Source organism: Staurois parvus, unplaced genomic scaffold, assembly GCF_062004578.1.
Source record: "Staurois parvus isolate SC_StPar_1 unplaced genomic scaffold, SC_StPar_1.0 ptg000195l, whole genome shotgun sequence".
Taxonomy (NCBI): Eukaryota; Metazoa; Chordata; class Amphibia; order Anura; family Ranidae; genus Staurois; species Staurois parvus.
In genome coordinates this window covers 7968864-8113042 of record NW_028317991.1, presented here as the reverse complement: position 1 = coordinate 8113042, position 144179 = coordinate 7968864, and the positions used below count along the sequence as shown (strand labels likewise).

The following is a 144179-nucleotide window of genomic DNA, read 5'->3' as shown; positions in this document are numbered from 1 at the left end:
CAGGGACCCTCGCTGTCTTCAGGATCTGTACGGAGCAGCTGCCCTGCTGCATAGTGAATATAGGGGGTTGGTCACTTAGCATGGGTGCCATTCAGGCAACACCTTTTATTTTTCAATGAATACAAAGCCTTCTCTTACTGGAGGAGCTGAAAATGATATCATTACCTGCCCCGCCTTTCTCCACCTCGTCCAATCAGAGAACACTTTGCATTCCTGGAGAGGTTTGGATCATGCATGCTTACATTGGTCCAAGCTGGACCAGTGCAACTGTGCAAAAAAAACATCTGACGTTTTAAAGTGGTTGTACACCTCAAACATGAAATATGAACAAAGCAGATCCCTCTATAGTGTGTACATGTCTCTATTGAGAGCAGAAAGTGTCATTTCTGTCTGCTGCTTTCCTTCCTCTACTATCACTTCTGACAAGTTTTCATGACACCAAGAGAATAATGGTGACAGAGGAGGGACGTCCAACACATTGACATCCTCAGCTCTGTTCCTATGAGTTGTGTAGAAGGGGGGTGTCTCTCTCCTACGATCGGCTCTCAGTACTCTCCTCACTGAGCTCTGCAGAGTGTAATTTTCGCTCTCTGCCCCCTTTTTTTCGGAACTCTTACACCCCGGTCACATCAAGGCTGACTTTGAAATTGTGCGACTTACTGTGAAGTCGCAAGATTTCAAAGTCGGGGGGACTTGCCGATTTCAGGTGCGATATGCAAGACATCTGACACAGATGTCTATGCAAATCGCACCAAAAGTAGTGCATGAACTACTTTAGAAACAAAGTCGGAACCTCACTGATATGAACACTTTCATTGCGGATAATAGGGTGCAACTTCGCATGCGATTTGCAAGTCTCATGGCATGCAAATTGCATGGCAAGTTGCACCCAGTGCGACTGGGGTCTTAGGCAAGTTTTATAAATTCAGCATTTTGAATGGATGTAGAGAGGAGAAGACAGCAGGTAAACAGGCACAACTTACGTAGGAGGATTTGTTTCATCTCTGTGTATCACTTCACTGGGTATATGTAAGGTTTTACGACCACTTAAAGGTCCCGGTAACACTGATTCTACTTTAAAATCGTGCGACTTCCAGTGAAGTCACATGATTTCAAAGTCTGATGTCAGTCCAACTTGAGGTGCGACTTGCAACACATCTGCTCAGATGTCTATGGAAGTCGCACCCGAAGTAATGCATGCACTACTTTAAAAATCGGTGTGGCTCCGACCAAATCCAAATTGCACCGATATCACCACTTTAACTGCGGACAATAGGGTGTGACTTGGAAATTGGAGATTTCAACATCCCAAACTCAGATTGTAAATGCAGTGCTTTTGCCTGCACCGCAGTACCATGGTCCATGCGACCCGGTTGCAGTGCATTTTTAAAAGTAGTGCATGTGTACTTTTGGTGCGATCCAGTGTGATTTCAGCCCATTCAAATAAAAGGACTAAAAATCTCATCACACAGGAATCGCAAAGGAACATAGTCCGTGCTCCTGTGTTATTCCAGTGTGAAGCGGCATTTAAACTACATGTGAACCCTCATCTTTATAATAATCCATCCTGTAAAAAATAGACATGACAGATTAAACACTTGTGTATTTATTTAAAAAATATAAATACCTTTTTTCTTTTTTTTTCTTTTTAACACACATACAGTAGGTCCTAGTCACACCGATCCGACTTTGAAATTGTGCGACTTCTGCGACACCTCCACACATGTATAGCATGAACAGGGCACAGAGGTAACAGTTGTTTCTATGTTCACATCACGCCGTGTGTGTTGTTGTGCAGTAAACAGACATGCTGTGAACAAGCTCTAGGTACCTGTTCACACATAGTACGGTGACTGCTATTATTATTATTATACAGGATTTATATAGCGGTTTGTTCAGCGCTTTACAATATAATGGGAGACAATACAGCAACAATACAGTTCAATACAAGAGGGATAGGAGGGCCCTGATCCTGGGAGCTTACAATCTAAGAGGGAGGGGCTGGTGGTACAAAAGGTAATAACTGTGGGGGATGGACTGGTAGTAGGAATAGAAGCAGGGGCGGACTGACCATTTAGAAAGTCGGGCACTGCCCGAGGGCCCGGGGTCAGTAGGGGGCCCCATGAGATGCCCCTGGTACCTTTTTCATAGGCTTTTTTGAGTGTGGGCAAGGACACAGGGGCCCCATGATCCCCTATTGCCCGGGGGCCCCATGAGTTGTCAGTCCGCCCCTGAATAGAAGATTCCATATTAGCTGAGGGCAGGATAGGCTTCCCTGAAGAGATAGGTTTTCAGAGATCGCCTAATTGTTCTGTACGGGAAGAACGCCAGTCATGTGGTTGTTTTCTATGTGCCCTGTTCACACTGCAGTGCAGCCTGGAGCCACAGTAAAATGCAGACATGCTGCATTTTTTTGTAGCGCACACAAAAAGGAAGGCACTGCATGTCACTGTGCAGCAGCTGATCACACTGTGCTGCTTTTTTGGGGACATGCTATGACACGTCACTTTGTGTACTTCACATTAAGTTCACACAAAACAAAAAGAAGACAAATGAGCTGTGTGATGCGGTAAAATGTGCATCACTCTGCCTTGTACTGCTGGCTGGCTGCAGCCGGAATGGACGGCTGCCCACACACCAAACCCATTCAGTTTACCCTCGGTTCACATCTGTGTGGGTGGTGCCGATGCAGGACCTGCACAAATACCTGCAGCTGCACCACCCACACACAGGAATGCGGGACCCGCTGGCGGGTGTCATTAATTCTAATGGTACGCCACCCGCACTGGATATGGCAACCGTACTGGGCACCTCGGTTCCTGGGCGGGCTGCGATTTCTAAAGTAGATATAGAAATATAGATTTCTTCCCTGCATGTCCCGGGGCACAGGAGTCCATTCAAATGTATAGGCTCTCGTGCCCATGCAAATCGCGGCCCGCACGACCACACAGAACTGGGGTTAGTGTGTGGGCAGTGTGAACAGCCCCTAATTTAACCACTTCAAATCCAGACACTTTTACCCCCGTCCTGTCCAGGCCAATTTTCAGCTTTCAGCGCTATCACACTATCACACTTTGAATGACAATTGCGCCGTCATGCGACACCGTACTCATGAAATTTTTTAGCATTTTTTTGAGACAGATAAAACTTTATTTTGGTGGTATTTATTCACCACTGGGATTTTTTTTTTTTTTGCTATATAAATGAAAAAGTTCAAAAATTTTGAAAAAAAGTGTTTTTCTTATAAACTTTTGCAAATAAATAATCTTTCTCCATAAATCTAGGCCAAAATGTATTGTTATCTTTTTAGTAAAAAAAAAATCCAAATTAGTTTATAACCAAAAATTACAATTTTTAAACATTTTTTTTACATTTTTATTTAATTTTTTTATATTATTATTTTTATTTATTTTATTTACATAATGTCACCCTAGCAATACAGTGTCACCATGGTGACACTGTACTACTTGTGGGGTATGATGAAATTTTTTTTTTTTTTTTACACTGATTGCTTTTACACCCATATAGGATGTAAAAGCAATCATTTCTCTTTCTCTCTGTCTGCATTCTTGCACTCATTGAGAAGTACTGAGTGAGCTGTGATTGGTCACAGCTTGTCACATGGTACTAGGCTTTTGTGAATGACCTTGTACCATGTGACCTCTATGATCATTCACATATTTCACACGTAGTAAGCAATGATGTCACAAGTGACATCTTGCTTATACTTTGCATGTGATCACTGGCCAATCAGTGATCACATGATCGGGACCTCGTACAAAGGTCCCGTCCGACGATCGGTGTTTCACTGTGTCTGGAGGACACAGCGGGCACCGGATTGCGGTGCTGCGCGCTCCCTGGAAGCGCACACAAGCAGGATGCGGGGAGGCCATTTATAAATGGCCACCCAACCCTGCACTGCCACCGTCCGGCCGTTTATATGCCACGGCCGGTTGGGAAGTGGTTAAGACTGTCTGGCCCCCTTGTGCTGGTGATTAGTGGCATTTTGCCCCCTTGTGTTGGTGGTCAGTGGCACTTTGCCCCCTTGTGCTGGTGGTCAGTGGCACTTTGCCCCCTATTTGCTGGTGGTCAGTGGCACTTTCCCCCCTTGTGCTGGTGGTCAGTGGCACTTTGCCCCCTTGTGCTGGTGGTCAGTGGCACTTTGCCCCCTTGTGCTGGTGGTCAGTGGAAGCTCTGTTATTGTGTTTTTCTTTTAAGACAAAAGTTGTTAATGTATGGGTTGTTTTTTCTAAACGGAAACCTCAGTATTCAGGTTTAATTGCAGTGTTGGCACTTTGCGATAAATAAGTGGCTTTTGGGTTGCAGATTGGGCACTTGGTCTCTAAAAGGTTCCTCATCACTGGTATATAAGATTCATATCTGGCAGTGTGTGGTCAGCCAGCTAGCTTGGAGTGGAGTCTCCCTCTAGTTGTGGCCAGAGGTAGTGCAGGCTGAGAAAGGGTATCACGGTCAGTTTTATATGCTCAATGTAAGTCCCCCTCATTCCCTCATTACCCCAAGTCATTGACCACTTTGTTATAATCCCACTAACAGTTGAGCGTGGAATATTTAGTAGCCAGGAAATGTCACGGATGGACTTATTGCACAGGTGGCAACCTATCACGGGACCACGCTTGGAGTCACTGAGCTCCTGAGAGCGACCCATTCTTTCACAAATGTTTGTAGAAGCAGTCTGCATGCCTAGGTGATGATTGTATACACCTGTGGCCATGGACGGGATTGGAACACCTGAGTCCAATGATTTGGAGGGGGGTCCAATACTTTTGGCAATATAGTATTTTGTCTTTTATGAGGTTAAATTGTGTTTGGGCCAGCTAGAGCCAAACAAATTATTTGAATGCCAAAACGATGTGACTGCAGCTTAGCCTGTAATATACTTTAGTAGCTTCAAGTGGTTTATTTACTAAAGCTGGAGAGTGCAAAATCAGACTCCCTTCTAATAGATGACAGATATAATAATATGCTTTCAGACAGCATGATCTCACAATCTTCTCCCAGCATCCTATACATCAGGGGTCTCCAAACCTTCTAAACAAGGGGCCAGTTTACTATCCTTCAGACTTTAGAGGGGGCTGGATTGTGGCTAGTGGGAGTAGAAAATGTCCTGGTGTCAGAGGGAATAAACAATGCCACATCTTCAGAGGAAGGTATAGTGCCTCATCATTTTTGTCAGAGGGAGGAATAAGGTCCCATTGTTGGTGTTAGTGGGAGGAAAAGTGCCCCATCACTGGTGTCAGTGGAAGGAATTGTGCCCAGGGGCGGACTGACAACTCATGGAGCCCCTGGGCAATAGGGGGTCATGGGGCCTCTGTGTCCTTGCCCAAAGTCAAAAAAGCCTATGAAAAAGGTACCAGGGGCATCTCATGGGGCCCCCTATTGACCCCGGGCCCTCGGGTAGTGCCCGAGTTTCCAAATGGTCAGTCCGCCCCTGATCGTGCCCCATCACTGGTGTCAGTGAGAGGAATAGAGCCCCATTGTTGGTGTTAGTAGGAAGAATAGTGCCCTATCATTGGCGTCAGTGGCAGGAATAGTACCCCATTGTTGGTGTTAGTGTGAGGAAAAGCGTTCCATCACTGGAGTTAATAGGAAGAATAGTGCCCCTTTGTTGGTGTCAGTGGCAGGAATTATTCTTCTCCTCGATCCCCTACAGTCTGGCTTCCGCCCCCTACACTCCACCGAAACCGCCTTACTCAAACTCTCCAACGACCTTCTAACCGCCAAAGCTAATGGCCACTATTCAGTGCTCCTACTCCTTGACCTCTCTGCGGCCTTCGACACAGTTGACCACCCCCTCCTCCTCAAAATACTACACTCCCTCGGCCTCAGAGATTCTGCTCTCTCCTGGCTCTCATCCTACCTGTCACAACGCTCTTTCAGCGTTACCTATAATGCTACCACCTCCCCCTCACTCCCCCTCTCTGTTGGGGTCCCTCAAGGCTCTGTCCTTGGGCCCCTTCTCTTCTCCATCTACACCTCCTCCCTTGGCCAACTCATACACTCTCACGGCTTCAACTACCACCTCTATGCCGACGACACACAAATCTATCTCTCAACCCCCCACCTCACCCCTTTGGTCTCTGCCCAAATCACACACCTACTGAGCGACATATCAGATTGGATGTCGCTCCACTTCCTTAAACTGAATCTCTCCAAAACCGAGCTCCTTGTCTTCCCCCCAGCCCGAACCCCACCCCCCATTGACTTCTACATCACATCCAACAACGCCAATATCAAACCCGCTCTGCAGGCCAGAGTACTTGGTGTCATTCTGGACTCCAACCTATCCTTCCAGCCCCAAGTCCAATCTTTAACAAACTCGTGCAGACTCCACCTCCGCAACATCGCCAAAATCCGCACGTTCCTAACCCCAGAAACCACTAAACAGCTCATCCACTCCCTCATCATATCACGACTCGACTACTGCAACTCCCTCCTCACTGGCCTGCCTCGCCGCTGGCTATCCCCGCTTCAGTCGATCCTGAATACGGCTGCCAGACTCATTCACCTTTCCAACCGCTCCATTTCCGCCACCCCCCTCTGCCAATCCCTCCACTGGCTTCCGATTGCGCAACGGATCAAATTTAAAATCCTAACACTGACGTACAAAGCTGTCCACCATACTGCCCCGAACTACATCACTGACCTAATATCCAAGTACCGCCCAACACGCACACTCCGCTCCTCACAAGACCTCCTTCTCTCTAGTTCCCTGGTCTCCTCCTCCCATGCCCGCCTCCAGGACTTCTCCAGGGTGTCACCCATCCTCTGGAACTCCCTGCCCCAACCCATCAGATTATCACCTACTCTCCTCTCCTTTAGGCGCACCCTGAAAACCCATCTCTTCAGGGAAGCCTACCTCACCCCCTGCTAACTTGCTGACCTCCTCCACTCTTCCTACCACTCCATCCCCCACAGCTATCTCCTCCTGTACCACTATCCCATCCCTTCTAGATTGTAAGCTCGAAAGAGCAGGGCCCTCGATCCCCTCATGTTTTGCATTGTATTGGTATTGCTCTGTCACATGTTCTGTCCCCCTTTGTAATGTACAGCGCTGAGTGAACTATTGGCGCTTTATAAATACTGTATAATAATAATAATAATAATATTGGTGGTGTTAGTGGGAGGAATAGTGCCCCATCATTGATGTTAGGGGGAGGAATAGTGCTCCAATGTTGGTGTCAGTGGCAAGAATTATACCCCCATTGTTGGTGTCAGAAAAATGAATAGTGCCCCAAGGGCCGGATAAAGACATGCAAAGGGCCACATCCAGCCCCTGGGCCGCAGTTTGGAGACCACTGCTTTACATCATTGTACTGAACATGGAGGGTGGCACGGATGGCATTAAAAACTATCAGGGGTTCTAACCCCTCCCTGCTCTATCCAATATGAGAAAAACATTTGCCTGTAGTTACACTTTACATGTCACAAATGACATTTCATTCTTTACTATGTGAGCGGCAGTGACATGAGGTGGGGTGTCTTCAATGTGTCCCAGCGCTGAACTTGTGCTGATCTGTACAGATGAATGGAAGACACCCCACATGGTATGAATGGGGGAGTGGGGGAGAGCGAGGGATGGGCAGAGTTGGGGGGTCACCCAGAAGAAGACGGGTGGTGGGGAGCAGAAATGTGAGGGTGCCATGACTTCTGGGTGGGGGACCTGAGATCCGACTAGTCAGATATGGGGGATCAGTATGGGGGGAGGAATGCTCATACATAGAGGTGCAGCAGGTGCCCATAGAGTAAAACATTTCTCTTCACACCATGGAAATGCTTCCCGGATGCGTTTCTGTGTGCGTGTTTTTGATGCATTTTTAATGCTTTTTTATGTATTCCTGTTCATCCCCCCCCCCCCCCTCTCTTTTTCTTCAACTTAAAGTGGAGTTCCACTCACCCGTCAAAAAATGAAAGTCAGGAGCTACAAAACCTGCAGCTGCTGACTTTTAAAAAACAGCCACTTACCTGTCCCTCGGTCCCGTGGTGTGTCCCCCGCAACCCGTTTCACCAGCCGTCCTGTATTCCAGGAGGCCGGCATCTTCAGTGTGGGCATCTGGCTGTTATATCTTGCGGCTTCACAGCCGGGTACCCACTGAGCATGTGCGAGTAGTGCTGCGCTTCATGAATGGTCCTGTAGTCTTCTGGGACCTGTCACGTGTCGTAAAAGACTACAGGAGGGAGCGAGGACACCTGTTTTCGATCGCCTAGGCGATCGGACCGCAAGTGGGAGTGCGTACCTGTCAAATTCTGGTACCCGCTCCCCAAAGGTACCAATCCTTAATAGAGAGAGGGGGAGCAGTCCTTAAAGTGGAACTACCCCTTTTTGGTGGAGCTCCACTTTAAATAAGGACACATGCATTCCAGTGCATTTGTGGTGTGTTTTACTGCGTTCCAGTACAGTTCAGTGCAGAAAAAAATGCAGCACGTACTTTTTGTTCTGTAACTGGAACGCTCTAGAACTGACCACACTGGTGTGAACTATGACATTGGAAACAATGTAACTTACTATCAATGCATTTTTGATGCAGAAACAATTGCGTACTGTCCGTGATACTTTTTTTATTTGCACTAACAAACAATTTTGAGGACAAGCTTTCGGGGAGTGTCCCCTTCTTCAGAAAAAAAACACACTGGACTGCATGTGGTGTGAACTGGCCTTTAGAATGACTATTCCTATTGGTACATCCATGGAGGACAACTGTCACCTGAACCAGCATCCCTCCTTCTGTACACACTCAGTGCTGAGCCTCCACTTTGCCCTCACTCTGTATGCTGTTACACAGTTAATATTTATGTTAATGTACATGAGAATTCATATAGTTTATTCTTTGTACCATTTCCTATGCATATTTCTATAGTTAGTAATGCTGCCATCCAGTGGTCTTATTTGGTAATACACTTTGTTTTTCATGTTGTCTCCCTGAGATCTATGACACAGTTCCTTTGTATATGAAGCTCCTCCCTTCTTCTTGAGTTCAGTACTTCCTGTGTCATGGAGGCAGCTAACAGACCACATGTAACAGGGACACATGTATTCTGCATAGTATGCTACAGAAAGTATCATCTTTTGACCGCATAATATTGGAAACCATTCATTCTGCTGTATCCTGTTGTCACATGTACAGAATAAAGCAACTTCTGGATGAACACAGTATTGGTGAGTTCAAGCTATCTGATAAGGATTGTCCACAGTGATTATATCTGCTTATACAGGCTAGGCAGAGAGGTCTCACAAGGGATAAATCGCTATCACAGCAATCTGAGTCAGAATAGTCAAAAGATGCATAGAATCCCTCCAGCCTGCTGTGTATATGTGTGTGCCTAATCTGCAATCAAGCTCAGTGCTATCCGCCATCTTGCAAAGCAAATGGTCGCACAAGCTTACTGCACTTCATGTGAATGTTGAAAACTGTTTCTCTGCATTGAACTGTGTTACCCCACCTGTCTAAGCTGCTGTTCATCTTCTTAAAGAGACAGTACCAATTTTTGCAGAACAGTAAAAATGTCTAGACAAGGCTCTGAACACTCCTTTATGGCCGAACCAACGCAGATACATCATTCCCCTGAACCAGCAGACGTACAGGGAGCAGATTCTGCAGACATTCCCGAACAGAGCGTAAAACCCAAACGTACAATAAAACAAACACAGAAACTCAGGGAAAACTATGAAGCCACTAGAGATGAGTTCTCCAGTAATCTGTCAGACCTGTGGGACCGAACTTCACAATGCATGTCAGTTTTGTCACACTTTAATGATCAACCAGCTGAATTAAGAGACTCTATAAATTGCCTATCTGCTGCGTATGAACGCTACCAGCGGCTGTCTGTAAAATACTCAGCTTTCTTGCAGGACTCTAATATAGAGGATTCTTCAGCAGAACTGACCAGGACCGATGCACTAAACCAACAAAGGGATCTTGCAGTGCAAAATGCTAAGTTTAAAGCAGAACTCCGCATTACTCAACTGCAGGAGACCAGATCTCACAGATCCACCTCAACCAAGCGCACTGCACTTTCTTCTAGATCCTCTCGCTCCAGAAGTTCGACGTTAAGCGATAAGCTAATAGAGGCCCGCGCTGATGCTGAAGCAAAAAAGGCGCAAAGCTCTTTTACCAGAAAGGAAGCAGAGGTAGAAGCACGCAAGATAGCTCAGCAAGCAGAGATGATAGCTCAGCAAGCAGAGATAGAAGCACGCAAGGTAGCTCAGCAAGCAGAGATGGAAGCTAAAAGCAAAGCTCTCCAAGCACAAATGGCTTCTCAACAAGCAGAGGCAGATTCCCAAATAAAGATTCTGCATATGGAAGGGGAGGAAGCAGCTTCCCTAGCAAGGCTGAAAGTCCTTGAACAAGCAATGGGACAAAGTACTAATTCAGACTGCCTTATCCCAGCAGAACTGGAAGATCCAGTTGAACGCACCAGTGAATACGTGTTAAAGTATAACATTTGCGAAGATACAGAGTCCTCTCCTGTACCTCTTACTAACACTGTTCTGACTCTCAACACAGAGACCTCTCAGCTTCATATGCCTAAGCCTCTTCAAATCTACAACACAAGTACATCTATGCAGCAAACCACATCAACTCCTGCCAACAACAAGGTGACTTCCAGTGACAAGTCGCAGCTCAAGCCACAGCCAGCACAAGCCTTAGAGACTACACCACAGTTAAACGCTCATGCAACATCATTTTACCCTGGTAAACCTCACCCTACATCACCAGAGAACTTTCACACCCAAGGGGTTCCACAAGTTACTTTGGCACCAAAGAGTGAGAGATCAGACTTGAATGACTTTGCCAGATATATGATTCGCCGTGAGCTCATTAACACCAGCCTCTCAAGGTTTGACGACTGTCCGGAGAGCTACAGGGCCTGGAGATCAACCTTCAAGGCTGCTATTGCTGATCTGAACCTCACTACTAAGGAAGAACTTGATTTGCTCATAAAGTGGCTGGGACCAGAATCTGCAGATCGTGTTAAAAGATTGAGAACAGTACATGTTGACCACCCAGACGCAGGTCTTGTTGCTGCATGGGCAAGACTTGAGCAAGCCTATGGTAGCTCTGAAGCCATAGAGAGCGCTCTATTCAAGAGACTGCAAAACTTCCCAAAAATAGGAAACAGAGACTATCGCAAGCTCCAAGATCTAAGTGACCTCCTCATGGAGCTAGAGTTGGCAAAGACAGACCCACGTCTATCTGAACTAAGCTTCCTGGACACCGCTCATGGTGTCAACCCAGTGGTGTCTAAACTGCCATACGGCCTGCAAGAGAAATGGGCACAACAGGGCTCAAGGTACAAAAGAGACTATAACGTATCCTTTCCTCCATTCTCATACTTTTGCAGGTTCATTAGTGATCAAGCCTGGACGAGAAAGGATCCCAGCTTCAGCTTCAGTGAACCAAATTTGCCTGCTTCATCCTCATCATCATCAAGGTATGATAACACAGCAGCTAAACGTAGAGACTGTACTAGAGCAATATCTGTTAAAAGGACAGACGTCTCACCCTTCACAACCTCACCTACTGACCAAGGCATTGTGGATGCCAGAGATAAAGACCCTAATCGTCAGTGTCCTATTCACAAGAAGCCTCACCCTCTTAAGAAATGTCGTGGGCTTAGGGCAAAGACTTTACAAGAGCGCAGGGAGATTCTCCAGAAACTTGGAATATGCTACAAGTGCTGTGCTTCTTATAACCACTTTGCTAAAGACTGTAAAGTTGTCATCAAGTGCACAGAATGCGGTAGCGACAGACATGTTACAGCCATGCATCCTACTCCACTTCCAGACAACCCGCAGCAGCTACCTACCTCAACCCCTGTCTCAAATTATGGCGGGGAGCAACAAAGTCATGCTCTAGTCAAAAGTAATGTTTCTTCTTAATGCACAGAAGTCTGTGGAGAGGGACTGGATCACAAATGCTGTGCCAAGATATGCCTAGTCAAGATATACCCAAAGGATCATCCTGAGGAAGCTGCTAGGATGTATGCCATAATAGATGAACAGAGCAACAGATCCCTGGTTAAGCCTAAATTCTTTGAGATCTTTGGTTTAGAAGGTCACGCCACACCGTATACTCTCAGAACCTGTTCTGGTCGTGTAGAGACCTTTGGCAGAAGGGTCGATGGATTCATGGTCTCTCATATCAAGGATGGAGAAGGCATACCCCTCCCAACATTAGTTGAGTGTGATCAGATGCCAGATGAAAGAGGAGAGATTCCTACTCCAGAAGCTGCATATCATCATCCTCACTTAAGGCACCTTGCTGATGAGATTCCTGCGATGGACAAAAGTGCTGAAATCTTGGTCCTGCTAGGAAGAGACATTCTCAGAGTACATAAAGTACGCGACCAATGCGATGGACCTAACGGTGCCCCTTATGCACAAAGACTTGACCTAGGCTGGGTAATAGTGGGCGATGTATGCCTGGACAAAATGTCATCTCAGATCCACTCCTTCAAAACTTACATGTTGGGAAATGACATGCATCCCACTTCAAACAGTGCCCTCACCATTATGAAGTAAAGGAGAAGCCTCTTGACATCATCCAAGTACCTGATGTTACTCCTGTTCTTTGTGATGACAACCTAGGTACCACAGTGTTTTGTACTACAAGTGATGACAACAAAATAGCCTTGTCAGTCGAAGATAGAGAGTTCATCAAAATAATGGACGAAGAATTCTTCCAGGATGAGTCTAACAGCTGGATCGCACCATTACCTCTTCGAGCTGCAAGGGCCACACTCCCAACCAATCGTGAACAGGCTCTATCCAGATTCAACTCTCTTCAACGAACACTAAAGAACAGGCCTGAAATGAAGGAACATTTCATCGCTTTTATGAAAAGGATCTTTGACAATGATCACGCCGAACCAGCGCCACCACTTCAAAGACACGATGAGTGCTGGTACCTGCCTTTCTTTGGAGTGTATCATCCACGTAAGCCAAAACAAATCAGGGTAGTATTTGACTCCAGTGCCAAGCATCAAGGCGTATCCCTGAACGATGTTCTTCTCACTGGCCCAAATCTAACCAACAACCTTGTAGGTATACTTATGGGATTTAGAAGAGAACCAGTTGCCATAACTGCTGATATTGAGCAAATGTTTCATTGCTTCATTGTACGTGAAGACCATAGGAACCTCCTAAGGTTTCTGTGGCACCGTAACAACAACATGGACAATGAGATAATTGAATACCGCATGAAAGTACATGTTTTTGGAAATAGTCTCTCACCCGCTGTGGCAACATATGGTTTACGAAGGACTGCCCTTGATGGAGAAAAGGAGTATAGTGCGGATGCTCGACACTTCGTTGAGAGAGACTTTTATGTTGACGATGGACTTAAGTCTTTACCTACAGACGAAGAAGCCATAGACCTGCTCCAAAGGACACAAGGTATGCTTTCCGAGGCTAACCTCAACTACACATGATTGCCTCGAATAGTGTCGCTGTTATGAAAGCCTTTCAACCTGGCGATCATGCCACTGGGTTTAAAGATTTAAATCTTGGAATGGACATGCCACCTGTACAGAGAAGTCTGGGCCTACGGTGGGACTTATTAAAAGATACCTTCGGCTTTCAAGTTGGCTCTGCAGATAAACCATTTACCAAGCGTGGTGTTCTGTCAGTGGTGAACAGCTTATACGATCCATTGGGATTTGTGGCTCCCATCACCATACAAAGTAAAGCCTTACTTAGACAGTTCTCAGAGTCTATTAAAGATTGGGATGCTCCGCTGCCTACAGACAAGCTTCCAAAGTGGGAGTCCTGGAAATAATCTCTACATGCCTTAGATGGAATCAGTATACCACGCTGTTACACCTCAGCTTCCCTTGCTACTACAAGTCAGAGAAAAGAGCTTCACATCTTCTCAGAAGCATCTGCCATAATCAATTCAAGACCACTTGTTCCAGTTTCTACAGATCCAGAGACCCAAACTATCCTTACCCCAGCTACTTTACTTACCCAGAAGCTTGGGTCCGTTCCTGTTCCACCTGGAAACTTTAAAGCAGGAAATCTGTGCTATGACCAGTGGAAGCGAGTACAACACCTCTCTAACCGCTTCTGGAATCGTTGGAGAATGGAGTATATTTCTACTCTGCAAGGACGCAGAAAATGGCAACGCCTGAACCCTAATATTAAAGTTGGAGATCTCGTTCTGCTGAACAACCAGCAAGCTGAAAGAATTGAGTGGCCTATGGGACTCATTGTAAAGAGCATTCCTAGTGATGACGGCAAGGTGGAGGTGAAAGTTGCAAGACAAGGGACTGTAAAGACTTTCAGCAGACCTATCACGGAACTTGTTCTGCTCTTGCCCTTTGGAGAATGAACTTGCTTGCGTATGCTGCTGGATCCAACCTGTGACTTCAAGAAGGAAGTGTCTTGAACTTTAATTGATACAACTTGAAGCCTTACATTATTGTTGCACTATATGCATGTTCTCTTTTATGTCTTTCAGGTCTTCAAGACATCAAGCAAATTGCACTGTTGTTTATTTGCAATTGTATAACTACCGTTATGGTTTAAATAGTGACATTTACAATGCCAGACGGGGAGTATGCTGTTACACAGTTAATATTTATGTTAATGTACATGAGAGTTCATATAGTTTATTCTTTGTACCATTTCCTATGGACATTTCTATAGTTAGTAATGCTGCCATCCAGTGGTCTTATTCGGTAATACACTTTGTTTTTCATGTTGTCTCCCTGAGATCTATGACACAATTCCTTTGTATATGAAGCTCCTCCCTTCTTCTTGAGTACAGTACTTCCTGTGTCATGGAGGCAGCTAACAGACCACATGTAACAGGGACACATGTATTCTGCATAGTACGCTACAGAAAGTATCATCTTTTGACCGCATAATACTGGAAACCATTCATTCTGCTGTATCCTGTTGTCACATGTACAGAATAAAGCAACTTCTGGATGAACACAGTATTGGTGAGTTCAAGCTATCTGATAAGGATTGTCCACAGTGATTATCTCTGTTTATACAGGCTAGGCAGAGAGGTCTCACAAGGGATAAATCGCTATCACAACAATCTGAGTCAGAATACTCTGCCTCAAGTCTAATGCTTCTGCCAGTATTCAAGATGGCACATAAGGAAACAACACCATGCCCCCTGATCACATGACACTCGGGCCTCAACAGCAGCCCCCCTGGTCACATAGGGAGGTGCACTTCCTGCTCTTTGCATTCTTTCCGCTATGGAGATTTGCATCACTTCCTGTGCTGGTGACCCTCCCAGTCATATCCTGACATTGGGAACAGAAGTGAGGGGAAATCTCCCCACGGCCAGGAATGCATACCTGGCAGAGAATCTGACTCTCCCACCCTCCATACATTACAATGAGGGGAGATTGGGGTCAGAGACAGCATTACCCCCACCCCCCTCCCCCCAACATCTCCCCCTCTGTATACAGAACATAAAGAGGACCTGTCACCACCTGATCACATGGCAGGGAAAAGCTCAGACACAGGCAGAATTTTACAGGATTTATTTGCTGTGTTTTTCCTTCCCATATATTCATTTCTCTTCTCTGGGGATGTGACGTTGAACTTGCTGGGAGATGAGTCTTCTTGTGAGCGGATCTCTCCATAGATCTTCTCTCCGGGGGGCTCAGAGCGATCATCACATTGGGGTTGGGTCGAAGGGGAGCCCACCATCTTGGATGCTCTGTATAATGCCATACTGGGAACAGACCGGAGACGAGCTACTAAAATATCGGAGGGGGGGGAGTGGGATGTGAACCGCGGACCCCAGTGCTGCAAGTAGATGTGCGAACCCTGTGCTGCCCATACTACTCCAGGAGGAGTCACTTCCCTAGCATGGTCCCTCCCCCCTTACACACCAGAGCCCTCTCTTATGAGGCTAAACTTTGTTCTCTGTGCTGGCCCAGCTCCTCCACCCCTTCTGTAAGCTCCTCACATAACCTGTTATATATCTGTGGGGGGAGGAGTGAAGGGGAATACTGCAGAGCAGAGCAGCGGTTTTCAGCTGCTGGGCCCTCCCTAACCCTAGCTACACACTTATGCGGATTTCAGTGCGTTTTCCAGTTTGCAGAAACACACTACAGTCCATTCACCATTCTTTACTTTTGATTTAGTCACATCTGTGCATTTTCAGCCGGGGCTTTTTTTGAAAAGGGTCAGGGACGATTTTTCCCGCAGCAGATTGCACTTTGTGTGTGATTGACTTCAACAGACCCGCACCAAAAACACAAGTTTTCCATTTTTTATGTGTTTTGTGGGGTTTTTTTTGCTAATAAGAAAGTATGACAGTTCTGTTCATGTAATGCGACTTTGATGCCAATTTACCCCTCTGTGGCACTCAGGTAGAATCAGTCGCATCAAAGTAGCACAGAAACCTTTATGTGTCACATGTTAGGGTTATGATTAAGGGCCACCTTTACCCCCTTCCAGTCCGGACACTTTCACCCCCCTTCCTGTCCAGGCCAATTTTCAGCTTTCAACGTCGTCACACTTTGACAATTGTGCGGTCATGCAACAATGTACCCATGTGAATTTTTTACCATTTTTTTGAGACAGATAAAGCTTTATTTTGGTGGTATTTATTCACCACTGAGATTTAAATTAAATTTTTTTTTGCAATGTAAATGAAAAATTCCAAAAACTTTGAATAAAAAGTTTTTCTTATAAAATTAGCAAATAAATAATCTTTCATCATAAATCTTGGCCGAAATGTATTCCGTTATCTTTTTAGTAAAAAAAAAACCTAAATTAGTTTATAACCAAAAATTATAATTTTAAAATATTTTTTTTTTACATTTTTATTTTTTTATATTATTATTTTTTTTTTTTACATACTGTCACCCTGGCAGTACAGCGTCACCATGGTGACACTGTACTACTTGTGGATGATGATGAAGATTTTTTTTTTTTACACTGATTGCTTTTACACCCATAAAGGCTGTAAAAGCAATCATTTCTCCTTTCTGGCTGCATTCTTGCAGCCATTGAGAACTACTGTGTGAGCTGTGATTGGTCACAGCTTGTCACATGGTACAAAGCTGTTGTGAATAGCTTTGTACCATGTGACCTCTGTAATCATTCACAAATTTCACACGTAGTAAGCAAAGATGACAGAAGTGAGATCTTGCTTACTACTCTGCATGTGATCACTGATTGGCGAATCAGTGTTCACATGATCGGGACCTCACACAGAGGTACCGTACAACGATCGGTGTTCCACTGTGACCGGAGGACACAGCGGGCACCAGATCGCAGTACTGCACGCTCCCAGGGAGCCCTCACAAGCAGGGGGCGGGGAGGCAATTTATATACATGGGCCGGATGGGAAGTGGTTAACCCCAATATTTACCCCAACCATAACATGGCTTTGGGCACATAGAGGTTCCTCCACTACTTTAATGCCACTTTTATGCCACTTAGGTGCCAGAGAGTGTTAAAGTCGCACTACATGAACAGATCTGTCATACTTTCCTATTCGCTAAAAAGAAAAAAAATGCAATCCGCATAAAAATAATCATCGAAAACACATGTTCCAAAATGTGCCAACCGCAACCTGCACAGATCTGAGCCTAGCCTGAAGGCCGCGTCCTCTGAAAGATCTGTCTTAAATTTCTATGTTGGATCAGAAGCCAATCAGAATCCCGAGAGCAGTGCGCAGCCACACCCCTCCCATCCCTTGCAGGGGATTGTGTTTATCAGGATTCTCTTAGATCCTCCCCTGCCCCATCACTCACTGGCAGTTATTGTCTCTCATTCAGATGGGCGCTGAGCCGCTGTCATCTGCATCCACCTCTGAGCTGTGTGCAGGCGGCCCATAGAAGTGGATGCAGCAACTGCACAGACACAGGCAGGGGAGGGAGCACAGATCTGAACATAGGCTTGGTCAAAGAATATTAACATACTACTTGAGATGGTCAGAGACAGCGGACATACTACAAGAGACGGTTAGAGACTGCAGACATGCTACAAGAGGGGGTAGAGACTGCGGACATGCTACAAGAGGGGGTCAGAGACTGCGGACCTACTACAAGAGGGGGTCAGAGACTGCGGACATGCTACAAGAGGGCGTCAGAGACTGCGGACATGCTACAAGAGACGATCAGAGACTGCAAACATGCTACAAGAGAAGGTCAGAGACTGCGGACATGCTACAAGAGGGGGTCAGAGACTGCGGACATGCTACAAGAGGGGGTCAGAGACTGCAGACATGCTACAAGAGGTGGTCAGAGACAGCGGACATGCTACAAGAGGGGGTCAGAGACTGCAGACATGCTACATGAGGGGGTCAGAGACTGCAGACATGCTACAAGAGGGGGTCAGAGACTGCAGACATGCTACAAGAGGGGGTCAGAGACTGCAGAAATGCTACAAGAGGGGGTCAGAGACTGCAAACATGCTACAAGAGAAGGTCAGAGACTGCGAACATGCTACAAGAGGGGGTTAGAAACTGCAGACATGCTACAAGAGGGGGTCAGAGACTGCAGACATGCTACAAGAGGGGGTCAGAGACTGCAGACATGCTACAAGAGGGGGTCAGAGACTGCGGACCTGCTACAAGAGGGGGTCAGAGACTGCGGACCTGCTACAAGAGGGGGTCAGAGACTGCGGACATGCTACAAGAGGGGGTCAGAGACTGCGGACATGCTACAAGAGACGATCAGAGACTGCAAACATGCTACAAGAGAAGGTCAGAGACTGCGGACATGCTACAAGAGGGGGTCAGAGACTGCAGACATGCTACAAGAGGTGGTCAGAGACAGCGGACATGCTACAAGAGGGGGTCAGAGACTGCAGACATGCTACATGAGGGGGTCAGAGACTGCAGACATGCTACAAGAGGGGGTCAGAGACTGCAGACATGCTACAAGAGGGGGTCAGAGACTGCAGACATGCTACAAGAGGGGGTCAGAGACTGCAGGCATGCTACAAGAGGGGGTCAGAGACTTCAGACATGCTACAAGACGGGGTCAGAGACTGCAGACATGCTACAAGAGGGGGTCAGAGACTGCAGACATGCTACAAGAGGGGGTCAGAGGCTTCAGGTGAGGATGGGGGGCATTGGCGTTAATTGCCATAACACTCCTTTTGCTGATATTTGGATGCGACTTGTGTGATTTGAACGGTCAAATCGCATGACAGGTTGCATCAATGCGAACGGGGCTAAAGCTGAATCCCAGGTGCACACAGTGTGCGTTCAGATTCCTGCACCCTCCCTGCATATTTTGATATGCTGTCTGTGCAGCTGCTGTGTCTTCATCCATCTCTATAGGCTGCCTGTACACAGCCCAGGGTGAATGCAGCACAATACCAGAGGGGGCTGCAAGCAGGAGAGGCGTCATTGCCTGTCTGCATACTGCATACCTGGTGATCCCTGTGGAAGATCTGTAGTAGTCAGCGCTACTACAGGGACCCTCGCTGTCTTCAGGATCTGTACGGAGCAGCTGCCCTGCTGCATAGTGAATATAGGGGGTTGGTCACTTAGCATGGGTGCCATTCAGGCAACACCTTTTATTTTTCAATGAATACAAAGCCTTCTCTTACTGGAGGAGCTGAAAATGATATCATTACCTGCCCCGCCTTTCTCCACCTCGTCCAATCAGAGAACACTTTGCATTCCTGGAGAGGTTTGGAATATGCATGCTTACATTGGTCCAAGCTGGACCAGTGCAACTGTGCAAAAAAAACATCTGACGTTTTAAAGTGGTTGTACACCTCAAACATGAAATATGAACAAAGCAGATCCCTCTATAGCAGAGGTCCTCAACCTTCCTAATGCTGCGACCCTTTAATACAGTTCCTCATGTTGTGGTGACCCCCAACCATAAAATTATTTTCGTTGCTACTTCATAACTGTAATTTTGCAGTGGGAGGAGTAGTGCCACGTCATTGGGAGGAATAGTGCCACATCATTGGTGTCAGTGGGAGGAATAGTGCCCCATCATTGGTGTCAGTGGAAGGAATAGTGTCCCATCATTGGTGTCAGTGGGAGGAATAGTGTCCCATCATTGGTATCAGTGGGAGGAATAGTGCCACGTCGTTGGTGTCAGTGGGAGGAATAGTGCCACGTCGTTGGTGTCAGTGGGAGGAATAGTGCCACGTCGTTGGTGTCAGTGGGAGAAATAGTGAACCATCATTGGTAACAGTGGGAGGAATAGTGCCCCATTATTGATGTCAGTGAGGGGGGGAATAGTGCCCCATCATTGGTGTCAGTGGGAGGGAATAGTGCCCCATCATTGGTGTCATTGGGGGGGAGAAGAGTGCCCCATCATTGGTGTCAGTGGGAGGAGTAATAGTGTCCCATCTTTGGTGTCAGTGGGGGGGGGGAGGAATAGTGCCCCATCATTGGTGTCAGTGGGAGAAATAGTGCCCCATCATTGGAATTAGTGACACCAATGATGGGGCACTATTCCTCCCACTGACACCAATGATACTTACCTTGCTGACCCCTGCTCCAGCCTGGGCTCGCTCCCTCCCTCCCCCATCTACAGCCAGCATACATGGCTGCAGCAGAACCATCTGCACAGTACAGACACTTACCGGTCAGCTGTCTTCCTTCTCTGGCCACTTTCTTCTTCACTCGCTCCAGCAGCTCCCTCACTTGATCTTCTTTGATCTTCGAGCTGCCGCTCGGTTCCTGCTCTCTAAGCTCCACACATCGCCTGGTGACGGATAGAGGAGCGGTGTCTCGGTTCCTAAGACCATCGGAAATATGTGTTTTCCGATGGTCTTAGGCGACCCCTGTGAAATAGTCGTTCGACCCCTGAAGGGGTCACGACCCACAGGTTGAGAACCACTGCTCTATAGTGTGTACATGTCTCTATTGAGAGCACAAAGTGTCATTTCTGTCTGCTGCTTTCCTTCCTCTACTATCACTTCTGACAAGTTTTCATGACACCAAGAGAATAATGGTGACAGAGGAGGGACGTCCAACACATTGACAGCCTCAGCTCTGTTCCTATGAGTTGTGTAGAAGGGGGGTGTCTCTTTCCTACGATCGGCTCTCAGTACTCTCCTCACTGAGCTCTGCAGAGTGTAATTTTCGCTCTCTGCCCACTTTTTTTCGGAACTCTTACACCCCGGTCACATCAAGGCCGACTTTGAAATTGTGCGACTTACTGTGAAGTCGCAAGATTTCAAAGTCGGGCGACATGCCGATTTCAGGTGCGATTTGCAAGACATCTGACACAGATGTCTATGCAAATCGCACCAAATGTAGTGCATGAACTACTTTAGAAACAAAGTCGGAACCTCACCGATATGAATGCTTTCATTGCGGACAATAGGGTGCAACTTCACATGCGATTTGAAAGTCTCATGGTGCCAGTGCGACTGGGGTCTTTGGCAAGCTTTATAAATTCAGCATTTTGAATGGATGTAGAGAGGAGAAGACAGCAGGTAAACAGGCACAACTTACGTAGGAGGATTTGTTTAATCTCTGTGTATCACTTCAGTGGATATATGTAAGGTCCCGGTAACACCGATCTGACTTTAAAATCATGCAACTTCCAATGAAGTCACATGATTTTAAAGTCTGATGTCAGTCCAACTTGAGGTGCGACTTGCAACACATCTGCTCAGATGTCTACGGAAGTCGCACCCGAAGTAATGCATGCACTACTTTAAAAATCGGTGTGGCTCCGACCAAATCCAAATTGCACCGATAGCACCACTTTAACTGCGGACAATAGGGTGTGACTTGGAAATTGGAGATTTCAACATCCCAAACTCAGATTGTAAATGCAGTGCTTTTGCCTGCACTGCAGAATCATGCGACCCGGTTGCAGTGCATTTTTAAAAGTAGTGCATGTGCTACGTTTGGTGCGATCCAGTGTGATTTCAGCCCATTCAAATAAAAAAACTAAAAATCTCATCACAGAAGAATCGCAAAGGAACATAGTCCGTGCTCCTGTGTTATTCCAGTGTGAAGCGGCATTTAAACTACATGTGAACCCTCATCTTTATAATAACCCATCCTGTAAAAAATAGACATGAAAGATTAAACACTTGTGTATTTATTTAAAAAATATAAATACCTTTTTTTCTTTTTTTTTTCTTTTTAACACACATAGGTCCTAGTCACACCGATCCGACTTTGAAATTGTGCGACTTGTGCGACACCTCCACACATGTATAGCATGAACAGGGCACAGAGGTAACAGTTGTTTCTATGTTCACATCACGCCGTGTGTGTTGTTGTGCAGTAAACAGACATGCTGTGAACACGCTCTAGGTACCTGTTCACAAATAGTACGGTGACTGCTATTATTATTATTATACAGGATTTATATAGCGGTTTGTTCAGCGCTTTACAATATAATGGGAGACAATACAGCAACAATACAGGTCAATACAAGAGGGATAGGAGGGCCCTGATCCTGGGAGCTTACAATCTAAGAGGGAGGGGCTGGTGGTACAAAAGGTAATAACTGTGGGGGATGGACTGGTAGGAGGAATAGAAGATTCCATATTAGCTGAGGGCAGGATAGGCTTCCCTGAAGAGATAGGTTTTCAGAGATCGCCTAATTGTTCTGTACGGGAAGAACGCCAGTCATGTGGTTGTTTTCTATGTGTCCTGTTCACACTGCAGTGCAGCCTGGAGCCACAGTAAAATGCAGACATGCTGCATTTTTTCGTAGCGCACACAAAAAGGAAGGCACTGCATGTCACTGTGCAGCAGCTGATCACACTGTGCTGCTTTTTTGGGGACATGCTATGACACGTCACTTTGTGTTCTTCACATTAAGTTCACACAAAACAAAAAGAAGACAAATGAGCTGTGTGATGCGGTAAAATGTGCATCACTCTGCCTTGTACTGCTGGCTGGCTGCAGCCGGAATGGACGGCTGCCCACACACCAAACCCATTCAGTTTACCCTCGGTTCACATCTGTGTGGGTGGTGCCGATGCGGGACCTGCACAAATACCTGCAGCTGCACCACCCACACACAGGAATGCAGGACCCGCTGGCGGGTGTCATTAATTCTAATGGTACGCCACCCGCACTGGATATGGCAACCGTACTGGGCACCTCGGTTCCTGGGCGGGCTGCGATTTCCAAAGTATATATAGAAATATAGATTTCTTCCCTGCATGTCCCGGGGCACAGGAGTCCATTCAAATGTATAGGCTCTCGTGCCCATGCAAATCGCGGCCCGCACGACCACACAGATGTGACCTGGGGGTTAGTGTGTGGGCAGTGTGAACAGCCCCTAATTTAACCACTTCCAGTCCGGACACTTTTACCCCCGTCCTGTCCAGGCCAATTTTCAGCTTTCAGCGCTATCACACTATCACACTTTGAATGACAATTGCGCGGTCATGCAACACTGTACTCATGAAATTTTTTAGCATTTTTTTTAGCATTTTTTTGGCATGTGCAGCAATACATAACAGGTGTAGCACAAGCAACGTTGTCATGCATTGGCGCCCCGATCGGTGTATTTGTGTTTGTGTGTACATAGGTGCTGGGATGGCCTTTTCGGGGGTTTAACCACTTCTAGTCCGGACACTTTTACCCCTTTCCTGTCCAGGGCAATTTTCAGCTTTCATCGCTATCACACTTGAATGACTATTGCGCGGTCATGCAACACTGTACCCATGTGACATTTTTAACATTTTTTGAGACAGATAAAACTTTATTTTGGTGGTATTTATTCACCACTGGGATTTTTATTTTTTTTTTTGCTATATTAATGAAAAAGTTCAAAAAGTTTGAACAAAAGTGTTTTTCTTTTAAACGTTTGCAAATAAATAATCTTTCTTCATAAATCTTGGCCAAAATGTACTGTTATCTTTTTAGTAAAAAAATAATCCAAATTAGTTTAAAACCAAAAATTATACTTTTTCAAAAAAATATTTTACATTTTTTTTTTATGATATTATTTGGGTTTTTTTTTACACTGATTGCTTTTACACCCATAAAGGCTGTAAAATTAATCATCTCTCCTTCTCTCTGGCTGCATTCTTGCAGCCATTGAGAAATACTGTGTGAGCTGTGATTGGTCACAGCTTGTCACATGGTACAAGGTTGTGATCATTCACAGATTTCACACTTAGTAAGCAATGATGTCAGAAGTCTTGATTGGCCAATCAGTGATCACATGATCGGGACCTCACACAGAGGTCCGTACAACGATCGGTGTTCCACCGTGTCCGGAGGACACAGCAGGCACTGGATCGCGGTGCTGCGCACTCCCAGGGAGCGCACACAAGCAGGAAGCGTGGAGGCCGTTTATAAATGGCCACCCGGCCCTGCACTGCTCCCGTCCGGCCGTTTATATACATGGGCCGGACGGGAAGTAGTTAAAAAAAAAAAAAAATAATCCAGCCTCCTCCTCCTCTTCTTATAGCCAGCCAATCACGCTCCTTTCTTGCATCATGTTAAAGTGACACTTAACTCTGGTTTCAAAAGAAAAAAAAAAATTCCTTCTATTACTCTCAGCCGCCTCCAAATCTCCCAATTGCTTTTTTTTCCCCTTGTGATCTGATTTCCTGTTATAGCAGAGGTCCTCAACCTTCCGAATGCCACGACCCTTTTATACAGTTCCTCATGTTGTGGTGACCCCCAACCATAAAATTATTTTCGTTGCTACTTCATAACTGTAATTTTGCAGTGGGAGGAATAGTGCCCCATCATTGGTATCATTGGTAGGAATAGTATCCCATCGCTGATGTCAATGGGAGGAATAGTGCCCCATCATTGGTATCATTGGTAGGAATAGTGCCCCATCATTGGTGTCAGTGGTAGGAATAGTGCCCCATCATTGGTGTCAGTGGTAGGAATAGTGCCCCATCATAGGTGTCAGTGGGGGGAATAGTGCCCCATCATTGGTGTCAGTGGGGGGAATAGTGCCCCATCATAGGTGTCAGTGGGGGGAATAGTGCCCCATCATAGGTGTCAGTGGGGGGAATAGTGCCCCATCATAGGTGTCACGGGGGGGGAATAGTGCCCCATCATTGGTGTCAGTGGAAGGAATAGTGCCCCATCATTGGTGTCAGTGGGAGGAATAGTGCCCCATCATTGGTGTCAGTGGGAGGAATAGTGCCCCATTATTGGTATCAGTGGGAGGAATAGTGCCCCATCATTGGTATCAGTGGGAGGAATAGTGCCCCATCATTGGTGTCAGTGGGAGGAATAGTGCCCCATCATTGGTGTCAGTGGGAGGAATAGTGTCCCATCATTGGTGTCAGTGGGAGGAATAGTGCCCCATCATTGGTATCAGTGGGAGGAATAGTGCCCCATCATTGGTGTCAGTGGGGGGAATAGTGCCCCATCATTGGTGTCAGTGGGAGGAATAGTGCCCCATCACTGGTGTCAGTGGGAGGAATAGTGTCCCATCACTGATGTCAGTGGGAGGAAAAGTGTCCCATCACTGGTGTCAGTGTGAGGAAAAGTGCCCCAACATTGGTATCAGTGGGAGGAATAGCGCCCCCATCACTGGTGTCAGTGGGAGGAATAGTACCCCAACGTTGGTGTCAGGGGGAGGAATAGTGCCCCATCGTTGGTGTCAGTGGGAGGAATAGCGCCCCCATCACTGGTGTCAGGGGGAGGAATAGTTCCCCATCGTTTGTATCAGGGGAAGGAATAGTGCCCCATCGTTGGTGTCAGTGGGGGGAGGAATAGTGCCCCATCGTTGGTGTCAGTGGGGGGAGGAATAGTGCCCCATCGTTGGTGTCAGTGGGGGGAGGAATAGTGCCTCATCGTTGGTGTCAGTGGGGGGAGGAATAGTGCCCCATCGTTGGTGTCAGTGGGGGGAGGAACAGTGCCCCATCGTTGGTGTCAGTGGGGGGAGGAATAGTTCCCCATCGTTGGTGTCAGTGGGGGCAGGAATAGTGCCCCATCGTTGGTGTCATTTGGGGGAGGAATAGTGCCCCATCGTTGGTGTCAGTGGGGGGAGGAATCGTGCCCCATCGTTGGTGTCAGTGGGGGGAGGAATAGTGCCCCATCGTTGGTGTCAGTGGGGGGAGGAATAGTGCCCCATCATTGGTGTCAGTGGGGGGAGGAATAGTGCCCCATCATTAGTATTAGTGACACCAATGATGGGGCACTATTCCTCTCACTGACACCAATGATACTTACCTTGCTGACCCCTGCTCCAGCCTGGGTTCGCTCGCTCCCTCCCTCTCCCATGGTACAGACACTTACTGGTCAGCTGTCTTCCTTCTCCGGCCGCTGTCTTCCTCTTCACTCGCTCGATCTTCGCGGTGCTGCTCGGCTCCTCCTCTCCAAGCTCCACCTCCTCGCCGGTGATTGGCCGCCTGTGTGCCTCTTCTGAGCTACAGTTCCGGCGGCCAATCACTGGCGGGGATTGATCCCGAGGGTGTGTCCAGATGACAGAGGCGGCATGTCATCCCGCCCACACCTGGAGACAGATAGAGCAGCGGTGTCTCGGTTCCTAAGACCATCGGAAATATGTGTTTTCCGATGGTCTTAGGCGAACCCTGTGAAAGAATCGTTCGACCCCCAAAGGGGTCGCGACCCCCAGGTTGAGAACCGCTGTGTTAGAGGGTGGCTATATCCATTCTCCCCCATGGTCCCACTGTGTGTAGGAATGTAGCCACTCTCTCATGCTCACCCCCAAGACGGACATGGGATGTGTAGTGTTGCATAGAGCAGTACACTGATCATATCAAGCAAACATAAGTGAGGGGGAAAATGGGAGATGTGGGAGCTCACGGAGGATGTTACAGGAAGGCAGAAAACACAGTAATAGATCTTTTTAATTGAACATAAATCACAGAGACATGAAGTAGTGGATGTGTACAGATTATTAAATGAAAATTAATATTTAGTGTCATAAAAAAAATTTCTGGCCTCCTCCCCTTATAGCCGGCCAATCACACTCCTTTTATGTGAGATGTTAAATTGACACTAAACTCAGATATTTGTTCTTAATCCAAAAAAAGTACTTTTTACTGCTCTCAGACTCTTCCAAATCTCCATTTTGTTTTTTTGTGATCTTACTTCCTGACATGGGCTATGGGCTTTGCAGTGTTCATGACTGCAACTATAGTGCACTACCCGTCCCAAACAATTAAAAGTGAGAGGGGAGAGGAGAGGTGTGGGAGCTCATGGATGATGTTACAAGGAAACAGAAAAACAAAAAAAAAAATGATTTAATGAAAAATAGATTACAGGGCCATTAACCTCCCTGGAGGTATTCCCGAGTGTAGCTCGGGGTAAAGTTTCAGCACCACAAGCGGTAACCCCGAGCTACACTCAGGAATACACTGCAGCGTTGCTCCGGGATCTGTTCTTCACTTACCTTGTCCTGCGCTCCCGCGATGTCCCCCCTGCAGTGTCCCCGGCCAACTCCTCCGGCCGATGCCGGCATCCGTCTTCCGGGTTCCGTTCCCTGCTACGTCGGGATGTACGGGGGACGGAATCGGCGGGAAATTTAAAAATGTCAAAAGTGACATTCACTAAATACACTAAAATCACATAGTATAACATTCCTGTATCAAACCATTTCACATACATTTTGTCCCGAGTGCTTTGTCCGGCGCCCTGCCTGCATTTTTACTGTTCTTTCTGCCTGGAAACTGAGAAACGTCCATGGCGTCCAAAAAGCGTCCCTTTAGGTCAAAAGCGGTTTTAGACCAGCTAGAGAACAGCGATAGTAAATCAGAACCACTTGCAGAATTGAGTGATAATGATTCGTGGGGGAAATTCATCATCAGACACTGAAAACGATTCTGCGACTTTGCTCAGTGATGTGTGAACTTGGCGCTATATTTCAGATTTCAGTGTTTTTGGTTTGATTATATTATTGAATTAAATGTATTATTATTATTTATGATTATTCCTTATATTATAATTTATGATTTCGTGTTTCAAGTTTTATCATACCCGGGATATTTACTAGACTCTTGTTCGGACAGATTTCAGTGAGTTATTCCTAAGAATTACAGGCCTACAATTAAAAAAAATACATATTTCCATGCAAAAAAATGTACCCCTTTGAGCACAGAAATACTGACATAATCAGACCGCTAGGGAGGTTAACTAGTGGATGTGAATAGTTTTTTTAAAATATATTGTTTAGTGTCACAAAAAAAATCTGGCCTCCTCCTCCCCTCCCCTTTGTAAGTTGTTAAATAAGTGACACTAAACTCTGAAAAGTGAGAGGAAAAAAATGCTTTCAACTGTGGGCTGTGGGCTTTGCAGTGTGCATAGAGCAGTGCACATGACTGCAACTAACATGCACTGCTCATTCCATATAATTAAAAGTGAGAAGGAACAGGAGAGGTGTGGGAGCTCATGGAGGACGTTACAAGGAAGCAGGAAAACACAGTAAGAAATTATTTCTTTAATAAATATATTACAGGGCCATTAACCAATGAATGTAAATAGATTTTTTTCTGAAAAATAAGGATATTGATTAGTGTCACAAAAAAAAAACAAATCCGGCCTCCTCCACCCCTTATAGCCGGCCAATCCTCTCCTTTTTTGTGAGATGTTAAAGATGTGACACTAAACTCTGGTTTAGAATAATATATCCAATTTACATATGGGTTTGATGGCTATGGGCTTTGCAGTGTGCATAGAGTAGTGCACATGACTGCAACTAACATGCACTGCTTGTTCCAAACAAACAGAAGTGAGAGGGAACGGAGAGGTGTGGGAGCTCATGGAGGGTGTTACCATGAAGCAGAAAAATACAATAAGAAATGATTTAATGAAAATAGATGACAGGGCCATTAACCTCCCTAGCGGTCTGATTATTTCAGATTTTTTGTGCTGAAAGCGGTACCATTATTTGCATGGAAATATGTATTTTTTTTATTGTAGGCTGTAATTTTTAGGAATAACTCACTGAAATCTGTCCGAACAAGAGTCTAGTAAACATCCCGGGTATGATAAAATTTGAAACACGAAATCATAAATTATAATTTAATAAATAATCATAAAAAATAATAATATAATAATAATACATTTAATTCTTTAATATAATCAAACCGAAAACACTGAAATTTGAAATATAGCCCCAAGTTCACACATTGCTGAGCAAAGTCGCAAAATCGTTTTCAGTGTCTGATGAGGAATTTCCCCACGAATCATTATCACTCAATTCTCAAGTGGTTCTGATTTACTATCGCTGTTCTCTAGCTGATCTAAACCCGCTTTTGACCTAAAGGGACGCTTTTTGGACGCCATGGACGTTTCTCAGTTTCCAGGCAGAAAGAACAGTAACAATGCAGGCAGGGCGCAGGACAAAGCACTCGGGACAAAATGTATGTGAAATGGTTTGATACAGGAATGTTATACTATGTGATTTTAGTGATTTTAGTGAATGTCACTTTTTGACATTTTTAAATTTTGCGCCGGTTCCGTCCCTCGTACGTCCCGACGTCGCAGGGAACAGAACCCAGAAGATGGATGCCGGCATCGGCCGGAGGACATTACAGGGGACACTGCAGGGGGGACATCGCAGGAGCGCAGGACAAGGTAAGTGCAGAAGAGATCCCGGAACAACGCTGCATGGTATTCCTGAGTGTAGCTCGGGGTTACCTCTTGTGGTGCTGAAACTTTACCCCGAACTACACTCAGGAATACCTCCAGGGAGGTTAAAGCAGAGACCCTTGTGAATAAAATAGAGATAGTTCCAATTTATGTCACATAATATTTGCGCAGTGGTTTTTCAAGCGCAAATTTTTAGTAAACATGCACACGGGACGTTTTTACAGCGGCTGTTTTTGGCTTTTGATGTTTTTTTCCCACAACTAGTAAACCCCCCAGCATGTTATCCTATGTGTCCATGCACACATAGACTGAAATCAGCGTTTTTTGGCTGCAAAGAAAACCCAGGACTAGTGTGTTTCTACAGGACTTTTTTAGCTGTAATGTTGAAAAATGCGGTAAAACGCCGCAGACTGGCGTTTTTTTGGAATTTTTTTTACCAAAAGACGCAGCTAAACGCTAATGCAAAAACACTAAAAAACGTGACTTTACACAGCTAACGTTCCCAGCGTTATCAAAACGTCCCGTGTGCATGAGGACTACAGTTCATTTTAGGGCACACAAACTCCATATGTTTCACAAGTCTTTGGTAAAATATAAAAGTTGAAGTTGCGCCAGGTAAATAGATCCCCAACTTGAGAAGATTTAACACTGAGCATGTCCGTACTACAAAGATGAACTTTGCTACCCTGTATTTTTTCCTAGGCGACACAATAAAAGCCCCTCCAGATCATCAGGTTAGAATGAACTATGTATAACAGCCCAAAAATGATTGCTGTCACTGTGGCATGTGCAGCAATACATAAGAGGTGTAGCACAAGCAACGTTGTCATGCATTGGTGCCCCGATCGGTGTGTTTGTGTTGGTGTGTACATAGGTGCTGCGCTGGCCTTTTGGGGGGTTTAACCACTTCCAGTCCGGACACTTTTACCCCCTTCCTGTCCAGGGCAATTTTCAGCTTTCAGTGCTATCACACTTTGAATGACAATTGCGCGGTCATGCAACACTGTACCCAAATGAATTTTTTACCATTATTTTGAGACAGATAAAGCTTTATTTTGGTGGTATTTATTAACCACTGGGATTTGTATTTTTTTTGCTATGTAAATGAAGAGTCCAAAAATTTTGAAAAAAATTGTTTTTTATAAAATTTTGCAAATAAATAATATTTCATCATAAATCTTAGCCAAAATGTATTCTGTTATCTTTTTAGTAAAAAAAAAATCCAAATTAGTTTATTATCAAAAATTATAATTTATAAACATTTTTTTTACATTTTTATTTAATTTTTTTATATTATTATTATTTTTTTTTTTTTACATATTGTCACCCTAGCAGTACAGTGTCACCATGGTGACACTGTACTACTTGTGGGGTATGATGAAGATTTTTTTTTTTTTTTTACACTGATTGCTTTTACACCCATATAGGATGTAAAAGCAATCATTTCTCTTTCTCTCTGTCTGCATTCTTGCACTCAATAAGTACTGAGTGAGCAGTGATTGGTCACAGCTTGTCACATGGTACAAGGCTTTTGTGAATGGCCTTGTACCATGTGACCTCTGTAATCATTCACAGATTTCACACGTAGTAAGCAATGATGTCACAAGCTTCAAGTGGTTTATTTACTAAAGCTGGAGAGTGCAAAATCAGACTCCCTTCTAATAGATGACAGATATAATAATATGCTTTCAGACAGCATGATCTCACAATCTTCTCCCAGCATCCTATACATCAGGGGTCTCCAAACCTTCTAAACAAGGGGCCAGTTTACTATCCTTCAGACTTTAGGGGGGGCTGGACTGTGGCTAGTGGGAGTAGAAAATGTCCTGGTGTCAGAGGGAATAAACAATGCCACATCTTCAGAGGGAGGAATAGAGTCCCATTGTTGGTGTTAGTGGGAGGAAAAGTGCCCCATCACTGGTGTCAGTGGGAAGAATTGTGCCCAGGGGCAGACTGACAACTCATGGGGCCCCCAGGCAATAGGGGATCATGGGGGCCCTGTGTCCTTGCCAAAACTCAAAAAATCCTATGCAAAAGGTACCAGGGGCATCTCATGGGGCCCCCTACTGACCCCGGGCCCTCGGGCAGTGCCTGAGTTTCCAAATGGTCAGTCCGCCCCTGATCGTGCCCCATCACTGGTGTCAGTGAGAGGAATAGAGCCCCATTGTTGGTGTTAGTAGGAGGAATAGTGCCCCATCACTGGTGTCAGTGAGAGGAGTAGTGCCCCATCATTGGCGTCAGTGGCAGGAATAGTACCCCATTGTTGGTGTCAGTGTGAGGAAAAGTGTTCCATCACTGGTGTTAATAGGAAGAATAGTGCCCCTTTGTTGGTGTCAGTGGCAGGAATTATTCTTCTATTGGTGGTGTTAGTGGGAGGAATAGTGCCCCATCATTGGTGTTAGGGGGAGGAATAGGGGTGCTCCATTGTTGGTGTCAGTGGCACGAATTATACCCCCATTGTTGGTGTCAGAAAAATGAATAGTGCCCCAAGGGCCGGATAAAGACATGCAAAGGGCCACATCCAGCCCCTGGCTGCAGTTTGGAGACCACTGCTTTACATCATTGTACTGAACATGGAGGGTGGCACGGATGGCATTAAAAACTATCAGGGGCTCTAACCCCTCCCTGCTCTATCCAATGTGAGAAAAACATTTGCCTGTAGTTACACTTTACATGTCACAAATGACATTTCATTCTTTACTATGTGAGCGGCAGTGACATGAGGTGGGATGTCTTCAATGTGTCCCAGCGCTGAACTTGTGCTGATCTGTACAGATGAATGGAAGACACCCCACATGGTATGAATGGGGGAGTGGGGGAGAGCGAGGGATGGGCAGAGTTGGGGGGACACCCAGAAGACGGGTGACGGGGAGCAGAAATGTGAGGGTGCTATGACTTCTGGGCGGGGGACCTGAGATCCGAGTAGTCAGATATGGGGGATCAGTATGGGGGGAGGAATGCTCATACATAGAGGTGCAGCAGGTGCCCATAGAGTAAAACATTTCTCTTCACACCATGGAAATGCTTCACCGATGCGTTTCTGTGTGCGTGTTTTTGATGCATTTTTAATGCTTTTTTATGTATTCCTGTTCATCCCCCCCCCCCTCTCTTTTTCTTCAACTTAAAATGGAGTTCCACTCACCTGTCAAAAAATAAAAGTCAGCAGCTACAAAACCTGCAGCTGCTGACTTTTAATAAACAGCCACTTACCTGTCCCTCGGTCCCGTGGTGTGTCCCCCGCACCCCGTTTCACCAGCCATCCTGTATTCCAGGAGGCCGGCATCTTCAGTGTGGGCATCTGGCTGTTATATCTTGTGGCTCCACAGCCGGGTACCCACTGAGCATGTGCGAGTAGCGCTGCGCTTCATGAATGGTCCTGTAGTCTTCTGGGACCTGTCACGTGTCGTAAAAGACTACAGGAGGGAGGGAGGACACCTTCTGTTTTCGATCGCCTAGGCGATTGGACCGGAAGTGGGAGAGGGTACCTGTCAAATTCGGGTACCCGCTCCCCAAAGGTGCCAATCCTTAATGGGGAGCGGGGGTGCAGTCCTTAAAGTGGAGCTTCCCCTTTTGGGTGGAGCTCCACTTTAAATAAGGACACATGCATTCCAGTGCATTTGTGGTGTGTTTTACTGCGTTCCAGTACAGTTCAGTGCAGAAAAAAATGCAGCACGTACTTTTTTTTCTATGACTGGAACGCTCTGGAACTGACCGCACTGGTGTGAACTATGACATTGGAAACAATGTAACTTACTATCAATGCATTTTTGATGCAGAAACAATTGAGTACTGTCCGTGATACTTTTTTTATTTGCACTAACAAACAATTTTGAGGACAAGCTTTCAGGGACTGCATGTGGTGTGAACTGGCCTTTAGAATGACTATTCCTATTGGTACATCCATGGAGGACAACTGTCACCTGAACCAGCATCCCTCCTTCTGTACACACTCAGTGCTGAGCCTCCACTTTGCCCTCACTCTGCCTCAAGCCTAATGCTTCTGCCAGCATTCAAGATGGCACTTCAGGAAACAACACCACGCCCCCTGATCACATGGCACTCGGGCCTCAACAGCAGCCCCCCTGGTCACATAGGGAGGTGCACTTCCTGCTCTTTGCATCCTTTCCGCTATGGAGATTTGCATCACTTCCTGTGCTGGTGACCCTCCCAGTCATATCCTGACATTGGGAACAGAAGTTAGGGGAAGTTTGCAGAAACACACTACAGTCCATTCACCATTCTTTCCTTTTGATTTAGTCACATCTGTGCATTTTCAGCCGGGGCGTTTTTTGGAAAGGGTCAGGGACGATTTTTCCCGCAGCAGATTGCACTTTGTGTGTGATTGACTTCAACAGATCCGCACCAAAAACACAAGTTTTACGTTTTTTATGTGTTTTGTGGGGTTTTTTTGCTAATAAGAAAGTATGACAGTTCTGTTCATGTAATGCGACTTTGATTCGAATTTACCCCTCTGTGCACTCAGGTAGAATCAGTCGCATCAAAGTAGCGCAGAAACCTTTATGTGTCACATGTTAGGGTTATGATTAAGGGCCACCTTTACCCCCTTCCAGTCCGGACACTTTCACCCCCTTCCTGTCCAGGCCAATTTCAGCTTTCAGCGCTATCACACTTTGACAATTGCGCAGTCATGCAACACTGTACCCATAGGAATTTTTTAGCATTTTTTTGAGACATAAAGCTTTATTTTGGTGGTATTTATTCACCGCTGGGATTTTAATTTTTTTTGCTATGCAAATGAAAAAGTCCAAAAACTTTGAATAAAAAGTTTTTCTTAAGAAATGTTGCAAATAAATAATATTTCATCATAAATCTTGGCCGAAATGTATTCCGTTATCTTTTTTTTAAAAAAAAAAACCTAAATTAGTTTATAACCAAAAATGTTAATTTTTAAATATTTTTTTTTACCTTTTTATTTTTTATATTATTATTATTATTATTATTTTTTACATACTGTCACCCTGGCAGTACATTGTCACCATGGTGACACTGTACTACTTGTAGATGATGATGAAGATTTTTTTTTTTACACTGATTGCTTTTACACCCATAAAGGCTGTAAAAGCAATCATTTCTCCTCTCTGGCTGCATTCTTGCAGCCATTGAAAACTACTGTGTGAGCTGTGATTGGTCACAGCTTGTCACATGGTACAAGGCTGTTGTGAATAGCTTTGTACCATGTGACCTCTGTAATCATTCACAGATTTCACACGTGGTAAGCAAAGATGACAGAAGTGACATCTTGCTTATTACTCTGCATGTGATCACTGATTGGCCAATGAGTAATCACATGATCGGGACCTCGTACAGAGATCCCGTACAACTATTGAAGTTCTACTGTGTTCAGAGGACACAGCGGGCACCAGATCGCGATACTGCACGCTCCCAGGGAGTGCCCACAAGCATGGGGCGGGGAGGCCGTTTATAAACGGTCACCCGCTCCTGCACTGCTCCCGTCTGGCCGTTATTATACATCAGCCAGACGGGAGGTGGTTAACCCCAATATTTACCCCAACCGTAACATGGCTTTGGGCACCTAGAGGTTCCTCCACTACTTTGATGCCACTTTTATGCCACTTAGGTGCCAGAGAGTGTTAAAGTCGCACTACATGAACAGATCTGTCATACTTTCCTATTTGCTAAAAAGAAAAAAAATGCAATCCGCATAAAAATAATCATCGAAAACACATGTTCCAAAATGTGCCAACCGCAACCTGCACAGATGTGAGCCTAGCCTGAAGGCCGCGTCCTCTAAAAGTTCTGTCTTAAATATCTATGTTGGATCAGAAGCCAATCAGAATCCTGAGAGCAGTGCGCAGCCACACCCCTCCCATCCCTTGCAGGGGATTGTGTTTATCAGGATTCTCTTAGATCCTCCCCTGCCCCATCACTCACTGGCAGTTATTGTCTCTCATTCAGATGGGCGCCGAGCCGCTGTCATCTGCATCCACCTCTGAGCTGTGTGCAGGCGGCCCATAGAAGTGGATGCAGCAACTGCACAGACACAGGCAGGGGAGGGAGCACAGATCTGAACATAGGCTTGGTCAAAGAATATTAACATACTACTTGAGATGGTCAGAGTCAGCGGACATACTACAAGAGACGGTTAAAGACTGCAGACATGCTACAAGAGGGGGGTCAGAGACTGCAGACATGCTACAAAAGGGGGTCAGAGACTGCAGACATGCTACAAGAGGGGGTCAGAGACTGCAGACATGCTACAAGAGAAGGTCAGAGACTGCGGACATACTACAAGAGGGGGTCAGAGACTGCAGACATACTACAAGAGGGGGTCAGAGACTGCAGACATACTACAAGAGGGGTCAGAGACTGCAGGCATGCTACAAGAAGGGGTCAGAGAATGCAGACATGCTACAAGAGCTGGTCAGAGACTGCGGACATGCTACAAGAGCTGGTCAGAGACTGCAGACATGCTACAAGAGCTGGTCAGAGACTGCAGACATGCTACAAGAGGGGGTCAGAGACTGCAGGGATGCTACAAGAGGGGGTCAGAGACTGTGGACATGCTACAAGAGGGGGTCAGAGACTGCAGGCATGCTACAAGAGGGGGTCAGAGACTGCAGGCATGCTACAAGAGGGGGTCAGAGTCAGAGGCTTCAGGTGAGGTTGGGGGGCATTGGCGTTAATTGCCATAACACTCCTTTTGCTGATAATTGGATGCGACTTGTGTGATTTGAACGGTCAAATCGCATGACAGGTTGCATCAATGCGAATGGGGCTAAAGCTGAATCCCAGGTGCACACAGTGTGCGTTCAGATTCCTGCACCCTCCCTGCATATTTTGATATGCTGTCTGTGCAGCTGCTGTGTCTTCATCCATCTCTATAGACTGCCTGTACACAGCCCAGGGTGAATGCAGCACAATACCAGAGGGGGCTGCAAGCAGGAGAGGCGTCATTGCCTGTCTGCATACTGCATACCTGGTGATCCCTGTGGAAGATCTGTAGTAGTCAGCGCTACTACAGGGACCCTCGCTGTCTTCAGGATCTGTACGGAGCAGCTGCCCTGCTGCATAGTGAATATAGGGGGTTGGTCACTTAGCATGGGTGCCATTCAGGCAACACCTTTTATTTTTCAATGAATACAAAGCCTTCTCTTACTGGAGGAGCTGAAAATGATATCATTACCTGCCCCGACTTTCTCCACCTCGTCCAATCAGAGAACACTTTGCATTCCTGGAGAGGTTTGGAATATGCATGCTTACATTGGTCCAAGCTGGACCAGTGCAACTGTGCAAAAAAAAACATCTGACGTTTTAAAGTGGTTGTACATCTCAAACATGAAATATGAACAAAGCAGATCCCTCTATAGCAGAGGTCCTCAACCTTCCTAATGCTGCGACCCTTTAATACAGTTCCTCATGTTGTGGTGACCCCCAACCATAAAATTATTTTCGTTGCTACTTCATAACTGTAATTTTGCAGTGGGAGTAGTGCCACGTCATTGGGAGAAATAGTGCCCCATCATTGGTGTCAGTGGGAGGAATAGTGCCCCATCATTGGTGTCAGTGGAAGGAATAGTGCCCCATCGTTGGTATCAGTGGAAGGAATAGTGCCCCATCATTGGTATCAGTGTGAGGAATAGTGCCCCATCATTGGTGTCAGTGGGAGGAATAGTGCCACATCATTGGTGTCAGTGGGAGGAATAGTGCCCCATCATTGGTATTAGTGGGAGGAATAGTGCCCCATCATTGGTATCAGTGGAAGGAATAGTAACCCAACATTGGTATCAGTGGGAGGAATAGTGCCCCATCATTGGTGTCATTGGGAGGAATAGTGCCCCATCATTGGTATCAGTTGGAGGAATAGTGTCCCATCATTGGTGTCAGTGGGAGGAATAGTGCCCCATCATTGGTGTCAGTGGGAGGAATAGTGCCCCATCATTGGTATCAGTGGGAGGAATAGTGCCCCATCATTGGTATCAGTGGGAGGAATAGTGTCCCATCATTGGTGTCAGTGGGAGGAATAGTGCCCCATCATTGGTGTCAGTGGGAGGAATAGTGCCACATCGTTGGTATCAGTGGGAGGAATAGTGCCACGTCATTGGTGTCAGTGGGAGAAATAGTGAACCATCATTGGTAACAGTGGGAGGAATAGTGCCCCATTATTGATGTCAGTGAGGGGGGGAATAGTGCCCCATCATTGGTGTCAGTGGGGGGGAATAGTGCCCCATCATTGGTGTCATTGGGGGGGAGTAGAGTGCCCCATCATTGGTGTCAGTGGGAGGAGTAATAGTTTGCCATCAGTGGTGTCAGTGGGAGAAATAGTGCCCCATCATTGGTGTCAGTGGGAGAAATAGTGCCCCATCATTGGAATTAGTGACACCAATGATGGGGCACTATTCCTCCCACTGACACCAATGATACTTACCTTGCTGACCCCTGCTCCAGCCTGGGCTCCCTCCCTCCCTCTCCCATCTACAGCCAGCATACATGGCTGCAGCAGAACCATCTGCACAGTACAGACACTTACCGGTCAGCTGTCTTCCTTCTCTGGCCACTTTCTTCTTCACTCGCTCCAGCAGCTCCCTCACTTGATCTTCTTTGATCTTCGAGCTGCCGCTCGGTTCCTGCTCTCTAAGCGCCACACATCGCCTGGTGACTGATAGAGGAGCGGTGTCTCGGTTCCTAAGACCATCGGAAATATGTGTTTTCCGATGGTCTTAGGCGACCCCTGTGAAATAGTCGTTCGACCCCCGAAGGGGTCACGACCCACAGGTTGAAAACCACTGCTCTATAGTGTGTACATGTCTCTATTGAGAGCACAAAGTGTCATTTCTGTCTGCTGCTTTCCTTCCTCTACTATCACTTCTGACAAGTTTTCATGACACCAAGAGAATAATGGTGACAGAGGAGGGACGTCCAACACATTGACATCCTCAGCTCTGTTCCTATGAGTTGTGTAGAAGGGGGGTGTCTCTTTCCTACGATCGGCTCTCAGTACTCTCCTCACTGAGCTCTGCAGAGTGTAATTTTTGCTCTCTGCCCACTTTTTTTCAGGACTCTTACACCCCGGTCACATCAAGGCCGACTTTGAAATTGTGCGACTTACTGTGAAGTCGCAAGATTTCAAAGTCGGGCGACATGCCGATTTCAGGTGCGATTTGCAAGACATCTGACACAGATGTCTATGCTAATCGCACCAAATGTAGTGCATGAACTACTTTAGAAACAAAGTCGGAACCTCACCGATATGAACGTTTTTATTGCGGACAATAGGGTGCAACTTCGCATGCGATTTGAAAGTCTCATGGCATACAAATTCCATGGCAAGTCACACCCAGTGCAACTGGGGTCTTCGGCAAGCTTTATAAATTCAGCATTTTGAATGGATGTAGAGAGGAGAAGACAGCAGGTAAACGGGAACAACTTACGTAGGAGGATTTGTTTCATCTCAGTGTATCACTTCACTGGGTATATGTAAGGTTTTACGACCACTTAAAGGTCCCGGTAACATCAATCCAACTTTAAAATCGTGCGACTTCCAGTGAAGTCACATGATTTCATAGTCTGATGTCAGTCCAACTTGAGGTGCGACTTGCAACACATCTGCCCAGATGTCTATGAAAGTCGCACCCGAAGTAATACATGCACTACTTTAAAAATCGGTGTGGCTCCAACCAAATCCAAATCGCACCGATATCACCACTTTAACTGCGGACAATAGGGTGTGACTTGGAAATTGGAGATTTCAACATCCCAAACTCAGATTGTAAATGCAGTGCTTTTGCCTGCACCGCAGTACCATGGTCCATGCGACCCGGTTGCAGTGCATTTTTAAAAGTAGTGCATGTTCTACTTTTGGTGCTATCCAGTGTGATTTCAGCCCATTCAAATAAATGGGCTAAAAATCTCATCACACAGGAATCACAAAGGAACGTAGTCCGTGCTCCTGTGTTATTCCAGTGTGAAGCGGCATTTAAACTACATGTGAACCCTCATCTTTATAATAACCCATCCTGTAAAAAATAGACATGAAAGATTAAACACTTGTGTATTTATTTAAAAAATATAAATACCTTTTTTTTTTTTTTTTTTTAACACACATAGGTCCTAGTCACACCGATCCGACTTTGAAATTGTGCGACTTCCAGTGAAGTCGCACGATTTCAAAGTCGGATGTCATTTCGACTTGAGGTGTGACTTACAAGACATCTGCCCTGATATCTGTGCAAGTCGCACCAGATGTAGTGAATGCACTACTGTAGAAATCACTGCGGCTCCGACCAAGTCAGAATCGCACCGATATGACGTTTTTCATTGCGGACAATAGGGTGCGACTCACCGTATAATTTGAAACTCGCACGGCATGGCAAATTACATGGAAAGTCGCACCTGGTGTGCCCGGGGTGTAAGTGTTACTTACATTTATCCTCGCAAACTGCAGATGAATAAATCTATCACTGCTGGCCATTGTATATAAAGCAGCCGGGCTGACATTGGTTTATTTTGTCATAGGACAGATGAATCAACTGACAAGAGCTATAAAAATATATTTTTATTATTTCCTGAAATGAGAAAAAAATAAACTGACGACCTTATAAGAACAATCACATAGCAGTGTTTTTCCCGCACATTTTTCTGTTTCTGCACTAAAAGTTGCATATAATAGATTTCCCAGCAGTGGCCGTCCATACATTATACAGAAGGGGGGTCACATGAGCAGCGCCCAGTGCAGTCATACTACAAAAGGGCCGATTCCCACCATGTCTATTGAGCGTCATTTTGTTGCACACCTCCACACATGTATAGCATGAACAGGGCACACAGGTAACAGTTGTTTCTATGTTCACATCACGCCGTGTGTGTTGTTGTGTAGTAAACAGACATGCTGTGAACACGCTCTAGGTACCTGTTCACACATAGTACGGTGACTGCTATTATTATTATTATACAGGATTTATATAGCGGTTTGTTCAGCGCTTTACAATATAACGGGAGACAATACAGCAACAATACAGGTCAATACAAGAGGGATAGGAGGGCCCTGATCCTGGGAGCTTACAATCTAAGAGGGAGGGGCTGGTAGTACAAAAGGTAATAACTGTGGGGGATAAACTGGTAGTAGGAATAGAAGCAGGGGCGGACTGACCATTTGGAGAGTCGAGCACTGCCCTAGGGCCCGGGGTCAGTAGGGGGCCCCATGAGATGCCCCTGGTACCTTTTTCATAGGCTTTTTTGAGTTTGGGCAAGGACACAGGGGCCCCATGATCCCCTATTGCCCGGGGGCCCCATGAGTTGTCAGTCTGCCCCTGAATAGATTCCATATTAGCTGAGGGCAGGATAGGCTTCCCTGAAGAGATAGGTTTTCAGAGATCGCCTAATTGTTCTGTACGGGAAGAACGCCAGTCATGTGGTTGTTTTCTATGTGCCCTGTTCACACTGCAGTGCAGCCTGGAGCCACAGTAAAATGCAGACATGCTGCATTTTTTCGTAGCGCACAGGAAGGCACTGCATGTCACTGTGCAGGAGCTGATCACACTGTGCTGCTTTTTTGGGGACATGCTATGACACGTCACTTTGTGTACTTCACATTAAGTTCACACAAAAAAAAAAGAAGACAAATGAGCTGTGTGATGCGGTAAAATGTGCATCACTCTGCCTTGTACCGCTGGCTGGCTGCAGCCGGAATGGACGGCTGCCCACACACCAAACCCATTCAGTTTACCCTCGGTTCACATCTGTGTGGGTGGTGCCGATGCGGGACCTGCACAAATACCTGCAGCTGCACCACCCACACACAGGAATGCGGGACCCACTGGCGGGTGTCATTAATTCTAATGGTACGCCACCCTCACTGGATATGGCAACCGTACTGGGCACCTCGGTTCCTGGGCGGGCTGCGATTTCCAAAGTAGGTATAGAAATATAGATTTCTTCCCTGCATGTCACAGGAGTCCATTCAAATGTATAGGCTCTCGTGCCCATGCAAATCGCGGCCCGCACGACCACACAGAACTGGGGGTTAGTGTGTGGGCAGTGTGAACAGCCCCTAATTTAACCACTTCAAGTCTGGACACTTTCACCCCCGTCCTGTCCAGGCCAATTTTCAGCTTTCAGCGCTATCAAACTATCACACTTTGAATGACAATTGCGCGGTCATGCAACACTGTACTCAATAATTTTTTTAGCATTTTTTTGAGACAGATAAGACTTTTTTTTGGTGGTATTTATTCACTACTGGGATTTTTATTTTTTTTGCTATATAAATGAAAAAGTTCAAAAATTTTGAAAAAAAGTGCTTTTCTTATAATCTTTTGCAAATAAATAATCTTTCTTCATAAATCTTGGCCAAAATGTATTGTTATCTTTATAGTAAAAAAAAACCCTCAAGTTAGTTTACAACCAAAAATTATAATTTTTCAAAAAACATTTTTACTGTTCCTTCTGCCTGGAAACTGAGAAACGTCCATGGCGTCCAAAAAGCGTCCCTTTAGGTCAAAAGCGGTTTTAGACCGGCTAGAGAACAGCGATAGTAAATCAGAACCATTTGCAGAATTGAGTGATAATGATTCGTGGGGGAAATTCGTCATCAGACACTGAAAACGATTTTGCGACTTTGCTCAGCAATGTGTGAACTTGGCGCTACATTTCAAATTTCAGTGTTTTTGGTTTGCTTATATTATTGAATTAAATGTATTATTATTATATTATTATTATTATTTATGATTATTCCTTTTATTATAATTTATGATTTCGTGTTTCAAACTATATCATACCCGGGATGTTTACTAGACTCTTGTTCGGACAGATTTCAGTGAGTTATTCCTAAGAATTACAGCCTACAATAAAAAAAACGACATATTTCCATGCAAAAAAATGTACCGCTTTGAGCACAGAAATACTGACATAATCAGACCGCTAGGGAGGTTAACTAGTGGATGTGAATAGTTTTTTTTTTTTTTTTTTTAAATATATGTTTAGTGTCACAAAAAAAATCTGTCCTCCTCCTCTCCTCATAGCTGGCCAATCACACTTTTTGTAAGTTGTTAAATAAGTGACACTAAACTCTGAAAAGTGAGAGGAAAAAAATGCTTTCAACTGTGGGCTGTGGGCTTTGCAGTGTGCATAGAGCAGGGCACATGACTGCAACTAACATGCACTGCTGGTTCCATATAATTAAAAGTGAGAAGGAACAGGAGAGGTGTGGGAGCTCATGGAGGACGTTACAAGGAAGCAGGAAAACACAGTAAGAAATTATTTCTTTAATAAATATATTACAGGGCCATTAACCAATGAATGTAAATAGATTTTTTCTGAAAAATAAGGATATTGATTAGTGTCACAAAAAAACAACCAAATCCGGCCTCCTCCACCCCTTATAGCCGGCCAATCCTCTCCTTTTTTGTAAGATGTTAAAGATGTGACACTAAACTCTGGTTTAGAATAATATATCCAATTTACATATGGGTTTGATGGCTATGGGCTTTGCAGTGTGCATAGAGTAGTGCACATGACTGCAACTAACATGCACTGCTTGTTCCAAACAAAGAGAAGTGAGAGGGAACGGAGAGGTGTGGGAGCTCATGGAGGGTGTTACCATGAAGCAGAAAAATACAATAAGAAATGATTTAATGAAAATAGATGACGGGGCCATTAATTAGTGGAGGTGTATGGATTTTCTCTTATTAAAAAAAAATCCGGCCTCTTATAGCCGGCCAATCACACTCCTTTATTGTAGGATGTTAGAGCTACACTATGGTTAAAAAAAAATATATTTTTTTTTCATTTGATCCAACTTCTGGCTTTGCAGTGTGCATAAAGCAGGACACATGACTACAACTGACATGCACTGCTCATTCCATATAATTAAAGTGAGAAAGAACAGGAGAGGTGTGGGAGCTCATGGAGGATGCTACAAGGAAGCAGGAAAACGCAGTAAGATATGATTTCCTTAAAATATAAATTACAGGGCCATTAATTAGCGGATGTGAATGGATTTTTCTGAAAAATAAGGATGATGATTAGTGTCACATTAAAAAAACTCCGGCCTCCTCCACCCCTTAATGCTGGTCAATCCTCTCCATTTTTGTAAGATGTTATAGAAGTGACACTAAACTCTGGTTTCCAATAATCTATCCAATTCACCTCTGGGCTCTGAGCTGTACATAGAGCTGTGTATATGGCCACAACTAACATTCTCTGCTCTTTTCAAAGAAACAGAATTGAGAGGGAAAAGGAGATGTTTGGAATTTACCAGAGGATGTCACAAGATGGCAGAAACACAGAATAATAGAGACAATTTCATGAATAATAGTTTACAATGACAATAACTATAATATGTATCTTATCTATAAAATCTATATCATATTTTTGTATAATTTTTTTGTAACTTTTTTTTCCTAACATGCGCTGTTCATTCCAAGTATTTAAAAGTGAGGAGGAACAAGAGAGGTGTGGGAGCTCATGGAGGATGTTACAAGGAAGCAGGAAAACACAGAAGAAAACGATTTCTTTAAAAAGTAAATCAAAGGGCCATTAGCTAGTGGATGTGAATGGATTTTTCAGAAAAATAAGGATGTTTAGTGTCACCAAAAAACAAAAAACAAAAAAACCCGGCCTCCTCCACCCCTATAGCCGGCCAATCCTCTCCTTTTTTGTAAGATGTTAAGGAGGTGACACTAAACTCTGGTTTAAAATAATATATCCAATTCACGTGCGCTCTGGTCTGTGCGCTATGGGCTCTGGGCTGTGTGCTATGGGCTCTGGGCTGTGTGCTATGGGCTCTGGGCTGTGCGCTATGGGCTATGCACTCTGGGCTGTGCGCTATGGGCTCTGGGCTGTGCGCTATGGGCTCTGGGCTGTGCGCTATGGGCTCTGGGCTGTGCGCTATGGGCTCTGAACTGTGCGCTATGGGCTATGTACTCTGGTCTGTGCGCTATGGGCTGTGCGCTATGAGCTATGCACTCTGGGCTGTGCACTGTGGGCTCTGGGCTGTGCGCTATGGGCTCTGGGCTGTGCGCTATGGGCTCTGGACTGTGCGCTATGGGCTCTGGGCTGTGCGCTATGGGCTCTGGGCTGTGCGCTATGGGCTCTGGACTGTGCGCTATGGGCTCTGGGCTGTGCGCTATGGGCTCTGGACTGTGCGCTATGGGCTCTGGGCTGCACATAGAGCTGTATATATGGCCACAACTAACATTCTCTGCTCTTTCCAAAGGAACAGAAGTGAAGAGGAAAAGGAGATGTTTGGCATTTACCAGAGGATGTTATAGATGGCAGACTATCTTAACAAGCATACTATCTTATCACTATCTTATCTATGTTTTCAAACTTTTTTTTTTTTTTTTTTTTTTGGGTAACAAGAGAAACAATTATAATTTCTAAATGCACACTTTTTTTTTTTTTTTTTTTTAAACTTTTTTTTTTTTTTTTTTTTTTAAAGCCCAACTCTGGGCAAAACATAATAAGCAATCCATCAAGGACCCCACTGGATGTAAATAGAGGGGGAACCCTTGGGACTGCAGTGACCGTGGCTTTGTATAAATAAAAATACATTTTAGATGGATTTTATTTTTTAGCCAGCGATCAATTCGGGGCAGGTGACAGGAATGGGCTTTAAATATAATAAAAGCCATACTCACCTAATGTCACTTACCTCATTGGGCCCTGGGTCTTTTGGCTCCTTGAGGCTTGGTCTCCGCTGCCTTTCTTTTGGGCTCTTTGGACATCAGGGCAATCAGGAGACCTTCAGATACCAGCTGTTTGTATATAGCCCCTTTGCTTGCTCGGGAAGAGCGTGAATGGGTGCTGGTTGAAGGCTCCTGGGATGCAGCGCTGATGGTGATGTCCCTCTTCTTCACCTTGGGGGCCTTTCCATCTTCAGCCCTCTTCCCGGATCTCTTTGGGAACCTCATTGGATAGTGGTAGATGGGAGCCATGGTGAAGGTTGTAGCCATGTCCAGAAGCTGACCCAGGGCCTCAGTCTTCTCTGCCTTTCCTCCCTGCAGATGCGTCACAGCGGCCATAATATCCTCCTCTCTGTCCTTCCCGGTGGAGTGTGAAGAGGCCAAATCCAGAAGGAGACGAGGGTCCACTGTTCCCCAGTTGAAATCCTGATCCATCTTGTAGGTTGTTGACAGGAGAAACGCTGAAATCCAACAGAAATCCTGAAGCAACAGGAGTCTGTGTCTTCTCAGCAGCACAGCCAACCACCAACTGCCATTTTGATGTGAGGTTGTTTACTACATAACTCCCCCCCCCACCCCCCCCCCCCTCCTTTGCCGACCTGATGCCGGCTGATCACACGCTTAGAAATTCACCTGTTAGCCCATTTGTTTACTGGATAAAACCTTATTTTGCCTTAATTACTACCAGAAATCCTGTCCTATAGACACACAACTGGAATGTTAGCCTAAATTTAGACTGGGCGAGTTTAACCCTTTCTCTGCCAGAGCCGGTTTTACAGTTTTTTTTCCCACATATGTTTACAAATTCATTTAAGGCAATTACTAAAAATTACAGAATTCCCCCAAACATGATATATTTTCGTAGCCTCCCTAGCGGTCTGATTATGTCAGTATTTCTGTGCTCAAAGCGGTACATTTTTTTTGCATGGAAATATGTTGTTTTTTATTGTAGGCCTGTAATTTTTAGCAATAACTCACTGAAATCTGTCCGAACAAGAGTCTAGTAAACATCCCGGGTAGGATAAAATTTGAAACACGAAATCATAAATTATAAATTTAATAAATAATCATAAAAAATAATATAATAATAAATTTAATTCAATAATATAATCAAACCAAAAACACTGAAATTTGAAATATAGCGCCAAGTGCGCACATCAGTGAGCAAAGTCGCAGAATCGTTTTCAGTGTCTGATGATGAATTTTCCCCACAAATCATTATCACTCAATTCTGCAAATGGTTCTGATTTACTATCGCTGTTCTCTAGACGGGCTAAAACCGCTTTTGACCTAAAGGGACGCTTTTTAGACGCCATGGACGTTTCTCCGTTTCCAGGCAGAAAGAACAGTAACAATGCAGGCAGGGTGCAGGAAAAGCACTCGGGACAAAATGTATGTGAAATGGTTTGATACAGGAATGTTATACTATGTGATTTTAGTGTATTTAGTGAATGTCACTTTTTGACATTTTTAAATTTCCCGCCGTTCCATCCCCCGTACATCCCGACGTCGCAGGGAACAGAACCCAGAAGATGGATGCCGGCATCGGCCGGAGGAGATGGCCGGGGACACTGCAGGGGGACATCGCGAGAGCGCAGGACAAGGTAAGTGCAGAAGAAATCCCGGAACAACGCTGCAGTGTATTCCTGAGTGTAGCTCGGGGTTACCGCTTGTGGTGCTGAAACTTTACCCCGAACTACACTCAGGAATACCTCCAGGGGGGTTAAAGCAGAGACCCTTGCGAATAAAATATAGATAGTTCCAATTTATGTCACATAATATTTGCGCAGTGGTTTTTCAAGCGCAGATTTTTAGTAAAAAATGACACTAATTCCTCATGCACACGGGACGTTTTTACAGCGTTTTTGGCTTTTGATGTTTTTTTCCACAACTAGTAAACCCCCCAGCATGTTATCCTATGTGTCCATGCACACATAGACTGAAATCAGCGTTTTTTGGCTGCAAAAAAAACCCAGGACTAGTGTGTTTCTACAGGACTTTTTTAGCTGTAATGTAAAAGAATGCGGTAAAACGCCGCAGACTGGCGGTTTTTGGAATTTTTTTTACCAAAAGACGCAGCTAAACGCTAATGCAAAAACACTAAAAAACGTGACTTTACACAGCTAACGTTGCCAGCGTTCTCAAAACGTCCCGTGTGCATGAGGACTACAGTTCATTTTAGGGCACACAAACTCCATATGTTTCCCAAGGCTTTGGTAAAATATAAAAGTTGAAGTTGCGCCAGGTAAATAGATCCCCAACTTGAGAAGATTTAACACTGAGCATGTCCGGACTACAAAGATGAACTTTGCTACCCTGTATTTTTTCCTAGGCGACACAATAAAAGCCCCTCCAGATCATCAGGTTAGAATGAACTATGTATAACAGCCCAAAAATGATTGCTGTCACTGTGGCATGTGCAGCAATACATAAGAGGTGTAGCACAAGCAACGTTGTCATGCATTGGCGCCCCGATCGGTGTGTTTGTGTTGGTGTGTACATAGGTGCTGGGCTGGCCTTTTGGGGGGTTTAACCACTTCCAGTCCGGACACTTTTACCCCCTTCCTGTCCAGGGCAATTTTCAGCTTTCAGCGCTATCACACTTTGAATGACAATTGCGCGGTCATGCAACACTGTACCCACATGACATTTTTAAAATTTTTTGAGACAGATAAAACTTTATTTTGGTGTTATTTATTCACCACTGGAATTTTTATTTTTTTTTTTGCTATATGAATGAAAATGTCCAAAAAGTTTGAAAAAAAGTGTTTTCCTTATAAAATTTTGCAAATAAATACTCTTTCTTAATAAATATTGGCCAAAATGTATTCAGTTATCTTTTTAGTGAAAAAAAATAACCCAAATTAGTTTATAACCAAAAATTATAATTTTTACATTTTTATATTATTATATTATTTGTGGTTTTTTTTAAATATACTGTCACCCTAGCGGGTGTGAAATTGCTTTTCCACCCATAAAGGCCATAAAAGCAATAATTTCTCCTCTCTGGCTGCATTCCTGCAGCCATTGAGAAATACAGTGCGAGCTGTGATTGGTCACAGATTGTCACATGTGAATAATATGAACACCCCCAAAAATAAACAATAACCTCAACGGAAAAGATAAACTACTTTCACCCTTGAAAGTGATATAATCAGCAAAGTGTTCTTTTCATTTCCCCTATGTACCTTTTCTTAACTCAATCTATAAAGGTATCCAAACCTAAATGTGCAATCTTAATAACCCCAAATACACATCTATCAACAACAAACATAAAATAAAATAAAAAAAAATACAATAAAATAAATAAACTTAGTGTCGAAAAAGTGTCCTTTTTCTAATGGAAGGAGTTTCCATTTCCAGTGTGGGTGTCAGAGAATCCTAGCAGACAATCGTGTACTTTACTAAACACTCTCAATATATGAAAGGGATATGGAGATATACCGAAAGGATATGGGTATACGTGTAATGGAAGTTTGAGAAAATTGGAGGTGCAGTTATCTATCATTCCAGAAAGCGGGTTATTACCTCCATAGGGTATTTGTTCATTTGCAGCACCAGTTTGGAGTGGTCACCTTTACACTGGTTGATTTGATTCACATTTTGAGCATTGGTTGCAGTGTGTTGAGTTCACTGTCACATTATATAGATGCACTTGGAATGCGCTTCGAGATATATTGTTGGTGCACATTTAGAGTATATAGATTATAGATAATTTTTTTTTCTTTCTCACTGCTTGACCACTTTGTGTTGGAGTGTGCATGACACATAGTGCACAAATACATTTTTGTAATAAGATAATACACTATTTGCGATTTATATATTTCTTTGAGCTTGTCACATGGTACAAGGTTGTGATCATTCACAGATTTCACAAGTAGTAAGCAATGATGTCAGGAAGTGACATCTTGCTTACTACTGTTCATGTGATCACTGATTGGCCAATCAGTGATCACATGACTGGGACCTCACACAAAGGTCTGGTACAGCGACCGGTTTTCTGCTGTGTCCTCCGGACACAGTGGGTACCTGTTCGCGCTGCTGCGTGCTCCCAGGGAGCGCGCACAGGCTAAAAAGGCAGGCACCATTTTGTGAACGGCAACCCTCTCCTGCACTGCCCCCGTCTGGCCGTTTATATACAGTGACCTTGCTACCACTACTGAGCATGAGTGACCCATCCCCCACTGAAGACCAATGCCACCCACTACCACCACTGATCACCACTGCCCAACCCTGACACTCTACTGAGGACTACTGACCTTGCTACCACTACTGAGCATGAGTGCCTTCCCTGACCGCCCACTGAATGCTAATGCACCCACTACTACCCCTGAATACCAGTTCCCACCCTTCACCCCCCATTGAGGACCAATGCTCTGGCTACCACAATGGTGCCCACGCCTGACCCCCCACTAAAGACCAATGCCCCCCCCCCCACTACCACCCCAGAGTATCACTACCCCCTTTCCTCGTCACTTAGTACCAATCCCCCTCCCCCCCCCCCAAACAAATACCAATTTGTTTCTCCCACTGATGAGACATTTTCCTGCCCTCTGAACACTGACAGCAGCACTGATCACCAACACTGGGGACATTTGTTCTCCCACTGACAAATAGATTTTTTCAAACCATTCACCACAGATGGCGGCCATTTTTTCCTCCTGGTAACTGGAGGCCAAACCGTTTTTCCATCACTGACCACAGACCCAAGATATTTTTCCTCCACAGACCAGCAGTATACTAGACACTATGACATACCCTCCCTGTACTCTATGAGGGGAATTTGGAGGAGCTGTGCATGCAATCAGCTTATAGCTTTCACTTTCAAAGCTTTACTGAACAAGCTGAATGTAGAAGCTGATTGGTTATCAGGCACTGCTGCTCTAGATTCTGTCTGCTCCCATCTTAGTAAATTCCCCCCATATGTTGTATTTTGCATTAAAATATATGTAAACCCTCACCTTGTAAAACAACCTATTCTGATTAAAATAGAAATGTAAAGCAAAATATTTGTGTATAGATATAAAAAACAAAAAACAAAATCTAAGTGATCACATTCCCTCAGTTCTCAGCTGTATAACAAGGTTAGAAAGCTGGGGGAGGAGAAACAGTAGTATACTGATCTTCCCAGTGAATGCCTGCGTGAGGTGGGGAGGATAAGCCTGATCATTGAAGTTCCCTGAACAGCTAGAGAACTGGCCATACTGTGTTCTCCTGCTTAGTGTGGTCAGTTTATAATAGGAAACCAGAGGGGCTGGCAGGAACACCAGGGATTTCACACAAAGGAAGCAATACACACAGAACAGGATACTTTTTCATACAAGTACATGTGTGTCAGGCACATATTAGGAATATAAAATGTTGACATTCTTTACATTGTGATCACTGCTGTACTCTGTATATTGTGGTGTATTTCAGTAATGCTGACCGCTCTGCATTCCATGTCGTGACCAAAGCGTTTATTGTCTCACACGTTGCTGGATGCTAAGTTGTTTCTGACTATTTTTATGAAGGTTTTCTCTAAGGTCGGCTCAGACAAAGTAATAGCTTTCTCTCTATAGTCTCTTTTATTTTTTCAAAATGATTCTTTCGGTTGATTCGTGTCTTGAGTGTTTGTGAAGCTCTCAATTGTGGGACAATAATTGAGAATTTTGTGGGGACAAGCATTGTGCCCGGGGCTTTTTTTCTCATAGAATAGGTGCAGGAAGTCTCCCTTTCTGAGTCACCTCCTGTCTCTGTCCCACACTGTCCCTGCGTTCCACCCCTTACCTACCTATCAGTATCGTCCTCTTTGAGAATACAAAACCAAGTATCAATTTGTATGGAATTTGAAATGTTAACAAGCAAAGCAGTAAAATAAACCCCCTGCAACCAGCAACGATGGACCACCTGCAACAAAATACCCCTCCTCCAGCAACAATAGTCCCCAACAGCATCAACAGATCTCCCCACAGCTAGCATCAATAGATCTTCCAGCAACTAGCAACCATAGACCCCCTCCCTCAACAGTAGATCCTTTCCAGCAATAAATGACCCCACAGCAACATAAGACACCCCTCAGCAACAATAGATCCCCCACTATCAACAGTAGACCTCCTCAGCATCAATATACACCCCCCATACACAAAAATAGATCTCCAACAACAATAGATCCTCCAGCAGCCAGCATCAATGGACCCTGCAGTACACCCCACCACCCCTTGCCATTACGTACTTTCAGTGCTGGTGGTGCCGGAACTACGTTCCCCTGAGTTCTCGCTGAAAAAAAAGCCCTGGTGGTGCCCATCCACACAAGAGCATAGTGTTGCTTGAAGCTCAATGCTGGAAAAAAATTACATAAGTTTCTTTAGAGGCAGAGTTGCAGGTTTTAGCCACAGTAGACTTGGTTTTCCGGGTTGAATGGCAGTTGGCAGGTGGCCATCTGTCACCTCCTGCAAGCCGGCACCAAAATACCACAACAGCATTCATTACATGCAGTCGCAGGGTGGTTGTGGCGTGGCCCAATGGCCCAATTTACTTGAATAAGTCACCTTTGGATTTGGTTCTACTGACCGAACGACAGGAGGTGTCATTTTTTATATACAATCCCATCTGGCTGCAGTTGTAGCTTAAGGTCGGTGAAAGCTGCAGCTCTACTGCCATCGCTTACTGACTTTCCCAGCCGCCTGCCTGAACGAGCCTTAACCACTTCCAGTCCGGCACTTTTACCTCCTTCCTGACCAGGGCAATTTTCAGCTTTTAGCGCTATCACAATTTGAATGACAATTGCGCAGTCATGCAACACTGTACCCAAATGAATTTTTTAACATTATTTTGAGACAGATAAAGCTTTATTTTGATGGTATTTATTCACCGCTGGGATTTGTATTGTTTTTTGCTATGTAAATGAAGAGTCCAAAAATTTTGAAAAAAAGTTTTTTTTATAAAATTTTGCAAATAGAATAAATTTTGGCTAAGATTTATGATGAAATATTATTTGTTATCTTTTTAGTAAAAAAAAAATCCAAATTAGTTTATAACCAAAAATTATAATTTTTAAACATTTTTTTTACATTTTTATTTTATTTTTTAATATTATTTTTTATTTTTACATACTGTCACCCTAGTAGTACAGTGTCACCATGGTGACACTGTACTACTTGTGGGGTATGATGAAGATTTTTTTTTTTTTTTACACTGATTGCTTTTACACCCATATAGGATGTAAAAGCAATCATTTCTCTTTCTCTCTGTCTGCATTCTTGCACTCATTGAGAAGTACTGAGTGAGCTGTGATTTGTCACAGCTTGTCACATGGTACAAGGCTTTTGTGAATGGCCTTGTACCATGTGACCTCTGTGATCATTCACAGATTTCACACGTAGTAAGCAATGATGTCACAAGTGACATCTTGCTTACTACTTTGCATTTGATCACTGGCCAATTAGTGATCACATGATCGGGACCTCATACAGAGGTCCCGTCCGACGATCGATGTTTCACTGTGTCTGGAGGAAACAGCGGGCACCGGATCGCAGTGCTGCACAAGCAGGGTGTGGGGAGGCCGTTTATAAATGGCCACCCGACCCTGCACTGCCACTGTCCGGCCGTTTATATGCAACAGCCGGTCGGGAAGTGGTTAAGACTGTCTGGCCTCCTTGTGCTGGTGGTCAGTGGCACTTTGCCCCCTTGTGCTGGTGGTCAGTGGCTATTTGCCCCCTTGTGCTGGTGGTCATTGGAAATTTGCCCCCTTGTGCTGGTGGTCAGTGGAAGCTCTATTATTGTGTTTTTCTTTTAAGACAAAAGATGTTAATGTATGGGTTGTTCTTTCTAAACGGAAACCTCAGTATTCAGGTTTAATTGCAGTGTTGGCACTTTGCGATAAATAAGTGGGTTTTGGGTTGCAGATTGGGCACTTGGACTCTAAAAGGTTCCCCATCACTGGTATATAAGATTCATATCTGGCAGTGTGTGGTCAGCCAGCTAGCTTGGAGTGGAGTCTCCCTCTAGTGGTGGCCAGAGGTAGTGCAGGCTGAGAAAGGGTATCACGGTCAGTCTTATATGCTCAATGTAAGTCCCCCTCATTCCCTCATTACCCCAAGTCATTGACCACTTTGTTATAATCCCACTAACAGTTGAGCGTGGAATATTTAGTAGCCAGGAAATGTCACGGATGGACTTATTGCACAGGTGACAACCTATCACGGGACCACGCTTGGAGTCACTGAGCTCCTGAGAGCGACCCATTCTTTCACAAATGTTTGTAGAAGCAGTCTGCATGCCTAGGTGATGTGTCCATGGAGGGGATTGGAACACCTGAATACAATGATTTGGAGGGGGGTCCAATACTTTTGGCAATTTAGCACTTTGTCCTTATGAGGCTAAATTGTGTCAGCTAGAGCCAAACAAATGATTTGATGCCAAAACGATGTGACTGCAGCTTAGCCTGTAATATACTTTAGTAGCTTCAAGTGGTTTATTTACTAAAGCTGGAGAGTGCAAAATCAGACTCCCTTCTAATAGATGACAGATATAATAATATGCTTTCAGACAGCATGATCTCACAATCTTCTCCCAGCATCCTATACATCAGGGGTCTCCAAGCCTTCTAAACAAGGGGCCAGTTTACTATCCTTCAGACTTTAGGGGGGGCTGGACTGTGGCTAGTGGGAGTAGAAAATGTCCTGGTGTCAGAGGGAATAAACAATGCCACATCTTCAGAGGGAGGTATAGTGCCTCATCATTTTTGTCAGAGGGAGGAATAAGGTCCCATTGTTGGTGTTAGTGGGAGGAAAAGTGCCCCATCACTGGTGTCAGTGGGAGGAATTGTGCCCAGGGGCGGACTGACAACTCATGGGGCCCCCGGGCAATAGGGGATCATGGGGCCCCTGTGTCCTTGCCCAAACTCAAAAAAGCCTATGAAAAAGGTACCAGGGGCATCTCATGGGGCCCCCTACTGACCCCAGGCCCTCGGGTAGTGCCCGAGTTTCCAAATGATCAGTCCGCCCCTGATCGTGCCCCATCACTGGTGTCAGTGAGAGGAGTAGTGCCCCATCATTGGCGTCAGTGGCAGGAATAGTACCCCATTGTTGGTGTTAGTGTGAGCAAAAGTGTTCCATCACTTCGTTGGTGTCAGTGGCAGGAATTATTCTGCTATTGGTGGTGTCAGTGGGAGGAATAGTGCCCCATCATTGGTGTTAGGGGGAGGAATAGTGCTCCATTATTGGTGTTAGGGGGAGGAATAGTGCTCCATTGTTGGTGTCAGTGGTAAGAATTATACCCCCATTGTTGGTGTCAGAAAAATGAATAGTGCCCCAAGGGCCGGATAAAGACATGCAAAGGGCCACATCCAGCCCCTGGGCTGCAGTTTGGAGACCACTGCTTTACATCATTGTACTGAACATGGAGGGTGGCACGGATGGCATTAAAAACTATCAGGGGTTCTAACCCCTCCCTGCTCTATCCAATACAAGAAAAACATTTGCCTGTAGTTACACTTTACATGTCACAAATGACATTTCATTCTTTACTATGTGGGCGGCAGTGACATGAGGTGGGGTGTCTTCAATGTGTCCCAGCGCTGAACTTGTGCTGATCTGTACAGATGAATGGAAGACACCCCACATGGTATGAATGGGGGAGGGGGGAGAGCGAGGGATGGGCAGAGTTGGGGGGTCACCCAGAAGACGGGTGACGGGGAGCAGAAATGTGAGGGTGCCATGACTTCTGGGTAGGGGACCTGAGATCCGACTAGTCAGAGATGGGGGATCAGTATGGGGGGAGGAATGCTCATACATAGAGGTGCAGCAGGTGCCCATAGAGTAAAACATTTCTCTTCACACCATGGAAATGCTTCCCGGATGCGTTTCTGTGTGCGTGTTTTTGATGCATTTTTAATGCTTTTTTATGTATTCCTGTTCATCCCCCCCCCCCCTCTCTTTTTCTTCAACTTAAAGTGGAGTTCCACTCACCTGTCAAAAAATAAAAGTCAGCAGCTACAAAACCTGCAGCTGCTGACTTTTAAAAAACCGCCACTTAGCTGTCCCTTGGTCCCGTGGTGTGTCCCCCGCAGCCCGTTTCACCAACCATCCTGTATTCCAGGAGGCCGGCATCTTCAGTGTGGGCATCAGGCTGTTATATCTTGCGGCTTCACAGCCGGGTACCCACTGAGCATGTGCGAGTAGTGCTGCGCTTCATGAATGGTCCTGTAGTCTTCTGGGACCTGTCACGTGTCGTAAAAGACTACAGGAGGGAGCGAGGACACCTTCTGTTTTCGATCGACTAGGCGATTGGACCTGAAGTGGGAGCGGGTACCTGTCAAATTCGTGTACCCGCTCCCCAAAGGTGCCAATCCTTAATGGGGAGCGGGGGTGCAGTCCTTAAAGTGGAACTACCCCTTTTGGGTGGAGCTCCACTTTAAATAAGGACACATGCATTCCAGTGCATTTGTGGTGTGTTTTACTGCGTTCCAGTACAGTTCAGTGCAGAAATAAATGCAGCACGTACTTTTTTTTCTATAACTGGAACGCTCTAGAACTGACCACACTGGTGTGAACTATGACATTGGAAACAATGTAACTTACTATCAATGCATTTTTGATGCAGAAACAATTGCGTACTGTCCGTGATACTTTTTTTATTTGCACTAACAAACAATTTTGAGGACAAGCTTTCAGGGACTGCATGTGGTGTGAACTGACCTTTAGAATGACTATTCCTATTGGTACATCCATGGAGGACAACTGTCACCTGAACCAGCATCCCTCCTTCTGTACACACTCAGTGCTGAGCCTCCACTTTGCCCTCACTCTGCCTCAAGCCTAATGCTCCTGCCAGCATTCAAGATGGCACTTCAGGAAACAATACCACGCCCCCTGATCACATGGTACTCGGGCCTCAACAGCAGCCCCCCTGGTCACATAGGGAGGTGCACTTCCTGCTCTTTGCATCCTTTCCGCTATGGAGATTTGCATCACTTCCTGTGCTGGTGACCCTCCCAGTCATATCCTGACATTGGGAATAGAAGTTAGGGGAAATCTCCCCACGGCCAGAAATGCATACCTGGCAGAGAATCTGACTCTCCCACCCTCCATACATTACAATGAGGGGAGATTGGGGTCAGAGACAGCATTACTCCCACCCCCTCCCCCCAACATCTCCCCCCTCCCCCGCTGTATACAGAACATAAAGAGGCCCTGTCACCACCTGATCACATGGCAGGGAAAAGCTCGGACACAGGCAGAATTTTACAGAATTTATTTGCTGTGTTTTTCCTTCCCATATATTCATTTCTCTTCTCTGGGGATGTGACGTTGAACTTGCTGGGAGATGAGTCTTCTTGTGAGCGGATCTCTCCATAGATCTTCTCTCCGGGGGGTTCAGAGCGATCATCACATTGGGGTTGGGTCGAAGGGGAGCCCGCCATCTTGGATGCTCTGTGTATAATGCCATACAGGGAACAGACCGGAGACGAGCTACTAAAATATTGGGGGGGGAGTGGGATGTGAACCGCGGACTCCAGTGCTGCAAGTAGATGTGCGAACCCCTGTGCTGCCCATACTACTCCAGGAGGAGTCACTTCCCTAGCATGGTCCCTCCCCCCTTACACACCAGAGCCCTCTCTTATGAGGCTAAACTTTGTTCTCTGTGCTGGCCCAGCTCCTCCACCCCTTCTGTAAGCTCCTCACATAATCTTTTATATATCTGTGGGGGGAGGAGTGAAGGGGAATACTGCAGAGCAGAGTAGTGGTTTTCAGCTGCTGGGCCCTCCCTAACCCTAGCTACACACTTATGCGGATTTCAGTGCGTTTTCCAGTTTGCAGAAACACACTACAGTCCATTCACCATTCTTTCCTTTTGATTTAGTTCACATCTGTGCATTTTCAGCCGGGGCGTTTTTTGGAAAGGGTCAGAGACGATTTTTCCCGCAGCAGATTGGACTTTGTGTGTGATTGACTTCAACAGACCCGCACAAAAAACACAAGTTTTACGTTTTTTATGTGTTTTGTGGGGTTTTTTTGCTAATAAGAAAGTATGACAGTTCTGTTCATGTAATGCGACTTTGATGCCAATTTACCCCTCTGTGGCACTCAGGTAGAATCAGTCGCATCAAAGTAGCGCAGAAACCTTTATGTGTCACATGTTAGGGTTATGATTAAGGGCCACCTTTACCCCCTTCCAGTCCGGACACTTTCACCCCCTTCCTGTCCAGGCCAATTTCAGCTTTCAGCGCTATCACACTTTGACAATTGCGCAGTCATGCAACACTGTACCCATATGAATTTTTTAGCATTTTTTTGAGACATAAAGCTTTATTTTGGTGGTATTTATTCAGCACTGGGATTTTAATTTTTTTTGCTATGCAAATGAAAAAGTCCAAAAACTTTGAATAAAAGGTTTTTCTTAAGAAATGTTGCAAATAAATAATATTTCATCATAAATCTTGGCCGAAATGTATTCCTTTATCTTTTTATTAAAAAAAAAAACCTAAATTAGTTTATAACCAAAAATGTTAATTTTTAAATATTTTTTTTTACCTTTTTATTTTTTATATTATTATTATTAATTTTTTTTACATACTGTCACCCTGGCAGTACATTGTCACCATGGTGACACTGTACTACTTGTGGATGATGATGAAGATTTTTTTTTTTACACTGATTGCTTTTACACCCATAAAGGCTGTAAAAGCAATCATTTCTCCTCTCTGGCTGCATTCTTGCAGCCATTGAAAACTACTGTGTGAGCTGTGATTGGTCACAGCTTGTCACATGGTACAAGGCTGTTGTGAATAGCTTTGTACCATGTGACCTCTGTAATCATTCACAGATTTCACACGTGGTAAGCAAAGATGACAGAAGTGACATCTTGCTTATTACTCTGCATGTGATCACTGATTGGCCAATGAGTAATCACATGATCGGGACCTCGTACAGAGATCCCGTACAACGATTGAAGTTCTACTGTGTTCAGAGGACACAGCGGGCACCAGATCGCGATACTGCACGCTCCCAGGGAGTGCCCACAAGCATGGGGCGGGGAGGCCGTTTATAAACGGTCACCCGCTCCTGCAGTTCTCCCGTCTGGCCGTTTTTATACATCAGCCAGACGGGAGGTGGTTAACCCCAATATTTACCCCAACCGTAACATGGCTTTGGGCACATAGAGGTTCCTCCACTACTTTGATACCACTTTTATGCCACTTAGGTGCCAGAGAGTGTTAAAGTCGCACTACATGAACAGATCTGTCATACTTTCCTATTTGCTAAAAAGAACAAAAATGCAATCCGCATAAAAATAATCATCGAAAACACATGTTCCAAAATGTGCCAACCGCAACCTGCACAGATGTGAGCCTAGCCTGAAGGCCGCGTCCTCTAAAAGATCTGTCTTAAATATCTATGTTGGATCAGAAGCCAATCAGAATCCTGAGTGCAGTGCGCAGCCACACCCCTCCCATCCCTTGCAGGGGATTGTGTTTATCAGGATTCTCTTAGATCCTCCCCTGCCCCATCACTCACTGGCAGTTATTGTCTCTCATTCAGATGGGCGCCGAGCCGCTGTCATCTGCATCCACCTCTGAGCTGTGTGCAGGCGGCCCATAGAAGTGGATGCAGCAACTGCACAGACACAGGCAGGGGAGGGAGCACAGATCTGAACATAGGCTTGGTCAAAGAATATTAACATACTACTTGAGATGGTCAGAGACAGCGGACATACTACAAGAGACGGTTAAAGACTGCAGACATGCTACTAGAGGGGGGTCAGAGACTGCAGACATACTACAAAAGAAGGTCAGAGACTGCAGACATGCTACAAGAGGGGGTCAGAGACTGCAGACATGCTACAAGAGGGGGTCAGAGACTGCAGACATGCTACAAGAGAAGGTCAGAGACTGCGGACATACTACAAGAGGGGGTCAGAGACTGCAGACATACTACAAGAGGGGTCAGAGACTGCAGGCATGCTACAAGAAGGGGTCAGAGAATGCGGACATACTACAAGAGGGGGTCAGAGACTGCAGACATGCTACAAGAGCTGGTCAGAGACTGCGGACATGCTACAAGAGGGGGTCAGAGACTGCAGACATACTACAAGAGGGGTCAGAGACTGCAGACATGCTACAAGAGAAGGTCAGAGACTGCAGACATGCTACAAGAGCTGGTCAGAGACTGCGGACTTGCTACAAGTGGGGGTCAGAGACTGCAGACGTGCTACAAGAGGGGGTCAGAGACTGCAGGCATGCTACAAGAGGGGGTCAGAGACTGTGGACATGCTACAAGTGGGGGTCAGAGACTGCAGACATGCTACAGGAGGGGGTCAGAGACTGCAGACATGCTACAAGAGGGGGTCAGAGTCAGAGGCTTCAGGTGAGGTTGGGGGGCATTGGCGTTAATTGCCATAACACTCCTTTTGCTGATAATTGGATGCGACTTGTGTGATTTGAACTGTCAAATCGCATGACAGGTTGCATCAATGCGAACGGGGCTAAAGCTGAATCCCAGGTGCACACAGTGTGCGTTCAGATTCCTGCACCCTCCCTGCATATTTTGATATGCTGTCTGTGCAGCTGCTGTGTCTTCATCCATCTCTATAGGCTGCCTGTACACAGCCCAGGGTGAATGCAGCACAATACCAGAGGGGGCCTGCAAGCAGGAGAGGCGTCATTGCCTGTCTGCATACTGCATACCTGGTGATCCCTGTGGAAGCTCTGTAGTAGTCAACGCTACTACAGGGACCCTCGCTGTCTTCAGGATCTGTACGGAGCAGCTGCCCTGCTGCATAGTGAATATAGGGGGTTGGTCACTTAGCATGGGTGCCATTCAGGCAACACCTTTTATTTTTCAATGAATACAAAGCCTTCTCTTACTGGAGGAGCTGAAAATGATATAATTACCTGCCCCGACTTTCTCCACCTCGTCCAATCAGAGAACACTTTGCATTCCTGGAGAGGTTTGGAGTATGCATGCTTACATTGGTCCAAGCTGGACAGTGCAACTGTGCAGAAAAAAAAAATCTGACGTTTTAAAGTGGTTGTACACCTCAAACATGAAATATGAACAAAGCAGATCCCTCTATAGTGTGTACATGTCTCTATTGAGAGCAGAAAGTGTCATTTCTGTCTGCTGCTTTCCTTCCTCTACTATCACTTCTGACAAGTTTTCATGACACCAAGAGAATAATGGTGACAGAGGAGGGACGTCCAACACATTGACAGCCTCAGCTCTGTTCCTATGAGTTGTGTAGAAGGGGGGTGTCTCTTTCCTACGATCGGCTCTCAGTACTCTCCTCACTGAGCTCTGCACAGTGTAATTTTCGCTCTCTGCCCCCTTTTTTCGGAACTCTTACACCCCGGTCACATCAAGGCCGACTTTGAAATTGTGCTACTTACTGTGAAGTCGCAAGATTTCAAAGTAGAGGGACATGCCGATTTCAGGTGCGATTTGCAAGACATCTGAGACAGATATCTTTGCAAATCGCACCAAATGTAGTGCATGAACTACTTTAGAAACAAAGTCGGAACCTCACCGATATGAATGCTTTCATTGCGGACAATAGGGTGCAACTTTGCATGTAATTTGCAAGTCTCATGGCATGCAAATTGCATGGCAAATCGCACCCACTGCGACTGGGATCTTCGGCAAGCTTTATAAATTCAGCATTTTGAATGGATGTAGAGAGGAGAAGACAGCATGTAAACAGGCACAACTTACGTAGGAGGATTTGTTTCATCTCTGTGTATCACTTCACTGGGTATATGTAAGGTTTTACGACCACTTAAAGGTCCCGGTAACACTGATTCTACTTTAAAATCATGCAACTTCCAATCACTTCAGTGGATATATGTAAGGTCCCGGTAACACCGATCTGACTTTAAAATCATGCAACTTCCAATGAAGTCACATGATTTCATAGTCTGATGTCAGTCCAACTTGAGGTGCGACTTGCAACACATCTGCCCAGATGTCTATGGAAGTCGCACCCGAAGTAATGCATGCACTACTTTAAAAATCAGTGTGGCTCCGACCAAATCCAAATCGCACCAATATCACCACTTTAACTGCGGACAATAGGGTGTGACTTGGAAATTGGAGATTTCAACATCCCAAACTCAGATTGTAAATGCAGTGCTTTTGCCTGCACTGCAGAATCATGCGACCCGGTTGCAGTGCATTTTTAAAAGTAGTGCATGTTCTACTTTTGGTGCGATCCAGTGTGATTTCAGCCCATTCAAATAAATGGACTAAAAATCTCATCACACAGGAATCGCAAAGGAACATAGTCCGTGCTCCTGTGTTATTCCAGTGTGAAGCGGCATTTAAACTACATGTGAACCCTCATCTTTATAATAACCCATCCTGTAAAAAAATAGACATGAAAGATTAATCACTTGTGTATTTATTTAAAAAATATAAATACCTTTTTTCTTTTTTTTTTCTTTTTAACACACATAGGTCCTAGTCACACCGATCCGACTTTGAAATTGTGCGACTTGTGCGACACCTCCACACATGTATAGCATGAACAGGGCACACAGGTAACAGTTGTTTCTATGTTCACATCACGCCGTGTGTGTTGTTGTGCAGTAAACAGACATGCTGTGAACACGCTCTAGGTACCTGTTCACACATAGTACGGTGACTGCTATTATTATTATTATACAGGATTTATATAGCGGTTTGTTCAGCGCTTTACAATATAACGGGAGGACAATACAGCAACAATACAGGTCAATACAAGAGGGATAGGAGGGCTCTGATCCTGGGAGCTTACAATCTAAGAGGGAGGGGCTGGTGGTACAAAAGGTAATAACTGTGGGGGATGGACTGGTAGTAGGAATGGAAGATTCCATTATTAGCTGAGGGCCGGATAGGCTTCCCTGAAGAGATAGGTTTTCAGAGATCGCCTAATTGTTCTGTACGGGAAGAACGCCAGTCATGTGGTTGTTTTCTATGTGCCCTGTTCACACTGCAGTGCAGCCTGGAGCCACAGTAAAATGCAGACATGCTGCATTTTTTCGCAGCGCACAGGAAGGCACTGCATGTCACTGTGCAGCAGCTGATCACACTGTGCTGCTTTTTTGGGGACATGCTATGACACGTCACTTTGTGTACTTCACATTAAGTTCACACAAAACAAAAAGAAGACAAATGAGCTGTGTGATGCGGTAAAATGTGCATCACTCTGCCTTGTACCGCTGGGCTGGCTGCAGCCGGAATGGACGGCTGCCCACACACCAAACCCATTCAGTTTACCCTCGGTTCACATCTGTGTGGGTGGTGCCGATGCGGGACCTGCACAAATACCTGCAGCTGTACCACCCACACACAGGAATGCGGGACCCACTGGCGGGTGTCATTAATTCTAATGGTACGCCACCCGCACTGGATATGGCAACCGTACTGGGCACCTCGGTTCCTGCGCGGGCTGCGATTTCCAAAGTAGATATAGAAATATAGATTTCTTCCCTGCATGTCCCGGGGCACAGGAGTCCATTCAAATGTATAGGCTCTCGTGCCCATGCAAATCGCGGCCCGCACGACCACACAGATGTGAACTGGGGGTTAGTGTGTGGGCAGTGTGAACGGCCCCTAATTTAACCACTTCAAGCCCAGACACTTTTACCCCCGTCCTGTCCAGGCCAATTTTCAGCTTTCAACGCTATCACACTTTGAATGACAATTGCGCGGTCATGCAATACCGTACTCATGACATTTTTTTGCATTTTTTTGAGACAAATAAAACTTTATTTTGGTTATTCACCACTGGGATTTTTTTTTTTTTTTTTTTGCTTTATAAATTAAAAAGTTCATAAATTTTGAAAAAAAGTGTTTTTCTTATAAATTTTTGCAAATAAATAATCTTTCTTCATAAATCTTGGCCAAAATGTATTGTTATCTTTTTAGTAAAAAAAAAACCCAAATTAGTTTACAACCAAAAATTATAATTTTTACATTTTTATTTTATTTTTTTTTATATTATTTATGTTTTCTTTACACTGATTGCTTTTACACCCATAAAGGCTGTAAAATCAATCACTTCTCCTTCTCTCTGGCTGCATTCTTCCAGGTATTGAGAAATACTGTGTGAGCTGTGATTGGTCACAGCTTGTCACATGGTACAAGGTTGTGATCATTCACAGATTTCACACGTGGTAAGCAATGATGTCAGAAGTCTTGATTGGCCAATCAGTGATCACATGATCCGGACCTCACACAGAGGTCCCGTACAACAATCGGTGTTCCACCGTGTCCGGAGTACACAGCGGGCACTGGATCGCGGTGCTGCGCACTCCCAGGTAGTGCACACAAGCAGGGAGCGTGGAGGCCGTTTATAAATGGCCACCCAGCCCTGCACTGCTCCCGTCCGGTCGTTTATATACATGGGCCGGAAGGGAAGTAGTTAAAAAAAAAAATAATAATCCAGCCTCCTCCTCCTCCTCTTATAGCCAGCCAATCACGCTCCTTTCTTGCAACATGTTAAAATGACACTTAACTCTGGTTTCAAAAAAAAAAAAAAAAAAAATTCCTTCTATTACTCTCAGCCGCCTCCAAATCTCCCAATTGCTTTTTTTCCTGCTAGAGGGTGGCTACATCCATTCTCCCCCATGGTCCCACTGTATGTAGGAATGTAGCCACTCTCTCATGCTCACTCCCAAGACGGACATGGGATGTGTAGTGTTGCATAGAGCAGTACACTGATCGTTTTAAGCAAACATAAGTGAGGGGAGGGGCTCTTACATCACGACGCCACTGTCAGCAGAACGGCGAGTACTGTCATTGTGCATGGGCACACATTGAAAAACGCTCTGTATTGCTTTGTGGAATGTGAGTGCGCATTTTACCGGAGATAAATTAAAGTCTTTGTAAAGGATAAAGCACTATGTGGGAATCTTTCTTTTTCATGGTCTAAACTGGAGGAGCAAAAGGGAAGAAGAGGAGATAGGAGATAGATCCCCACAGGACGAGGGGAGATATCCGTATTCACCCATCTAGCCCTTACAGCTCAGAAGAATTTGGGAGGCCACCCAGTGGAAGGAGAGTAATATTACAGTCCATTCCAACAGCTATATATTTTTTATATATATAAAGATCAAAATTGGGACATTTATATTATGTCTAGTTAAGGACAATAAGTATATAGCTCCATTTAGTACTTTGGGCTGTATAAGTGAGGTGAGCACACAATATCACTTGTACAGCAAGACTAAATAGAGGTCTTTTTCATTTTCATTTTAAATTTTTTGTGTATTTTGAATTTTGCACATATATATTTTGTTTTGCACATATATCACCTTAAATGGTCGTTTCTTGTTTATCTAATTTTTATAACAATAATATCACGTATATGGAATTTGAATATATTTATTAGAGTTTTTTCACATTATTGATTTTATTAATTTATAAAACATTTAGCAATATTGCTTAATCATCAATTATAGCACAGAGGTGTTTTAATTTTAATTTATTTACATCACTATGGATTAATATTTATTTATATTATTTATTATTAATTAGCACAGATGTGCATGTAATGCACGTTTGAAGGGGAGAGTATTGCAAATATTTTAGTGTTTAGTAGATGGAGCGCGACACATTTAATATTTTATTAGTTTATTTTCACACAATATTATGAGTGTGTATTTGTGTTGATGCACCATCACATTTTTAGGAGTCAGTTATTTATAAACATTTTTCAAATATCACTATAGTAGCTCACAAGTACACAATATTATAATTTTATACTACATAGTATAACATTCCTGTATCAACCCATTTCACATACATTTTGTCCCGAGTGCTTTGTCCTGTGCCCTGCCTGCATTTTTACTGTTCTTTCTGCCTGGAAACTGAGTGCGCATTTAACAACTTACCGTATTTTTCGCTCCATAAGACGCACTTTTTTTCCCCCAAAAAAGGAGGGAAAATGTCAGTGCGTCTTATGGAGCGAATATAGAGCGGCCGGTCCGGTATTTCCACCGCCGCCGTGTCAGAATACCGGGCCGGCCGCTCAGCTCTGCAGTGGGACCTTACCTGTTCCTCTATCCAGCGGCGTGCTGTCTTCCCGGCTTCTGTAGTGTGGGCGTGACAGCCGGGTCCCAAGTGCGCATGCGCAAGAAGCAGTGCTCTTTGTGAATGGTAAGGCGGTACCTGGGACACATGACAGATCCCAGAAGCCGCCGGACCAATCACAAAGCGCAGAGCTTCTCGCGCATGCGCACTGGGCATCCGGCTGTCCGACGAGTGCCCACACTACAGAAGCCGGGAAGACAGCGCGCGGCTGGATAGAGGAACAGGTAAGATAAAAAAATAACTCTGCGGAAGTAAGAGCGGGTACCTGTCAAATTCAGGTACCCACCCCCCACCTCCCCAAAGGTCAGCAGTCATCTCCTGTACTGTCCACAGTCTCTGGTCATCCCTGTGCTGTTTGCAGTCTCTGGTCATCCCTGTACCGTGTCCGCAGTCTCTGGTCATCTCCTGTACTATGTCCGCAGTCTCTGGTCATCCCCTGCACTGTGTCCGCAGTCTCTGGTCATCCCTGTACTGTGTCCGCAGTCTCTGGTCATCTCCTGTACTGTGTCCGCAGTCTCTGGTCATCCCTGCACTGTCCGCAGTCTCTGGTCATCTCCTGTACTGTGTCCGCAGTCTCTGGTCATCCCTGCACTGTCCGCAGTCTCTGGTCATCCCTGTACTGTGTCCGCAGTCTCTGGTCATCCCTGTACTGTCCGCAGTCTCTGGTCATCCCTGTGCTGTCCGCAGTCTCTGGTCATCTCCTGTACTATGTCCGCAGTCTCTGGTCATCCCCTGTACTGTGTCCGCAGTCTCTGGTCATCCCTGTACTGTGTCCGCAGTCTCTGGTCATCCCTGTACTGTGTCCGCAGTCTCTGGTCATCCCTGCACTGTCCGCAGTCTCTGGTCATCCCTGTACTGTGTCCGCAGTCTCTGGTCATCCCTGTACTGTCCGCAGTCTCTGGTCATCCCTGTGCTGTCCGCAGTCTCTGGTCATCTCCTGTACTATGTCCGCAGTCTCTGGTCATCCCCTGTACTGTGTCCGCAGTCTCTGGTCATCCCTGTACTGTGTCCGCAGTCTCTGGTCATCCCTGTACTGTGTCCGCAGTCTCTGGTCATCCCTGCACTGTCCGCAGTCTCTGGTCATCCCTGTACTGTGTCCGCAGTCTCTGGTCATCCCTGCGCTGTCCGCAGTCTCTGGTCATCCCTGTACTGTGTCCGCAGTCTCTGGTCATCCCTGTACTGTGTCCGCAGTCTCTGGTCATCCCTGTACTGTGTCCACAGTCTCTGGTCATCCCTGTACTGTCCGCAGTCTCTGGTCATCTCCTGTACTGTGTCCGCAGTCTCTAGTCATCTCCTGTGCTATGTCTGCAGTCTCTGGTCATCTCCTGTACTGTGTCCGCAGTCTCTGGTCATCCCTGTACTGTGTCTGCAGTCTCTGGTCATCTCCTGTACTGTGTCTGCAGTCTCTGGTCATCTCCTGTACTATGTCCGCAGTCTCTGGTCATCTCTTGTACTATGTCTGCAGTCTCTGGTCATCTCCTGTACTATGTCCGCAGTCTCTGGTCATCTCTTGTACTATGTCCGCAGTCTCTGGTCATCTCCTGTACTGTGTCCGCAGTCTCTGGTCATCCCCTGTACTGTGTCCGCAGTCTCTGGTCATCCCTGTACTGTGTCCGCAGTCTCTGGTCATCCCTGTACTGTCCGCAGTCTCTGGTCATCTCCTGTACTGTGTCTGCAGTCCATTAGTTCAGAATTTTTTTTTCCTGTTTTCTGCCTCTAAAACCTAGGGTGCGTCTTATGGTCAGGTGCGTCTTATGGAGCGAAAAATACGGTACAAAAAGAGTGTGATTGGCCAGCTATGAGGGGAGGACGAGGCCAGATTTTTTTTGTGACACTAAACAATATATTTAAAAAAAAAAAAACTATTCACATCCACTAGTTAACCTCCCTAGCGGTCTGATTATGTCAGTATTTCTGTGCTCAAAGCGTTACATTTTTTTGCATGGAAATATGTAGTTTTTTATTGTAGGCCTGTAATTTTTAGGAATAACTCACTGAAATCTGTCCGAACAAGAGTCTAGTAAACATCCCGGGTATGATAAAATTTGAAACACGAAATCATAAATTATAATAAAAGGAATAATCATAAATAATAATAATATAATAATACATTTAATTCAATAATATAATCAAACCAAAAACACTGAAATTTGAAATATAGCGCCAAGTTCGCACATCGCTGAGCAAAGTCGCAAAATCGTTTTCAGTGTCTGATGATGAATTTCCCCACCAATCATTATCACTCAATTCTGCAAGTGGTTCTGATTTACTATCGCTGTTCTCTAGACGGGCTAAAACCGATTTTGACCTAAAGGGACGCTTTTTGGACGCCATGGACGTTTCTCAGTTTCCAGGCAGAAAGAACAGTAAAAATGCAGGCAGGGCGCAGGACAAAGCACTCGGGACAAAATGTATGTGAAATGGTTTGATACAGTAATGTTATACTATGTAATTTTAGTGTATTTAGTGAATGTCACTTTTTGACATTTTTAAATTTCGCGCTGGTTCCATCCCCCGTACATCCCGACGTCGCAGGGAACAGAACCCAAAAGATGGATGCCGGCATCGGCTGGAGGAGATGACCGGGGACACTGCAGGGGGGACATCACGGGAGTGCAGGACAAGGTAAGTGCAGAAGAGATCCCGGAACAACGCTGCAGTGTATTCCTGAGTGTAGCTCGGGGTTACCGCTTGTGGTGCTGAAACTTTACCCCGAGCTACACTCAGGAATACCGCCAGGGGGGTTAAAGCAGAGACCCTTGCGAATAAAATAGAGATAGTTCCAATTTATGTCTCATAATATTTGCGCAGTGGTTGTTCAAGCGCAAATTTTTAGTAAAAAATGACACGAAGTCCTCATGCACACGGGACGTTTTTACAGCGGCTGTTTTTGGCTGTTGATGTTTTTTTCCACAACTAGTAAACCCCCCAGCATGTTATCCTATGTGTCCATGCACACATAGACTGAAATCAGCCTTTTTTGGCTGCAAAAAAAACCCAGGACTAGTGTGTTTCTACAGGACTTTTTTAGCTGTACTGTTGAAAAATGCGGTAAAACGCCGCAGACTGGCGTTTTTTGGAATTTTTTTACCAAAAGACGCAGCTAAACGCTAATGCAAAAACACTAAAAAACGTGACTTTACACAGCTAATGTTACCAGCGTTCTCAAAACGTCCCGTGTGCATGAGGACTACAGTTCATTTTAGGGCACACAAACTCCATATGTTTCCCAAGGCTTTGGTAAACTATAAAAGTTGAAGTTGCGCCAGGTAAATAGATCCCCAACTTGAGAAGATTTAACACTGAGCATGTCCGGACTACAAAGATGAACTTTGCTACCCTGTATTTTTTCCTAGGCGACACAATAAAAGCCCCGACAGATCATCAGGTTAGAATGAACTATGTATAACAGCCCAAAAATGATTGCTGTCACTGTGGCATGTGCAGCAATACATAAGAGGTGTAGCACAAGCAACGTTGTCATGCATTGGCGCCCCGATCGGTGTGTTTGTGTTGGTGTGTACATAGGTGCTGGGCTGGCCTTTTGGGGGGTTTAACCACTTCCAGCAATTTTCAGCTTTCAGCACTATCACACTTTGAATGACAATTGCGCGGTCATGCAACACTGTACCCACATGACATTTTTTACATTTTTTTGAGACAAATAAAACCTTTATTTTGGTGGTATTTATTCACCACTGGAATTTTTTTTTTTGCTATATAAATGAAAATGTCCAAAAAGTTTGAAAAAAAGTGTTTTCCTTATAAAATTTTGCAAATAAATACTCTTCTTAAATCTTGTCCAAAATGCATTCAGTTATATTTGTAGTGAAAAAAAATAACCCAAATTAGTTTATAACCAAAAATTATAATTTTTACATTTTTATATTATTATATTATTTGTGGTTTTTTTTTTAATATATTGTCACCCTAGCGGTACAGTGTCACCATAGTGACACTGTACTACTTGTGGGCGGTGATGAAGATTTTTTTTTTACTCTGATTGCTTTTCCACCCATAAAGGCTATAAAAGCAATCATTTCTCCTCTCTGGCTGCATTCCTGCAGCCATTGAGAAATACCGTGCGAGTTGTGATTGGTCACAGCTTGTCACATGGTGCAAGGTTGTGATCATTCACAGATTTCACAAGTAGTAAGCAATGATGTCAGGAAGTGACATCTTGCTTACTACTGTTCATGTGATCACTGATTTGCCAATCAGTGATCACATAATCAGGACCTCACACAAAGGTCTGGTACAGCGACCGGTGTTCCGCTGTGTCCTCCGGACACAGTGGGTACCTGATCACGCTGCTGCGTGTTCCCAGGGAGCGCGCACAGGCTAAAAAGGTGGGTGCCATTTGTTAACGGCAACCCTCTCCTGCACTTCCCCCATCTGGCTGTTTATAAACAGTGCCCTTGCTACCACTACTGAGCATGAGTGGCCCGTCCCCCACTGAAGACCAATGCCACCCACTACCACCAGTGATCACCACTGCCCAACCCTGTCACTCTACTGAGGACTACTGACCTTGCTACCACTACTGAGCATGAGTGCCTTCCCTGACCGCCCACTGAATGCTAATGCACCCACTACTACCCCTGAATACCAGTTCCCACCCTTCACCCCCCATTGAGGACCAATGCTCTGGCTACCACAACGGTGCCCACGCCTGACCCCCCACTAAAGACCAATGCCCCCCCCCCCACTACCACCCCAGAGCATCACTACCCCCTTTGCTCGTCACTTAGTACCAATCCCCCTCCTCCCCCCCAACCAAATACCAATTTGTTTCTCCCACTGATGAGACATTTTCCTGCCCTCTGAACACTGACAGCAGCACTGATCACCAACACTGGGGACATTTGTTCTCCCACTGACAAATAGATTTTTTCAAACCATTCACCACAGATGGCGGCCATTTTTTCCTCCTGGTAACTGGAGGCCAAACCGTTTTTCCATCACTGACCACAGACCCAAGATATTTTTCCTCCACAGACCAGCAGTATACTAGACACTATGACATACCCTCCCTGTACTCTATGAGGGGAATTTGGAGGAGCTGTGCATGCAATCAGCTTATAGCTTTCACTTTCAAAGCTTTACTGAACAAGCTGAATGTAGAAGCTGATTGGTTATCAGGCACTGCTGCTCTAGATTCTGTCTGCTCCCATCTTAGTAAATTCCCCCCATATGTTGTATTTTGCATTAAAATATATGTAAACCCTCACCTTGTAAAACAACCTATTCCGATTAAAATAGAAATGTAAAGCAAAATATTTGTGTATAGATATAAAAAACAAAATCCTTTTTCTTTTTTATAAGTGATCACATTCCCTCGGTTCTCAGCTGTATAACAAGCTTAGAAATCTGGGGGAGGAGAAACAGCAGGATACTGATCTTCCCAGTGAATGCCTCCACGAGGTGGGGAGGACAAGCCTGATCATTGAAGTTCCCTGAACAGCTAGAGAACTGGCCATACTGTGTTCTCCCGCTTAGTGTGGTCAGTTTATAATAGGAAACCAGAGGGGCTGGCAGGAACACCAGGGATTTCACACAAAGGAAGCAATACACATAGAACAGGATACTTTTTCATACAAGTACATGTGTGTCAGGCACATATTAGGAATTTAAAATGTTGACATTCTTTACATTGTGATCACTGCTGTACTCTGTATATTGTGGTGTATTTCAGTAATGCTGACCGCTCTGCATTCCATGTCGTGACCAAAGCGTTTATTGTCTCACACGTTGCTGGATGCTAAGTTGTTTCTGACTATTTTTATGAAGGTTTTCTCTAAGGTCGGCTCAGACAAAGTAATAGCTTTCTCTCTATAGTCTCTTTTATTTTTTCAAAATGATTCTTTCGGTTGATTCGTGTCTTGAGTGTTTGTGAAGCTCTCAATTGTGGGACAATAATTGAGAACTTTGTGGGGACAAGCATTGTGCCCAGGGCTTTTTTTCTCATAGAATAGGTGCAGGAAGTCTCCCTTTCTGAGTCACCTCCTGTCTCTGTCCCACACTGTCCCTGCGTTCCACCCCTTACCTACCTACCAGTATCGTCCTCTTTGAGAATACAAAACCAAGTATCAATTTGTATGGAATTTGAAATGTTAACAAGCAAAGCAGTAAAATAAACCCCCTGCAACCAGCAACAATGGACCACCTGCAACAAAATACCACTCCTCCAGCAACAATAGTCCCCAACAGCATCAACAGATCTCCCCACAGCTAGCATCAATAGATCTTCCAGCAGCTAGCAACGATAGACCCCTCCCTCAACAGTAGATCCTTTCCAGCAATAAATGACCCCACAGCAACATAAGACACCCCTCAGCAACAATAAATCCCTCCACTATCAACAGTAGACCTCCTCAGCATCAATATACACCCCCATACACAAAAATAGATCTCCTCCAACAACAATAGATCCTCCAGCAGCCAGCATCAATGGACCCTGCAGTACACCCCACCACCCCTTGCCATTACGTACATTCAGTGCTGGTGGTGCCGGAACTACGTTCCCCTGAGTACATAAGTTTCTTTAGAGGCAGAGTTGCAGGTTTTAGCCACAGTAGACTTGGTTTTCCGGATTGGATGGCAGTTGGCAGGTGGCCATCTGTCACCTCCTGCAAGCCCGCACCAAAATACCACAACAGCATTCATTACATGCAGCCGCAGGGTGGTTATGGCGTGGCCCAATGTGTGGTCAGCCAGCTAGCTTGGAGTGGAGTCTTCCTCTAGTGGTGGCCAGAGGTAGTGCAGGCTGAGAAAGGGTATCACGGTCAGTCTTATATGCTCAATGTAAGTCCCCCTCATTCCCTCATTACCCCAAGTCATTGACCACTTTGTTATAATCCCACTAACACCTGACTGTGGAATATTTAGTAACAAGGAAATGTCACGGATGGACTTATTGCACAGGTGACAACCTATCACGGGACCACGCTTGGAGTCACTGAGCTCCTGAGAGCGACCCATTCTTTCACAAATGTTTGTAGAAGCAGTCTGCATGCCTAGGTGATGATTTTATACACCTGGGGCCATGGAGGTGATTGGAACACCTGAATCCAATGATTTGGAGGGGGGTCCAATACTTTTGGCAATATACCCTGTTTCCCCGAAAATAAGACAGTTTCTTATATTAATTTTTGCTCCCAAAGATGTGCTAGGTCTTATTTTCAGGGGATGTCTTATTTTTCCATGAAGAAGAATACGGTACACATTTATTGTTAATTGAAAATAAAGGAAATTACCATTTTAGTAACCCCCTCTGATCCTCCTGTGTCATTTTGATTGCCCCCTCTGATCCTCCTGTGTCATTTTGATTGCCCCCTCTGATCCTCCTGTGTCATTTTAAGTGATCTCCCTCTGATCCTCCTGTGTCATTTTAAGTGATCCCCCTCCCCCCACCCCTGTGCCACTGAACACCTTCACCAGACATCCCCCCCCACCCCTTTATCAGACATTTCCCCCCTGGGGACTGTCACTGGGCTGGCTGGGGCCTGGACCTGGGCTGGAGCAGGGTCTGCCACTGACTAAGAACCTTCAGTCATCATGAGGGCGGCCGTGAGCATCAGGCGGTGTCACCAGAGACAGACCAGCACTCACCACCTTCGCCGCGTCCCGTCCGCTCTGATCCTCCTGTTCTTCTACACGCATCTGCGAAAGTCTCCTCCTCTCTCCCGCCCCGCGTTCACCACTCACTCCGACCTCGGCTCCGCCTCCACACAGCAGTGACGTCAGGACTCCGCGTAACGTCACTGGTTGCTAGACGCCAGTCGGGGCGGCCCTAGCAACCAGTTTACGGTAAATTAATTTTCATTCCGAGACAGAGCCTAGGGGGGCCTTATTTTCGGGGGGATGCCTTATATTTCACCCAGAAGGAAACCTGTAAGTAGGTCTTATTTTCGGGGAAACACGGGTAGTACTTTGTCCTTATGAGGCTAAATTGTGTCAGCTAGAGCCAATCAAATGATTTGATGCCAAAACGATGTGACTGCAGCTTAGCCTGTAATATACTTTAGTAGCTTCAAGTGGTTTATTTACTAAAGCTGGAGAGTGCAAAATCAGACTCCCTTCTAATAGATGACAGATATAATAATATGCTTTCAGACAGCATGATCTCACAATCTTCTCCCAGCATCCTATACATCAGGGGTCTCCAAACCTTCTAAACAAGGGGCCAGTTTACTATCCTTCAGACTTTAGGGGGGGCTGGACTGTGGCTAGTGGGAGTAGAAAATGTCCTGGTGTCAGAGGGAATAAACAATGCCACATCTTCAGAGGGAGGAATAGAGTCCCATTGTTGGTGTCAGTGGGAGGAAAAGTGCCCCATCACTGGTGTCAGTGGGAGGAATTGTGCCCAGGGGCGGACTGACAACTCATGGGGCCCCTGGGCAATAGGGGATCATGGGGCCCCTGTGTCCTTGCCCAAAGTCAAAAAAGCCTATGAAAAAGGTACCAGGGGCATCTCATGGGGCCCCCTACTGACCCCGGGCCCTCGGGTAGTGCCCGAGTTTCCAAATGGTCAGTCCGCCTCTGATCGTGCCCCATCACTGGTGTCAGTGAGAGGAATAGAGCCCCATTGTTGGTGTTAGTAGGAGGTATAGTGCCCCATCATTGGCGTCAGTGAGAGGAGTAGTGCCCCATCATTGGCGTCAGTGGCAGGAACAGTACCCCATTGTTGGTGTCAGTGTGAGGAAAAGTGTTCCATCACTGGTGTTAATAGGAAGAATAGTGCCCTTTTGTTGGTGTCAGTGGCAGGAATTATTCTTCTATTGGTGGTGTCAGTGGGAGGAATAGTGCCCCATCATTGGTATTAGGGGGAGGAATAGTGCTCCATTGTTGGTGTCAGTGACAAGAATTATACCCCCATTGTTGGTGTCAGAAAAATGAATAGTGCCCCAAGGGCCGGATAAAGACATGCAAAGGGCCACATCCAGCCCCTGGGCCGCAGTTTGGAGACCACTGCTTTACATCATTGTACTGAACATGGAGGGTGGCACGGATGGCATTAAAAACTATCAGGGGCTCTAACCCCTCCCTGCTCTATCCAATATTAGAAAAACATTTGCCTGTAGTTACACTTTACATGTCACAAATGACATTTCATTCTTTACTATGTGGGCGGCAGTGACATGAGGTGGGGTGTCTTCAATGTGTCCCAGCGCTGAACTTGTGCTGATCTGTACAGATGAATGGAAGACACCCCACATGGTATGAATGGGGGAGGGGGGAGAGCGAGGGATGGGCAGAGTTGGGGGGTCACCCAGAAGACGGGTGACGGGGAGCAGAAATGTGAGGGTGCCATGACTTCTAGGTGGGGGACCTGAGATCCGACTAGTCAGATATGGGGGATCAGTATGGGGGGAGGAATGCTCATACATAGAGGTGCAGCAGGTGCCCATAGAGTAAAACATTTCTCTTCACACCATGGAAATGCTTCCCGGATGCGTTTCTGTGTGCGTGTTTTTGATGCATTTTTAATGCTTTTTTATGTATTCCTGTTCATCCCCCCCCTCTCTTTTTCTTCAACTTAAAGTGGAGTTCCACTCACCTGTCAAAAAATAAAAGTCAGCAGCTACAAAACCTGCAGCTGCTGACTTTTAAAAAAACAGCCACTTACCTGTCCCTCGGTCCCGTGGTGTGTCCCCCGCACCCCGTTTCACCAGCCATCCTGTATTCCAGGAGGCCGGCATCTTCAGTGGTGGGCATCTGGCTGTTATATCTTGTGGCTCCACAGCCGGGTACCCACTGAGCATGTGTGAGTAGTGCTGCGCTTCATGAATGGTCCTGTAGTCTTCTGGGACCTGTCACGTGTCGTAAAAGACTACAGGAGGGAGGGAGGACACCTTCTGTTTTCGATCAACTAGGCGATCGGGGACCGGAAGTGGGAGCAGGTACCTGTCAAATTCGGGTACCCGCTCCCCAAAGGTGCCAATCCTTAATGGGGAGCGGGGGTGCAGTCCTTAAAGTGGAGCTTCCCCTTTTGGGTGGAGCTCCACTTTAAAATAAGGACACATGCATTCCAGTGCATTTGTGGTGTGTTTTACTGCGTTCCAGTACAGTTCAGTGCAGAAATAAATGCAGCACGTACTTTTTTTTTCTGTAACTGGAACGCTCTGGAACTGACCGCACTGGTGTGAACTATGACATTGGAAACAATGTAACTTACTATCAATGCATTTTTGATGCAGAAACAATTGCGTACTGTCCGTGATACTTTTTTTATTTGCACTAACAGTTTTGAGGACAAGCTTTCAGGGACTGCATGTGGTGTGAACTGACCTTTAGAATGACTATTCCTATTGGTACATCCATGGAGGACAACTGTCACCTGAACCAGCATCCCTCCTTCTGTACACACTCAGTGCTGAGCCTCCACTTTGCCCTCACTCTGCCTCAAGCCTAATGCTTCTGCCAGCATTCAAGATGGCACTTCAGGAAACAACACCACGCCCCCTGATCACATGGTACTCGGGCCTCAACAGCAGCCCCCCTGGTCACATAGGGAGGTGCACTTCCTGCTCTTTGCATTTTTTCCCGCTATGGAGATTTGCATCACTTCCTGTGCTGGTGACCCTCCCAGTCATATCCTGACATTGGGAACAGAAGTGAGAGGAAATCTCCCCACGGCCAGAAATGCATACCTGGCAGAGAATCTGACTCTTCCACCCTCCATACATTACAATGAGGGGAGATTGGGGTCAGAGACAGCATTACCCCCACCCCCCTCCCCCCCAACATCTCCCCCCTCCCCCGCTGTATACAGAACATAAAGAGGCCCTGTCACCACCTGATCACATGGCAGGGAAAAACTCGGACACAGGCAGAATTTTACAGGATTTATTTGCTGTGTTTTTCCTTCCCATATATTCATTTCTCTTCTCTGGGGATGTGACGTTGAACTTGCTGGGAGATGAGTCTTCTTGTGAGCGGATCTCTCCATAGATCTTCTCTCCGGGGGGCTCAGAGCGATCATCACATTGGGGTTGGGTCGAAGGGGAGCCCGCCATCTTGGATGCTCTGTGTATAATGCCATACTGGGAACAGACCGGAGACGAGCTACTAGTATATCGGGGGGGGATACTGGGATGTGAACCGCGGACCCCAGTGCTGCAAGTAGATGTGCGAACCCCTGTGCTGCCCATACTACTGCAGGAGGAGTCACTTCCCTAGCATGGTCCCTCCCCCCTTACACGCCAGAGCCCTCTCTTATGAGGCTAAACTTTGTTCTCTGTGCTGGCCCAGCTCCTCCACCCCTTCTGTAAGCTCCTCACATAACCTTTTATATATCTGTGGGGGGAGGAGTGAAGGGGAATACTGCAGAGCAGAGTAGTGGTTTTCAGCTGCTGGGCCCTCCCTAACCCTAGCTACACACTTATGCGGATTTCAGTGCGTTTTCCAGTTTGCAGAAACACACTACAGTCCATTCACCATTCTTTCCTTTTGATTTAGTCACATCTGTGCATTTTCAGCCGGGGCGTTTTCTGGAAAGGGTCAGGGACGATTTTTCCTGCAGCAGATTGCACTTTGTGTGTGATTGACTTCAACAGACCCGCACAAAAAACACAAGTTTTACGTTTTTTATGTTTTTTGTGGGGTTTTTTTGTTAATAAAGTATGACAGTTCTGTTCATGTAATGCGACTTTGATGCCAATTTACCCCTCTGTGGCACTCAGGTAGAATCAGTCGCATCAAAGTAGCGCAGAAACCTTTATGTGTCACATGTTAGGGTTATGATTAAGGGCCACCTTTACCCCCTTCCAGTCCGGACACTTTCACCCCTTTCCTGTCCAGGACAATTTTCAGCTTTCAGCGCTATCACACTTTGAATGACAATTGCGCGGTCATGCAACACTGTACCCATATGAATTTTTTACCATTTTTTTGAGATAGATAAAGCTTTATTTTGGTGGTATTTATTCACCACTGGGATTTTAATTTTTTTTGCTATGTAATTGAAAAAGTCGAAAAACTTTGAATAAAAAGTTTTTCTTATAAAATTTTGCAAATAAATAATATTTCATCATAAATCTTGGCCAAAATGTATTCCGTTATCTTTTTAGTAAAAAAAAAAAACCTAAATTAGTTTATAACCAAAAATGATAATTTTTAAATATTTTTTTTTACATTTTTATTTTTTTATATTTTTTTTTTTTTACATATTTTCACCCTAGCAGTACAGTGTCACCATGGTGACACTGTACTACTTGTGGGGGTGATGAAGATTTTTTTTTTTTACACTGATTGCTTTTACACCCATAAAGGCTGTAAAAGCAATCATTTCTCCTCTCTGGCTGCATTCTTGCAGCCATTGAGAACTACTGTGTGAGCTGTGATTGGTCACAGCTTGTCACATGGTTCAAGGCTGTTGTGAATAGCTTTGTACCATGTGACCTCTGTGATCATTCACATATTTCACACGTAGTAAGCAATGATGTCAGAAGTGTGATCTTGCTTACTACTCTGCATGTGATCACTGATTGGCCAATCAATGATCACATGATTGGGACCTCACACATAGAGGTTCCTCCACTACTTTGATGCCACTTTTATGCTACTTAGGTGCCAGAGAGTGTTAAAGTCGCACTACATGAACAGATCTGTCATACTTTCCTATTCGCTAAAAAGAAAAAAAATGCAATACGCATAAAAATAATCATCGAAAACACATGTTCCAAAATGTGCCAACCGCAGCCTGCACAGATGTGAGCCTAGCCTGAAGGCCGCGTCCTCTGAAAGTTCTGTCTTAAATTTCTATGTTGTATCAGAAGCCAATCAGAATCCTGAGAGCAGTGCGCAGCCACACCCCTCCCATCCCTTGCAGGGGATTGTGTTTATCAGGATTCTCTTAGATCCTCCCCTGCCCCATCACTCACTGGCAGTTATTGTCTCTCATTCAGATGGGCGCTGAGCCGCTGTCATCTGCATCCACCTCTGAGCTGTGTGCAGGCGGCCCATAGAAGTGGATGCAGCAACTGCACAGACACAGGCAGGGGAGGGAGCACAGATCTGAACATAGGCTTGGTCAAAGAATATTAACATACTACTTGAGATGGTCAGAGACAGCGGACATACTACAAGAGACGGTCAGAGACTGCAGACATGCTACAAGAGGGGGGTCAGAGACTGCGGACATACTACAAGAGACGGTCAGAGACTGCAGACATACTACAAGAGACAGTCAGAGACTGCAGACATGCTACAAGAGGGGGTCAGAGACTGCAGACATGCTACAAGAGGGGGTCAGAGACTGCAGACATGCTACAAGAGAGGGTCAGAGACTGCAGACATGCTACAACAGGGGGTCAGAGACTGCAGACATACTAAAAGAGGGGGTCAGAGACTGCAGACATACTACAAGAGACAGTCAGAGACTGCAGACATGCTACAAGAGGGGGTCAGAGACTGCAGGCATGCTACTAGAGGGGGGTCAGAGACTGCAGGCATGCTACAAGAGGGGGTCAGAGACTGCAGGCATGCTACAAGAGGGGGTCAGAGACTGCAGGCATGCTACAAGAGGGGGTCAGAGACTGCAGGCATGCTACAAGAGGGGGTCAGAGTCAGATGCTTCAAGTGAGATTGGGGGGCATTGGCGTTAATTGCCATAACACTCCTTTTGCTGATAACTGGATGTGACTTGTGTGATTTGAACTGTACACAGCCCAGGGTGAATGCAGCACAATACCAGAGGGGGCCTGCAAGCAGGAGAGGCGTCATTGCCTGTCTGCATACTGCATACCTGGTGATCCCTGTGGAAGCTCTGTAGTAGTCAACGCTACTACAGGGACCCTCGCTGTCTTCAGGATCTGTACGGAGCAGCTGCCCTGCTGCATAGTGAATATAGGGGGTTGGTCACTTAGCATGGGTGCCATTCAGGCAACACCTTTTATTTTTCAATGAATACAAAGCCTTCTCCAAATCCAAATCGCACCGATATCACCACTTTAACTGCGGACAATAGGGTGTGACTTGGAAATTGGAGATTTCAACATCCCAAACTCAGATTGTAAATGCAGTGCTTTTGCCTGCACCGCAGTACCATGGTCCATGCGATCCGGTTGCAGTGCATTTTTAAAAGTAGTGCATGTTCTACTTTTGTTGCGATCCAGTGTGATTTCAGCCCATTAAAATAAAAGGACTAAAAATCTCATCACACAGGAATCGCAAAGGAACATAGTCCGTGCTCCTGTGTTATTCCAGTGTGAAGCGGCATTTAAACTACATGTGAACCCTCATCTTTATAATAACCCATCCTGTAAAAAATAGACATGAAAGATTAAACACTTGTGTATTTATTTAAAAAATATAAATACCTTTTTTCTTTTTTTTTTAACACACATAGGTCCTAGTCACACCGATCCAACTTTGAAATTGTGCGACTTCCAGTGAAGTCGCATGATTTCAAAGTCGGATGTCATTCCGACTTGAGGTGCGACTTACAAGACATCTGCCCTGATATCTGTGCAAGTCGCACCAGATGTAGTGAATGCCCTACTGTAGAAATCACTGCGGCTCCGACCAAGTCAGAATCGCACCGATATGACGTTTTTCATTGCGGACAATAGGGTGCGACTCGCCATATAATTTGCAACTCGCACGGCATGGCAAATTACATGGAAAGTCGCCCCTGGTGTGCCCGGGGTGTAAGTGTTACTTACATTTATCCTTGCAAACTGCAGATGAATAAATCTATCACTGCTGGCCATTGTATATAAAGCAGCCGGGCTGACATTGGTTTATTTTGTCATAGGACAGATGAATCAACTGACAAGAGCTATAAAAATATATTTTTATTATTTCCTGAAATGAGAAAAAATAAACTGACGACCTTATAAGAACAATCACATAGCAGTGTTTTTCCCGCACATTTTTCTGTTTCTGCACTAAAAGTTGCATATAATAGATTTCCCAGCAGTGGCCGTCCATACATTATACAGAAGGGGGGTCACATGAGCAGCGCCCAGTGCAGTCATACTACAAAAGGGCCGATTCCCACCATGTCTATTGAGCGTAATTTTGCTGCACACCTCCACACATGTATAGCATGAACAGGGCACACAGGTAACAGTTGTTTCTATGTTCACATCACGCCGTGTGTGTTGTTGTGCAGTAAACAGACATGCTGTGAACAAGCTCTAGGTACCTGTTCACACATAGTACGGTGACTGCTATTATTATTATTATACAGGATTTATATAGCGGTTTGTTCAGCGCTTTACAATATAATGGGAGACAATACAGCAACAATACAGGTCAATACAAGAGGGATAGGAGGGCCCTGATCCTGGGAGCTTACAATCTAAGAGGGAGGGGCTGGTGGTACAAAAGGTAATAACTGTGGGGGATAAACTGGTAGTAGGAATAAAAGCAGGGGCGGACTGACCATTTGGAAACTCGGGCACTGCCTGAGGGCCCGGGGTCAGTAGGGGGCCCCATGAGATGCCCCTGGTGCTTTTTTCATAGGCTTTTTTGAGTTTGGGCAAGGACACAGGGGCCCCATGATCCCCTATTGCCCGGGGGCCCCATGAATTGTCAGTCCGCCCCTGAATAGAAGATTCCATATTAGCTGAGGGCAGGATAGGCTTCCCTGAAGAGATAGGTTTTCAGAGATCGCCTAATTGTTCTGTACGGGAAGAACGCCGTCATGTGGTTGTTTTCTATGTGCCCTGTTCACACTGCAGTGCAGCCTGGAGCCACAGTAAAATGCAGACATGCTGCATTTTTTTGTAGCGCACACAAAAAGGAAGGCACTGCATGTCACTGTGCAGCAGCTGATCACACTGTGCTGCTTTTTTGGGGACATGCTATGACACGTCACTTTGTGTACTTCACATTAAGTTCACACAAAACAAAAAGAAGACAAATGAGCTGTGTGATGCGGTAAAATGTGCATCACTCTGCCTTGTACCGCTGGATGGCTGCAGCCGGAATGGACGGCTGCCCACACACCAAACCCATTCAGTTTACCCTCGGTTCACATCTGTGTGGGTGGTGCCGATGCGGGACCTGCACAAATACCTGCAGCTGCACCACCCACACACAGGAATGCGGGACCCGCTGGCGGGTGTCATTAATTCTAATGGTACGTCACCCGCACTGGATATGGCAACCGTACTGGGCACCTCGGTTCCTGCGCAGGCTGCGATTTCCAAAGTAGATATAGAAATATAGATTTCTTCCCTGCATGTCCCGGGGCACAGGAGTCCATTCACATGTATAGGCTCTCGTGCCCATGCAAATCGCGGCCCGCACGACCACACAGATGTGACCTGGGGGTTAGTGTGTGGGCAGTATGAACAGCCCCTAATTTAACCACTTCCAGTCTGGACACTTTTACCCCCGTCCTGTCCAGGCCAATTTTCAGCTTTCGGCGCTATCACACTATCACACTTTGAATGACAGTTGTGCGGTCATGCAACACTGTACTCAATAATTTTTTTAGCATTTTTTTGAGACAGATAAGACTTTTTTTTGGTGGTATTTATTAACTACTGGGATTTTTATTTTTTTTGCTATATAAATGAAAAAGTTCAAAAATTTTGAAAAAAGTGCTTTTCTTATAAACTTTTGCAAATAAATAATCTTTCTTCAGAAATCTTGTCCAAAATGTATTGTTATCTTTATAGTAAAAAAAAACCCTCAAGTTATTTTACATCCAAAAATTATAATTTTTCAAAAACATTTTTACTGTTCCTTCTGCCTGGAAACTGAGAAATGTCCATGGTGTCCAAAAAGCGTCCCTTTAGGTCAAAAGCGGTTTTAGACCGGCTAGAGAACAGCGATAGTAAATCAGAACCATTTGCAGAATTGAGTGATAATGATTCGTGGGGGAAATTCGTCATCAGACACTGAAAACGATTTTGCAACTTTGCTCAGCAATGTGTGAACTTGGCGCTACATTTAAAATTTCAGTGTTTTTGGTTTGCTTATATTATTGAATTAAATGTATTATTATTATATTATTATTATTATTTATGATTATTCCTTTTATTATAATTTATGATTTCGTGTTTCAAACTATATCATACCCGGGATGTTTACTAGACTCTTGTTCGGACAGATTTCAGTGAGTTATTCCTAAGAATTACAGCCTACAATAAAAAAAAGACCTATTTCCATGCAAAAAAATGTACCACTTTGAGCACAGAAATACTGACATAATCAGACCGCTAGGGAGGTTAACTAGTGGATGTGAATAGTTTTTTTTTTTTTTTTTTTTTTAAATATATTGTTTAGTGTCACAAAAAAAATCTGTCCTCCTCCTCCCCTCATAGCTGGCCAATCACACTTTTTGTAAGTTGTTAAATAAGTGACACTAAACTCTGAAAAGTGAGAGGAAAAAAATGCTTTCAACTGTGGGCTGTGGGCTTTGCAGTGTGCATAGAGCAGTGCACATGACTGCAACTAACATGCACTGCTCATTCCATATAATTAAAAGTGAGAAGGAACAGGAGAGGTGTGGGAGCTCATGGAGGACGTTACAAGGAAGCAGGAAAACACAGTAAGAAATTATTTCTTTAAAAAATATATTACAGGGCCATTAACCAATGAATGTAAATGGATTTTTTCTGAAAAATAAATATATTGATTAGTGTCACAAAAAAACAACCAAATCCGGCCTCCTCCACCCCTTATAGCCGGCCAATCCTCTCCTTTTTTGTGAGATGTTAAAGATGTGACACTAAACTCTGGTTTACAATAATATATCCAATTTACATATGGGTTTGATGGCTATGGGCTTTGCAGTGTGCATAGAGTAGTGCACATGACTGCAACTAACATGCACTGCTTGTTCCAAACAAACAGAAGTGAGAGGGAACGGAGAGGTGTGGGAGCTCATGGAGGGTGTTACCATGAAGCAGAAAAATACAATAAGAAATGATTTAATGAAAATAGATGACAGGGCCATTAATTAGTGGAGGTGTATGGATTTTCTCTTATTAAAAAAAAAATCCGGCCTCTTATAGCCGGCCAATCACACTCCTTTATTGTAGGATGTTAGAGCTACACTATGGTTAAAAAAAAATATTTTTTTTTTTCATTTGATCCAACTTCTGGCTTTGCAGTGTGCATAAAGCAGGACACATGACTACAACTGACATGCACTGCTCAGTCCATATAATTAAAGTGAGAAGGAACAGGAGAGGTGTGGGAGCTCATGGAGGATGCTACAAGGAAGCAGGAAAACGCAGTAAGATATGATTTCCTTAAAATATAAATTACAGGGCCATTAACTAGTGGATGTGAATGGATTTTTCTGAAAAATAAGGATGATGATTAGTGTCACATTAAAAAAAATCCGGCCTCCTCCACCCCTTAATGCTGGTCAATCCTCTCCATTTTTGTAAGATGTTATAGAAGTGACACTAAACTCTGGTTTCCAATAATCTATCCAATTCACCTCTGGGCTATGAGCTGTACATAGAGCTGTGTATATGGCCACAACTAACATTCTCTGCTCTTTTCAAAGAAACAGAATTGAGAGGGAAAAGGAGATGTTTGGAATTTACCAGAGGATGTCACAAGATGGCAGAAACACAGAATAATAGAGACAATTTCATGAATAATAGTTTACAATGACAATAACTATAATATGTATCTTATCTATAAAATCTATATAATATTTTTGTATAATTGTTTTGTAACTTTTTTTTCCTAACATGCGCTGTTCATTCCAAGTATTTAAAAGTGAGGAGGAACAAGAGAGGTGTGGGAGCTCATGGAGGATGTTACAAGGAAGCAGGAAAACACAGAAGAAAATGATTTCTTTAAAAAGTAAATCAAAGGGCCATTAGCTAGTGGATGTGAATGGATTTTTCAGAAAAATAAGGATGTTTAGTGTCACCAAAAAACAAAAAACAAAAAAACCCGGCCTCCTCCACCCCTATAGCCGGCCAATCCTCTCCTTTTTTGTAAGATGTTAAGGAGGTGACACTAAACTCTGGTTTAAAATAATATATCCAATTCACGTGCGCTCTGGTCTGTGCGCTATGGGCTCTGGTCTGTGCGCGATGGGCTCTGGGCTGTGTGCGATGGGCTGTGTGCTATGGGCTCTGGGCTGTGCGCTATGGGCTCTGGGCTGTGCGCTATGGGCTATGCACTCTGGTCTGTGCGCTATGGGCTGTGCGCTATGAGCTATGCACTCTGGGCTCTGCACTGTGGGCTCTGGGCTGTGCGCTATGGGCTCTGGGCTGTGCGCTATGCACTCTGAGCTGTGCGCTATGGGCTCTGGGCTGTTCGCTATGGGCTCTGGACTGTGCGCTATGGGCTCTGGACTGTGCGCTATGGGCTGTGCGCTATGGGCTCTGGGCTGTGCACTATGGGCTCTGGGCTGTGCGCTATGGGCTATGCACTCTGGTCTGTGCGCTATGGGCTGTGCGCTATGAGCTATGCACTCTGGGCTCTGCACTGTGGGCTCTGGGCTGTGCGCTATGCACTCTGAGCTGTGCGCTATGGGCTCTGGGCTGTTCGCTATGGGCTCTGGACTGTGCGCTATGGGCTGTGCGCTATGGGCTCTGGGCTGTGCGCTATGGGCTCTGGGCTGTGCGCTATGGTCTCTGGGCTGCACATAGAGCTGTGTATTTGGCCACAACTAACATTCTCTGCTCTTTCCAAAGAAACAGAAGTGAAGAGGAAAAGGAGATGTTTGGCATTTACCAGAGGATGTTATAGATGGCAGACTATCTTAACAAGCATACTATCTTATCACTATCTTATCTATGTTTACAAACTTTTTTTTTTTTTTTGGTAACAAGAGAAACAATTATAATTTCTAAATGCACACTTTTTTTTTTTTTTTTTTTTTTTTAAAGCCCAACTCTGGGCAAAACATAATAAGCAATCCATCAAGGACCCCTCTGGATGTAAATAGAGGGGGAACCCTTGGGACTGCAGTGACCGTGGCTTTGTATAAATAAAAATACATTTTAGATGGATATTTTTTTTTAGCCAGCGATCAATTCAGGGCAGGTGACAGGAAAGGGCTTTAAATATAATAAAAGCCATACTCACCTAATGTCACTTACCTCATTGGGCCCTGGGTCTTTTGGCTCCTTGAGGCTTGGTCTCCGCTGCCTTTCTTTTGGGCTCTTTGGACATCAGGGCAATCAGGAGACCTTCAGATACCAGCTGTTTGTATATAGCCCCTTTGCTTGCTCGGGAAGAGCGTGAATGGGTGCTGGTTGAAGGCTCCTGGGATGCAGCGCTGATGGTGATGTCACTCTTCTTCACCTTGGGGGCCTTTCCATCTTCAGCCCTCTTCCCGGATCTCTTTGGGAACCTCATTGGATAATGGTAGATGGGAGCCATGGTGAAGGTTGTAGCCATGTCCAGAAGCTGACCCAGGGCCTCAGTCTTCTCTGCCTTTCCTCCCTGCAGATGCGTCACAGCGGCCATAATATCCTCCTCTCTGTCCTTCCCGGAGGAGTGTGAAGAGGCCAAATCCAGAAGGAGACGAGGGTCCACTGTTCCCCAGTTGAAATCCTGATCCATCTTGTAGGTTGTTGACAGGAGAAACGCTGAAATCCAACAGAAATCCTGAAGCAACAGGAGTCTGTGTCTTCTCAGCAGCACAGCCAACCACCAACTGCCATTTTGATGTGAGGTTGTTTACTACATAACTCCCCCCCCCCCACCCCCCCCCCCTCCTTTGCCGACCTGATGCCAGCTGATCACACGCTTAGAAATTCACCTGTTAGCCCATTTGTTTACTGGATAAAACCTTATTTTACCTTAATTACTACCAGAAATCCTGTCCTATAGACACACAACTGGAATGTTAGCCTAAATTTAGACTGGGCGAGTTTAACCCTTTCTCTGCCAGAGCCGGTTTTACAGTTTTTTTTCCCCACATATGTTTACAAATTCATTTAAAGCAATTACTAAAAATTACAGAATTCCCCCAAACATGATATATATTCGTAGCCTCCCTAGCGGTCTGATTATGTCAGTATTTCTGTACTCAAAGCGGTATATTTTTTTGCATGGAAATATGTTGTTTTTTATTGTAGGCCTGTAATTTTTAGCAATAACTCACTGAAATCTGTCTGAACAAGAGTCTAGTAAACATCCCGGGTAGGATAAAATTTGAAACACAAAATCATAAATTATAATTTAATAAATAATCATAAAAAATAATAAATTTAATTCAATAATATAATCAAACCAAAAACACTGAAATTTGAAATATAGCGCTACGTGCGCACATCACTGAGCAAAGTCGCAGAATCGTTTGTCTGATGACGAATTTCCCCCACGAATCATTATCACTCAATTCTGCAAGTGGTTCTGATTTACTATCGCTGTTCTCTAGACGGGCTAAAACCGCTTTTGACCTAAAGGGACGCTTTTTGGACGCCATGGACGTTTCTCAGTTTCCAGGCAGAAAGAACAGTAAAAATGCAGGCAGGGTGCAGGACAAAGCACTCGGGACAAAATGTATGTGAAATGGTTTGATACAGGAATGTTATACTATGTGATTTTAGTGATTTTAGTGAATGTCACTTTTTGACATTTTTAAATTTCACGCTGGTTCCATCCCCCATACGCCCCGACGTCGCAGGGAACAGAACCCGGAAGATGGATGCCGGCATCGGCTGGAGGAGATGACCGGGGACACTGCAGGGGAGACATTGCTGGAGCGTAGGACAAGGTAAGTGCAGAAGAGATCCCGGAACAACGCTGCAGTGTATTCCTGAGTGTCGCCCGGGGTTACCGCTTCTGGTGCTGAAACTTTACCCCGAGCTACACTCAGGAATACCTCCAGGGAGGTTAAAGCAGAGACCCTTGTGAATAAAATAGAGATAGTTACAATTTATGTCACATAATATTTGCGCAGTGGTTTTTCAAGCGCAAATTTTTTGTAAAAAATGACAAGTCCTCATGCACACGGGACGTTTTTACAGCGGCTGTTTTTGGCTTTTGATGTTTTTTTCCACAACTAGTAAACCCCCCAGCATGTTATCCTATGTGTCCATGCACACATAGACTGAAATCAGCGTTTTTTGGCTGCAAAGAAACCCAGGACTAGTGTGTTTCTACAGGACTTTTTTAGCTCTAATGTAGAAAAATGCGGTAAAACGCCGCAGACTGGCATTTTTGGAATTTTTTTTTACCAAAAGACGCAGCTAAACGCTAATGCAAAAACACTAAAAAACGTGACTTTACACAGCTAACGTTACCAGCGTTCTCAAAACGTCCCGTGTGCATGAGGACTACAGTTCATTTTAGGGCACACAAACTCCATATGTTTCCCAAGGCTTTGGTAAAATATAAAAGTTGAAGTTGCGCCAGGAAAATAGATCCCCAACTTGAGAAGATTTAACACTGAGCATGTCCGGACTACAAAGATGAACTTTGCTTTTGGGGGGTTTAACCACTTCCAGTCCGGACACTTTTACCCCCTTCCTGTCCAGGGCAATTTTCAGCTTTCAGCGCTATCACACTTTGAATGACAATTGCGCGGTCATGCAACACTGTACCCACATGACATTTTTAACATTTTTTGAGACAGATAAAACTTTATTTTGGTGGTATTTATTCACCACTGGAATTTTTATTTTTTTTTTGCTATATGAATGAAAATGTCCAAAAAGTTTGAAAAAAAGTGTTTTCCTTATAAAATTTTGCAAATAAATACTCTTTCTTCATAAATCTTGGCCAAAATGTATTCAGTTATCTTTTTAGTGAAAAAAAATAACCCAAATTAGATTATAACCAAAAATGATAATTTTTACATTTTTATATAATCATATTATTTGTGTTTTTTTTTAATATACTGTCACCCTAGCGGGTGTGAAATTGCTTTTCCACCCATAAAGGCTATAAAAGCAATAATTTCTCCTCTCTGGCTGCATTCCTGCAGCCATTGAGAAATACAGTGCGAGCTGTGATTGGTCACAGCTTGTCACATGTGAATAATACGAACACCCCCAAAAATAAACAATAACCTCAAGGGAAAAGATAAACTACTTTCACCCTTGAAAGTGATATAATCAGCAAAGTGTTCTTTTCATTTCCCCTATATACCTTTTCTTAACTCAATCTATAAAGCAGCGGTTCTCAACCTGGGGGTCGAACGACGCTTCCACAGGGGTCGCCTAAGACCATCGGAAAACACATATTTCCGATGGTCTTAGGAACCGAGTCACCGCTCCTCTAGCCGCCTCCAGGTGTGGGCGGGATGACATGCCGCCCCTGTCATCTGGACACACCCTGGGATCAATCCTTGCCGGTGATTTGCCGCCGGAACTGTAGCTCAGGAGAGGCACACAGGCGGCCAATCACCGGCGAGGAGGTGGAGCTTGGACAGGAGGAGCTGAGCGGCACCGCGAAGATCGAGCGAGTGAAGAGGAGGAGAGCGGCCGGAGAAGGAAGACAGCTGACAGGTAAGTGTCGGTACCATGGGAGAGGGAGGGAGCGAGCGAGCCCAGGCTGGAGCAGGGGTCTGCAAGGTAAGTATCATTGGTGTCAGTGGGAATAGTGCCCCATCATTGGTGTCACTAATACCAATGATGGGGCACTATTCCTCCCACTGACACCAACGATGGGACACTATTCCTCCCACTGACACCAACGATGGGGCACTATTCCTCCCACTGACACCAACAATGGGGCACTATTCCTCACTCCACTGACACCAACGATGAGGCACGATTACTCCCCCAAATGACACCAAGGATGGGGCACAATTCCTCCCCCCACTGACACCAAGGATGGGGCACTATTCCTCCCCCCACTGACACCAAGGATGGAGCACTATTCCTCCCCCCACTGACACCAATGATGGGGCACTATTCTTCCCCCCCACTGACACCAAGGATGGGGCACTATTCCTCCCCCCACTGACACCAAGGATTTGGCACTAATCCTCCCCCCACTGACACCAAGGATGGGGCACTATTCCTCCCCCCACTGGCACCAAGGATGTGGCACTATTCCTCCCCCCACTGGCACCAAGGATGGGGCACTATTCCTCCCCCCACTGACACCAAGAATGGGGCACTATTCCTCCCCCCACTGACACCAAGGATGGGGCACTATTCCTCCCCCCACTGACACCAATGATGGGGCACTATTCCTCCCCCCACTGACACCAATGATGGGGCACTATTCCTCCTCCCACTGACACGTATGATGGGGCACTATTCCTCCTCCCACTGACACGTATGATGGGGCACTATTCCTCCTCCCACTGATACCAATGATGGGGCACTATTCCTCCCACTGATACCAATGATGGGGCACTATTCCTCCCACTGACACCAATGATGGGACACTATTCCCCCCCACTGATACCAATGATGAGGCACTATTCCTCCCACTGACACCAATGATGGGACACTATTCCCCCCCACTGATACCAATGATGGGGCACTATTCCTCCCACTGATACCAATGATGGGGCACTATTCCTCCCACTGACACCAATGATGAGGCACTATTCCTCCCACTGACACCAATGACGGGGCACTATTCCTACCACTGATACTAATGATGGGGCACTATTCCTCCCACTGACACCAATGACGTGGCACTATTCCTCCTACTGCAAAATTACAGTTATGAAGTAGCAACGAAAATAATTTTATGGTTGGGGGTCACCACAACATGAGGAACTGTATTAAAGGGTCGTGGCGTTAGAAAGGTTGAGAACCACTGCTATAAAGGTATCCAAACCTAAATGTGCAATCTTAATTACCCCAAATACACATCTATCAACAACAAACATAAAATAAAAATACAATACAATAAAATAAAATAAACTTAGTGTCCAAAAAGTGTCCTTTTTCTAATGGAAGGAGTTTCCATTTCCAGTGTGGGTGTCAGAGAATCCTAGCAGACAATCGTGTACTTTACTAAACACTCTCAATATATGAAAGGGATATGGAGATATACCGAAAGGATATGGGTATACGTGTAATGGAAGTTTGAGAAAATTGGAGGTGCAGTTATCTATCATTCCAGAAAGCGGGTTATTACCTCCATAGGGTATTTGTTCATTTGCAGCACCAGTTTGGAGTGGTCACCTTTACACTGGTTGATTTGATTCACATTTTGAGCATTGGTTGCAGTGTGTTGAGTTCACTGTCACATTATATAGATGCACTTGGAATGCGCTTCGAGATATATTGTTGGTGCACATTTAGAGTATATTTATAGATTATAGATATTTTTTTTTTTTTCTCACTGCTTGACCACTTTGTGTTGGAGTGTGCATGACACATAGTGCACAAATACATTTTTGTAATAAGATAATACACTATTTGCGATTTATATATTTCTTTGAGCTTGTCACATGGTACAAGGTTGTGATCATTCACAGATTTCACAAGTAGTAAGCAATGATGTCAGGAAGTGACATCTTGCTTACTACTGTTCATGTGATCACTGATTGGCCAATCAGTGATCACATGATCGGGACCTCACACAAAGGTCTGGTACAGCGACTGGTGTTCCGCTGTGTCCTCCGGACACAGTGGGTACCTGATCGCGCTGCTGCGTGTTCCCAGGGAGCGCTCACAGGCTATAAAGGCGGGTGCCATTTGTGAACGGCAACCCTCTCCTGCACTGCCCCCGTCTGGCCATTTATATACAGTGACCTTGCTACCACTACTGAGCATGAGTGGCCCATCCCCCACTGAAGATCAATGCCACCCACTACCACCAGTGATCACCACTGCCCAACCCTGACACTCTACTGAGGACTACTGACCTTGCTACCACTACTGAGCATGAGTGCCTTCCCTGACCGCCCACTGAATGCTAATGCACCCACTACTACCCCTGAATACCAGTTCCCACCCTTCACCCCCCATTGAGGACCAATGCTCTGGCTACCACAACGGTGCCCACGCCTGACCCCCCACTAAAGACCAATGCCCCCCCCCCCCCACTACCACCCCAGAGCATCACTACCCCCTTTGCTCGTCACTTAGTACCAATCCCCCTCCCCCCCCCCCCAAGCAAATACCAATTTGTTTCTCCCACTGATGAGACATTTTCCTGCCCTCTGAACACTGACAGCAGCACTGATCACCAACACTGGGGACATTTGTTCTCGCACTGACAAATAGATTTTTTCAAACCATTCACCACAGATGGCGGCCATTTTTTCCCTCCAGGTAAATGGAGGGCAAACCGTTTTTCCATCACTGACCACAGACCCAAGATATTTTTCCTCCACAGACCAGCAGTATACTAGACACTATGACATACCCTCCCTGTACTCTATGAGGGGAATTTGGAGGAGCTGTGCATGCAATCAGCTTATAGCTTTCACTTTCAAAGCTTTACTGAACAAGCTGAATGTAGAAGCTGATTGGTTATCAGGCACTGCTGCTCTAGATTCTGTCTGCTCCCATCTTAGTAAATTCCCCCCATATGTTGTATTTTGCATTAAAATATATGTGAACCCTCACCTTGTAAAACAACCTATTCTGATTAAAATAGAAATGTAAAGCAAAATATTTGTGTATAGATATAAAAAACAAAATCCTTTTTCTTTTTTATAAGTGATCACATTCCCTCGGTTCTCAGCTGTATAACAAGCTTAGAAAGCTGGGGGAGGAGAAACAGCAGGATACTGATCTTCCCAGTGAATGCCTCCATGAGGTGGGGAGGACAAGCCTGATCATTGAAGTTCCCTGAACAGCTAGAGAACTGGCCATACTGTGTTCTCCTGCTTAGTGTGGTCAGTTTATAATGGGAAACCAGAGGGGCTGGCAGGAACACCAGGGATTTCACACAAAGGAAGTAATACTCATAGAACAGGATACTTTTTCATACAAGTACATGTGTGTCAGGCACATATTAGGAATTTAAAATGTTGACATTCTTTACATTGTGATCACTGCTGTACTCTGTATATTGTGGTGTATTTCAGTAATGCTGACCGCTCTGCATTCCATGTCGTGACCAAAGCGTTTATTGTCTCACACGTTGCTGGATGCTAAGTTGTTTCTGACTATTTTTATGAAGGTTTTCTCTAAGGTCGGCTCAGACAAAGTAATAGCTTTCTCTCTATAGTCTCTTTTATTTTTTCAAAATGATTCTTTCGGTTGATTCGTGTCTTGAGTGTTTGTGAAGCTCTCAATTGTGGGACAATAATTGAGAATTTTGTGGGGACAAGCATTGTGCCCAGGGCTTTTTTTCTCATAGAATAGGTGCAGGAAGTCTCCCTTTCTGAGTCACCTCCTGTCTCTGTCCCACACTGTCCCTGCGTTCCACCCCTTACCTACCTACCAGTATCGTCCTCTTTGAGAATACAAAACCAAGTATCAATTTGTATGGAATTTGAAATGTTAACAAGCAAAGCAGTAAAATAAACCCCCTGCAACCAGCAACAATGGACCACCTGCAACAAAATACCCCTCCTCCAGCAACAATAGTCCCCAACAGCATCAACAGATCTCCCCACAGCTAGCATCAATAGATCTTCCAGCAGCTAGCAACGATAGACCCCTCCCTCAACAGTAGATCCTTTCCAGCAATAAATGACCCCACAGCAACATAAGACACCCCTCAGCAACAATAGATCCCTCCACTATCAACAGTAGACCTCCTCAGCATCAATATACACCCCCCATACACAAAAATAGATCTCCTCCAACAACAATAGATCCTCCAGCAGCCAGCATCAATGGACCCTGAAGTACACCCCACCACCCCTTGCCATTACGTACATTCAGTGCTGGTGGTGCCGGAACTACGTTCCCCTGAGTTCTCGCTGAAAAAAAAGCCCTGGTGGTGCCCATCCACACAAGAGCATAGTGTTGCTTGAAGCTCAATGCTGGAAAAAAAGTACATAAGTTTCTTTAGAGGCAGAGTTGCAGGTTTTAGCCACAGTAGACTTGGTTTTCCGGATTGGATGGCAGTTGACAGGTGGCCATCTGTCACCTCCTGCAAGCCCGCACCAAAATACCACAACAGCATTCATTACATGCAGTCGCAGGGTGGTTGTGGCGTGGCCCAATGGCCCAATTTACTTGAATAAGTCACCTTTAGATTTGGTTCTACTGACCGAACGACAGGAGGTGTCATTTTTTATGTACAATCCCATCTGGCTGCAGTTGTAGCTTAAGGCCGGTGAAAGCTGCAGCTCTACTGCCATCTCTTACTGACTTTCTCAGGCCCCCTGCCTGAACGAGCCCTAAGACTGTCTGGCCCCCTTGTGCTGGTGTTCAGTGCAACTTTGCCCTCTTGTGCTGGTGGTCAGTGGAAATTTGCCCCCTATGTGCTGGTGGTCAGTGGTACTTTGCCCCCTTGTGCTGGTGGTCAGTGGCACTTTGCCCCCTTGTGCTGGTGTTCAGTGCAACTTTGCCTCCTTGTGCTGGTGGTCAGTGGCACTTTGCCCCCTTGTGCTGGTGTTCAGTGGCACTTTGCCCCCTTGTGCTGGTAGTCAGTGGTACTTTGCCCCCTTGTGCTGGTGGTCAGTGGAAGCTCTGTTATTGTGTTTTTCTTTTAAGACAAAAGTTGTTAATGTATGGGTTGTTCTTTCTAAACGGAAACCTCAGTATTCAGGTTTAATTGCAGTGTTGGCACTTTGCGATAAATAAGTGGGTTCTGGGTTTCAGATTGGGCACTTGGTCTCTAAAAGGTTCACCATCACTGGTATATAAGATTCATATCTGGCAGTGTGTGGTCAGCCAGCTAGCTTGGTGTGGAGTCTCCCTCTAGTGGTGGCCAGAGGTAGTGCAGGCTGAGAAAGGGTATCACGGTCAGTCTTATGTGCTCAATGTAAGTCCCCCTCATTCCCTCATTACCCCAAGTCATTGACCACTTTGTTATAATCCCACTAACAGTTGACTGTGGAATATTTAGTAGCCAGGAAATGTCACGGATGGACTTATTGCACAGGTGGCAACCTATCACGGGACCACGCTTGGAGTCACTGAGCTCCTGAGAGCGACCCATTCTTTCACAAATGTTTGTAGAAGCAGTCTGCATGCCTAGGGGCTTGATTGTATACATCTGTGGCCATTGAGGTGATTGGAACACCTGAATCCAATGATTTGGAGGGCGGGCCCAATACTTTTGGCAATATACCCTGTTTCCCCGAAAATAAGAGTGTCTTATATTAATTTTTGCTCCCAAAGATGTGCTAGGTCTTATTTTCAGGGGATGTCTTATTTTTCCATGAAGAAGAATACGGTACACATTTATTGTTAAATGAAAATAAAGGAAATTACCATTTTAGTAACCCCCTCTGATCCTCCTGTGTCATTTTGATTGCCCCCTCTGATCCTCCTGTGTCATTTTGATTGCCCCTCTGATCCTCCTGTGTCATTTTGATTGTCCCCTCTGATCCTCCTGTGTCATTTTGATTGTCCCCTCTGATCCTCCTGTGTCATTTTGATTGCCCCCTGTGATCCTCCTGTGTCATTTTAAGTGATCCCCCTCCCCCCACCCCTGTGCCACTGAACACCTTCACCAGACATCCCCCCCACCCCTTTATCAGACATTTCCCCTCTGGGGACTGTCACTGGGCTGGCTGGAGCCTGGACCTGGGCTGGAGCAGGGTCTGCCACTGACTGAGAACCTTCAGTCATCATGAGGGCGGCCGTGAGCATCAGGCAGTGTCACCAGAGACAGACCAGCACTCACCACCTTCGCCGCGTCCCGTCCGCTCTGATCCTCCTGTTCTTCTACACGCATCTGCGAAAGTCTCCTCCTCTCTCCCGCCCCGCGTTCACCACTCACTCCGACCTCGGCTCCGCCTCCACACAGCAGTGACATCAGGACTCCGCGTAACGTCACTGGTTGCTAGACGCCAGTCGGGGCGGCCCTAGCAACCAGTTTACGGTAAATTCATTTTCATTACGAGACAGAGCCTAGGGGGGCCTTATTTTCGGGGGGATGCCTTATATTTCACCCAGAAGGAAACCTGTAAGTAGGTCTTATTTTCGGGGAAACACGGGTAGTACTTTGTCCTTATGAGGCTAAATTGTGTCAGCTAGAGCCAAACAAATGATTTGATGCCAAAACGATGTGACTGCAGCTTAGCCTGTAATATACTTTAGTAGCTTCAAGTGGTTTATTTACTAAAGCTGGAGAGTGCAAAATCAGACTCCCTTCTAATAGATGACAGATATAATAATATGCTTTCAGACAGCATGATCTCACAATCTTCTCCCAGCATCCTATACATCAGGGGTCTCCAAACCTTCTAAACAAGGGGCCAGTTTACTATCCTTCAGACTTTAGGGGGGGCTGGACTGTGGCTAGTGGGAGTAGGAAATGTCCTGGTGTCAGAGGGAATAAACAATGCCACATCTTCAGAGGGAGGTATAGTGCCTCATCATTTTTGTCAGAGGGAGCAATAAGGTCCCATTGTTGGTGTCAGTGGGAGGAATAGTGCCCCATCACTGGTGTCAGTGGGAGGAATTGTGCCCAGGGGCGGACTGACAACTCATGGGGCCCTCGGGCAATAGGGGATCATGGGGCCCCTGTGTCCTTGCCAAAACTCCAAAAAAGCCTATGAAAAATGTACCAGGGGCATCTCATGGGGCCCCCTACTGACCCCAGTCCCTCAGGTAGTGCCCGAGTTTCCAAATGGTCAGTCCGCCCCTGATCGTGCCCCATCACTGGTGTCAGTGAGAGGAATAGAGCCCCATTGTTGGTGCTAGTAGGAGGTATAGTGCCCCATCACTGGTGTCAGTGAGAGGAGTAGTGCCCCATCATTGGCGTCAGTGGCAGGAATAGTACCCCATTGTTGGTGTCAGTGTGAGGAAAAGTTTTCCATCACTGGTGTTAATAGGAAGAATAGTGCCCCTTCGTTGGTGTCAGTGGCAGGAATTATTCTCCTATTGGTGGTGTCAGTGGGAGGAATAGTGCCCCATCATTCGTGTTAGGAGGAGGAATAGTGCTCCATTGTTGGTGTCAGTGGCAAGAATTATACCCCCATTGTTGGTGTCAGAAAAATGAATAGTGCCCCAAGGGCCAGATATAGATATGCAAAGGGGCACATCCAGCCCCTGGGCTGCAGTTTGGAGACCACTGCTTTACATCATTGTACTGAACATGGAGGGTGGCACGGATGGCATTAAAAACTATCAGGGGCTCTAACCCCTCCCTGCTCTATCCAATATGAGAAAAACATTTGCCGGTAGTTACACTTTACATGTCACAAATGACATTTCATTCTTTACTATGTGAGCGGCAGTGACATGAGGTGGGGTGTCTTCAATGTGTCCCAGCGCTGAACTTGTGCTGATCTGTACAGATGAATGGAAGACACCCCACATGGTATGAATGGGGGAGGGGGGAGAGCGAGGGATGAGCAGAGTTGGGGGCTCACCCAGAAGAAGACGGGTGACGGGGAGCAGAAATGTGAGGGTGCCATGACTTCTGGGTGGGGGACCTGAGATCCGACTAGTCAGATATGGGGGATCAGTATGGGGGGAGGAATGCTCATACATAGAGGTGCAGCAGGTGCCCATAGAGTAAAACATTTCTCTTCACACCATGGAAATGCTTCCCGGATGCATTTCTGTGTGCGTGTTTTTGATGCATTTTTAATGCTTTTTTATGTATTCCTGTTCATCCCCCCCCCCCCTCTCTTTTTCTTCAACTTAAAGTGGAGTTCCACTCACCTGTCAAAAAATGAAAGTCAGCAGCTACAAAACCTGCAGCTGCTGACTTTTAAAAAACAGCCACTTACCTGTCCCTCGGTCCCGTGGTGTGTCCCCCGCAGCCCGTTTCACCAGCCGTCCTGTATTCCAGGAGGCCGGCATCTTCAGTGTGGGCATCAGGCTGTTATATCTTGTGGCTTCACAGCCGGGTACCCACTGAGCATGTGCGAGTAGTGCTGCGCTTCATGAATGGTCCTGTAGTCTTCTGGGACCTGTCACGTGTCGTAAAAGACTACAGGAGGGAGGGAGGACACCTTCTGTTTTCGATCGCCTAGGCGACTGGACCGGAAGTGGGAGCAGGTACCTGTCAAATTCGGGTACCCGCTCCCCAAAGGTGCCAATCCTTAATAAAGAGCGGGGGTGCAGTCCTTAAAGTGGAACTACCCCTTTTGGGTGGAGCTCCACTTTAAATAAGGACACATGCATTCCAGTGCATTTGTGGTGTGTTTTACTGCGTTCCAGTACAGTTCAGTGCAGAAATAAATGCAGCACATACTTTTTGTTCTGTATCTGGAACGCTCTGGAACTGACCACACTGGTGTGAACTATGACATTGGAAACAATGTAACTTACTATCAATGCATTTTTGATTCAGAAACAATTGCGTACTGTCCGTGATACTTTTTTTATTTGCACAAACAATTTTGAGGACAAGCTTTCGGGGAGTGTCCCCTTCTAAAGAAAAAAAACACACTGGACTGCATGTGGTGTGAACTGGCCTTTAGAATGACTATTCCTATTGGTACATCCATGGAGGACAACTGTCACCTGAACCAGCATCCCTCCTTCTGTACACACTCAGTGCTGAGCCTCCACTTTGCCCTCACTCTGTATGCTGTTACACAGTTAATATTTATGTTAATGTACATGAGAATTCATATAGTTTATTCTTTGTACCATTTCCTATGCATATTTCTATAGTTAGCTATGCTGCCATCCAGTGGTCTTATTTGGTAATACACTTTGTTTTTCATGTTGTCTCCCTGAGATCTATGACACAATTCCTTTGTATATGAAGCTCCTCCCTTCTTCTTGAGTTCAGTACTTCCTGTGTCATGGAGGCAGCTAACAGACCACATGTAACAGGGACACATGTATTCTGCATAGTACGCTACAGAAAGTATCATCTTTTGACCGCATAATACTGGAAACCATTCATTCCGCTGTATCCTGTTGTCACATGTACAGAATAAAGCAACTTCTAGATGAACACAGTATTGGTGAGTTCAAGCTATCTGATAAGGATTGTCCACAGTGATTATATCTGCTTATACAGGCTAGGCAGAGGTCTCACAAGGGATAAATCGCTATCACAACAATCTGAGTCAGAATACTCTGCCTCACGTCTAATGCTTCTGCCAGCATTCAAGATGGCACATCAGGAAACAACACCACGCCCCCTGATCACATGACACTCGGGCCTCAACAGCAGCCCCCCTGGTCACATAGGGAGGTGCACTTCCTGCTCTTTGCATTCTTTCCGCTATGGAGATTTGCATCACTTCCTGTGCTGGTGACCCTCCCAGTCATATCCTGACATTGGGAACAGAAGTGAGGGGAAATCTCCCCACGGCCAGAAATGCATACCTGGCAGAGAATCTGACTCTCCCACCCTCCATACATTACAATGAGGGGAGATTGGGGTCAGAGACAGCATTACCCCCACCCCCCTCCCCCCAACATCTCCCCCCTCCCCCTCTGTATACAGAACATAAAGAGGACCTGTCACCACCTGATCACATGGCAGGGAAAAGCTCGGACACAGGCAGAATTTTACAGGTTTTATTTGTGTTTTTCCTTCCCATATATTCATTTCTCTTCTCTGGGGATGTGACGTTGAACTTGCTGGGAGATGAGTCTTCTTGTGAGCGGATCTCTCCATAGATCTTCTCTCCGGGGGGCTCAGAGCGATCATCACATTGGGGTTGGGTGGAAGGGGAGCCCGCCATCTTGGATGCTCTGTGTATAATGCCATACTGGGAACAGACCGGAGACGAGCTACTAAAATATCGGAGGGGGGGGAGTGGGATGTGAACCACGGGCCCCAGTGCTGCAAGTAGATGTGCGAACCCTGTGCTGCCCATACTACTCCAGGAGGAGTCACTTCCCTAGCATGGTCCCTCCCCCCTTACACACCAGAGCCCTCTCTTATGAGGCTAAACTTTGTTCTCTGTGCTGGCCCAGCTCCTCCACCCCTTCTGTAAGCTCCTCACATAACCTTTTATATATCTGTGGGGGGACGAGTGAAGGGGAATACTGCAGAGCAGAGTAGTGGTTTTCAGCTGCTGGGCCCTCCCTAACCCTAGCTACACACTTATGTGGATTTCAGTGCGTTTTCCAGTTTGCAGAAACACACTACAGTCCATTCACCATTCTTTCCTTTTGATTTAGTCACATCTGTGCATTTTCAGCCGGGGCGTTTTTTGGAAAGGGTCAGGGACGATTTTTCCCGCAGCAGATTGCACTTTGTGTGTGATTGACTTCAACAGACCCGCACAAAAAACACAAGTTTTACGTTTTTTATGCGTTTTGTGGGGTTTTTTTTGCTAATAAGAAAGTATGACAGTTCTGTTCATGTAATGCGACTTTGATGCCAATTTACCCCTCTGTGGCACTCAGGTAGAATCAGTCGCATCAAAGTAGCGCAGAAACCTTTATGTGTCACATGTTAGGGTTATGATTAAGGGCCACCTTTACCCCCTTCCAGTGCGGACACTTTCACCCCCTTCCTGTCCAGGCCAATTTTCAGCTTTCAACGTCGTCACACTTTGACAATTGCGCGGTCATGCAACAATGTACCCATGTGAATTTTTTACCATTTTTTTGAGACAGATAAAGCTTTATTTTGGTGGTATTTATTCACCACTGAGATTTAAATTTAATTTTTTTTTGCAATGTAAACGAAAAATTCCAAAAACTTTGAATAAAAAGTTTTTCTTATAAAATTTAGCAAATAAATAATCTTTCATCATAAATCTTGGCCGAAATGTATTCCGTTATCTTTTTAGTAAAAAAAAAAACCTAAATTAGTTTATAACCAAAAATTATAATTTTAAAATATTTTTTTTTTACATTTTTATTTTTTTATATTATTATTATTTTTTTTTTTTACATACTGTCACCCTGGCAGTACAGTGTCACCATGATGACACTGTACTACTTGTGGATGATGATGAAGATTTTTTTTTTTTTCCACTGATTGCTTTTACACCCATAAAGGCTGTAAAAGCAATCATTTCTCCTTTCTGGCTGCATTCTTGCAGCCATTGAGAACTACTGTGTGAGCTGTGATTGGTCACAGCTTGTCATATGGTACAAAGCTGTTGTGAATAGCCTTGTACCATGTGACCTTTGTAATCATTCACAAATTTCACACGTAGTAAGCAAAGATGACAGAAGTGAGATCTTGCTTGCTACTCTGCATGTGATCACTGATTGGCGAATCAGTGATCACATGATCGGGACCTCACACAGAGGTCCCGTACAACGATCGGTGTTCCACTGTGACCGGAGGACACAGCGGGCACCAGATCGCAGTACTGCACGCTCCCAGGGAGCCCTCACAAGCAGGGGGCGGGGAGGCCATTTATAAACGGCCACCCAACCCTGCACTGCCACTGTCCGGCAATTTATATACATGGGCCGGATGGGAAGTGGTTAACCCCAATATTTACCCCAACCGTAACATGGCTTTGGGCACATAGAGGTTCCTCCACTACTTTGATACCACTTTTATGCTACTTAGGTGCCAGAGAGTGTTAAAGTCGCACTACATGAACAGATCTGTCATACTTTCCTATTCGCTAAAAAGAAAAAAAATGCAATACGCATAAAAATAATCATCGAAAACACATGTTCCAAAATGTGCCAACCGCAGCCTGCACAGATCTGAGCCTAGCCTGAAGGCCGCGTCCTCTGAAAGATCTGTCATAAATTTCTATGTTGGATCAGAAGCCAATCAGAATCCTGAGAGCAGTGCGCAGCCACACCCCACCCATCCCTTGCAGGGGATTGTGTTTATCAGGATTCTCTTAGATCCTCCCCTGCCCCATCACTCACTGGCAGTTATTGTCTCTCATTCAGATGAGCGCTGAGCCGCTGTCATCTGCATCCACCTCTGAGCTGTGTGCAGGCGGCCCATAGAAGTGGATGCAGCAACTGCACAGACACAGGCAGGGGAGGGAGCACAGATCTGAACATTGGCTTGGTCAAAGAATATATTAGCATACTACTTGAGATGGTCAGAGACAGCGGACATACTACAAGAGACGGTTAGAGACTGCAGACATGCTACAAGAGGGGGTCAGAGACTGCGGACATGCTACAAGAGGGGGTCAGAGACTGCGGACATGCTACAAGAGGGGGTCAGAGACTGCAGACATACTACAAGAGGGGGTCAGAGGCTTCAGGTGAGGTTGGGGGCCATTGGCGTTAATTGCCATAACACTCCTTTTGCTGATAATTGGATGCGACTTGTGTGATTTGAACGGTCAAATCGCATGACAGGTTGCATCAATGCGAACGGGGCTAAAGCTGAATCCCAGGTGCACACAGTGTGCGTTCAGATTCCTGCACCCTCCCTGCATATTTTGATATGCTGTCTGTGCAGATGCTGTGTCTTCATCCATCTCTATAGGCTGCCTGTACACAGCCCAGGGTGAATGCAGCATAATACCAGAGGGGGCCTGCAAGCAGGAGAGGCGTCATTGCCTGTCTGCATACCTGGTGATCCCTGTGGAAGCTCTGTAGTAGTCAACGCTACTACAGGGACCCTCGCTGTCTTCAGGATCTGTACGGAGCAGCTGCCCTGCTGCATAGTGAATATAGGGGGTTGGTCACTTAGCATGGGTGCCATTCAGGCAACACCTTTTATTTTTCAATGAATACAAAGCCTTTTACTGGAGGAGCTGAAAATGATATCATTACCTGCCCCGACTTTCTCCACCTTGTCCAATCAGAGAACACTTTGCATTCCTGGAGAGGTTTGGAGTATGCATGCTTACATTGGTCCAAGCTGGACCAGTGCAACTGTGCAAAAAAAAACATCTGACGTTTTAAAGTGGTTGTACACCTCAAACATGAAATATGAACAAAGCAGATCCCTCTATAGTGTGTACATGTCTCTATTGAGAGCACAACATGTCATTTCTGTCTGCTGCTTTCCTTCCTCTACTATCACTTCTGACAAGTTTTCATGACACCAAGAGAATAATGGTGACAGAGGAGGGACGTCCAACACATTGACAGCCTCAGCTCTGTTCCTATGAGTTGTGTAGAAGGGGGGTGTCTCTTTCCTACGATCGGCTCTCAGTACTCTCCTCACTGAGCTCTGCAGAGTGTAATTTTCGCTCTCTGCCCCCTTTTTTTCGGAACTCTTACACCCCGGTCACATCAAGGCCGACTTTGAAATTGTGCGACTTACTGTGAAGTCGCAAGATTTCAAAGTAGAGGGACATGCCGATTTCAGGTGCGATTTGCAAGACATCTGAGACAGATGTCTATGCAAATCGCACCAAATGTAGTGCATGAACTACTTTAGAAACAAAGTCGGAACCTCACCGATATGAATGCTTTCATTGCGGACAATAGGGTGCAACTTTGCATGCAATTTGCAAGTCTCATGGCATGCAAATTGCATGGCAAATCGCACCCACTGCGACTGGGGTCTTCGGCAAGCTTTATAAATTCAGCATTTTGAATGGATGTAGAGAGGAGAAGACAGCAGGTAAACCGGCACAACTTACGTAGGAGGATTTGTTTCATCTCTGTGTATCACTTCACTGGGTATATGTAAGGTTTTACGACCACTTAAAGGTCCCGGTAACACTGATTCTACTTTAAAATCGTGCGACTTCCAGTGAAGTCACATGATTTCATAGTCTGATGTCAGTCCAACTTGAGGTGCGACTTGCAACACATCTGCTCAGATGTCTATGGAAGTCGCACCCGAAGTAATGCATGCACTACTTTAAAAATCAGTGTGGCTCCGACCAAATCCAAATCGCACCGATATCACCACTTTAACTGCGGACAATAGGGTGTGACTTGGAAATTGGAGATTTCAACATCCCAAACTCAGATTGTAAATGCAGTGCTTTTGCCTGCACTGCAGAATCATGCGACCCGGTTGCAGTGCATTTTTAAAAGTAGTGCATGTTCTACTTTTGGTGCGATCCAGTGTGATTTCAGCCCATTCAAATAAATGGACTAAAAATCTCATCACACAGGAATCACAAAGGAACATAGTCCGTGCTCCTGTGTTATTCCAGTGTGAAGCGGCATTTAAACTACATGTGAACCCTCATCTTTATAATAACCCATCCTGTAAAAAATAGACATGAAAGATTAACTAGTAGCCGACCGCAGATAGCCGAATGACGGCTTCACTGCGGCCGGCCAGTTCTGAGTGGACGTCATATGACGTCCGCCCAGAACGCGCCCTCCTGCACGCCCCAGGGGGCGCGCACCCGGCGATCTCCGTGATCGCTGTGTCCTACGGACACAGCTGATCACGGTATGTGGTAAACGGCCAATCACAGCGGCCTTTTACCACAATATCAGCGGTGTCCAATGACACGCTGATCAGAGGGAAATGCAAGTGCCGGTTTTCGGCTGCACTTTCCTCACGCTGTCAGATCGTGAGGAAAGTACTGCCGAGAACCGGCAGTTGTCAGAGCGGGGATCGGCACTGATGATCAGTGCCCTGATGATCGGTGCCTAGCAGTGCCACCCGCAAGCTCCGCCCACCTGTGCCCAGCAGTGCGCCCACTAGCTCCGCCCACCTGTGCCCAGCAGTGCACCCACCTGTGCCACTCTGCAGTGTCACACACCTGTGCCCAGAAGTGCCACCTACCTGTGCCCAGCAGTGCCACCCACCTGTGCCCACCAGTGCCACCCACCTGTGCCCACCCACCAGTGCAGCCCAGCAGTGCTGCCAGTCAGTGCCCAGCGGTTGTGCCAGTCAGTGCCCAGCAGTGATGCCAGTCAGTGCCGTCTATCAGTACCCATCATCAGTGTCGCCTATCAGTGCCGCCTATCAGTGCTGCATATTAGTGCCGCCTATCCGTGACACCTCATTAGTACTGCCTATCAGTGCCCTTTAGTGCTGCCTATCAGTGCCCATCAGTGCCGCCTATCAGTGCCCATCAGTGCTGCCTCATCAACGCACATCAGTGAAGGAGAAAAATTACCTGTTTGAAAAATTTTATAACAGAAACAAAGAAACTTTTTTTTTTTTTTCAAATTTTTTGCACTTTTTTTTATTTATAGTGCAAAAAGTAAAGCGCCCAGTGGCGATTAAATACCACCAAAAGAAAGCTCTATTTGTGAGAAAAAAATGATCAAAATTTCATATGGGTACAATGTTACATGACCGCGCAATTGTCAATCAAAGTGCGGCAGCGCTGAAAGCTGAAAATTGGCCTGGTAAATAAGGGGGTATAAGTGCCTGGTAGGCAAGTGGTTAATCACTTGTGTATTTATTTAAAAAATATAAATACCTTTTTTCTTTTTTTTTCTTTTTAACACACATAGGTCCTAGTCACACCGATCCGACTTTGAAAATGTGCGACACCTCCACACATGTATAGCATGAACAGGGCACACAGGTAACAGTTGTTTGTATGTTCACATCACGCCGTGTGTGTTGTTGTGCAGTAAACAGACATGCTGTGAACACGCTCTAGGTACCTGTTCACACATAGTACGGTGACTGCTATTATTATTATTATACAGGATTTATATAGCGGTTTGTTCAGCGCTTTACAATATAACAGGAGACAATACAGCAACAATACAGGTCAATACAAGAGGGATAGGAGGGCCCTGATCCTGGGAGCTTACAATCTAAGAGGGAGGGGCTGGTGGTACAAAAGGTAATAACTGTGGGGGATGGACTGGTAGTAGGAATAGAAGATTCCATATTAGCTGAGGGCAGGATAGGCTTCCCTGAAGAGATAGGTTTTCAGAGATCGCCTAATTGTTCTGTACGGGAAGAACGCCAGTCATGTGGTTGTTTTCTATGTGCCCTGTTCACACTGCAGTGCAGCCTGGAGCCACAGTAAAATGCAGACATGCTGCATTTTTTCGCAGCGCACAGGAAGGCACTGCATGTCACTGTGCAGCAGCTGATCACACTGTGCTGCTTTTTTGGGGACATGCTATGACACGTCACTTTGTGTACTTCACATTAAGTTCACACAAAACAAAAAGAAGACAAATGAGCTGTGTGATGCGGTAAAATGTGCATCACTCTGCCTTGTACCGCTGGATGGCTGCAGCCGGAATGGACGGCTGCCCACACACCAAACCCATTCAGTTTACCCTCGGTTCACATCTGTGTGGGTGGTGCCGATGCGGGACCTGCACAAATACCTGCAGCTGCACCATCCACACACAGGAATGCGGGACCCGCTGGCGGGTGTCATTAATTCTAATGGTACGCCACCCGCACTGGATATGGCAACCGTACTGGGCACCTCGGTTCCTGGGCGGGCTGCGATTTCCAAAGTAGATATAGAAATATAGATTTCTTCCCTGCATGTCCCGGGGCACAGGAGTCCATTCAAATGTATAGGCTCTCGTGCCCATGCAAATCGCGGCCCGCATGACCACACAGATGTGACCTGGGGGTTAGTGTGTGGGCAGTGTGAACAGCCCCTAATTTAACCACTTCAAGCCCGGACACTTTTACCCCCGTCCTGTCCAGGCCAATTTTCAGCTTTCAGCGCTATCACACTATCACACTTTGGATGACAATTGCGCGGTCATGCAACACTGTACTCATTATTTTTTTGAGACATAAGACTTTTTTTTGGTGGTATTTATTCACTACTGGGATTTTTATTTTTTTTGCTATATAAATGAAAAAGTTCAAAAATTTTGAAAAAAAGTGTTTTTCTTATAAACTTTTGCAAATAAATAATCTTTCTTCATAAATCTTGTCCAAAATGTATTGTTTTCTTTATAGTAAAAAAAAACCCAAATTAGTTTACAACCAAAAATTATAATTTTTCAAAAACATTTTTACTGTTCTTTCTGCCTGGAAACTGAGAAACGTCCATGGTGTCCAAAAAGCGTCCCTTTATGTCATAAGTGGTTTTAGACCGGCTAGAGAACAGCGATAGTAAATCAGAACCACTTGCAGAATTGAGTGATAATGATTCGCGGGGAAATTCGTCATCAGACACTGAAAACGAAAGAACAGTAAAAATGCAGGCAGGGCGCAGGACAAAGCACTCGGGACAAAATGTATGTGAAATGGTTTGATACAGGAATGTTATACTATGTGATTTTAGCGTATTTAGTGAATGTCACTTTTTGACATTTTTAAATTTCGTGCCGTTCCATCCCCCGTACGTCCCGACGTCGCAGGGAACAGAACCCAGAAGATGGATGCCGGCATCGGTCAGAGGAGATGGCCGGGGACACTGCAGGGGGGACATCGCAGGAGCGCAGGACAAGGTAAGTGCAGAAGAGATCCCGGAACAACGCTGCAGTGTATTCTCGAGTGTAGCTCGGGGTTACCTCTTGTGGTGCTGAAACTTTACCCCGAGCTACACTCGGGAATACCTCCAGGGAGGTTAAAGCAGAGACCCTTGCGAATAAAATAGAGATAGTTCCAATTTATGTCACATAATATTTGCGCAGTGGTTTTTCAAGCGCAAATTTGTAGTAAAAAATGACACTAAGTCCTCATGCACACGGGACATTTTTACAGCGGCTGTTTTTGGCTTTTGATGTTTTTTTCCACAACTAGTAAACCCCCCAGCATGTTATCCTATGTGTCCATGCACACATAGACTGAAATCAGCATTTTTTGGCTGCAAAAAAACCCAGAACTAGTGTGTTTCTACAGGACTTTTTAAGTTGTAATGTTGAAAAATGCGGTAAAATGCCGCAGACTGGCGTTTTTTGGAATTTTTTTTACCAAAAGACGCAGCTAAACGCTAATGCAAAAACACTAAAAAACGTGACTTTACACAGCTAACGTTACCAGCGTTATCAAAACGTCCCGTGTGCATGAGGACTACAGTTCATTTTAGGGCACACAAACTCCATATGTTTCCCAAGGCTTTGGTAAAATATAAAAGTTGAAGTTGCGCCAGGTAAATAGATCCCCAACTTGAGAAGATTTAACACTGAGCATGTCCGTACTACAAAGATGAACTTTGCTACCCTGTATTTTTTCCTAGGCGACACAATAAAAGCCCCGACAGATCATCAGGTTAGAATGAACTATGTATAACAGCCCAAAAATGATTGCTGTCACTGTGGCATGTGCAGCAATACATGACAGGTGTAGCACAAGCAACGTTGTCATGCATTGGCGCCCCGGTTGGTGTGTTTGTGTTGGTGTGTATATAGGTGCTGGGCTGGCCTTTTGGGGGGTTTAACCACTTCCAGTCCGGACACTTTTACCCCCTTCCTGTCCAGGTCAATTTTCAGCTTTCATCCCTATCACACTTTGAATGACAATTGCGCAGTCATGCAACACTGTACCCACATGACATTTTTAACATTTTTTTGAGACAAATAAAACCTTTATTTTGGTGGTATTTATTCACCACTGGAATTTTTATTTTTTTTTGCTATATAAATGAAAATGTCCAAAAAGTTTGGAAAAAAAGTGTTTTCCTTATAAAATTTTGCAATTAAATACTCTTTCTTCATAAATCTTGGCCAAAATGTATTCAGTTATCTTTTTAGTGAAAAAAAATAACCCAAATTAGTTTATAACCAAAAATGATAATTTTTAAATTTTTATATTATTTTATTTGTTTTTTTTTTAATATACTGTCACCCTAGCGGTACAGTGTCACCATAGTGACACTGTACTACTTGTGGGCGGTGATGAAGATTTTTCTTTTACTCTGATTGCTTTTCTACCCATAGAGGCTATAAAAGCAATCATTTCTCCTCTCTGGCTGCATTCCTGCAGCCATTGAGAAATACCGTGCAAGTTGTGATTGGTCACAGATTGTCACATGGTACAAGGTTGTGATCATTCACAGATTTCACAAGTAGTAAGCAATGATGTCAGGAAGTGACATCTTGCTTACTACTGTTCATGTGATCACTGATTGGCCAATCAGTGATCACATGATCGGGACCTCACACAAAAGTCTGGTACAGCTACCGGTGTTCCGCTGTGTCCTCCGGACACACTGGGTACCTGTTCGCGCTGCTGCATGTTCCCAGGGAGCGCACACAGGCTAAAAAGGCAGGCGCCATTTGTGAACGGCAACCCTCTCCTGCACTGCCCCCGTCTGGCCGTTTATATACAGTGACCTTGCTACCACTACTGAGCATGAGTGGCCCGTCCCCCACTGAAGACCAATGCCACCCACTACCACCACTGATCACCACTGCCCAACCCTGACACTCTACTGAGGACTACTGACCTTGCTACCACTACTGAGCATGAGTGCCTTCCCTGACCGCCCACTGAATGCTAATGCACCCACTACTACCCCTGAATACCAGTTCCCACCCTTCACCCCCCATTGAGGACCAATGCTCTGGCTACCACAACGGTGCCCACGCCTGACCCCCCACTAAAGGCCAATGCCTCCCCCCACTACCACCCCAGAGCATCACTACCCCCTTTGCTTGTCACTTAGTACCAATCCCCCTCCTCCCCCCCAAGCAAATACCAATTTGTTTCTCCCACTGATGAGACATTTTCCTGCCCTCTGAACACTGACAGCAGCACTGATCACCAACACTGGGGACATTTGTTCTCGCACTGACAAATAGATTTTTTCAAACCATTCACCACAGATGGCGGCCATTTTTTCCCTCCAGGTAAATGGAGGGCAAACAGTTTTTCCATCACTGACCACAGACCCAAGATATTTTTCCTCCACAGACCAGCAGTATACTAGACACTATGACATACCCTCCCTGTACTCTATGAGGGGAATTTGGAGGAGCTGTGCATGCAATCAGCTTATAGCTTTCACTTTCAAAGCTTTACTGAACAAGCTGAATGTAGAAGCTGATTGGTTATCAGGCACTGCTGCTCTAGATTCTGTCTGCTCCCATCTTAGTAAATTCCCCCCATATGTTGTATTTTGCAATAAAATATATGTAAACCCTCACCTTGTAAAACAATCTATTCCGATTAAAATAGAAATGTAAAGCAAAATATTTGTGTATAGATATAAAAAACAAAATCCTTTTTCTTTTTTATAAGTGATCACATTCCCTCAGTTCTCAGCTGTATAACAAGCTTAGAAAGCTGGGGGAGGAGAAACAGCAGGATACTGATCTTCTCAGTGAATGCCTGCGTGAGCTGGGGAGGACAAGCCTGATCATTGAAGTTCCCTGAACAGCTAGAGAACTGGCCATACTGTGTTCTCCTGCTTAGTGTGGTCAGTTTATAATAGGAAACCAGAGGGGCTGGCAGGTACACCAGGGATTTCACACAAAGGAAGCAATACACATAGAACAGGATACTTTTTCATACAAGTACATGTGTGTCAGGCACATATTAGGAATTTAAAATGTTGACATTCTTTATATTGTGATCACTGCTGTACTCTGTATATTGTGGTGTATTTCAGTAATGCTGACCGCTCTGCATTCCATGTCGTGACCAAAGCGTTTATTGTCTCACACGTTGCTGGATGCTAAGTTGTTTCTGACTATTTTTATGAAGGTTTTCTCTAAGGTCGGCTCAGACAAAGTAATAGCTTTCTCTCTGTAGTCTCTTTTATTTTTTCAAAATGATTCTTTCGGTTGATTCGTGTCTTGAGTGTTTGTGAAGCTCTCAATTGTGGGACAATAATTGAGAATTTTGTGGGGACAAGCATTGTGCCCAGGGCTTTTTTTCTCATAGAATAGGTGCAGGAAGTCTCCCTTTCTGAGTCACCTCCTGTCTCTGTCCCACACTGTCCCTGCGTTCCACCCCTTACCTACCTATCAGTATCGTCCTCTTTGAGAATACAAAACCAAGTATCAATTTGTATGGAATTTGAAATGTTAACAAGCAAAGCAGTAAAATAAACCCCCTGCAACCAGCAACAATGGACCACCTGCAACAAAATACCCCTCCTCCAGCAACAATAGTCCCCAACAGCATCAACAGATCTCCCCACAGCTAGCATCAATAGATCTTTCAGCAGCTAGCAACCATAGACCCCCTCCCTCAACAGTAGATCCTTTCCAGCAATAAATGGCCCCACAGAAACATAAGACACCCCTCAGCAACAATAGATCCCCCACTATGAACAGTAGACCTCCTCAGCATCAATATACACCCCCATACACAAAAATAGAACTCCTCCAACAACAATAGATCCTCCAGCAGCCAGCATCAATGGACCCTGCAGTACACCCCACCACCCCTTGCCATTACGTACATTCAGTGCTGGTGGTGCCGGAACTACGTTCCCCTGAGTTCTTGCTGAAAAAAAGCCCTGGTGGTGCCCATCCACACAAGAGCATAGTGTTGCTTGAAGCTCAATGCTGGAAAAAAAGTACATACAGTCAGGTCCATAAATATTGGGACATCAACACAATTCTAACATTTTTGGCTCTATACACCACCACAATAGATTTGAAATGAAACGAACAAAATGTGCTTTAACTGCAGACTGTCAGCTTTAATTTGAGGGTATTTACATCCAAATCAGGTGAACAGTGTAGGAATTACAACAGTTTGCATATGTGCCTCCCATTTATTAAGTGACCAAAAGTAATGGGACAGAATAATAATCATAAATAAAACTTTCACTTTTTAATACTTGGTTGCAAATCCTTTGCAGTCATTTACAGCCTGAAGTCTGGAACGCATAGACATCACCAGACGCTGGGTTTCATCCCTGGTGATGCTCTGCCAGGCCTCTACTGCAACTGTCTTCAGTTCCTGCTTGTTCTTGGGGCATTTTCCCTTCAGTTTTGTCTTCAGCAAGTGAAATGCATGCTCAATCGGATTCAGGTCAGGTGATTGACTTGGCCATTGCATAACATTCCACTTCTTTCCCTTAAAAAACTCCTTCGTTGCTTTTGCAGTCTGCTTTGGGTCATTGTCCATCTGCACTGTGAAGCGGCGTCCAATGAGTTCTGAAGCATTTGGCTGAATATGAGCAGATAATATTGCCTGAAACACTTCAGAATTCATCCTGCTGCTTTTGTCAGCAGTCACATCATCAATAAATACAAAAGAACCAGTTCCATTGGCAGCCATACATGCCCACCCATGACACTACCACCACCATGCTTCACTGATGAGGTGGTATGCTTAGGATCATGAGCAGTTCCTTTCCTTCTCCATACTCTTCTCTTCCCATCACTCTGGTACAAGTTGATCTTGGTCTCATCTGTCCATAGGATGTTGTTCCAGAACTGTGAAGGCTTTTTTAGATGTCGTTTGGCAAACTCTAATCTGGCCTTCCTGTTTTTGAGGCTCACCAATGGTTTCCATCTTGTGGTGAACCCTCTGTATTCACTCTGGTGAAGTCTTCTCTTGATTGTTGACTTTGACACACATACACCTACCTCCTGGAGAGTGTTCTTGATCTGGCCAACTGTTGTGAAGGGAGTTTTCTTCACCAGGGAAAGAATTCTTCGGTCATCCACCACAGTTGTTTTCCGTGGTCTTCCGGGTCTTTTGGTGTTGCTGAGCTCACCGGTGCGTTCCTTCTTTTTTAAGAATGTTCCAAACAGTTGTTTTGGCCACGCCTAATGTTTTTGCTATCTCTCTGATGGGGTTTGTTTGTTTTTTTCTGCCTAATGATGGCTTGCTTCACTGATAGTGACAGCTCTTTGGATCTTATCTTGAGAGTTGACAGCAACAGATGAAATGAACTCTGGACCTTTTATCTGCTCATTGTAATTGGGATAATGAGGGAATAACACACACCTGGCCATGGAACAGCTGAGAAGCCAATTGTCCCATTACTTTTGGTCCCTTAATAAGTGGGAGGCACATATGCAAACTGTTGTAATTCCTACACCGTTCACCTGATTTGGATGTAAATACCCCCAAATTAAAGCTGACAGTCTGCAGTTAAACCACATCTTGTTTGTTTCATTTCAAATCCATTGTGGTGGTGTATAGAGCCAAAAATGTTAGAATTGTGTCGATGTCCCAATATTTATGGACCTGACTGTAAGTTTCTTTAGAGGCAGAGTTGCAGGTTTTAGCCACAGTAGACTTGGTTTTCCGGATTGGATGGCAGTTGACCATCTGTCACCTCCTGCAAGCCCGCACCAAAATACCACAACAGCATTCATTACATGCAGTCGCAGGGTGGTTGTGGCGTGGCCCAATGGCCCAATTTACTTGAATAAGTCACCTTTGGATTTGGTTCTACTGACCGAACGACAGGAGGTGTCATTTTTTATGTACAATCCCATCTGGCTGCAGTTGTAGCTTAAGGCCGGTGAAAGGCCAGTAAAGCTGAAGCTCTACTGCCCACTCTTACTGACTTTCCCAGGCCGCCTGCCTGAACGAGCCTTAACCACTTCCAGACCGGACACTTTTACCCCCTTCCTGACAAGGGCAATTTTCAGCTTTTAGCGCTATCACACTTTGAATGACAATTGCGCAGTCATGCAACACTGTACCCAAATGAATTTTTTACCATTATTTTGAGACAGATAAAGCTTTATTTTGATGGTATTTATTCACCACTGGGATTTGTATTTTTTTGCTATGTAAATGAAGAGTCTAAAAATTTTGAAAAAAAGTTTTTTTTATAAAATTTTGCAAATAAATAATATTTCATCATAAATCTTAGCCAAAATTTATTCTGTTATCTTTTTAGTAAAAAAAAAATCCAAATTAGTTTATAACCAAAAATTATAATTTTTAAACATTTTGTTTACATTTTTATTTTATTTTTTTTATATATTTTTTTTTTTTTTTTACATACTGTCACCCTAGCAGTACAGTGTCACCATAGTGACACTGTACTACTTGTGGGGTATGATGAAGATTTTTTTTTTTTTTTTTTTACGCTGATTGCTTATACACCCATATAGGATATAAAAGCAATCATTTCTCTTTCTCTCTGTCTGCATTCTTGCACTCATTGAGAAGTACTGAGTGAGCTGTGGTTGGTCACAGCTTGTCACATGGTACAAGGCTTTTGTGAATAGCCTTGTACCATGTGACCTCTGTGATCATTCACAGATTTCACACGTAGTAAGCAATGATGTCACAAGTGACATCTTGCTTACTACTTTGCATGTGATTGGCCAATCAGTGATCACATGATCGGGACCTCGTACAGAGGTCCCGTCCGACGATTGGTGTTTCACTGTGTCCGGAGGACACAGCGGGCACCGGATCGCGGTGCTGCGTACTCCCAGGGAGTGCGCACAAGCAGGGTGCGGGGAGGCCGTTTATAAACTGCCACCGGACCCTGCAGTGCCACCGTCCGGCCGTTTATATGCAATGGCTGGTCGGGAAGTGGTTAAGACTGTCTGGCCCCCTTGTGCTGGTGTTCAGTGGAATTTTGCCCCCTTGTGCTGATGGTCAGTGGAAATTTGCCCCCTTGTGCTGGTGGTCAGTGGCACTTTGCCCCCTTGTGCTGGTGGTCAGTGGAAGCTCTGTTATTGTGTTTTTCTTTTAAGACAAAAGTTGTTAATGTATGGGTTGTTTTTTCTAAACGGAAACCTCAGTATTCAGGTTTAATTGCAGTGTTGGCACTTTGCGATAAATAAGTGGGTTTTGGGTTGCAGATTGGGCACTTGGTCTCTAAAAGGTTCCCCATCACTGGTATATAAGATTCATATCTGGCAGTGTGTGGTCAGCCAGCTAGCTTGGAGTGGAGTCTCCCTCTAGTGGTGGCCAGAGGTAGTGCAGGCTGAGAAAGGGTATCACGGTCAGTCTTATATGCTCAATGTAAGTCCCCCTCATTCCCTCATTACCCCAAGTCATTGACCACTTTGTTATAATCCCACTAACAGTTGAGCGTGGAATATTTAGTAGCCAGGAAATGTCACGGATGGACTTATTGCACAGGTGACAACCTATCACGGGACCACGCTTGGAGTCACTGAGCTCCTGAGAGCGACCCATTCTTTCACAAATGTTTGTAGAAGCAGTCTGCATGCCTAGGGGCTTGATTGTATACACCTGTGTCCATGGAGGTGATTGGAACACCTGAATCCAATGATTTGGAGGGCTGGCCCAATACTTTTGGCAATATAGTACTTTGTCCTTATGAGGCTAAATTGTGTCAGCTAGAGCCAAACAAATGATTTGATGCCAAAACGATGTGACTGCAGCTTAGCCTGTAATATACTTTAGTAGCTTCAAGTGGTTTATTTACTAAAGCTGGAGAGTGCAAAATCAGACTCCCTTCTAATAGATGACAGATATAATAATATGCTTTCAGACAGCATGATCTCACAATCTTCTCCCAGCATCCTATACATCAGGGGTCTCCAAACCTTCTAAACAAGGGGCCAGTTTACTATCCTTCAGACTTTAGGGGGGGCTGGACTGTGGCTAGCGGGAGCAGAAAATGTCCTGGTGTCAGAGGGAATAAACAATGCCACATCTTCAGAGGGAGGTATAGTGCCTCATCATTTTTGTCAGAGGGAGGAATATGGTCCCATTGTTGGTGTCAGTGGGAGGAATAGTGCCCCATCACTGGTGTCAGTGGGAGGAATTGTGCCCCATCATTGGTGTCAGTGGGAGGAATTGTGCCCAGGGGCGGACTGACAACTCATGGGGCCCCCAGGCAATAGGGGATCATGGGGGCCCTGTGTCCTTGCCCAAACTCAAAAAAGCCTATGAAAAAGGTACCAGGGGCATCTCATGGGGTCCCCTACTGACCCCGGGCCCTCGGGTAGTGCCCGAGTTTCCAAATGGTCAGTCCGCCCCTGATCGTGCCCCATCACTGGTGTCAGTGAGAGGAATAGAGCCCCATTGTTGGTGTTAGTAGGAGGTATAGTGCCCCATCACTGGTGTCAGTGAGAGGAGTAGTGCCCCATGATTGGCGTCAGTGGCAGGAATAGTACCCCATTGTTGGTGTTAGTGTGAGCAAAAGTGTTCCATCACTTCGTTGGTGTCAATGGCAGGAATCTTTCTTCTATTGGTGGTGTCAGTGGGAGGAATAGTGCCCCATCATTGGTGTCAGTGGGAGTAATAGTGCTCCAATGTTGGTGTCAGTGGCAAGAATTATACCCCCCTTGTTGGTGTCAGAAAAATGAATAGTGCCCCAAGGGCCAGATAAAGACATGCAAAGGGCCACATCCAGCCCCTGAGCTGCAGTTTGGAGACCACTGCTTTACATCATTGTACTGAACATGGAGGGTGGCACGGATGGCATTAAAAACTATCAGGGGTTCTAACCCCTCCCTGCTCTATCCAATATGAGAAAAACATTTGCCTGTAGTTACACTTTACATGTCACAAATGACATTTCATTCTTTACTATGTGAGCGGCAGTGACATGAGGTGGGGTGTCTTCAATGTGTCCCAGCGCTGAACTTGTGCTGATCTGTACAGATGAATGGAAGACACCCCACATGGTATGAATGGGGGAGGGGGGAGAGCGAGGGATGGGCAGAGTTGGGGGGTCACCCAGAAGACGGGTGACGGGGAGCAGAAATGTGAGGGTGCCATGACTTCTGTGTGGGGGACCTGAGATCCGACTAGTCAGAGATGGGGGATCAGTATGGGGGGAGGAATGCTCATACATAGAGGTGCAGCAGGTGCCCATAGAGTAAAACATTTCTCTTCACACCATGGAAATGCTTCCCGGATGCGTTTCTGTGTGCGTGTTTTTGATGCATTTTTAATGCTTTTTTATGTATTCCTGTTCATCCCCCCCCCTCTCTTTTTCTTCAACTTAAAGTGGAGTTCCACTCACCTGTCAAAAAATAAAAGTCAGCAGCTACAAAACGTGCAGCTGCTGACTTTTAAAAAACAGCCACTTACCTGTCCCTCGGTCCCGTGGTGTGTCCCCCGCACCCCGTTTCATCAGCCATCCTGTATTCCAGGAGGCCGGCATCTTCAGTGTGGGCATCTGGCTGTTATATCTTGCGGCTTCACAGCCGGGTACCCACTGAGCATGTGCGAGTAGCGCTGCGCTTCATGAATGGTCCTGTAGTCTTCTGGGACCTGTCACGTGTCGTAAAAGACTACAGGAGGGAGGGAGGACACCTTCTGTTTTCGATCGCCTAGGCGATCGGACCGGAAGTGGGAGCGGGTACTTGTCAAATTCGGGTACCCGCTCCCCAAAGGTACCAATCCTTAATAGAGAGCGGGGGAGCAGTCCTTAAAGTTGAGCTTTCCCTTTTGGGTGGAGCTCCACTTTAAATAAGGACACATGCATTCCAGTGCATTTGTGGTGTGTTTTACTGCGTTCCAGTACAGTTCAGTGTACAAAAAAATGCAGCACGTACTTTTTTTTTCTGTAACTGGAACGCTCTGGAACTGACCACACTGGTGTGAACTATGACATTGGAAACAATGTAACTTACTATCAATGCATTTTTGATGCAGAAACAATTGAGTACTGTCCGTGATACTTTTTTTATTTGCACTAACAAACAATTTTGAAGACAGTCTTTCAGGGACTGCATGTGGTGTGAACTGACCTTTAGAATGACTATTCCTATTGGTACATCCATGGAGGACAACTGTCACCTGAACCAGCATCCCTCCTTCTGTACACACTCAGTGCTGAGCCTCCACTTTGCCCTCACTCTGCCTCAAGCCTAATGCTTCTGCCAGCATTCAAGATGGCACTTCAGGAAACAACACCACGCCCCCTGATCACATGGCACTCGGGCCTCAACAGCAGCCCCCCTGGTCACATAGGGAGGTGCACTTCCTGCTCTTTGCATTCTTTCCGCTATGGAGATTTACATCACTTCCTGTGCTGGTGACCCTCCCAGTCATATCCTGACATTGGGAACAGAAGTGAGGGGAAATCTCCCCACGGCCAGAAATGCATACCTGGCAGAGAATCTGACTCTCCCACCCTCCATACATTACAATGAGGGGAGATTGGGGTCAGAGACAGCATTACCCCCACCCCCTCCCCCCAACATCTCCCTTCTCCCCTGCTGTATACAGAACATAAAGAGGACCTGTCACCACCTGATCACATGGCAGGGAAAAGCTCGGACACAGGCAGAATTTTACAGGATTTATTTGCTGTGTTTTTCCTTCCCATATATTCATTTCTCTTTTCTGGGGATGTGACGTTGAACTTGCTGGGAGATGAGTCTTCTTGTGAGCGGATCTCTCCATAGATCTTCTCTCCGGGGGGCTCAGAGCGATCATCACATTGGGGTTGGGTCGAAGGGGAGCCCGCCATCTTGGATGCTCTGTGTATAATGCCATACAGGGAACAGACTGGAGACGAGCTACTAAAATATCGGGGGGGGGGACTGGGATGTGAACCGCGGACCCCAGTGCTGCAAGTAGATGTGCGAACCCCTGTGCTGCCCATACTACTCCAGGAGAAGTCACTTCCCTAGCATGGTCCCTCCCCCCTTACACACCAGAGCCCTCTCTTATGAGGCTAAACTTTTGTTCTCTGTGCTGGCCCAGCTCCTCCACCCCTACTGTAAGCTCCTCACTTAACCTTTTATATATCTGTGGGGGGAGGAGTGAAGGGGAATACTGCAGAGCAGAGTAGTGGTTTTCAGCTGCTGGGCCCTCCCTAACCCTAGCTACACACTTATGCAGATTTCAGTGCGTTTTCCAGTTTGCAGAAACACACTACAGTCCATTCACCATTCTTTCCTTTTGATTTAGTCACATCTGTGCATTTTCAGGGTTATGATTAAGGGTCACCTTTACCCCCTTCCAGTCCGGACACTTTCACCCCCCTTCCTGTCCAGGACAATTTTCAGCTTTCAGCGCTATCACACTTTGAATGACAATTGCACGGTCATGCAACACTGTACCCATAGGAATTTTTTACCATTTTTTTGAAATAGATAAAGCTTTATTTTGGTGGTATTTATTCACCGCTAGGATTTTAATTTTTTTTGCTATGTAATTGAAAAAGTCCAAAAAGTTTGAATAAAACGTTTTTCTTATAAAATTTTGCAAATAAATAATATTTCATCATAAATCTTGGCCAAAATGTATTCCGTTATCTTTTTAGTAAAAAAAACCTAAATTAGTTTATAACCAAAAATGAAAATTTTTAAATATTTTTTTTTACATTTTTATTATATTATTTTTTTTTTTACATACTTTCACCCTAGCAGTACAGTGTCACCATGGTGACACTGTACTACTTGTGGGGGTGATGAAGATTTTTTTTTTACACTGATTGCTTTTAAAACCATAAAGGCTGTAAAAGCAATCATTTCTCCTCTCTGGCTGCATTCTTGCAGCCATTGAGAACTACTGTGTGAGCTGTGATTGGTCACAGCTTGTCACATGGTACAAGGCTGTTGTGAATAGCTTTGTACCATGTGACCTCTGTGATCATTCACAGATTTCACATGTAGTAAGCAAAGATGTCAGAAATGAGATCTTGCTTACTACTCTGCATGTGATCACTGATTGGCCAATCAGTGATCACATGATTGGGACCTCGCACATAGAGGTTCCTCCACTACTTTGATACCACTTTTATGCTACTTAGGTGCCAGAGAGTGTTAAAGTTGCACTACATGAACAGATCTGTCATACTTTCCTATTCGCTAAAAAGAAAAAAAATGCAATCCGCATAAAAATAATCATCGAAAACACATGTTCCAAAATGTGCCAACCGCAACCTGCACAGATGTGAGCCTAGCCTGAAGGCCGCGTCCTCTGAAAGATCTGTCTTAAATATCTATGTTGGATCAGAAGCCAATCAGAATCCTGAGAGCAGTGCGCAGCCACACCCCTCCCATCCCTTGCAGGGGATTGTATTTATCAGGATTCTCTTAGATCCTCCCCTGCCCCATCACTCACTGGCAGTTATTGGCTCTCATTCAGATGGGCGCTGAGTGGATGCAGCAACTGCACAGACACAGGCACTTTTCAAAATGTGACATGCAGGCAGGGAAGGGAGCACAGATCTGAACATAGGCTTGGTCAAAGAATATTAACATACTACTTGAGATGGTCAGAGACAGCGGACATACTACAAGAGGGGGTCAGAGACTGCAGACATGCTACAAGAGGGGGTCAGAGACTGCAGACATGCTACAAGAGGGTGTCAGAGACTGCGGACATTCTACAAGAGGGGGTCAGAGACTGCGGACATGCTACAAGAGGGGGTCAGAGACTGCGGACATGCTACAAGAGGGGGTTAGAGACTGCGGACATGCTACAAGAGACGGTCAGAGACTGCAGACATGCTACAAGATGGGGTCAGAGGCTTCAGGTGAGGTTGGGGGGCATTGGCGTTAATTGCCATAACACTCATTTTGCTGATAATTGGATGCGATTTTTGCGATTTGAACGGTCAAATCGCATGACAGGTTGCATCAATGCGAATGGGGCTAAAGCTGAATCCCAGGTGCACACAGTGTGCGTTCAGATTCCTGCACCCTCCCTGCATATTTTGATATGCTGTCTGTGCAGCTGCTGTGTCTTCATCCATCTCTATAGGCTGCCTGTACACAGCCCAGGGTGAATGCAGCACAATACCAGAGGGGGCTGCAAGCAGGAGAGGCGTCATTGCCTGTCTGCATACTGCATACCTGGTGATCCCTGTGGAAGCTCTGTAGTAGTCAACGCTACTACAGGGACCCTCGCTGTCTTCAGGATCTGTACGGAGCAGCTGCCCTGCTGCATAGTGAATATAGGGGGTTGGTCACTTAGCATGGGTGCCATTCAGGCAACACCTTTTATTTTTCAATGAATACAAAACCTTCTCTTACTGGAGGAGCTTAAAATGATATCATTACCTGCCCCGCCTTTCTCCACCTCGTCCAATCAGAGAACACTTTGCATTCCTGGAGAGGTTTGGATCATGCATGCTTACATTGGTCCAAGCTGGACCAGTGCAACTGTGCAAAAAAAACATCTGACGTTTTAAAGTGGTTGTACACCTCAAACATGAAATATGAACAAAGCAGATCCCTTTATAGTGTGTACATGTCTCTATTAAGAGCACAAAGTGTCATTTCTGTCTGCTGCTTTCCTTCCTCTACTATCACTTCTGACAAGTTTTCATGACACCAAGAGAATAATGGTGACAGAGGAGGGACGTCCAACACATTGACAGCCTCAGCTCTGTTCCTATGAGTTGTGTAGAAGGGGGGTGTCTCTTTCCTACGATCGGCTCTCAGTACTCTCCTCACTGAGCACTGCAGAGTGTAATTTTCGCTCTCTGCCCCCTTTTTTTCGGAACTCTTACACCCCGGTCACATCAAGGCCGACTTTGAAATTGTGCGACTCACTGTGAAGTCGCAAGATTTCAAAGTAGAGGGACTTGCCGATTTCAGGTGCGATATGCAAGACATCTGACACAGATGTTTATGCAAATCGCACCAAATGTAGTGCATGAACTACTTTAGAAACAAAGTCGGAACCTCACCGATATGAATGCTTTCATTGCGGACAATAGGGTGCAACTTCGCATGCAATTTGCAAGTCTCATGGCATGCAAATTGCATGGCAAGTCGCACCCAGTGCGACTGCGGTCTTCGGCAAGCTTTATAAATTTAGCATTTTGAATGGATGGTAGAGAGGAGAAGACTGCAGGTAAACAGGCACAACTTACGTAGGAGGATTTGTTTAATCTCTGTGTATCACTTCACTGGGTATATGTAAGGTTTTACAACCAATTAAAGGTCCCGGTAACACCAATCCAACTTTAAAATCGTGCGACTTCCAGTGAAGTCACATGATTTCATAGTCTGATGTCAGTCCAACTTGAAGTGCGACTTGCAACACATCTGCCCAGATGTCTATGAAAGTCGCACCCGAAGTAATGCATGCACTACCTTAAAAATCGGTGTGGCTCCGACCAAATCCAAATCGCACCGATATCACCACTTTAACTGCGGACAATAGGGTGTGACTTGGAAATTGGAGATTTCAACATCCCAAACTCAGATTGTAAATGCAGTGCTCTTGCCTGCGCCGCAGTACTATGGTCCATGCGATCCGGTTGCAGTGCATTTTTAAAAGTAGTGCATGTGCTACTTTTGGTGGGATCCAGTGTGATTTCAGCCCATTCAAATAAATGGACTAAAAATCTCATCACACAGGAATCGCAAAGGAACATAGTCCGTGCTCCTGTGTTATTCCAGTGTGAAGCGGCATTTAAACTACATGTGAACCCTCATCTTTATAATAACCCATCCTGTAAAAAATAGACATGAAAGATTAATCACTTGTGTATTTATTTAAAAAATATAAATACCTTTTTTCTTTTTTTTTCTTTTTAACACACATACAGTAGGTCCTAGTCACACCGATCCGACTTTGAAATTGTGCGACTTCTGCGACACCTCCACACATGTATAGCATGAACAGGGCACACAGGTAACAGTTGTTTCTATGTTCACATCACGCCGTGTGTGTTGTTGTGCAGTAAACAGACATGCTGTGAACAAGCTCTAGGTACCTGTTCACACATAGTACGGTGACTGCTATTATTATTATTATACAGGATTTATATAGAGGTTTGTTCAGCGCTTTACAATATAATGGGAGACAATACAGCAACAATACAGTTCAATACAAGAGGGATAGGAGGGCCCTGATCCTGGGAGCTTACAATCTAAGAGGGAGGGGCTGGTGGTACAAAAGGTAATAACTGTGGGGGATGGACTGGTAGGAGGAATAGAAGATTCCATATTAGCTGAGGGCAGGATAGGCTTCCCTGAAGAGATAGGTTTTCAGAGATCGCCTAATTGTTCTGTACGGGAAGAACGCCAGTCATGTGGTTGTTTTCTATGTGCCCTGTTCACACTGCAGTGCAGCCTGGAGCCACAGTAAAATGCAGACATGCTGCATTTTTTTGTAGCGCACACAAAAAGGAAGGCACTGCATGTCACTGTGCAGCAGCTGATCACACTGTGCTGCTTTTTTGGGGACATGCTATGACACGTCACTTTGTGTACTTCACATTAAGTTCACACAAAACAAAAAGAAGACAAATGAGCTGTGTGATGCGGTAAAATGTGCATCACTCTGCCTTGTACCGCTGGCTGGCTGCAGCCGGAATGGACGGCTGCCCACACACCAAACCCATTCAGTTTACTCTCGGTTCACATCTGTGTGGGTGGTGCCGATGCGGGACCTGCACAAATACCTGCAGCTGCACCACCCACACACAGGAATGCGGGACCCACTGGCGGGTGTCATTAATTCTAATGGTACGTCACCCGCACTGGATATGGCAACCGTACTGGGCACCTCGGTTCCTGCGCGGGCTGCGATTTCCAAAGTAGATATAGAAATATAGATTTCTTCCCTGCATGTCCCGGGGCACAGGAGTCCATTCAAATGTATAGGCTCTCGTGCCCATGCAAATCGCGGCCCGCATGACCACACAGATGTGACCTGGGGGTTAGTGTGTGGGCAGTGTGAACAGCCCCTAATTTAACCTATTCCAGTCCGGACACTTTTACCCCCGTCCTGTCCAGGCCAATTTTCAGCTTTCAGCGCTATCACACTATCACGCTTTGAATGACAATTGCGCGGTCATGCAACACCGTACTCATGACATTTTATTAGCATTTTTTTGAGACAGATAAGACTTTTTTTTGGTGGTGTTTATTCACCACTGGGATTTTTATTTTTTTTGCTATATAAATGAAAAAGTTCAAAAATTTTGAAAAAAAGTGTTTTTCTTATAAACTTTTGCAAATAAATAATCTTTCTTCATAAATCTTGTCCAAAATGTATTGTTATCTTTATAGTAAAAAAAAAAGCCAAATTAGTTTACAACCAAAAATTATAATTTTTCAAAAACAATTTTTACATTTTTATTTTCTTTAATATTATTTATGTTTTTTTTTTACACTGATTGCTTTTACACCCATAAAGGCTGTAAAATCAATCATTTCTCCTTCTCTCTGGCTGCATTCTTGCAGCCATTGAGAAATACTGTGTGAGCTGTGATTGGTCACAGCTTGTCACATGGTACAAGGTTGTGATCATTCACAGATTTCACACGTAGTAAGCAATGATGTCAGAAGTCTTGATTGGCCAATCAGTGATCACATGATCGGGACCTCACAAAGAGGGTCCCGTACAACAATCGGTGTTCCACCGTCTCCGGAGGATACAGCAGGCACTGGATCGCGGTGCTGCGCACTCCCAGGTAGCGCACACAAGCAGGGAGCGTGGAGGCCGTTTATAAATGGCCACCCAGTCCTGCACTGCTCCCGTCTGGCCGTTTATATACATGGGCCGGAGGGGAAGTAGTTAAAAAAAAATAATAATCCAGCCTCCTCCTCTTATAGCCAGCCAATCACGCTCCTTTCTTGCATCATGTTAAAGTGACACTTAACTCTGGTTTCAAAAGAAAAAAAAAATTCCTTCTATTACTCTCAGCCACCTTCAAATCTCCCAATTGCTTTTTTTTCCCCTTGTGATCTGAGTTCCTGTTAGAGGGTGGCTACATCCATTCTCCCCCATGGTCCCACTGTATGTAGGAATGTAGCCACTCTCTCATGCTCACCCCCAAGACGGACATGGGATGTGTAGTGTTGCATAGAGCAGTACACTGATCATTTCAAGCAAACATAAGTGAGGGGGAAAATGGGAGATGTAGGAGCTCACGGAGGATGTTACAGGAAGGCAGAAAACACAGTAATAGATCTTTTTCATTGAAAATAAATTACAGAGACATGAAGTAGTGGATGTGTACAGATTATTAAATGAAAATTAATATTTAGTGTCATAAAAAAAGATTCCGGCCTCCTCCCCTTATAGCTGGCCAATCACACTCCTTTTATGAAAGATATTTAAATTGACACTAAACTCTGGTTTAAAACAAAATATTACATTCAGGAGGTATTGGATTACCAGATATTAACCGTTATTACAGGTCTTGCCACCTAGCCAGGTTAGTAGACTGGACCACGAATCACATTCCTAAGGTCTGGGTTGGTTTGGAGGCTGATTTTTCTCAGACGCCTCTTTCTACCTCCCCATGGCTGAAAACTTCCCACGTCCCTTCTGAGTTTCGGAATCACCCACTTATAGGTCCCACATTACGCTGTAGCTCACAATTATTCCAGAAAAAAGAACTTTCTTCCTCTCCGAGCCCTTTCACTCCGATCAAAATGAATCCAGACTTTGTTCCAGGGATGTCTCCAACATTTCTCGCTGGGTATAACCGTGAGGATAACCTAACAGTACGTCAACTCTTCAAAGATTCTAAGCTCTTCTCTAGAGAAGACATTACTCGGGCGTGGCCCTCCCTCACTCTAACGCCTTGGATGTATAGACAAATACACCACTTTTTGCGTAACTCCCCACATTTACAGGATTTGTCAAGATCGCTTACTGCATTTGAGAAGCTCTGCTTTACAGACTCCCCTCAGCGGCATGTAATATCTAAGATATATTCTTTTTTGGAAAGTTCCAATACCTCTCATTTGCAGAGGGCTTGTATAGCCTGGCAACGTGATCTACAAATCCCACTCTCTCCAGAGGACTGGGACCGGATTTGTGACCACATACATAAAGGTTCCATGTGTGTTTCTACACAAGAAGGCAACTACAAAGTATTTTCCAGGTGGTACAGAGTTCCATCTGTGCTTCATAAATTTGATCCTAATGTTCCTAACTTATGCTGGAGAGGTTGCCAGGCAACAGGCACTCTTTTGCATATATGGTGGGAGTGCCCGCAACTGCAGCCCTTCTGGATAAATGTTTTGGACATAATCGCACAAGTCACTACATACGCCCTAGACTTTACCCCAGCACAATGTCTACTCCATCATTCCTCTCTTCCTGTGAAGACCTATCGTAAGTCGCTTGCATTACACATGATAAATGCGGCAAAACAGTGTATTCCTGTTCATTGGCGATCAGACCATATTCCCACCGTGCGAGAGTGGATTCTTAGGATCAATAAGATCGCGGAAATGGAGGAGCTGATCTCAGTGGCGAAAGAACACCCCGAGCGATTCAGGAAGACATGGGCATGTTGGACTCACTGCCTATCTACTGAGACTTATCATGGCTTAATGAAGGAATGAGCGAGAAGATTTGGTAAACTGGAGAGCCTCTAGAACTTTCACCTCAGGAATAATTCCTTTACTGGACTTTAAAGAGATTATAACCTTAATTTAAGACAGCATCTGTTATAACCAGGCCGATACTATGTGATGTGATTGGTTTAGTTATACTTATTTAATTCTAATCCCCAACTCCCCCCCCCCTTTTTTTTTTTTTTTTTTTCTCTCCCCCTATTTATATGTCTTCCTTGTCCCACTCCTCCTCACTCTGATATTACTTCCCATACTCCTTTTCCATTTCCACTCGAGTCTCTTTCTTTTCTTTTCTTTCTCGTTTTAGCAACCCTTTTTCTCATATTCTAAATAGCAATATTATTTAGAAGGATCAGAACACTTCTAGATGTACAAGTGTGATAATACTTTAGAAAACTAACCCACGATTTTTGGATACGGATATAGCAGACATATGTGCCTTGAGATAATACGTTTGTCTTGCACCTCATAGTCTTGCTGCTTGAGCTCTCTCTACATAGAGACTAATGTATACCATATTTATCGAACATTACAGATGGTAAATATTATTACTATGGTTATACTTTTTGCATATGCTTTATTGTGGGAATTGGATGCATGTTGATCTAAAATCTATTCTAACGTCCTATTCCCGTCTGCGATACGGGAGAACATATATGAAGATGTGCACGGACTGCGATCCGTATCTGTCTATGATCTGTTTTGTCTTTCTTACTTCAATAAAACTTTTTTGGAAAAAAAAAAAAATATTACATTCAGATATTTGTTCTTAATCCAAAAAAAGTACTTTTTACTGCTCTCAGACTCTTCCAAATCTCCATTTTGTTTTTTTGTGATCTTACTTCCTGACATGGGCTATGGGCTTTGCAGTGTTCATGACGGTAACTATAGTGCACTACCCGTCCCAAACAATTAAAAGTGAGAGGGGACAGGAGAGGTGTGGGAGCTCATGGATGATGTTACAAGGAAACAGAAAAACAAAAAAAAATGATTTAATGAAAAATAGATTACAGAGCCATTAACCTCCCTGGCGGTATTCCTGAGTGTAGCTCGGGGTAAAGTTTCAGCACCACAAGAGGTAACCCCGAGCTACACTCAGGAATACCATGCGGCGCTGCTCCGGGATCTGTTCTGCACTTACCTTGTCCTGCGCTCCCGCGATGTCCCCCCTGCAGCGCCCCCGGCCAATGACGGCATCCGTCTTCCGGGTTCCGTCCCCTGCGACGTCGGGACGTACGGGGGACGGAAACGGCGGGAAATTTAAAAATGTCAAAAGTGACATTCACTAAATACACTAAAATCACATAGTATAACATTCCTGTAAACATAAATAAATGGAGAGAAAAAAAATGATCTCCACATTAATAATAGTACATGGTAACACATCCGTTTATAATGTGCGTGCTCCAGAAAAAATATGCAAAAGTGCTCCACCGCTGTGTCCCACCACCTGTCACTGCTGCCTCGAAGACTGACCCACAAAATGGTAAAGTCAACCAGAACTTTCCCAAATAACATGGCCAAATCACGGACAATAATCCCAGAGCACATATGATGGTCTCACTCCACTCTGCAGCTCAGGAACCGTCCCATTTAACAGTAAAGATAAAAGACGGAAACCATCATGGTGCAGTACAGGGGCAGACTGACAACTCATGGGGCCCCTGGGCAATAGGGGATCATGGGGCCCCTGTGTCCTTGCCCAAACTCAAAAAAGTTTATGAAAAAGTACTAGGGGCATCTCATGGGGCCCCCTACTGACCCCGGGCCCTCGGGCAGTGCCTGAGTTTCCAAATGGTCAGTCCGCCCCTGGTGCATTATGAACCCACTAAAATCCTTTCTGTCCATGACTTTTATCTTAAACTCCTTTTAACCTACTTACAAATACAGAAACCTGGCTTCATCAATCTGACTTGCCCTATCCTGCTGCCTTCTCCCATGGTGGTCTCCTCTGGACTCACTCTCCAAGGCCTGGTGCCTTGGAATACTCCTATCCCCTCAAAGCACTTTTTAGGACCTTCATTCACCTCCCTCTCTGTCCCTCTCCTCATTTGAAGTTCACTGTATTCATCTATTCTCTCCAGTTTCTTTAAGAATTGAGATCTATCGGCCTCCTGTACCAGTATCAAGCTTCCTTGATGACTTCCCTGCCTGGCTGCTTTACTTTCTCTTTTCTGAAATTCCCACAATCATTCTCGGTGACTTCAACATCCCTGTTAATCTTAAAACTCCTGCTACTTCTAAACTTCTGAGCCTAACCACTTCTTTTGACCTAAAACAATGGATACATGCTTCTACTCACTCTAATGGTAAGTGCCTCGACCTTGTGTTTTCCTACCTATGTACTCCTTGCAACCTTACCAACTTTCCTTTTCCTCTTTCTAATCTCTCCCTTATTAGCTTCACTCTCTCCTTGGTTTCCAACTACCAAACAATTACCCATAGGAACCTTCACTATCTTAACCCTTCTCTTTTTTTTTCAGCAACAGTTTGTCCCTATGACCAAATCTCAGCCCTGTCCTGCCCCAACCTGGCCACTTCTGTCTACAACAGTTCACTGTCATCTACCCTGGACACATTGGCCCCCTCACTTCACACAGAATTAGGCCCTGGCAAACAGACAATACCAGATGCCTGAAAAAACATAGCCATGCTCTTGAGCATTTGTGACGTAAGATTAAGACCCAGCAAGGCTTCGACCAAAATAAATCTGCCCTTCAAAAATACAACTCCTGTCTCCACACTGCCAAACAGACCTATTTTATCGAAAGAAATGCTACAGTGAGCGCTCCAAACTGTCAGCAGCTGAACATTCAAGGAAAGCGCACATAAAATCCCAATATAAATACAGATATGTAAAATGCAGCGCTGTATAATATTTGCAAATGTAGATAACAGTAATAAACTACAAATAGAAGGTCACACAAGAAATGCAGTCCTGTATTGGTGCTCATTGTTTTTCCAGTGCAAATGATAGAAATGCGCACTAACCAGAAGCGTATAGATAATACGCAGATATATAGATATCCTGAAGATTCCCCTCTCTTTCTGGTCAGAGTGTAGATATGAAACTGGAAAATGTAGGGATGAAGCGCCCTCGTGTGGTAAAGATGAGATCCAACAGGCCAGAAATATCCTTGCAGAGATGTATGAAACGTTCCCCCTCTCTGGAACTGGTATAAGGATCAAACTGGGGCTGTAAAGGTTGAAAGGCTCCTCACAGGAGACACAGGGAGAAACTCATAGTGTAGTATGTAAATAAATACTTTATTCATCAAAGAAGCGTGGGTAAAAGAATCACAATAGTGCCAGATGCATGTGAATGACTGACCCTCCAAGATCAAAGATGGCCGCCGGGCTTCCACGTGGCACCGGCGGCGTGATGTCACAGCTCCGGTGTGATCCTTATACCAGTTCCAGAGAGGGGCAACATTTCATACATCTCTGCAAGGATATTTCTGGCCTGTTGGATCTCATCTTTACCACACAAGGGCGTTTCATCCCTACATTTTCCAGTTCCATATCTACACTCTGACCAGAAAGAGAGGGGACTCTTCAGGATATCTATATATCTGCGTATTATCTATACGCTTCTCGTTAGTGCGCATTTCTATCATTTGCACTGGAAAAACAACGAGCACCAATACAGGACTGCATTTCTTGTGTGACCTTCTATTTGTAGTTTATTACTGTTATCTACATTTGCAAATATTATACAGCGCTGCATTTTACATATCTGTATCTAGACCTATTTTATCACTCTCATTAACACCCACTCACGCAATCCCTGTCCACTCTTTTCTACCTTTTAACTCTCTACCTTATCCTTCTTCACCTCCACCCTCCTCACTCACTGCCCAGGAGATCGCTAATCACTTCAAAAAGTGATACAATCTGTGACGAGATCTCCACTGTACTGATATCTTCCTCACCCTACACTCCTTGTTCACCTGCACAATCTATAATTCACTTGTTTAACCCAGCTACTATAGAGGAGGTTGGTAAACTTTTTTCTAAAGCCCACCTAACCACCTGTCCCCTGTTCTCTCGCAAATACTACAGTCACCCTCTGGCTCTATCCTTCACTCTTTAATTAACATCTTCAATCTCTCCCTTTCTACTGGCATCTTCCCCAACTCTCTAAAACATGCGCTAGTCACCCCCATACTTAAAAAGGCCTCACTGGACCCCACCAATCTTAGCAACCTAAGACTCATCTCTTTACTTCCTTTTACCTCCAAACTCCTTGAATGTTTAGTCTACAACTAGCTGAGCTGCCACCTAATTGAGAATAACCTTCTCGATCCCCTTCAGTCTGGATTGTGCTCACAACACTCCTCAGAAACTGCTCTCCTAAAACTCACAAATGACTTACTAACCACTAAAACCAATGATCACTAATCCGTACTCTTACTCTTGAACCTCTCCGCTGCCTTTGACACAGTTGACCACCCCTTCCTCCTCAAAAAACTCTTATTTACTTGGTCTCCGTGACTGTACTCTGTATTGGTTCAAATCTTACCTATCTCACCGCACCTTCAGTGTCACTTACAACTCTACTTCCTCCTCTCACTGTCAGGGACCCCTAAGGTTCTGTCCTTGGACCTCTCCTATTCTTGATCCACACCTCTTCCTTGGGTTAGCTGATAGCTTACTATGGTTTCTAATACCATTTCTATGCTGATGACACACAAATCTATCTCTCTACTCCTCAGCTCACCCCATCAGTTTCCTTGCATATAACCAATTTACTGTCACGTACCTGGTGGGAGACTGAAATGACGAGGTCGGCCTCACTTGTGTCACTAGCCCTGACCCCACTGGAGTTGGAACAGAGGGAGTCTAGGACCCAGGGAAACAAGAGCGCCAGTAGTTGTTGTTTGCAGCTCTTGTAGATGATGACCTTGGAAGACTGATGATCCTCTGATTCAGGCACAATGGTAACATGCAGAGCTGGTTTTGTAGATCGCCAGGTGTGCACCAGAGCAAGGCAGGAAGCGAGAGGAAGAGACAGGAGCAGTGTCATAGGAATAGCCAGGGTCATCAACAGGTGGACAGCAAGGTACAGAATCAGGAGCAGATCCGAAGTCAGGAACCAGTATCAATCAGGAGAGCAATCAGAGTCAGGTCAGGAACAAGCCGGGTCAGCAACAAGAGAATCACACAGGAACAAGCAGGACACGGGGGAGCTGAAGACCAGTCAGCACAGGCAAAGGCACCTTTTAAATAGTCCGTCTGGCACCAATCTTCATCGTGCGTGATTGTGCATCTCTGTGCACATGGGCACGTCTATTCACCAGCCGTCTCACGGGAATTCCCTTACACTAACAGACATATCAGACTGGATGTCACGCCACTTCCTAAAACTCAATCTATCCAAAATTGAGCTCATATTTCCTCCCCCACGTGCCCCTTCTGATTTCTCGGTCAGGATCAATAGCACCACAATCAACTCATCCCCCCATGCCAGGGTGCTAGGGGTAATCCCAGATTCTGAACTATCCTTTCAGGCCCAAATCCAATCCCTGTCCAAATCATGCCACCTCAACCTCCGCAACATCTCCAGAATACGCCCCTTTTTAACCAATGACACCACAAAGCTCCTAATTCAATCCCTGGTTATCCTCGACTACTGCAACTCCCTCCTCTTTGGCTTACCTTTACATAGGCTGTCCCCTCATCCAGTCCATCATGAATGCTGCTGCCAGGTTCATCCACCTTATCAACCGTTCAGTGTCTGCTACCTCTCCCTGTCAGTCCCTCCACTGGCTTCTACTCACCCAACGAATAAAATTCAAAATACTAACAACTTACAAGGCCATCCACAACTCTGCCCCCAGCTACATCACCAACCTGGTCTCAAAATATCCACCAAACTGCTCTCTTTGATCCTCCCAAGACCTTCTGCTCTCTAGTTCCTGTGTCACCTCCTCCCATGCTCACCTCCAGGACTTTTCATGAGCTTCTCCCATCCTATGGAACTCCCTACCCCAATCTGTCCGGCTATCTCCTAATCTATCCACCTTTAGCCGATCCCTGAAAACCTCTCTTTAAAAGAAGCCTATCCTGCTTCTAACTAGTAAACTGCCTTTTATTTCCTCCATCAGCCCATCCCCCACAGCTATTACCTTTTGTATCACTCAACCTCTCCTCCTAGATTGTAAGCTCTAACGAGCCGGGCCCTCTGTTTCCTCTTGTACCAAATTGTATTGTAACTGTAATGTCTACCTTCATTTTGTAAAATGCAGAACTGATGGTGCTATATAAATCCTGTATAATAATAATAACTAGAAAAGCTACAATTTCTGGGGAAATTGTGTGAAGTGTCCTTGCCTCCACCAGTAGTCTACAACTGGAGTGGTTTGAGTAACTGAGTGGAGTGGTTTGAGTAACTGAAAAGGTCTGAAATATTAAAAATGAAGGCAGTCGCAAGGATAGGCTTCTTAGAAATTGCCCTTCAAATTTGAAGTGGCTAGAGTGGCGTTTCAATGAATGTCAATGGGCGGCGTGAGTTGCAAACAAATGGTCATATTGTGAAAACTATCAGGACTATGGCTTAGCCGTGACATTTTTAGTGGCAGCAGGGTTAGCTGAACGTTTTGATATAAGATTTGTGTAGGTGGGCTTGAAAATGACAGAGTGATGGCAGTTTAGAAATCATTTCCTGATTTTTCAGCTCACACTCTAGCTTTTGTCAGCTCCCACTCTAGTTTTGAACATTCCGCCATTCATTCCAACGGGACCAATTTCACCACAAAAACGCTGATATTTCGTGAACCATTCGGCGAAACGTTCCACAAAGTAATAGCACATCAATCGGGAACAATCCGCACGTTTCGGTATATTACTGTCTATGTAGTGTAAAAACTGTGGGAGGAGTTAGGGTGGTAAATTTGGCTATAATAATAAGAATATATATGTGAAATAACAGTAAGGGGTCGCCATGCAAGAACACTTAATAAGAGACAGATACTGGAGGTACGATGATATCAGGGGCAGATGAACACTTATCATAGCTGATGGACATAAAGGGTAAGGGTAGGAGACGGACGCTGGAGATAGAAGACACTGGGTAAGTGGTGAACACCCAGGATAGGACACTGACTTTGGGGGAAAGGAGAGGACCACTGGGGGCAAGGGATGGAAACTGGGGGTAGGTGATGGGTACTGGGGACAAGAGATGGACAATAGACATAGGAGATGGACAATGGGACTCGGTGATGGGCACTGAGATGGACAGGGGATAGGTGATGGACACCGGTGGTGAGACATGGGGACCGGGTTTAGGAGGCGGACACCGGAGCTGAGGTATTGGGACCGGGTTTAGGAGGCGGACACCGGAGCTGAGACATTGGGACCGGGTGTAGGAGGCGGACACCGATGCTGAGAGCCGGGGACCGGGTGTAGGAGGCGGACACCGGAGCTGAGAGATGGGGACCGGGTGTAGGAGGCGGACACCGGAGCTGTGAGATGGGGACCGGGTGTAGGAGGCAGACACCGGCGCTGACAGATGGGGACCGGGTGTAGGAGGCGGACACCAGCGCTGAGAGATGGGGACCGGGTGTAGGAGGCGGACACCGGCGCTGACAGATGGGGACCGGGTGTAGGAGGCGGACACCGGCGCTGACAGATGGGGACCGGGTGTAGGAGGCGGACACCGAAGCTGACAGATGGGGACCGGGTGTAGGAGGCGGACACCGGCGCTGACAGATGGGGACCGGGTGTAGGAGGCGGACACCGGCGCTGACAGATGGGGACCGGGTGTAGGAGGCGGACACCGGCGCTGACAGATGGGGACCGGGTGTAGGAGGCGGACACCGGCGCTGAGAGCTGGGGACCGGGCGTAGGAGGCGAACACCGGCGCTGAGACATGGGGACCGGGCGTAGGAGGCGGACAAGGGCGCTGACAGATGGGGACCGGGCGTAGGAGGCGGACATCGGTGCTGAGAGATGGGGACCAGGCGTAGGAGGCGGACACCGGCGCTGACAGATGGGGACCGGGTGTAGGAGGCGGACACCGGTGCTGAGACATGGGGGCCGTGTGTAGGAGGCGGACACCGGTGCTGCCAGATGGGGACCGGGTGTAGGAGGCGGACACCGGCGCTGAGACATGGGGACCGGGTGTAGGAGGCGGACACCGGCGCTGACAGATGGGGACCGGGTGTAGGAGGGGGACACCAGAGCTGACAGATGGGGACCGGGTGTAGGAGGCGGACACCGGTGCTGACAGATGGGGACCGGGTGTAGGAGGCGGACACCGGCGCTGACAGATAGGGACCGGGTGTAGGAGGCGGACACCGGTGCTCAGAGATGGACGCCGGGAAGAACGTTTCTAATAATACTTCCTTTTTTCTCTCCTGCATTAAATTCGCAATCTCCCATATACTTCCAGAGATGACACGTCCCTACCAATCAGGACTGTTCAGCTCCGCATAGGACCTCCTTCTCCTCTCCCCACCGCCAGCTTCATCCATTCTGCAGTCACGCGCCAGTGGTGGGACTGCGAGCCGCGATTGGTCGTCCTGAGGAAGCCCCGCCCCACACCTCGCTGTTTGTAATTCCCGCTCATATGAGGTGAGAGCGGGCCCGGTGCCCGGTGCGAATTGTCCTTTCTCGTCTGACAGAGGTGACAGGTCGGCATGTGTTGGTGATGACAGCGCTGATTGGGTGTGGAGGTTCTATAACAAGACAGAGCGCTTCCTTATCTGCAGAGAAGTGTCCTGTCACATGGTCTGTGTTCTGTGTGAACCATGGATCTATACTATGTGTCTGTACATACATGTACAATGGACAGGACATTAGGGGGGGGGGTAATGGAGCCCCCTTCACATGATGGAAGGTAAGACCTGCTCTTGGCTCACACTGCCTGGAAGTATTTTAAATCAGCAATCCCACCCATGAGGAAGTCGGCGATCCCGCCCATGAGGAAGTCAGCATTTCCATCCATGGGGAATCCAATGATCCCACCCATGAGGAAGTCAGCGATCCCACCCATGGGGAATCCAGTGATCTCACCTATGAGGAAGTCAGCGATCCCACCCATGGGGAATCCAGTGATCTCACCCATGAGGAAGTCAGCGATCCCACCCATGAGGAAGTCAGCGATCCCACCCATGGGAAATCCAGTGATCTCACCCATGAGGAAGTCAGCGATCCCACCCATGGGGAATCCAGCGATCCCACCCATGGGGAATCCAGCGATCCCACCCATGGGGAATCCAGCGATCCCACCCATGGGGAATCCAGCGATCCCACCCATGAGGAAGTCAGTGATCCCACCCATGGGGAATCCAGTGATCTCACTTATGAGAAAGCCAATGATCATATTCATCAGGAAGCCAGCATTTCCACCCATGGGGAGGCCAGCGATATCACCTATGAGATATCCATTCCACCCATGAGGAAGTTACAATTCGCATCCATGGGGAAGCCAGCTATCCCACCCATGTGGATGTCAGCTTTCCCATCCATGGGGAATCCAGTGATCTCACCCATGAGGAAGTCAGTGATCTCACCCACAAGGAAGTCAGTGATCTCACCCACAAGGAAGTCAGTGATTTCACCCATGAGGAATCCAGTGAACCCACTTATGAGAAGCCACTAGTCATATCCATGGGGAATCCAGCTATCCTACCCATGGGAAGCCAGCTATCCTACTCATGGGGAAGTCAGTATTCACATCCATGGGGAATCCAGCTATCCCACCCACAGGGAAGCCAGCATTCCCAACCATGGGGAATCCAATGATCCATCTTAAAAGAGAGCCACTGGTCACATCCATGGGGAAGCCATCATTCCCATCCATGGAGAATCCAGCTACCCCACCCATGAGGAAGTCAGTACTCCCATCAATGGGGAAGCCAGCAATCCCACTCATGATGAAGTTAGCATTCCCATCCATGGGGAGGCCAGCGATATCACGCATGAGGAATTCAGATATCTCAACAATGGGAAAGCTATTGATCCCACTCATGGGGAAACCAGCAATCCCACCAATGAGGAAGCCAACAATCCCACTCATGAGAAGGCCATTGATCTTAGATATGAGGAATCCAGTGATCCCACCTCTGAGGTAGCCCGCATCCTAGCCAGGGGAAAGCCAGCAATCCTATCCAGTGGGAGGCCAGTGATCCCATCTATGAGGAGCCTTAAATAGAACATAAAATATGGTTTAATGTCACTTTCATCATTGCTTGATACAAAGCGTGTATTGGACTGATAATGCTGGACAGATCCTGGGGGTAATTCGTATGATTGTTCCCGCAGCCGATGTGTGAACAGCAGTACCTTGATTTTTCATAAAGGTCCACTTTACAACTAAATTCCAGGCAGATATACATGACTACAGCTCTGTATTCATCAATGTATCATTAAATTATTATTTTTTTTAAATCCAAGCATTGTAATGACTTGAATTTGACCCACTATCAGCTCACTGCAGTCCTTGTACAGCAGAGCTCAGACTGGAAGTCAGAAAAGCAGCAGGAGCCAGTCGATTTCGTTGCATTGCCTATGAGAATGCTGATTAGAGAGATGAGCTCATCAGGTTACTGTTTCTCCTTTCACAGTCCAACCCCAGGCAGGGGGGAGGGAACAAGACCTGTACGTGTAAGGGAACTGTAGCAGAGAAAAATCATCTGTGCTCTTCCAGACAGGGCTGTACTGTGTGGCACAGCTGTGTAAATCTCAGGACTGAATTGACAAAAATATAAATTCTTGGGCAGCACAGTGGCTAAGTGGTCACTATTCTACCTAGCAGTACTAGGGTCATCAGTTAATATCCCAACTACGGCACCACCTGTCTTGAGTTTGCATGTTCTCCCTGTGCCTGTGTAGGTTTTCTGCAGGGACTCTGGTTTCCTCCCACACTCCAAAGACATGCTGGTAGGTTAATTTGATCCTGTCTAAATTGTCCCTAGTATGTGTATGTATGAGTGTGAGTTAGGGACCTTAGATTGTAAGCTCCTCGAGCGCAGGGACTGTTGGGAATGTACAATTTACATGTAAAGCGCTGCATAAATTGTTGGTGCCATTTAAAGTACTTGTAATAAATAAAATAGGCAAGTGAAACAGCTCTCTTATATGTGCAGCACTTTAACTGTGTATTTAGTTGTTTGCTGTGAGTTCAGCTTTTTCCACTTTTTAGACCATGTTTCATGATACACCCATATTTAGGTATAACATAAAGCATGGTTGCATATACCAGCACCCTAAATAAACCCCCTCCCCCCTACCTGAATCATTTAATGCTTCTTGCTGTATGTTGTTGTTTTTTTAATTGAGTGTGGCTGTACATGAGGCGGCCTGTACAGCTCCGTCATCTATTTATAGGGATTGGTGGACGAAAATGCTACAAGTCCCATCTGTGGCAGAGGCAGCAGATGGGAGAGCAGAGCACGCCAACAGCAGGGCACAAAAGGTCACAGCAATTGTAATATACACTATATTGCCAAAAATATTGGGCCAGCCCTCCCAAGTCATGTGATTCAGGTGTTCCAATCACCTCCATGGCCACAGGTGTATACAATCAAGCCCCTAGGCATGCAGACTGCTTCTACAAATGTTTGTGAAAGAATGGGTCGCTCTCAGGAGCTCAGTGAATTCAAGCGTGGTCCCGTGATAGGTTGCCACCTGTGCAATAAGTCCATCCGTGACATTTCCTGGCTACTAAATATTCCACAGCCAACTGTTAGTGGGATTATAACAAAGTGGAAGCAACTGGGAACAAAAGCAACTCTGCCACCAAGTGGTAGGCCACGTCACATGGCAGAGCGGGTCAGCGCATGCTGAAGCACACAGTGCGCAGAAGTTGCCAACTGTCTGCAGAGTCAATAGCTAAAGACCTCCAAACTTTGTGTGGCCTTCAGATTAGCACAACAACAGTGCATAGAGAGAGCTTCATGGAATGGGTTTCCATGGCTGAGCAGCTGCATCCAAGCCTTACATCACGAAGTGCAATGCAAAGCATCAGATGCAGTGGTGTAAAGCACGCCGCCACTGGACTCTAGAGCAGTGGAGACGTATTCTCTGAAGTGACCAATCACGCTTCTCTGTCTGGCATTCTGATGGACATGTCTGAGTTTGGTGGTTGCCAGGAGAACAGTACTTGCCTGACTGGATTGTGCCAAGTGTAAAGTTTGGTGGAGGGGGGATTATGGTGTGGGGTTGTTTTTCAGGGGTTGGGCTTGGCCCCTTTATTCCAGTGAAGGGAACTCTTAAAGCGTCAGCATACCAAGACAATATTATGCTCCCAACTTTGTGGTAACAATTTGGGGATGGCCCCTTCCTTTTCCAACATGACTGTGCTTCACTGCACAAAGCAAGGTCCATAAAGACATGTATGAGCCAGTTTGGGGTGGAGGAACTTGACTGGCCTGCACAGAGTCCTGACCTCAACCCGATAGAACACCTTTGGGATGAACTAGAGTGGAGACTGTGAGCCAGGCCTTCTCGTCCGACATCAGTGCCTGATCTCACAAATGTGCTTCTGGAAGAATGGTCAAACCTTCCCATAGACACCCTCCTAAACCTTGTGGACGGCCTTCCCAGAAGAGTTGAAGCTGTTATAGCTGCAAAGGGCGGGGCCAACTCAATATTGAACCCTACAGACTAAGACTGGGATGCCATTAAAGTTCATGTGAGTGTAAAGGCAGGAGGAACAATACTTGTTCCGTTCTCAAAACACTGACTATGTGTGGCTCTAAACGGACAGCTAAACCCTTGTCAGAATCTCCAGCAAACAGAAGCCCACTGCTTGTGTTGTCTACCAAAGAATCCAACTTTATTTTATAGGTGAAACTGAAACACAATACAATAACAGCATATCAGTATACATAGAATAACTAGTGTAACATAAATGACAGATAACACAGAAGAAAGGCACTTACAGGTGATGATGTCTCAAGCCCCTTGGGAGAGAAGCAAGCACACTGCATCCCCAGTGAATAGAAGTCTAAAATGGCTGACGAGCTTCCTAAACCAAGAGTCATTTCCTGTCTGAGAGCTTACATATCCAGAGGAAAACTGCCATACATGTTTGCCACTAGATGGCAGTGGTTCACTACATGTCCCATATACAATGGGGATTGAAAGTTTGGGCACCCCAGCTAAAAATTTGTATTAATGTGCATAAAGAAGCCAAGGAAAGATGGAAAAATCTCCAAAAGGCATCAAATTACAGATTAGACATTCTTATAATATGTCAACAAAAGTTAGATTTTATTTCCATCATTTACACTTTCAAAATAACAGTAAACAAAAAAAGGCGTCTGCAAAAGTTTGGGCACCCTGCAGAATTTATAGCATGCACTGCCCCCTTTGCCAAGCTGAGACCTGCCAGTGTCATGGATTGTTCTCAATCATCATCTGGGAAGACCAGATGATGTCAATCTCAAAGGTTTTAAATGCCCAGACTCATCTGACCTTGCCCCAACAATCAGCACCATGGGTTCTTCTAAGCAGTTGTCTAGAAAACTGAAACTGAAAATAGTTGACGCTCACAAAGCTGGAGAAGGCTATAAGAAGATAGCAAAGCATTTTCAGATGTCAATATCCTCTGTTCGTAATGTAATTAAGAAATGGCAGTCATCAGGAACAGTGGAAGTTAAAGCAAGATCTGGAAGACCAAGAAAAATATCAGACAGAACAGCTCGCAGGATTGTGAGAAAAACAATTCAAAACCCACGTTTGACTGCACGATCCCTCCAGAAAGATCTGGCAGACACTGGAGTTGTGGTACACTATTCCACTATAAAGAGATACTTGTACAAATATGGTCTTCATGGAAGAGTCATCAGAAGAAAACCTCTTCTACGTCCTCACCACAAAAATCATCGTTTGAACTTTGCAAGTGAACATATAGACAAGCCTGATGCATTTTGGAAACAAGTTCTGTGGACCGATGAGGTTAAAATTGAACTTTTTGGCCGGAATGAGCAAAGGTACGTTTGGAGAAGAAGGGGCACAGAATTTAATGAAAAGAACCTCTGTCCAACTGTTAAGCATGGGGTTGGATCAATCATGCTTTGGGGTTGTGTTGCAGCCAGTGGAACAGGGAACATCTCACGAGTAGAAGGAAAAATGGATTCAATAAAATTTCAGCAAATTTTGGATGGTAACTTGATGCCATCTGTGAAAAAGCTGAAGTTAAAGAGAGGATGGCTTCTACAAATGGATAATGATCCTAAACACACCTCGAAATCCACGGGGGATTACATCAAGAGGCGTAAACTGAAGGTTTTGCCATGGCCTTCACAATCTCCTGACCTCAACATAATTGAAAATCTATGGATAGACCTTCAAAGAGCAGTGCGTGACAGACAGCCCAGAAATCTCAAAGAACTGGAAGACTTTTGTAAGGAAGAATGGGCAAAGATACCTCAAACAAGAATTGAAAGACTCTTGGCTGGCTACAAAAAGCGTTTACAAGCTGTGATACTTGCCAAAGGGGGCAGTACAAGATATTAACTCTGCAGGGTGCCCAAACTTTTGCAGACGTCATTTTTTTGTTTTCTGTTATTTTGAAAGTGTAAATGATGGAAATAAAATCTAACTTTTGTTGACATATTATAAGAATGTCTAATCTGTAATTTGATGCCTTTTGGAGATTTTTCCATCTTTCCTTGGCTTCTTTATGCACATTAATACAAATTTTTTGCTGGGGTGCCCAAACTTTCGATCCCCACTGTAAGTAACTATAATTCAGTTAGCCTGTGAAGGCAACACAATACTTTTGGCAATATAATGTACCTCTCAACTGTCCCTCTTTTGGAAACTAATCCTTCTGTCCCTCTTTTCTTCTCAGTTGTCCCTCTTTTTGGACAGATGTTTAGGCCCCTATAATAAATGCAATATATCACTATCCAAAGTGTTACACTAAACTAAACCTTTCATGGAAACCTTTTTATGTTGTTTTAAAAGGCCAGTATAAAGCAGGCACAGTGGTGAAAAAACACACCTTTGCGTTTAGCCAATTAATTCTTCATAGACCAAATAACTGAGGGCGTGGCAGCAGGTGTGACCTTTGCCTACACACTTTGTGCAAAGGGGTTCCTCTTTCCCATCTCAGAAAGTTGGGAGGTATGAATGCATTCCATGTAGTCCCCTAACAGAACCTCCATACATGTCTGGGGTTGAGGGCTGGGTCTGGGGTTGAACACAAGAACCTGCATACTGTACCCTTGACGCATTGAACACGGTTGCAATGGTCTGCAGGTGCATCATATTTCCCAGGAGGAAAAGGCTTCCATTCCTGGATGGAGGAGGTGGCAGGCCTGGCAGTGCATCATCAGGAGGTGGCTGCCTGCACTCAGATGAGATGATGTCACAAAAGAAGGTGGCGGTGTGGGACCCAGGCAGTGGCAGCAGATCGCAGCAGGAGAATGCTGGATCCACTGGGTGGTTAAGTATTTAAATTGGGGAGGACTCAGCATCAGGTAAGGGAGAGCTTCATCCCTTTAACAGAATTGAGGTTAAGGGAAAGTAGGAAGCTTTACAAAATTTGGGCATTGTGTCGATCTCTAATGCCGTGATATTCTCATGGAACATAACCTGAGAAAGCAGTGCCTTGAGCTTCACAAAGGGTATTGTTGGAGACTTCAAGCGGAGCTCCAGCCAAAGATGGAAAAAAAATAAGACAGCAGCTACAAAATCTGTAGCTGCTGACTTTTAAAAACCAGCCACTCACCTGTCCCACGAGACAGCAGTGTCCTCACTGCAACCTGTTTCACCAACCGTCCTCCACACCGGCATCTTAAGGCCCCATGTACATGGGACACTTCTGAACGATGGAAACTGACTGCTGGAAAACGTAGGTTAAAAAAAGTCTGTTTATCCGCGTTTTCATAACGCGTTTATGCGTATTTGCGTCTAGAAGCGTTTTTTAAAGATAAGCACAGGAGAACCTCCCAAAATGCCCAGAAAAGTGGTAAATTATTAACTATTTTAGACTGTTTCAGAGAAAAACAGAGAGTAGAAGCAGAGACAGCAGTATGTGTTGTGGTGGTTTATGTAATAATTTATTCTAAATACGTAGGGCGGTGTCCTCTCCCTTAAACAAAATATTGCAGTGCCTCCAGCCGTTAAGATATGGCAAATATTTAATGAACCAATAATTTGGACACCTTAATAATTTACCTTGAATTCTTTTACCAGTGTGATTTTGTGCCATATACACAAAAATTGCCTTTTTGATAAATAAATAAATACATTTATTTATGTACAAAATTTATATATATATTAATACAAACGCAAAATACTGGTGATGACTATATACTCGTACACACAATCAAAAATATAATATTCTAATTTCTATATTATCAAACAATATGTGATTATCAATTTAAAGGAAATATAAATTTTGAGGGATTAGTGTAACCTTATAGTGCTTCAGATATTATTTCTTATTTTTCGTGGCCATAGAAAAATAAGAAAATCTCTCTGATAAATTGCACCACAAAATAATTAATATGCAATATATAATCTGATACCAATTTCAAACAGTATAGTGATAACTAGAAAATCTACAATTTCAGGGGAAATTGTGTGAAGTGTTCTTGCAACCAACCCTAGCCAAGTGATTGATGAAATGTAAGCAGTGTACATGGCAAGCCTGATAGAGTGAGAAATGCATTTCAACTTTTATTTTGCAGCTCACAGTCCAGCCTTGGTGACTCAGCTGCCTGAGTCATCTTTGGTTGCTATGGCAACTCAGTCAGTCACAGAAAGCTGACAGGCTTTTCTAAACACACTGCTCCAACTTGCCAACTTCACTGGCGATTGCCATCTTCAAACACTTGTAGTTTTAAAAGTATAAATGCTACAGCGAAGAGCTTGATATTGATGTTTAGTATGTCTCTAAAATATTAAAAATGAAGGCACAGTCGCAGTTTAAAAATGTCCCTTCAAATTTCAGGTGGCTGTGAGTGAAGTTTCAATGAAAGTCAATGGGAGGGGTGAGTTGCAAACAAATGGTCATATTGTGAAAACTATCAGGAGCTACACTCGGGCTTACCATGCGGCGCTGCATAGGGAGTCCCTGCAGAGCTTACCTTGTCCTTCGCTCCCGCGAGTCCCCTGCAGCGTCCCCGGCCGAAGCCAGCATCCGGCTTCTGTGTTCCGGTCCCTGTGACGTCGGGACGTACGGGCGCCACCGCCGCCGGCGGGAAATGTGAAAATTTTTAAAAATGTCATTTTTTTCAAAACAAATTTTTCATAGTAAAACATTGCTGTTTCAACCCATTTCACGTACATTTTGTCCCGAGTGCTTTGTCCTGCGCCCTGCCTGCATTTCTACTGTTCTTTCTGCCTGGAAACTGAGAAACGTCCATGGCGTCCAAAAAGTGTCCCTTTAGGTCAAAAGCGGTTATAGACCGGCTAGAGAACAGCGATAGTAAATCAGAACCACTTGCAGAATTGAGCGATAATGATTTGTGGGGGAAATTCGTCATCAGACACTGAAAACGATTTTGCGACTTTGCTCAGCAATGTACGAACTTGGCGCTCTATTTCAAATTTCAGTGTTTTTGGTTTGATTATATTATTGAATTAAATGTATTATTATTATATTATTATTTTTTATGATTATTTATTAAATTATAATTTATGATTTCGTGTTTCAAATTTTATCATACCCGGGATGTTTACTAGACTCTTGTTCGGACAGATTTCAGGGAGTTATTCCTAAAACCTACAGCCTACAATAAAAAACTACATATTTCCATGCAAAATAATGGTACCGCTTTCAGCACCAAAAATCTGAAATAATCATACCGCTAGGGAGGTTAAACAAATCTCTTCCACTCATTGTGTGTGTGTGGTAACCTCTTGAAATATCCCTTGAAATTCACTCTAGAACTTTAACCCCTAACAGTCAGCTGGGATTCCCAACTTGGGATAATATAATTTTTTCTAATAAACAGTCCCGAAAGTCATTACAGTGTTGAGATTAGCTTAGGTGTGAGTTGCTCATTAACATTTCTTTAGTGTCCAAAGGTGGGAGAGGTCTGAGGTGTGAATTGGTCATTACAATGGGTGACAAGAATGGTGGGAACATCCTGTGTTCAGTGTTTTGTCCATTTGAGTACCTTGAAAACGCTTTGCATACATTTTTCATGATGAAAAAAGGCTCTGGACAGCATCGGGAACTGGAAGAGTTAAAAAAAAAAATTCAGACACAAACGCTTATAGATGTGATTTGCCACGTTTACAAGCATTTTGCATGTGAAACACTGATAAAATGAACTGCTGAATGCAAGTTTTCTGCATTCAAAAAAACGACTGTAAACTCAAATGCCTGTAAACAAAGATGTGTACATGGACCCATAGGAAAACATTAGGGAGAGTTCAGGGGCTGCTGAAAAAAACGCTGAACAGCTCCTAAACGTGAGTTTATCAGCTGCAGTGTACATGAGCCCTAAGTGTGGGCACCCGGCTGTGACAGTTTGCAGCTTCACAGCCGGATGCCCACTGCGCATGCATGAGTAGCACTGCACCTTGTGAATTGATTGTCCCGTTGTCTTCTGGCACGTGTCCCAGAAGACTATGGGGAGTGAGGGAGGACAACTTCCACTTCCGATCGCCTAGCCAAAGTGGGAGTGGGTACCTGTCAAAGTTGGGTACCCGCTCCCTAAAGGTGCCTTCCTCACGGGGAGCGGAGGAACACTACTTGAAGTGGAACTTCCCCTTTTGGGTAGATCTCTGTTTTAACCTCTTGGCGCCGGCCGCACGCAAATGTGCGGCCTCCCGGCGTCTGGGCCTTGACACCGAGCGGCCGCACGTTTGACGGCAATTAAGAAAAACATATGTGCTGAGAGCGCACGCCGTGCGCGCTCCCAGCACACATGTCCGGTATTCATGGAAAGGTCCCGATCTCCTCTTGTGATCGGGACCTTTCCCAATCATGTGTCCGCCGTGACAGTGAATCACAGTGGTCACATGACCCTAAAACCCCACCCACCTTCTGAAATCCTTAAAGGGCCGAGAGGCGCCGGCGCCAAGGGGTTAAGGATACTTAGGCTGGCCATACATTATACAATTTTCTTGAGAATTTTGCTTTAGATTTACCAAAAACCATATAATATGAGGTCAAACCTAAACAACGCTTTCAATTGTATCCAATAAGGCAGGCTTCTGCACTACATAGATGACGGTAAATCTAAAGGAAATTGGGCAAATCTAAAGGAACATAAAATTGTATAGTGCATGGCCAGCTTTAGAGACGTAAAGATATGACTCTTTGACCACTTTTTT

General features: G+C 45.3%; 1 long non-coding RNA gene across 2 annotated transcripts; it reads left to right on the top strand.

Annotated features, from left to right (window-relative positions):
* Window positions 1–40248: 40248 nt before the first annotated feature.
* Window positions 40249–121356, top strand: LOC149461684 (uncharacterized). 2 transcript variants are annotated; one of them, XR_016312796.1, is made up of 3 exons: window positions 40249–40286; window positions 61576–61658; window positions 121163–121356. It is a non-coding gene; the product is annotated as an uncharacterized LOC149461684 (long non-coding RNA). The 2 variants fall into 2 exon arrangements; XR_016312795.1 differs by lacking the exon at window positions 40249–40286 and adding an exon at window positions 46662–46746.
* Window positions 121357–144179: the final 22823 nt, after the last annotated feature.